Source organism: Pipra filicauda, unplaced genomic scaffold, assembly GCF_003945595.2.
Source record: "Pipra filicauda isolate LSUMZ 115617 unplaced genomic scaffold, ASM394559v2 scaffold415_size613988_pilon, whole genome shotgun sequence".
Lineage (NCBI taxonomy): Eukaryota > Metazoa > Chordata > Aves > Passeriformes > Pipridae > Pipra > Pipra filicauda.
This window is the reverse complement of record NW_024104549.1, coordinates 67,285-184,999: the sequence shown is the minus strand read 5'-3', so window position 1 is coordinate 184,999 and position 117,715 is coordinate 67,285. Positions and strand designations below refer to the sequence as shown.

At 50.2% G+C, this 117,715-nt stretch overlaps 2 protein-coding genes across 3 annotated transcripts; one reads left to right on the top strand and one right to left on the bottom strand.

Moving 5' to 3' along the window:
• The first annotated feature begins 17,023 nt into the window (after positions 1–17,023).
• JPH3 (junctophilin 3) lies at positions 17,024–71,756 on the top strand. The gene is made up of 5 exons (XM_027737891.2): positions 17,024–17,727; positions 33,425–34,202; positions 54,197–54,321; positions 59,358–60,280; positions 70,399–71,756. Exons 1-5 carry the CDS (start codon positions 17,346–17,348, stop codon positions 70,477–70,479), a joined length of 2,289 nt encoding a protein of 762 aa, XP_027593692.1. The 5' UTR covers positions 17,024–17,345; the 3' UTR covers positions 70,480–71,756.
• Positions 71,757–75,716: 3,960 nt separating this feature from the next.
• Positions 75,717–99,575, bottom strand: KLHDC4 (kelch domain containing 4). 2 transcript variants are annotated; one of them, XM_027737889.2, is made up of 12 exons: positions 99,246–99,575; positions 98,077–98,168; positions 97,173–97,251; positions 96,231–96,329; positions 93,584–93,720; positions 86,693–86,785; positions 86,138–86,297; positions 80,759–80,840; positions 78,694–78,902; positions 77,155–77,563; positions 76,531–76,647; positions 75,717–76,274 (listed from the first exon to the last, which is right to left on the bottom strand). In XM_027737889.2, exons 1-12 carry the CDS (start codon positions 99,342–99,344, stop codon positions 76,099–76,101), a joined length of 1,752 nt encoding a protein of 583 aa, XP_027593690.1. In that variant the 5' UTR covers positions 99,345–99,575; the 3' UTR covers positions 75,717–76,098. The 2 variants fall into 2 exon arrangements, with proteins under 2 accessions (XP_027593690.1, XP_027593691.1); XM_027737890.1 differs by lacking the exons at positions 93,584–93,720; positions 96,231–96,329; positions 97,173–97,251; positions 98,077–98,168; positions 99,246–99,575 and adding an exon at positions 93,442–93,550.
• Positions 99,576–117,715: the final 18,140 nt, after the last annotated feature.

Sequence of the window (117,715 nt, the reverse complement as noted above, 5' to 3'; positions counted from 1 at the left end):
TAAAGGATGTGTTTAAAGTTAGCACACGCAGACATCCTTTTCCAAAGGCGGGATGCGGAGCCAGCGGAGTCGCTGGTGTGGCAGGAAAGGTTCAATCTGCATAAGGCTGTTCAAACCTGGCTCAGTGTTGCCTCCTCAACTGCTTCCCCAGAATGAGCAACAACAGCTAATTGCCGTTTCCCCTGCTTTTTTAAGGCAAGGCAGAGTTTAAACGTAGGTAAAAAGCGAGATTGCAAGGCACCATTCCCAACAATCCGACTGAAAAGGCAGGATCTTACCAGGCGCCGTTTTCCTTTGTTCAAAGCCATGCTCTAAAACGAGTTACGAACCATCTTTTCCTCATTAAATTTGTTTCCTTTCAGTGCTGCTCCTTTCCCTTCATTACCACATGCGATTTTTTTTTAAAGCCCTCATAGCTAATATCACAACTATAGATCTCAGGGTTATTTATAGCCCTAAACTCTGCAGAGAGCTGTGTGTCTTGTTGCTGTGGAAACTGGGATTCTAAAAGTAAAAGGGTGTTAAAGGGATTTTAGAAGAGACCTGCTGAATTTCAGTACTAGCTTTCACTTCCAGAGGTCTGTGTTCGACCGTGCCTTAAACTTATGGGTAAAATACATCCCAGGGTTTCAGCTGCCCCTTGGGGAATACTGGGGAACACTGGTCCTCTGTATTTTTTATGATCTGGCACATCACAGCCTGGTTTTTAGTCTTTATTGTGAGGCAAAAGATGCACAGGTAGTTTTGGGGGTGTTAAACTCTTGGTATCAGCAATGGCACATTTGCCAGGCTCAGGCCAGTCTGCTTTTTGTATTTTAATTTCATTGTCTTAGGGAGCCTTTTGCCAAGGAAAATACCACCTTACGTGCTGGTAAGTTTGCAAACATCCTGCATGTTGCAGCCAGTCATGGAATCATGGAATGGTTTGGGCTGTAAGGGAACTTAAAGACAATCTCGTTCCACCCCTTGCCATGGGCAGGGACACCTTCCACTAGACCAGGTTGCTCCAAGCCCCCTCCAACCCGGCCTTGGTCATTTCCAGGGATGGGGCAGCCACAGCTTCTCTGGGCAGCCTGTGCCAGGGCCACACCATCCTTCCAGGGAAGAATTTTTTCCCAACATCCTGTCTAAACATAGTCTCTTTCAATTTGAAGCCATTCCCACTTGTCCTGTCACTACAGTTCCTGATGAAGTGTCCCTCTCCGAGGACTCCAAGCTCCTCCCCAGAGCTTGGAGACTGCCATGGATCAGCATTTCCTGGAAATTAGATTTTATTGTATTAAAGAGTTTTTTAAATGATTTTCTTTATCTCTGGGTATAGTATGTAAAGGACAAGAGTGTGGTTTATGGGCTGGGTCCTACTTCATATCCTGTTCCTCCTCTGGCATGTCAGCAGTGGGCAGACTCTCACTTGGCAGAAGTGCCATGTTTTAGGGTCAGAGATGTCACTGGGCTGCCCATGGAAAAGCCAGTCCTTCCCCACGATCCATCCAGGGATCCTCAGACCGAAGCCAAGCTCCCAATGAAATGCCAAAAGCCACCAGGGTGCCACCCCCTCCACCTGGCCGTGGGCTGCCTGAGCCTGCCAGATCCTCACAGGAATGCTGTGCTTGCCACCACCCAGGCTTTTTCCGTGCTTCTAAATGTCAGGTGTCCCCCACCACCCGGGGACGAATCCTTGGAGAGCTCTGCCAAAGGGCTGCATGCCTCACTGGCTATGGGTCTCACTTTCTAGCAAGAGCTAAGCTTTCAAAATACCTTGTAATTCAACTAGGAATTCTGTATATGAACCAGCCCCAAAGCCAAGTCCAGCCTGGGCAGAGATTTGAGATGCTTCCAGGGCACCAAACTTGGAAAAATATCCTAGAAAATGCCACCCTATTGATGTGTCTGAGGGAGAAAGGGAAGGACAGGCGATGTAACATGACCATCCCACTAGCATGTGTCTTAAATTCACAAACAAGGCACAAATGTCAGAGCTGATTAGCTCTTGCCTTGCATTTCCATAAGTAAAGCAGCAATCCCTGTGTGCAGTGGCTTCTCAGGTTTGGGGGGCGATCACCAGGCAGCCTCTCCTTCCCCAGAGCAGCCCTGACATTTGTTCAGCACATTCTCCAGGTCCGTGCTGGCACGGTGTGTGTCCTGCCTGGCTGGAAGTTATTACTGGGAGATTACATTAAAAATAGAAGTGCAGGAGCCAAGACTCACAGACCGAGGAGACGGTAATTCAGTGACTGAGCTTTTCCATTAGAGGGTGCCAGGAACCTACTGTTGCTGCAGACCCCAGGAATCATGGAAAACAGAACTTTGTCCTGTACATTTTGGGACCTGATGAATCCATACCCATTTTTGGAACAATTCTTGTCCTGCCCAAGCAGGCCAACTAAAGTAGAATCACAGAATCATAGAATACCCTGAGTTGTGGGAGGGACCCACAAGGATCATCAAGTCCAACTCCTGGCCCTGCACAGGACAACTCCAAGAATCCCACCATGTGCCTGAGAGCGTTTTCCGAACACTTCTTGTTTAAAATAACTTGCTGAAATGTGTGTGGGGAAGGGTTGATGTGGCAGCTGTAAATCAAAAGCACATCAGCAGGTGACAGCCCACAGCCAGCTCAAGGAGACAAAGCCCAAGGAGACACTGCTGTGTGTGAAGGGTCATCAGCTAGGCGTGGGAGAGGTCTTTACTGGGCTTCATGTGATGCTGATGAAACTTGGGTGAAGTCCAGCATTCCTCGATTTAGGTTGTTCCTGTGGTGTGCAAAAAGCCTTTGCTCAGCCTGGAAATGAGAGTTGTTGGACCCAAACCACAGACCTGCAGGTTGGGGCATCCTTTTGGGTCCTTGTAAAAAAAAGGGGTGACTGACCCTTGCCAGGGGTGTCCTTTGTGTCGTCAGTCTCTCCTCAGAAAACGGAAACATTCCTGCAAAGCTTCCCAGCCCTTCAAATGGGAAATGGGTTTCTCCTGGGTCTCATCTGCACTCTGTGTGTGTTACAGGCAGAGATGTGTTTTGAAGAAGTGAATGTGGAGAACATGTTATCTCAACACTACCAGGGAATTCTGGGTGCTGTTTGAAAGTGGATAGGAAATACTCATTAAAAAAAAGTATAACCCACAAAAATGGTAATTCTAGTGGGAAAAAGTAGTTTGTATGGCTGTCACTTGTGCTCTTCATCTGGTGGTAAGGACTGGGAGTAAAGGATGGGCCCCACCTCCTAGTCTGTCTGCCCCAAATCACCCGCCTCAGGTACAACATGAGCTGCCCAGTTATCAAATGGATTTGCTTCTCTATCCTGGAGAAGCTACTTTGGAGGAGCAGAATAGCCTCAGATCTGGGCTGCATGCAGACACACAGCAGTGTTTTAACCCTTCCTTGGTTGGAGGGGTATGCACAGCTTCCAGCTCTCTAAATATCCTGTATTTGGCCACCGAAACAGGAATTTTTAAAAGAGAAGGCAACCCAGTCATCCCAATTAAGGCTTTTGTAAAGAAATGAATCTGAGAGAGAGCAAGGCAGAGGAGGATGAAAATGTCCTGTTTGGTTTTGAACTTTTGGAAAAACAATTTGAAGATCTACAATTTTTTGGAAGAAGAGTTAATGAAACTATTTGGATCAGTCATAGAACCCCAGAATGGTTTGGGTTGGAAGGGGCCTTAAACCTCATCTTGTTCCACCCCTGCCATGGGCAGGGACATCTTCCACTATCCCGGTTGCTCCAAGCCCTGTCCAACCCGGCCTTGGACACTTCCAGGGATGGGGCAGCCACAGCTTCTCTGAGCAACCTGTGCCAGGGCCTCACCACCCTCACAGGGAAGAATTTCTCCTTAATATCCATCCATCCAACCCTGCTCTCTGTCAGTGGGAAGCCATTCCCCTTTGTCCTGACACTCCCGGTTGTGTGGAGACCCTGGGTGTTCCTCCTGCCCTCAGGGCCACCAACAGAAAGGGCTCACATGGGACACTGCTTGTTCTTCATGGTGCAGCTGCAGGGGGACAGACACTGCTGATAACAATTGGGAAAAGCAAGATGATAGGTATCCCAGTAGATACCTTTGTCCTTGCCCTGCCTCTTGCAGATCCTGAGCCACTTGCCTGTCCAGCACGGGGCTCTTCTGGAGCATGTGGATTTCTGGTGGGCAAGTTAATGAGGGGACAGGAACATTCCTGGGATCAGTGGCTGGAAAGCTACAGGTGATAGTGGTGAGGAGAAGGGGAAGGGAAAGGCATCCAGATCCCAAAGCCCAGCACTCCTTGTCTGTGTGTCACACACTGACAGCTTTTCGTTCAGCCAGCATGGCTCCGGGTTTGGAGCTGTCTGCTCCTGTGTCAGGGAGTGGGTGATTCAGAGCAGATGGGATGAAGGGCCAACTCTGAGCCCCACCAGCAAGACCGGTCCTTGCTTTCCTGACTGGGATTTCAGTGTAAAGCAGGAGCAGCGGTGTCGCAACCACGTGGGTGAGGGCTGTGTCAGCAGCCAGCACACAGCCTGTTTTTTCCCTCATTTTTGGAGGAATCTGGTCCTTCTGAACCCAAAAATTAGCATCGTGTGTCGGCGATCTGTAGCACTCTGATTTCATGGGATAGGAATAGCAGGATCCCAGTGCAGGCACATCCTCGTGGGAAGAGCCACCGACGGATGGGGTCATCTTACATTGCTGGAGTGTCTTTCTTCCCAAAGCGACCCTGAAACATTTTGTGGAGTAAATATAAACCAGAGGTATTTGTGGAGGAGGCTGGGGTGGGATTCATGGCTTGGAGAAGCCCAGCTCAGCAGTTTGGGATAGGAAGGGAAGAAACGACATCTGACTCCCTGGGAGGGAATGCAGGCCAGCAGAGTGTACAGTGCAGCAACTGGCAAACCTGGGGCTTGGCCAAGAAAATAAACATAGGAAATACTTGAGACTGATGAGAACCATGGGCAGCCTGCTCTTGTTTAAAGAGGTTTTTTTGGGACACTGGAACAGATGCCTGTTGCAGACAGAGCAAGATCCCAGCCCAGTTCAAACCTTCATTGACTTCAGCTGGGCCAGGATTTCATTTCAGATGGTTCTGGTTTTTCCCAGGATGTTATTTCCCCTTTTTGGGACAAAGCCCTTTACCACCCTCTGCCCAGCAGGGAAAGCAGGCTGGGGTGATTTTGGAGGTTTGTACAGTGATTTAGGGATGGATCCTATTGGGGCTGAGTGCTGCCAGCACGTCAGTAGGAGCAGAGGCTGCTCTGCAGCACTCCAGAGCTGTGTGTAAGCATTTAGGATCAATAAATCCAGAACTGAAGTCCAAATCTGAGTGCTCAGCAGCTCTGCTAATCAGTTGGGTGCCTGCATGCAGACAGAAAGCCAGTTTCTTCCAAATTTTCACTTCCAACAAATAACTTGGAAGCTTTTCACTCCAGAGTTTGACTTGGGCCCGTTACTTTAAAAATTCAGACCCCTGTATGCTCTCCAGTTTCCTGATGAAGATGGCAGGGCCTGGGGCATTCAAGGTAAATGACAAATTGAATCAGGTCTTCATTTGGCACACACTTTCAGCCTGAGATCTCCAGAATTAACCATCCAAAATTCACAGGGTTTTGAAAATCCTGGTAACCATGAAGGAAGTTTGGAGGGAAAGCTCAAGGAATGCTGGTGAATATGAGCAGAGGGTGAAGGAGGAGCTTGGGGTGTTTGTGAGAAGAAGAGCATTTGTAGGAGGTGGAAGCCCAAGGGAGATTGTATTCTTGGCTGGGAATGAAGCTGAATAAGAAGTGAATGAGATGGAGGACAGGGAAGGGAGCTTCCAGCTCTGCTCCTTTTTGGGAGCTCCATTCATCCCACCGTGTCTGGGATGAGCAGCGGAGTTTCAGTCCAAATCCAGATATTCCCCCTCTTCAGAAGAGTTCCTGGCTGGGATTTATCAGCACCATGTGCTCCTGGGCTCCTGCGTTTCGGCAGAACCAAGGTGTGCATTCCATCACCGTGGAAATTCCAACACCCTCGTGTTGCCCATCCCTGCTGCTCCCCTGCTCTGTGCCCATGGTGTCTCTGACAGTGACAGCTCAGTTAATCTGGTTTAGAATTCTCGGGGCTTGATTTCTGAAAGTCTCGCTGTTCCGGGGCGACGTTCCTTTATCCCTCGCCCTTTCTTTTCCTGCTGGATTATCCCATGTTAATAGGTACCGTGTAATACAGTCTGTTATTAACTACTCCTGAATCCTGCTTGCTGATTCCTTAAGCAGATCTTGAAACCCTGTGAATCTGGCTTTGAGTTTTCTGGAGGTTTGTTTTGTGCTTTGCTTTTTTTTTTTTTCTTTAAACGCGACACATGAAATGTGTAGGGTGACTTTCTACTCTGGCTTTTGGGAAGCAAAGGAACTTCACGTGTTTAGACAGCCCAGACATGCTATTCCAGACTGCAGAGTGCATCTGTTTAAATCCCTACAAAACAGGCTGTAAGAAAGAAACCTTTTTTGAAAACCTACATCAAATATGGAATAAATCCTTCCATAGCTATTTATCTGCCCAGAAAAAAGGGTGCTTGTACACCCATGTGTGACAGTATTTTGTAAGAAAAGAATGTGAGTAATGTCAATTTTTTTACATCGCTGTTTCTTCTCGCTTCACTGAGAGGCATTTCTTCTTTGGTATGAATTATAAATCTCTATTACTACAGTCCAAACAATTCTGGGAACTTCTGCCACTGACTTTCTGAACAGAGGGAAATTCACTGTCCTTCCCATTTACAGGGCTCAAAGCATTTCCAAACATTCATTATTCACATAGGAATTCATACATCAGCATCTCCATTAAACTGAGAGCCTGATCCCTTCTTTCTAATCAGATGCCAGAATACTTGGTTGAGCCTTATATCTTCCATCAAGAACAAATCCCAAGGTTCAGAGCAGCACCTTTTCCGAAGGGTTAGACCAGAGGGAGTGAGTGTTTCTTTCTGACCGTGGCTGGGTGACAGCAGCAGTGCTGCCTTTCTGTGCCACCTCTGGCATTGGTGATGTCAGATATTAGGATTTGGCCCACTGGGAGCTTGAGGAGAAAAAAAAGCGCCATTTTGGCTAATGCTTACAACCCTCAACTTCTACAGTCCTGGAGTTGGAGTTTTTATGAATCACAGAATCATGGAATGGTGTGGGTTGGAAGGGACCTTAAAGCTCATCCCGTGTCGCTACCATGGGCAGAGACACCTTCCACTATCCCAGCTTGCTCCAAGCCCCATCCAACTTGGCCTTGAACACTTCCAGGGATGGGGCAGCCAGAACTTCAACTTCTCTGGGTTGTGAGAATTTTCAGAATTAAAAACAAAGTGACTTTCTGTAGCTGTTAAGAAAAGCCAGAAAAAAACAATCCCCCAAATGCCCCCAAAGCAAAAAATACCCTCTGTGTTGCTTATTTTTTTAAATCTCATGCAGGTTAAAACTCGTCTGAAGATTGAGGTGGGACAGAGGGAGCAGACATGGCTTTTGCTACCAGGTTTGGCAAAGGTTTGGGATGTGACCCTTCCCAGGTGGGCAGGATGAACCCCACATCACCCTCTCCAGCCCTTCCCATCGTCAGGAGGAGCAGCTTTGCCCGTGGCAGTGATGGAGGTGGAATCCAGCATCCCAGCATGCCAAGCCATCCTCCAAAGCAGGTTTCTTCTCCTCACATTATGTCAGCTGCATTTCCTGACAAACCCAGCAGGAGCACACGGGGTGACAGATGTCCCTTAATTATCGGCACCGTTCCCGCTCCTCGGTCTCAGACAGAAAATTCAGAGGCTTGAAATAAAGGCTGTGTTTTGTTTGGTTAATATTGGCTACCTCGGGTTTATTTACAGGCATCTTTCAGCTCTGGAAAATTGGTCACCCTGGGTTTTCTGCCCTGCCAAGGGGTATCCCAGACCTCCACGAGAGTGATGGGAAAGGTGATCAAGGTGCAAAATACAGGGAGATGTGGGCGGCTAGGGAAGCCAAGTCACTTCAAATAAGGGGATTTGCCACCTGGGATGAGATGGGCAGGCTATGTCTTGCTTGAGAAGGATCTGGGGTTTATCATGAACAGAAAGCTCAACACACATTTATTGTAGAGTGATCCAGTAGAATAAAAGGGCAAATGAGACATCCTGGGGGTAAATCACATTGTTTTCCTTTGGTTTTATTTTTCAGTTTCCAAGATCACAATAGGCAAAAACTACCTCTGTCCTTCAGCAAACATCACAGAGGGATGGAGGAGGGAAGGAGGATGAGATGCTACCACCTGCAGAGCCATGCAGTGCTCCTTTTCTCTCTGTATGATACTTCCTTTGTTGGCATTTACATGGAATTGCAGGATGATTTTACTGGATACTCTTGCTGGGTATGTTCCACAACACACAGGAACTCAAATCTGATCATCATTCATTGCTATCCATCCATCACCATGAAATGGCTTTTTTGAAAGAGACTAGGTTTAGATTGGATATTCGGAAGGAATTCTTCCTTGTGAGGGTAATGAGTCCCTGGCACAGGTTGCCCAGAAAAGCTGTGGCTGCCCCATCCCTGGAAGTGTCCAAGGCCAGGTTGGACAGGGCTTGGAGCAACCTGGTCTAGTGGAAGGTGTCCCTGCACATGGCAGGGGGTGGGACCGGATGGTCTTTAGGTCCCTTCCAACCCAAACCATTCTGGAATTCTATTCTGTGATCCATTTACCAGATTATCTAAACCTGCAGCAATATGTGTTTTCCCCCAGCCCAAAAGCCAAATGACCTGAATTACCTGCTCATCTTTCTTTGCCTTTACTGCAAAACACCTCGTGTACACCCCTGCCCCCTCTGCGTCAGCTTCCCCTTGTTTGTCCCTTCCAGCTGATTCCAGCCCTATTCCTTCACTCCTGAAAGCTCATGGAATATCCATGCTTGGAGGAGCTCTCTGCCTCCCTGTGGTTCCCACACTCCCCAGCTCCTTCCTCCAGGCTGCCTGATGGGTGCTGGGAAAAATCCAGGCCTGGGGGAAAAGATCCACCTGCCCACAAGGAAAAAAGCATCATAACACATTTCAGGCTCCCAGCACTGCGAGTCTTCCCTCCCATGTGCTCAGTTGATCAGGATCAGCTTCTTTGCTGCTGTTTTTGTGCCTCTTGATTTCCACATGGAAACTGGCTCTATTTTTACCCGGCTAAAGCTGATTAGATTTGCAGTAATTGGCAGGATAAACAGACACGTCCTGTATGCAGCAGGTTAATGCGATACAGTCAGTGACCACTAAATGCACTCAGCCCATGCCCAGCACAGAGAAGACAATCAAGGTAATTTATTGTACACATGCCTGTAACATGCCCATTAGCCAGCCCTGTCCTTCCTCTCTCTGCAAACCCATTTCCCCTCTGAGGGTTTCTGCACAATGCCAAGCATTTCATCCTTTTCTCCTCAGCTCTTCACAAACCCGCATTAAACCCAAGGACACGTAGGAGTTTCTCTTTCTGGTTAACCCAGGTCTTGGCTTTTGTTGACCTGTGAGATTATGAGCATTGAAGCAGCCACATATTAAAAAAGAAAAATGCTACTTACAACTCGAAGGCTGACCTCTTCCAAGGAATGTAATTTCCCACCATTTCAATCACTTTCATAAGTTACAATCTACAGGAAGATCAGCAGCAGTCCTGCTGCTGCCATATCATTCTGCTCTTTAATTGGTTTTGGGGGTAATTTAGCTAGAGATCAAGTAGAGAAGAGAAAACTTGGGGACAACATCAGGTGATGGTACACTCCTGGAATTCAATTAACTGGGGGAAGGAATGAGCAGGAAACAAAAATGAAAATCATTCCAGTTTCCAAAGCTGCATATTTAGATCTAATGCTGTGAGACCTCAGGAATACTCCGGTGGTTGTGCTTTGTGGTGGCTGCAGCACCTGCTTAATCCAGGAGAGACACGGAAGGTGAGCAATCCTCAAAAAGGGAGGGAGGTGCCTGTTTGTTTAAAAACATTTATATCAAGCTTGATCCCATCCCAGAGGGCTTCTCATCCCTCCAGCTGCTGTAGGATCCTACAGCAGCCCCTGACTCCTTCCCCTGCTGCCAGAGATGTGTTTCTTAGAGAGTCTCATTGTGCAGAGCTCTGAGCTGGTGATAGAGAATAAAACTCTCCTCTTCCTTCATTCCAGATTGCTCTGAACCCCTGCATTTACCTCCATGCTGGTGCCACAGACAGGATATTCAGACCACCTCAGTCACAGATTGGGTTGTCCAACCCAATTCCAGAATGGTTTGGGTTGGAAGGGACCTTAAATATCTTCTAGTTCCAACCCCCTGCCATGGACAGGGACACCTCCACTAGACCAGGTTGCTCTGAGCCCTGTCCACCCTCTTGGACACTTCCAGGGACGGGGCAGCCACAGCTTCTCTGGGCAGCCTGTGCCAGGGCCTCACCACCCTCACAGGGAAGAATTTCTTCCTAATATCCAGTCTAAATCTCTCCTCTTTTGGTTCAAAACCATTCCCCCTTGTCCTATCCCCACTATGGACATGCACTTGCTCACCGCTCACTCCCTGTGTACAGCTGTATTTTGAGCCCTCTCAGTTATGCAGTTTTAATCTTTTTAATGCAAGCTCTGTTGATTTTGTAATTTTTCCTGATCAATCCAAGGCAGGGACCAAGCCAAGGGCTGTGTGGAAGGCTGAGGACATTCCATTGGCATGATTATCTCTGCCTCACACCATCATCATCCCATCGACGAAAGGCGGGGTGCTCCCCACTGCCTGTATCCCTCAAACTCCTGTTTGCCACCCATTGCACCACCCTATTTAATTACCATTTTTTGGCATCACACCACCCTCTTTTAATCATCCAGTTCAGTGCTTGTGGTTCCATTAATTGTCTAAGATCCTTTCCATCCTTAAACACTTCAAATCAGCGGTGTCCTGGTCACTCCTTGGAGTGTGGGTGCGGCGCTGGCTTTTTCACAGTCCTCCAGGACTTCCAATGGCTGTTCCAAGACCTATTGAAACCCACCATTAACTATCCAGACAGCTCCTTGGCCACCTCCTTTACAACTCTCACAAGTTATTCGGATCTGCTGGTTTAAAAATACTGAGCTCCATCAGCTGGATGCTCCTGGGCACTCCTGGAAAGTATTTCATTAGAATGTCTTTTTTCCCACCAAATACCAGGACAAAACCCTCGCTGAGCATTTCTGCCTTTTCTGTGTTATTGATAAATCTTCAATTTCTGGGTAGTATCACCCTCCTGCTAATGCAAAGCTCCTTTTCTTGAAAATCTTGGAAAATATCCTTCTGCCTTTAATTTCTCCAACTTCTCCAGTCTATTAATTACAACCAGTTTCCGTTTTCTTCTTTTTGTGTGTTTATATTTTGTGTGTTAGTTTTGGCGTCTCTTTCACTTCCTTTCCAAGTAGTGTTGGTTATTTTAACAAAGATTTCTGTCTGTGTTGCTGCTTTTTGGGTAAAATATTCTGAAAGGCTTCTCCCTTTTCAACACATTTTTCATTTTAAGTCCTTCTCCAAATTGATCTGACTCGTAATTATTTTCTGATACAGGAAACAAGACCTTTTAAAGTGGCAAGTAAATATATATATTTATATTTATTTATATATATATTACTGCTTTGAGCTTTACTTCATTTGCACATAACAAATGCAATCAATCCATGATGGCCTGTGCCTAGCACAGTAAGAAATCCATCTTCATCTCCAGAGTGAGGATGAATGTGGAATTCCCTCATGTTGGAGGCAATATTTTTTTGCATTAGGAAATTATCTTTTTTATTTCCCCCTGAAATTCTGAGGATATTTTAATACTGGCAGCTCAGGACCTCCAGCATCCATCGCTCACTCTGCATTCCCCAGTGATCCCAAGGTTTTTATTAGATATTATGGATGTGGCTGCTTAAAGAAGCAGAGTGTGTCGAGTCCCTGCTGCTGAGTGGCAGTCTGCTGCAGACCCTTCTTGCCTTATGCTTTATTTCCTGGGATATTGATCCAGAAACCCTCTGGATCATTTATTTCCATGTTGCTAATGACTCAGAACCAGACAGATCTTGGGAGAAGGAGATAATCTGCTCCCAAACCAGTCCCAGTGGGATGCCAGTCAGGACTGGCAGATCAAGACCTCCAAGCATGAGTGGAAATCAAATGGAGAGAGTGGTTATAAACATAGGGCTGCAGTATTCCAGTCAGGAAAAATCTCTGTCACCCCACAGCATTTGGAGTGGAACTGTGGTGTGTATTTAATGGTTGGACTCTTGGATCTTAGAGGTGTATGGAGAGGGACTTTTTGCAAGAGAATGGAGTGACAGGATAAGGGAGGAATGGCTTCCCACTGAAGGACAGCATGTAGATTGGATAGTAGGAAGAAATTCTTCCCTGTGAGGGTGGTGAGGCCCTGGCACAGGTTGCCCAGAGAAGCAGTGGCCACCTTGTCCCTGGAGGTGTCCAAGGCCAGGCTGGATGGGACTTGGAGCAACTTGGTCTAGTGGAAGGTGTCCCTGCCCATGACAGGGGGTGGAACTGGGTGATCTTTCAGGTCCCTTCCAACCCAAACCACTCTAGGATTCTAGGATTCTATTCAGCAATTCCACCTTGTTCCAGTGCTTTTTGTTGCTGCATTTACTTTTCTTTGCATTCTGTCATTTCCTAACTGTATGTTTTTTGGAGCAAGTGTGGACAGGTGCCATCATTCCTCCTCCTTTCCTTTACCAGCCTGACACGTTCCTGGCTTGGCTGGCCATGGTATCCCCAGGAGCTTTTCCCTTTACTCCCTTTGGAGCTCTACAACCCCACCATGGATGGCCTCACCCTTGGAAAACACAAACCTCCCTACACCACCTGAACAACCTGGTATTGAATTCCACACTTAGCTGCCTTTCCCCCTTCTTTCCCTGGGAAACAGGGGTAATGTTTTTAAGACCACTTGGATGTGCTTCCCCTTCAGCATCACTTGGGCATCCCCAGGAGCTGCTGGCAGTTTGGGAGGACCTGCAAAGCATTGTTGCCAGTGCCAAAAACATCCTCCCCCATGGATGGTGGCCCACCAAGACGTCTTCAAATGTCCCCTCACAGCCAGGCTCAGGGAGGCCACCACGCCATCCCTCCTCCTCCTCTCCCCCTCCTCTTTTGTGCTTCACAGGATCAAATTCCCCCTCAAAAAAAGCTGCCTGCCTTCCTGGGATGCTGGAAATGTGTTTCTGGGCAGCTGGGCTTTTGGAGATACATCCTGCTGCTCTCATGCTGAGGATGCAGCAGCAGTGTGGATTCCTCCAGCTAATCCCTTGCTCTGTGGCAGGTATTTTTGCTTCTTAAGCACAGCCAAACTTCCCAGCAGGATTTCTGTGAAGGCCGGGTCTCCCCAATGCCCTGCACTTGTCTTTCTGAACCATTTGGTACATCAAAACCAGTTGCCTGCCTTCATCCCAATCCTTCCCTGCATCCCCATCCCTCCCTGAGCTGCTCCTTGGGCTGGGCTCCTGTTCAGCTGGGATTCTGCACACCAGGTGGGATGGGACTGGAAATCTGTGCCTTTCCACCAGTTTTTTCTTCTGAAAGACACACCAGGAACAGGCAGGAACTAATTTTATTCTCTGTATTTTGCATCACTCCCTCTGCCCAATCCTATTTTTTCTTCCCCCATCCACACTCAGTGACTTATCATAAGCTGATTTGCTTTTCATTGTATTTTTTCATCATTATTCTTTTATCCCAAACTTCGTCTCACTCATCCCCTCATCCACATCTGCATCAGGTATTTAAAGAAACAATTTGTCAGCCCTATCTAACGCTGCCTGTACCTTTTGGGGAAAAGTCTCTGGAATTAGGCAAATGTACTGGAGAAATCCAGCAGCCCAGTTAAAGACCCGACATGGCAGCATAACTGGAAGTAAACTTGGCACTCACCAGTGGCAGGAGCATCTTCCACAGGGAAAAACCTGCTGGCATTCAGGGTGTGAAATCTAATCTGGAATTTCCTCTCAACCTCCTGCACATCAGCAGCACCAAGGAAATATGAACTGGTCTGGAAAGGACTCCCCAGGGCAGCAAAAATTGCAGCTGACTGGGGCATGAGTTTTTATTTTAAACTAAATCCTGACCTTTGGATAAAGTCAGGGAAAATAAAGTTTATTTGGGGATAGACTCGGGGACACCAACGTGGCTGTGTCGTGGTTGGCCACCACTCCATGATCACCCTGGCATCTGTAATTGTCCATCCAGCCCCTTCATCTGGTGTTCCCACAATCATAGAGTCGTGGAATCATGGAATGGTTTGGGTTGGAAGGGACTTTAAAGTTCATTCGTTCCACTGCCATGGGCAGGGACACCTTCCACCAGCCCAGGTTGCTCCAAGAGCCGTCCAACCTGGCCTTGGACACTTCCAATCTGCTTTGTTTGGCTTCCAAGATGGCTTTTAGCAATTTTTGGAGCCTCCTGAAGCCCATCTTAAACCCTTTAAGAACCAAAATGGCCCTTTCTGAGCAAACCCTCCACTCCAGCCACTGGACACCACTAGAACCTATGGAGACACCACAAAACCTAAATCAGGTCATGAACAGAAGATGTAACACGTGGCTTCATTTTTAGTGTGGGACCTGCCCATTCATCAGACACAAAGGTGCTGTTTCCAAAATAACATTCATTTTAAAGCCATGCACCATCCTGATAACGCTTGTCACTAATAGATCCCATTCTCCCCTTCCCAAGCAGATTATTAGGAATTTCTTTTTCACCAGGTACTATTAAACATGGTGTTATTTTAAACACTTGTTTTATGAGGAGCAGCATCCCATGTTGGTCAGAGGGGTACCACACCTTGGTGCTTGCACAGCTGTTTGCCTCTGATCCCTACATCCCATGAAATCCCCCCAAAGGAATAGCTGGCCAATAATTAGTGGGCTAACTACCATGTAAAATGACTGTAACTGTCTAAAACTACTGAGAAAGCAACAGAAGGGGACTGGAATTTCTTTTTTTCCCTGCCAAAATTTTTATATGCATTTAAGCAACTTCAGTTATAGTGTTTTTCTTGGAAAGTTTGGGGGTTTCCACCCAAATTCTCCCTCCATGAAAAAAAAAAAATGGGAGTTTGCTGTTGTCAAAAAATGCAGTACCTGAAGTGCAGGATTTTTAGGGAAGAAAACAACAACAACCCCACAATGTATAATGAGTACAGCTCCTGCCATTCACAAAGGACTCAGCGTAGTTTGAAAAACCATTTTCAACTGGAAAAAAATGCTTCAGTGGGAAAATTTCCACCCACTCTGGTTGCATCTTTTCCCTCCAGCTCCAAGAGAGAGGAAGGTTTTCTTCCAGAGGAGGGTGGTGATGTGTTTCCATGGATGGACAAGAACATGCATCGATAGAGAAAAAAAACAACTGAGTGGGAAGACACAGCCTGAAACTTCCTCCTGGGTGGGCAACGTGGCAGGGACTGAGCACAACAAGCCCTTCCAGGGGGGATGCACAGCCTAAATCCCGTGGGTTTCCATTGTATGGTTTATTTTTTGTCTTGGAGTCCTGACCAATCTGGGTCTGGAATCCAAGTCTTGGCTCAAAACAAGCGCTCCAGTAACACTGGAGGATGCAGGATGCATCTGCCACTGGAGATGGCAGGATGCAAATCCGAGCCGGTGTGTGATTTTTGGGAAGAGCTGTGGTTTCATACATCACCCAGATTTTGCTTTATAAGCACTTGTGAGCATCTTTTTAATTATTCTCAAACAGAGCTCCCCCTTTAATATTTGTGTACTAATACAGGGGTGTATTAACACAAACAGAGAGGTGTGTCAGGCACAGGGACCTGCACAGACACCCCGATGCTGCAAATATTGGGCACGTTTAGAGCCGAGGAGATGCACCACCGGACCAGGACCCCGCGAAACGCCACTGCCTGGGGAGGATTCCACATCTCCGGCGATCCCAGGGAAAAAAAATAAATATCTGCAGACCAGACCGGTGAGGGCCTCCCGGTGGACTGGGAGGACCCCGTAGGGATGCTGTGTTGGAGGGAGGGGACCAAGGTGCGCCGCAGCCCCGCTGGATGGGGATAGAGCCCAGACCGCTGCCATAAATCCCGAGCGCTGCCATCCCCCCCGGAGCGACAGCACGGCCTTTTCATGAATAAATAATCCGTGTTGCAGTTGCGGTGTGCCGGACCCGGCTCGGAGCAGAGTCTGCCCGGAGACCTGGCGGTGGCGGAACGAGGCGTTTGGCCCTTTCCCGGTGTCCACCCGCCCACCCACCTGCCAACGGGGCCCCCCGGCTCCGGCGGGGGATGTCGGCCCCTCGTCGCACCCGAGGAGCAGCGGGAGAGAGGCGGGAGAGGGGCGGGGGAGAGACGAAGGGATAAAAAAAAAAAATCCAGGAGCATCCCGCGAGTCTGCGGGGGGCTAGGGCCCTGCTGGGGTGGGAGGCGAAGGCGACGCAGTTCCTGTCTCTTTAAATCCACTCTGAGCCCGGCGCCGGGAGCTGAGGCAGAGCAGAAAGCCCAGGATCCTGCTCATTAATAAGCGGGATTTATCCCCGTAGGGAGCCGGGAAGGAGCGGTGGGGGGAGGCCGCGGGGCGAGCCGAGGCCCCTTTGCAACCCCGCAGCCCCTCGCCCCGGCATCCAGCCTCGCCGCGAGCATCCTCCGGCCGGGATGCGGGATCCGCCGGGCGCGGCGAGCGGGTCCCCCCGGGAGTGAGGTTTGCGGCGGGGGAGCGGCGCGGGGGAGGCGGCCGGGGGAGGGTGTGCGGGGCGCGGGGCGTGCGCGGTGCGGGAGCGGCCGGGGAGCCGTGCGGGAGGGCGGCGGAGGAGGCACCGCATTGCTGCTGCTGCTGCTGCCGCTGCCGAGCCCCGCGATGCCGCCGCGCCCGCCGCTGCCCCCGGCCCTGCGCCCCAGCCAGCCCGGCCGGCGGCGGGGGGCTCCGTGGGGGCTCTGAGCATCCCCCCCTCCGGGGCTGCCCAGCGCTCGCTTTTTTCCCTTTTTTTTTTTTTTTTTTTATCTCTTCTCTTGGCATTGGCCTCTTTTTTTTTTCTTTTTCTTTCCTCCTTTTCCCCCACCCCCGTTCCCTGCCTTGGATGGTTTTTAGGTGGAGTCGTTTGCACCAAAACCCAATAGCTGCTGCTGTTCTTGCTGCTATTTTTTTTTTTTTTTTAATGATCCTGTTTCCACAGCAGGGGAAGAGAGAACTGATCCTCAACATACTCCCAGAGAATGAATAATCACAAGAAACTGGCTTAAGCAGCTCCCTGGATCTGGTGCATGATTTCGATTGAGTTTGATTTGGTTTAATTTTTTTATTTTTGTTTATATTTTTTTCCCCAAGTCATCGTTCGTGTTTTATTTTCTTCATTTCTTCCTATTTTTTTTTTTCACCTTTTGGGAGATTTGCAAACCGAATTACATGCATGTCCAGTGGGGGAAGGTTTAATTTTGACGATGGAGGGTCGTACTGTGGAGGCTGGGAGGACGGAAAGGCTCATGGCCATGGAATCTGTACCGGCCCGAAGGGTCAAGGTGAATATTCGGGCTCCTGGAGTCACGGCTTTGAGGTGCTGGGGGTCTACACTTGGCCCAGTGGCAACACTTACCAGGGCACCTGGGCGCAGGGCAAGCGCCATGGCATTGGCATGGAGAGCAAAGGGAAGTGGGTGTACAAAGGAGAGTGGACCCATGGATTTAAGGGACGGTACGGGGTCCGAGAATGCACTGGAAACGGGGCCAAGTACGAAGGCACCTGGAGCAATGGATTACAGGATGGCTACGGGACAGAGACCTACTCGGATGGAGGTAGGTGTCCATTGATCCCTTCCTGGGGTGGTGATGGGGTACAGACCTCCAAACAGGGACCCTGGGTTTAGGTTGGAGTCTGTGAGTTTGCAACCTGCTGGCTTGGAGCGAGGGATGCTCCCACCCCGCAGGAAACGAGGAACCAGCCCAGCGTGGCACCAGCCCAGCTCTTTGCCACAGGTAGCCCCATATGTCCAGCGGGTCTCTGGGCACCAGGTCCTCCCCCCTTCCTGTCCTCAACCTAGTTTTTGGGGAGGGGAATTGGCTGTGCTGGTGGAGGGATGCCCAGCTCTGGCCCAGAGGGGTCAGAGAATGGGGTGGGCCAAGCCATGGGGAGACAACCCAAGTTGCACATGGCAGTTCTGACTGCACCACTGGAACCTGTAGGATTTGCATGGATGCAACGCGGGGAAGGATGGAGGCAAACTGTGTCTGGGGGATCCAGGGCAGATGGGGGTAGCTCTAGTGCTGCCACTGCTTCCAACGAGGGGCCTTGGGTGTTTGCACATCCCCCAGCCCCTCCAAAGGCAGCCCCACACTTAATAATACCAGGGAAAAGACTTTAATTCAGACAAGAGTCTTACATTCCTAGTTTACGGCTTAATGCTTAGCGTAGGGGCTCAGAGGGATCACCAGAGCTATTCTCTGCCGTCAACACGGCTTAACGAGATGCTGAGGGGAAACTGGGATTAGATAAAAAACAAGAAAACCCAATTGGAGTGATCAAACCCCAAAAAATTGCTGGACTAACAAGCTTTAAGGCTGAACTGGGAGAAACAGCTGGTGCTGTGCTGTAAGTGGCTGTATCATCCTCTCTCATGGTTTGTGGCTACTTCCATCGGAATTGCCTCCATAATCCAAGGCAGGCCTACCTGCCGGCAGCCAGAGGCATCCGGCACCACTGCCCCCTTGTTTTCCTGGGAACCGTGGCCATCCAAAGCAGGCTCATCGATTATTTTTAAGATGTTTTGGTTTTCCATACGGCTACTTTGAGGAAATTGCAGTCTCGGTGAGCTCCATCACAGCCCTTCCTGAAAGGTGCTGCAAGACCTTTCTCTGGAAAACCCAGTTTGCTGCCTTGTGGTTGTACAGGGAGGAGAGGTTAAACCTCACCTGCAGCTGCTTTTTCATGCTCTAGAAGGGAGAGGCGCAACCGTCTCCGGATTTTTAATGATAATTTTGTGCTGGTGGCTTTGTCCTAAAGGAAAATAGAGCTGCAACCTTTTGTTTCAGCTGCATGGAATGATGCTGGGGTCTGATCTGGAATCTAGCGGGTGTGTGTTTGGAAGCCATCAATAAATCCCAGCAGTCCTTCAGTCGAGGATAAAGCTTGAGCAGGGAATAATTGCAGTCTCCCACGTTCAAGGCGGTCAGGAGGGGATGTGGGGGGGGTTCTGCGTGCTCCCAACGTGGGTGCTGTCTCCTCCTGGCACCCAGCCCTTGCCTGGGAGGTTTGTGGGAGGACAAACAGAAGTCTGGACAAACTACAGGTCTCTGAGGGCTGGGTGTTGCAGGGCTGGCCCTGTCCTCGGCCATGCACGTTCCCCTACCCTGCTGCGCTCCCCATCCTCTACAGGGTAGTGTTTTTAGGGAGGAACATGGGGAGCATCCCACACTAGGGTGGCTAAGCAGCAATTTCAGTGTTTTCTGAGAACCTACCAGAAGGAAAGAGCTTTTTCTTCCATCTTGTCCAGCCAGCCCGCCTTCCCGGTGTTTGGGGACCGATATCATGTGTTTGTGATTTCAGGAGGAGGGAAGAGGATCAGTGTGGGGAAAGGGCACGGTGTCTGTGGCAAAATGGTCCTCATGGGACTCTCAAACCCTCTGAGGAGGAAGGGATGCTGTGCTGGGGAAATGCAAAGCAATGGGACCTGTGGACACCCCAGCAGGCTCTTCCACACCAGGTTCCCTCATCCCAGTTGGGCCAGAACCCAGCTGGAATGTCACTTCCACCGACTCAACTCCAAGCACCGAGAAGCCATATCCCTTTCCTGGTTGCCTGGCTCCATTCTGGCTAGAAAACACCAAAGTTGGGTATCTCCAGCCTTTTGAGCGCCAAACCTTGCTGAACTTTGTGTGTTTGGGTCCCAGAGGCCGCTGAGTGCGGGAGCAGTGCTGGGTGGCACCAAGGAGGCAACTGTTGGGAAGGATGTTTCTCATTAATCTCTTCAAGTTATTACCTCCATCAAACTGAAGTATCCAAGAATCCTCGCCCCAGCATCTGTCACTTGCCACCCACAGATAAATATTCATCCCTTGCACATTATTTTTTTTTAGCTCCTCAGCCATGGCTGAGGGGCTGGGTCCCCAAATGCGCAGCGAGGCTCGGGAAGCGAGATGCCCCAGAATCCATGGATTCACTCCAATTTTACCATTCCCTCGCACAACAGTGGGTAAGGGAACACCTCCAGCGCTATCTTGGGGAGCAATATTTTTGATGGGCACGTGTTGATGTGTTGGGTGGAGGGGATGGCACGCAGTGGCCTGGGCTGCGTTGTCACCCCCCGTCCCCTGGGCGCCGTCCCCTGCCCTGCCGGGTGCTCGCACTGCCCCACACACCCCCAGGCAGCGCTTCCCCCAGGCACAGCTTGCAGCTCTCACACCTCCCACGCCACACGCTGGGCACACACACGCCTCTCCTCCCCACACCACGCCGCCGCCTCGCCCCCCGCTCCCCTTCCCACACACACGTGGTCAGCCCCCAGCGCTCCCTGACCCCTGCACACGCCAGGGGAATGCAAACCGTGTTCCCTGAGCTGTGTGGATTCATGTCCATCAACACAGACCTATTGCAGAGCCCACGTAAGCAAACAGAGCCCTGCTGCTCTCCCAGAAGCCCACGCTTTGCCAAATCTCCCCGGCACGCCTGACCCACGGCCCCGCACCTGCGGCACTGTCCTGTTGTTCCCTGTACACGCTCACCCCCTCGGACCTCCCCAAACCACAACACTGCTGACATGTCCTTATCTTTTTGCCAAAAAATCCCTGCCACCTTCTGCCCCCTCCAGAAGCACCCTGATATTACATAAACCAGGCTCCCGAGGATTGCTTCAGTTGGATGCTGGAGTTGCACCGCTCGTTTGCTGGGTCTGATTCATCCCAGCTCCAGAGTGGGAGCAGGATTACTCCCTTTCTTCAGGTGGAAGGGGCTGCATCTACCTGGATCAACCTGGATCAGATGTGAGCTGGAGCTGCTCCCAGTAGCTCTGGTGGAACCTCTCAGGGGCAGAGGGTTGGAGACCCTCTTTCGAGCAGGTCTGGAGATCTGGAGATGTCTCAGTTGGTACTTTCTGTACCTCCTCGGACACTTTGGGAATGCTCAGTAATTTCACCCTGGGGACAGTTGGAGTTGTAGCTACAGGCTTCCCATGGGAATCCTTGGGCTCTGTGTTGGGTTTGGGTTTAGCTGCTGAAACCATGGTTGTGGGGGTGGATGAAGGAAGAAGCCCCAAATCAGCATTTTGCCCTTTCCATCCCTGCCAACGCTGTTTTTATCTTCCCTCCACCTCTTCCCAGAGGAGCAGCTGGGATCCAAGACTGGACAGGGGCTTGGGGGAGGGGACCAGCCCCCTTCCAGGTGCTCGGTGCCCAGCAGCCCTGCTGCCACCCCTCTCCCAATCCGAATCTCACATGCTCCCCAAATCCTTGTTCCTCGGGAGGGCTACCCCGAAAGGGCCGGGTGGTCGCACCGTGGTGTTCATCTTGTGTAATGCTCTGTGCCCACTCACCTCAGTGAATCATCCCTTTGATAGGTGAGGGAAATATAATTAGTGTTTGCATTGTTAGCGCCGCCTGAGTAGGCAAGTGGGTTTTCTTGGCCCGGGCTGGGAAATTTTCCTGCGCTGGGGAGAGGGAAGGGGAGCAGTGGGAGCTACTGGGTGGGTCCCTCCCAGCCTGTCTCGCCCGGGCAGGAGCCGTGGTGGCTCCATGTCCCACTTTCCCACCCCTGCAGTGGCACCAGTGACACCTCTCTTAGCAGGTGCACCAGGAGCTACCAACCAAATGGCTTTGGGATAGTTGAGGAGGTGGAAAACATGAAACACTTTGCAAAAGCAGATCCCTTGCCAGCGTAAAGGGCTGCTCCGGGGGGATGAACTGGGAATGCTGTGTCTGGGAAGGGGCCACAGCCCCTCACCTGAGCTGAGATGTGGTTTGGGAGGAACCACCACCAGCCAGTGCTGCAGGGTTGGAACAAGATGATCTTTAAGGTCCCTTCCAACCCAAACCAATCTGGGATTCCATGATCCAGTGCCACCATGGCAGCGGTCTCGTCCCTCTCACCATACCAGCGTTTTACTGGGTTCCTGTGCAGGGAACCAGCAAGCAAGGGCAAATTTCCATAAGGATCTATTCATAGCACGGATGTCAGAATTACCTTAAAAGTACCAGCTCTTCTCTTGTTTTGCTGTCGGGAAGGAATTGTTGATGCACTTCAAATAGTGGGCGGAAACAAGCAAATACAAGTGTGCCCTGATCCTCGATCCCGGTTCCTGCAGGATCCAGACACAGCCATAGCTGGTCCTATCAACCCCCTCAGAACTTGAAAATTAATTAAAAAAACTCAGAACTTTGTTGATGAAGCATCTGGCTGTCTAGATTTGGTACAGAAGCTGCCCACAGTGGCTCTAGGAGGGCAAATCCGGAGACATCAGGACCTGCCGAGCACAGAAAAATGAATCAAAATACTAAATGAAGATTCTGACCAGCCTCATTAAAAAGAAATGATATGAACTCATGGTAATTACTTATCTCACTGGAACATGCTGCTTAGTTTCAGGTACAGCTCAGGACAGAGGAAGAAGGATTTTGACCCCAGGGAAAAGTACATGAGATAGAAATTGCCAGACGGGCTTCAGACCCTCACTCCATCTTCCCAAGTATTTTATCCAGCACCAGGGGATGGTGAATGACCCCAACTTTGGGAACCCCCTCAGACACCTTTCCCTGACCCATAATAGAGGGGAACTTAAGTCCTGAAGCACAGTTTTCATATAATTTCACTGGGGTGGGTTTCTCATGGCTTTTCATGCAAATCTCAGGATATTTGCATGTGATTTGATATCCCATGGGGCTCCTCGTGGTTGGGTGACATCTGCTCCTGGAGCTGAACATTTTTTATTTTTTTTTTTTCCTTAGAAGCTCCAGCTTGTGGAATCATGTGATTTTGCAAGATTTTCAGCTTTGGTTTCGAAGCAAGGTTTCCACCCAGGCTATTGCAGAAAAGTCATTCTTACAGGCTTGGGAACCAGCAGCCGAGAGCTAAAAATGCCTCCTATTTAAAAATGCCTCAATTTTAAAATGAACCTGATGAATTTTGAATGCTTTGAGTCAGGTAATGCTGACGTAGATGAATGAGCTGTATTAATGTAGGCATGACTTGAAGATAGAGGAGCTGGGCAGGATGAGGTTGGTGATGGTCTTTTAGGGGGGAGTGCTGTGGTTTAGCATCTGTCTTGTGAATTTTGGCAGTTGTTGCCTGTTTGGGGTCTGGTTTTAGCATTGATTGAAATCCTGACCAAGAAAGTAATTTTTTTGCAGGAGTTTGCAGTAGTTACAGGGGAGTCTTGATGCTAATTTACCATGCAAAAAAGCTGTTTAATTTACAATTAAAGCATTTTTAACAAAAAAAAAAAAAAAAAGAAAAAAAGGGGAGCTTGGAGAAAACAAAACACTGGAATGGCAAGTGTTTATATTTTGATGTTGATACTGGATTTTAAAAGACAGGTTCTGGCCTTTGAATCAAAAATCTCTAAAATTGCAATTGATACATGAGCATTCCCTTAGAACAGCCACTCCTTTCTCAATATTATTCCCTGAAGAGGTTCCACTTACTCTCAGAGTACAGCAGAGCATCATGAATTTTCATGAATGAGTGAACAGCCAGAGCAAGGTCCCTTATTTTGCTGATTTTCACACCAAAATGATCACTATAAAGGTATTATTTCCTGCTCAGGGCATCACTTTGGGTCTGCAAGGTGTTTCCCTGGACTGAAGAAGGGTTTGGAAGTGTCCAAGGCCAGGTTGGACAGGGCTTGGAGCAACCTGGTCTAGTGGAAGGTGTCCCTGCCCATGGCAGGGGGTTGGAACGAGATGAGCTTTAAGGTCCTTCCAACCCAAACCATTCTGTAATTTGATGATTTATTTCACAGGAAATAAATAAACTCTGCTCTTGCCTTATCCCATCCTGTGCCATCCCTGGTACAGCCTTCTGTCCTGATCCATGGGGATCTCAGCCTCATCCCATCCAGCTGAGCGTCTCCCACACCTCGGGAGGGATGCAGCCCCCAAAACACAATGCTGGCACTCAGCACCTTTAGGGAGAGCTGGAGGGTCAGCCCTTCCTCCTATGAGCTCTGCTGAGGAATGGGGTGAGATCCTGGAGTTTGCAGTAAGGATTAGAGCCCAGGAGGATTAAGGAAACAAGCATTAGCCTGATTTCGCTCTGCTCTGTGAGAGGAGCACATTAACCTTAATAAAGGTGCTGAGCAATATCTTAATGTGTTTTTCCTTCCTTGTGATCCTGATTTTCACCCCAGTCAGCGGCTGAATCCATAAGGATTCAGCTGCCCTGGGAAGAACTGTGGACCCCGTGTCACCAGGGGAAGATGCTTCCTTGACTTTCCCTGTTTGGCAAACCCAGTGCTTCCCACTCCCAGGACAATTAGAAATGTCTTTCTTTAGTTCTTTCCTTTTAAAAGCCGTATTTTCCCTGACTTCAGGACCAGGTGTTTTAAGACAAATTACAACTGGCCTGAGAGGCATTCTGAACTCATCAGAATTAGTAATGCTGAGATTTGATTGTCAGTATAGTGATTTGAAACCTTTCCCTGAATTCTGGCTGGAAAAGGCACTTACTAACAGGCTTGGGGAAGCAGGAGATGCACAAGCAATGAGAGAGAAGAGGGAGGGAATGCTCAGGACAGACTTGTGTTTTCCTGGAGAACAAACTGAGTTGTTCCCCCTTGAAGCAAATACCCAAACACATGAATTTCCATATGAAATTTTTCTGGAGTGGCTTCTCCTTAATATTATAAAGGCATGTATTCCTCACTGAGCAGTCCCTGTGGAAAATGGTTTAATTTCTGCAGCCAGGGTTATCTTCAGAGGTAGGACATCAGCTCTGGGGCCTTGCCCCATTCCCTGCCCTACTGTGGATGTGCTGTATGCTCTGCAAAGCCACTCTGTGCCCTCAGCACAAGGCAAACACCTTGTTCTGTTGGAGCAGCTCATCCTGCACCTCTCTCTGTACCTCAGTTTCCCACCTGTAAGTGCAAATTCCAGCAGTTTCTGCAATATTGTGATGCATGTTAGTGTTGGCCAGTGAGGGAAGAGACTTCATTCTGCTGGTTGAAAAGTACCTTTGGGGCAGGAATGATGGCAATGAGAATATAAAGGTCTCCCCACGTTTGGGATGGGGCTCATATCCCCCAGTTCTCACCACAGGTGAACCTGTGATTTTCAGGTGATTTTCCCTGTGGAGAACAGCTGAGCAATCCCTGTTCTGTGCTATTTCAGCCAGAGATACTTTATGTTGTTATTTGCATCCACAGAGGAGGAGGAGGCAGATTCCCTGGCTGAGGAGAGGGAGGCTGTATAAATCCATCTCCTCCCTGCAGCCCCCAGCTCTTGCTCCTGAAGAGGTTCTGGCTCTGCCAGGGCCAGCCCTGCTCCCACCCCTACCCACTTCCAGAGCCCTTTCCTACTGTGCATCATCCAAACCCACCTCCAGTGCTTGGTTCCTTTAGATGGTGGCTCCCTGCTTTTAAAGTACAAGCTGACTGTGCTGATATGAGCTGCAGACTTGTAATACTTTATTATTTACTGAGCCCCAAAACAGAACCGAATTCTACCCAGCACCCAGACAGGAACACAGCAGCCCATGGCAACTCTGCTCTCATCCTCTTCTCCTCTCCCTTCCCCTCCATCCCTCCATCCTCCCTCTGGGTGCCCAGACCTCTCTGTGCCCACCGTGTCTGTATGTACCCAGCATTAGCACTATGACTAACATCCATCACGTGTTCCTGCCTGCAGATTATATTTGCATACTCAAAAATCCATACTTTATTTCTTCCCCTGTGTAAGCAGTTACCAGAGCATATTTTTGGCAAATTAGCAGCCACAGCAGAAGCATCTGACTGTGTTTTTAGCATGGCTTGGTGATGGTCAGAGGCACGGAAAGCCTTGGCAGGGCTGGAGGGGGGATAATTTGCCGTATCCGTGCAGTGTTTCACACGGGAACCATCAGTGATTCCCACCTTTCATGGCAGGCAAAGCAGGTGGGAAGTCCCAGCCACCCCTGTCATGCCTGTGTGGGATTTAGGTGAGCCTTTGGGGGATGAGACCAGCAGCTGGGGACAGGACAGGGAATGGAAGTCACCTAGCACAACACGTCGTCCTGCTGCCAGGAGGGATAGGGCAGGAAGGATGGCTCCTGGGGTGTCGTGGCAGAGAACGTCCCCACGTCCACACAGTGACCAGTGGGCCAAGGGAGGGGATTCTCCCTCTCTGCTCTGCTCTGGTGAGACCCCACCTGCAGTGCTGCCTCCAGCTCTGAGGTCCCCAATGTAAAAAGGATATGGAGCTGCTGGAGCAAATCCAGAGGAGGCCACAGCGATGCTCTGAGGGCTGAGCCCCTCTTCCATGGAGATAGGCTGGGAGAGCTGGGGGTGTTCACCTGGAGAAGAAAAGGCTCCACCAGGGAGACCTTAGAGCCCCTTCCAGTGCCTAAAGGGGCTCCAAGAGAGCTGGAGAGGGACTTTGGACAAGGGCCTGGAGGGGCAGGACAAGGGGGAATGGCTTCCCACTGCCAGAGGGCAGGGTTAGATCGGATGTTGGGAAGGAATTCTTCCCTGTGAGGGGGTGAGGCCCTGGCACAGGTTGCCCAGAGAAGCTGTGGCTGCCCCATCCCTGGAAGTGTTCAAGGCCAGGTTGAATGGGGCTTGGAGCAACCTGGGATAGTGGAAGGTGTCCCTGCCCATGGCAGGGGATGGAACTGGATGAGATTTAAGGTCCCTTCCAACCCAAACCATTCTGGGATTCTATGATCCTATCCTTGGGAGGACCCATACAGTAAGGTAGAACATTTGGGGGGCACATTTTTCCCAGTGATCCCCCTGGCTGTTGCACATCAGCCGGGGTGGCCAGTGAGGATATCCCCATCACATACCACCAGGACTGAGGCTAAGTGAGCATCCTCCAGTCCTCTCTTTTCTCCCATAGATCTCTCTGGCATAGGTGTTTTTGAGGTGTGAAACTTGATCTGTGTGTGAATCCTCCTGGGCCTTTCTGATATCGAGTAGCTGGAAAGGGATATCTGTAAAACTCACTCTTTTAGTCGGAATTCAAGAGCCCGGCCTAATTATTGCCATCGGACATCTTTAATTAATATGCTGCAGAGGTCGGAGATAAGAGGGGGGCTGAGCATACCAGGCAGGATCCTTTGCAAGATAAACTAGCAATTTGTAAAACCCAATTACTTTGACTTGGTTTGGAAAAGTGGATGGCCACTCTGGACCTCTCGGACCTCCTTCCTGGATTTTGCTGAGCGGGGAAAGTGAGCTGGGAGGTTTGGATTGCTGCTCTTGCCCAACACAGTCACCACACCAGGAGGATCTGGCTGTACCTCAAGGATGGGACAGAAAACCTGTCCTTTGGATCCTGCTGCTCCCACGTTCCAAGCCTGGGGAGCTGCTCCCAAGTCACCGATTATTTTATTATTATTCCAGCTAACCTGGAAATACACGAGGTATTGACCCAGGATGGTGGGTTGTGTTTGTTTGTTTAACTCAGTGTTAGCGATGGATAGGGAATATTTTCTAAACATTTGACTCTTTCTGAGGTCATGTTGTGATAATAACATGTGTGTGTCCTTCGGCCTCAAAGTGCTTTACAACATCCTGAATTGCTGCTGGAATGTCTCCACACGAGAAACTGGAGGCAGGGCAGGTCTGTGCAAACCTCCCCACGTGCTCTACTCCGTGTGTTTGCCAAAGGCTTCGTCATGCAGGACATGGAACCAGCTATCTTGGTTTGGGAAAAGCCTGGGAACAGCCTTCAGTCTGTAAAGCTTCTACTTAATGGTGTTCCTGGAGTGGGGCCAGAGGGCTCAGCAACCTACAAAATGCCAAATCTTGGGTGTGGGGAGAGGGTGGAAAGAAAACAGTCATTCCAACCCAAAAAATCCTGATTTTTTTTTCTCATTCTAACACTGTAAGGAAGTTGGGCTGAGTTTATATCCAAGTGCATGATCCCACCTTGTGCCAAGGGAAGCCCCATGTGCATGAGCAGCCCATCATCCTCCCTTTGGGCTTCCCCCCATAACATTCAAAATCCAGCTATTCCTGTGGCCTGCCCTAAGGGAGCCCCTGGGGCTGCTTATTTTTGTGGAAGCAGAATTTCCCTGGGCATCACTGTTGGTCTTTGCCATGTTTCTCTAAGCAGGAGAGGACTTGGAGTCCAGACAGCCCCTCAGTGTGGGGCAGCAAGAAGCAAAGCTGAGTGCTTCCCACCTTCTGGCATTGCTCACCGGCACCTGCTGAGCGCAGCCAGAAAGGCTGCAGTGCCAGAAGGGGCATTTTCCAGGTGTTTCAGGTCTCTCCATCATTCTCAGGTGCAAAAGGCACCTGGAATGGAGACAAATGGCATCAGTGAAGTGACTCTTCCTCGTGCCCGAGGTTCTGGCCCCAGGTGCTCCATGGGCCAAGGGTGAGCCATGGCTTGGTGGCCTCTTCCCAGCTGTGGTCCAGAAAGACCTTGTCTGGAAGAGTGAGCAGCTCAGTTCCCTCTGTGATCCTGGATCCACATGATCCCGGCCACAGTGCCTGTACCCAGGGGGATGAACTGGAGATGGGGATTGGTTCTCTACTCCCCAGGAAAATCCCCAAAATCTGTTTGGCAAAGCCAAGGAAATGAATGGAATCACGTCATTCTTCCTGGTACCTGTGACTTCTCTGATCCTCCCAGAGCACTTTGAAAATAGGAGGTAATTAGTGTTCCCAGACCCAGCTGAATTGCTGGAGTGCCGCTACCTTATCCGTTTCCAGCAGGGAATGTGGAGGCGCAGAGGTTGCACTCAGGATTTCACTGTTGGCTTTGAGCAGGGTCCTGCTCCTCTCCCCATATCTGAAAGGTGCAAACTGGACCAGCTCTGATTTCAGGGATTTTGGCATGATGGGGACAACAGGAGCTGCCCTGCAGACTCTCCGCTCTCTTCCCAGAATGGATTTTATCCAAATGCTGAGGAAGTGCTGCTGCTTTTCATTGCTCAAAACATACAATCTTCTGCTGGGGAATCAAGAATTATGCTTTGGAGGCCAGTGACTTCCCGCTTTCTGCTTTCAACCTGGGTGCTTCCAGCCAAGGATGGGGCTCTGCACTGTCCTCAAGGCAATGGAAATTCTGCAGGAGTTTTAAAAGTGGTCTGGAAACAAGCCAGCCTTGCTTCAAGGGGAGTGAGCCAAAAAAACCCCAAACTCAGGCTTAGGAATACAAGTGAACAGGGCCAACAGCATTGTCCATTTCTTGTCTCCATGTTTCCGTCCCATCCCAACTTTCCCTGTCTTTCCCATGAGCCTGTTCCTTTTCTTATGCTTCATCTGTTATTTCTGAAGAAGGAATATTCTCTCCAATCCATCTTTTGGGATGACTCCAGTTATTTCCTCCTAGCCTCAGGTTGTGCCCTCTCCTTAGCTCTTTTTGGCATGGACGTGGCCTCTTCCTCATCCTTCTTGGCATCACCTTTATCTTGGCCAAATCCCACTGGAGCGATGACACCAGGGTGATTTGGAATCTTCCCTGGGGTGGGAAGATTGGTGAGCAAGATCATAACCTGCTTATTCTCTCGTGCTCTGATTTTACTGCAAAAATCCCATTCCCAGGGCAGGATCTGACCCTCTTTTCAGCAGGATTGTGGGGGTGGCTGCCCAGTACTCTCCTATCTGCTCTTGTCTGTGACTTAAACCCACAGATGCTGCCCTGGCCACCTAATGGATGCTGCATTTTCTCAGTGAAATCACTCCATTAATCTCATGCAACTAATGCTTTGGGAAGTGTTTTGCAAATATTGATAGTCAGGAAAGAGCTACAATTCAGACATGGCAGCTGCTTCGGTTGTATTGCCCTAGTAAGTCATGAATTACTGAGCTCAGGAGGATTTTGTGGCTGCCCCATCCCTGGAAGTGTCCAAGGCCAGGTTGGATGGGGCTTAGAGCAACCTGATCTAGTGGAAGGTGTGCCTGCCCATGGCAGGGGTTGGAAAGAGATGAGCTTTAGGGTCCTTTCCAACACAAATAGTTCCATGATTCTGTGATGATTTTCTTTCCTTTTCAAGACTTTCTTGGCTGCTCTTTGTCCTTCTTCCTCAGTGCAGAAGGGCCATGCAGAATTGGGATGGGTATTTGTGTATCTTAGAGGCATCCATAAGAGTGACCTGCATGGCTGAGGGAAGAGGTTGGGACCTTTTCCTCCCCAGCAATTCTCCATCGTGATGGCTTTTCCTCTTTCCTGGCTTGGGCAATACAATCAGCTTGTGACCAGGATTGCCTTGGCTTTATCCTGCTTCCCATCCCAATGGAGGCATGTTCCCTGACTCATTCTATCACTCCCAGCCCCGTCCTGTGGTCCCCACTGTGCCACCTTCCCACTGCACGCTCCCTTTTCAACTCCTGAGCTCTGAAACTTGGGATAGCTATAGCCAGTCCATCCTGGCACGTGAAGTGGAAAATCATAAAATCCTGTTTCCTCTGCAGGGAGAAAGAGTCTCCCAGCTCCTTGTGAGATTAAACCTTGTGCAGTATCTGCAAATGTTGGGAGCAGAGGTTAAGCTGAGCAGGTCAAGGGGAGGAGGTGGCAGCGCTTAGCAATGTAGATCAGATGGCTCTGAAACCTCCCGGCGTCCACGGCCAAATCCTGGGATATTTAGGGGTTTAAAACAGAATGAAGTCAGAGGAAGGAAGTAGTGCTGTTGGGTAAGGAAGGACGGATTAACTCAGCTCCCTGAAGGAAGCTCTTTGATCTGCTTGTGGCCATGGAGGTGCCCAGATGTCTTGGTGGCCCTCTGAGACAATCCCTGGAGATATTCTGTGTGCTGCCTCCAACAGGGAAGCAACAAGGAAAGCAATGACATCCATAAAAACAGAGATAGGTTTCAGATTTTGCTCTCTGCTGGGAAGTGCTCCATGGTGGTGAGGGGAGAATCAGGATGGACTGGCTGGATGGGATGGCTCCTTGCATCCTCTGCTTGGAAAAATCAACCTTGCTGAGGAGATGCAGAGGCTGCTCCTGGCAGCCATGCAATTCCAGCAGTACATACTAAGGCCACACAGGGATGAGCTTCCTGGGCTCCTCAGCCTGACTGGGGACATGCACAGGCTGCAGCTGGAACCTGCTGGGACCAATTTGTGCCTCTGCTCTGGCCGGGCCACGCTGTCACGGTCCATCCTGGAGCACTTTGTTCTGCTCTTTACCTGTCCCTCATCTTTCCAGCACAGGGCTGTGCTTGCTTTATGGTGCTTCAGCTTAATCCAGGGAGTTTTTTTCAGCTGCAGATTTGCCAGGAGATGAGGAGGTCAAGGGACGTGCCTGGAGCCAGGGATCAAGTCAAGGGATTCAGCCAAGGGAAAGGGAAGACTTGGGCAGGACAGGCTCTGATGAATCCCATTCAGGACCTTTTCTCCCTGTCCCCTTCCCCATACTGGCATTTTTCCTTGAAATGCATTGAATCCATCTCTAGGGGAAACAGGAGGCTGAGCACAGTGTGAGAACATCCCAAGCCATCTTGGAAGCTCCTTTGCAGAGTACTCGGAGTGTTGAGGATAATTTCTCTCACCCAGTTGCTGCCCATCACCCCAGCAGGTTGTCCTGCCAAGATGCTCTGGGATGGAGCCAGAAAGGGCAGTGAGATGGTGCCAGGTCCCCAGGGAATGCATGGACAGCTTGGTGGGATCTCTCCTGCCACAGCCACCATTCCAGGCTGCCACTAGGCATGGGGCAAGCCATGGGGGCATGGCACCAGCTGTTCCCTGTTCTTGTGGACACCAAGGTGGACTGCAGTGGGACAAGCCAGGCTCACTGCTCCAACCCAACCACAGGACATGTCTGATGTCTCCTCTGAGCTGTTTTCCAGCCATCTTGCCGGTTGTCCCCCATCCTTCTTCCTGCCACCACCTCGCCCTGCCCTGCCAGTGCCTGCCCTAATCCCCGTGCTCTGCTCCCTCCCCAGTGCTAATCCTATAAACCCTCAGTAAATCCTGCCCACCTGCCCCTGCCTCTCCACATCCCTTCTCCAAGGCAGTCTTTGTGGGATCCCTCAGTTTGGGGCTGGTGTTTTTTGGGGTTGCACAAAGCTGTCACCCAGACAATGTAGCACCTTAGGATGTTGCACTGGAGCACCAGGAAGGATGCCCAAGTCCTGCAGGATTTGTGCAAAGCACTAACTGATAAAAGACAGCTGATGCACCCCAAAATGCACCCCAAAATGTGGCCTGGTGCTGGTTTCACACTCTCAAGAAGCAGTTCCTGTGCTCAGCATGAGCGACTCCAGCCCAGACCTATCTCCAGAGCTACTGCTGAGCCCCAGAACCGGGTGTGAAAATTCCTAAGGGAGTCCTGGGGGTAGGATTGGCTGGATTCATGCAGAGTTCACTATTTCAGCAGGTCTATTTTAAGACTGCCTTGGCGTGTGGGAGAGGGGCTGGCACAAAGGGAGGTCCCAGTGCTCCGAGGTGCTGCCTGTGCCCATCCCAGCCCTTTGCAGCCAGGGGCTGGGACCAGCCACAGCATCCCAGCATCACCAGTGCCTGGCAAGGAGCCATCCTTGGGCTCGTCAGTCTGCCCCACAAGGGCTTAGGCGAGCAGTGAATCACTGTGTCTTGAGCTGGTCCAGAAAAGATTAAGCCAACCTAAGAATAAAAACAAGCCCTGCAGTTCAACCGGCTGGGATAACACCTGGAATTGTGCCAGTCACCAAGCTCCAGGAGGAGATGGGATTATGCACCCCGAGCAGATTATCACCCACCCCCATTTCAGTGCACAGGGTGAGTGATGTGCTCCAGTTGTGCTTCTTGGACTGGAGGGGTTCCTTGTCCCTCCATTCCCAGTGCTGTGGTGGAGTCCTGTGTGTGTTTCATCCCACTAATGACCAGTTAAGCAACTCCAGTAACTGCCCAGACAAATGTAGGAGCTCAAATGGGCACATTTCTGAGGGGAATAACCAAATGGATCTCTCCCTGTGAGGCCTTTGTCTCTATAGAGCTGCTTCCTTCCTCAACACACCGGAAGAAGGCACTATGTGTATAAATAAATGTATTGTTATATGCCACCCATCCAATGTGATATAGCATCGATCACTGTCGGCAGCATGGATGGGATTGGAATCTGCTCCTGGATAACGATTCCCCCTTCCCGTCTCCCTGCTCCCTTTTCTTTTGCACTAGGGATTGATCCAAGGGACAGTTCCTCGATGCCTTGGCTGGTTTCTAATATTCCCATGCTGCAGGTGGAGTGCAGGCCCGCAATCCAACCATGGATTTCCTCCTACAATGTGACGTTACAATCCTTGTCACGGAGATGGGACTGGGATCCAGAGCTGCACTTGGCTGCTCCCACTAGTAAAGGGCTCACGGAGGAGTTTGATGCCGTTAGCTGACCACAGGCGGCCGTGCCATGAACCCCCTCTTTGCTTTTTGTCTCCTCTCCCCAGGGACATACCAGGGCCAGTGGGTCGGAGGGATGCGCCAGGGTTACGGCGTCCGGCAGAGCGTTCCCTACGGCATGGCCGCGGTTATCAGGTCACCCCTGAGGACGTCCATCAACTCCCTGCGCAGCGAGCACACCAACGGCACGGCGCTGCACCCCGACGCCTCGCCGGCCGTGGCCGGCAGCCCGGCCGTGTCCCGGGGGGGCTTCGTCCTCATGGCCCACAGCGACGCCGAGATCCTCAAGAGCAAGAAGAAGGGCATCTTCCGGCGGTCGCTGCTGAGCGGGCTCAAGCTCCGCAAGTCCGAGTCCAAGAGCTCCTTGGCCAGCCAGCGGAGCAAGCAGAGCTCGTTCCGGAGCGAAGCCGGGATGAGCACGGTCAGCTCCACCGCCAGCGACATCAACTCCACCATCAGCCTGGGCGAGGGCGAGGCCGAGCTCTCTGTCATTGAAGACGACATCGACGCCACCACCACCGAGATCTACGTGGGCGAGTGGAAGAACGACAAGCGGTCGGGCTTCGGGGTGAGCCAGCGCTCGGACGGGCTCAAGTACGAGGGGGAGTGGGCCAACAACAAGCGCCACGGCTACGGCTGCATGACCTTCCCTGACGGCACCAAGGAGGAGGGCAAGTACAAGCAGAACATCCTGGTCAGCGGCAAGAGGAAGAACCTCATCCCGCTGCGGGCCAGCAAGATCCGTGAGAAGGTGGATCGGGCCGTGGAGGCGGCCGAGCGGGCGGCCACCATCGCCAAGCAGAAAGCGGAGATCGCGGCGTCCAGGTAAGGGCATCTCTGTCCCTCCCCACGTGGCATCTCAGCTGGGGTGCCACCCCAGTGGCTTTGCTGGGATAAGTGGGATAAGTGCTCAGGGCAGTGTTTTAGGGATGCTGCTGGAGGCAAGTTGTGGAGGGCATGTGCAGGCACAGCAGCAGTTGGTGCTGTCTGGACCCCAAAGTGGGAGCAGGCAGCACCCTTGGGCGTGCCCAAACCTCATGGGTGGTGTTCATAATGGGGTGGATCCAAGCTGAATTGTCCCTCTGCTAATTCCAAGCGGGCTACAGATGCACAAGCTTCCCAAAGGAGCCGGTGAGGCCTTGCAGGGCCACCCAGGTGCAGCTGGGGCAGGGGTGGTGGCACCATGGTGGGACTGCATGTGTGGGGCTCACAGGCTGAGAGCTGTCACTTAGGGGGTACTGGGTTATCCACCCTGTTTTTCCCTATCCCTCTGGAGAAGCAGGATTATGCCCTTAGCAGAAGAGCTCCTGAGATGCTGTTTGCTCATATCCTCTGTCTGACTTACAGCCAGGAGGAACCATCCCAGGGCTGGCCTGTGCTGGGAGGATTCCCAGCTATCTCCATTCCCAAGAGGGTTTTTGAGAGGAAAAACAGTCAAATCTCTGGCTGCAGCTGATGCCTGGGGAGGGTTTGCCCTGCCTGAGGCTCTGCTGGAAAACAGCAGATCTGGGTGCCCAAATAATCCTCCTTCTCCCTGTGCAGACTGCAGTCAGCGTGGAACTGCTCAGGAATCCAGAGCTGGGACCCGATCTGGCTAAAAATCAGCAGGAGGGAAGGGGGAAAGGAGTCGTGTCTAATTTAGATTGAAATAGGGTCCCCAGCTCAAAGCAGGGCCAGCTCAAGCACCTCCTAGCTGGCTCCCAAAAGGCACCTGGAGCTTTGTGGCTTTGCAGCAGTTCCCAGACTGGAGGTGAGCTGAGGAGGAAAAGCTCCTCTGGAGAATTCAGGGCTCTTTGTATCCCTTTTTGGGATGGTTTATTAGAGCATGTCATTCCTTTCTGTTTTTGAGCAAGAGCTATATATAGCAGCCAGGCTGGGAAAAAGGGCTGGGGTTAGGGGAAAAACCCAGGTACCTCCTCAGTCTCCTGTGCAGGATTAATTGTTGAGTCTGGTATATTTGTATGCAGAGTCACACTTGAAATCCTTATCAGCCTGCCTGCTGATGGCTTATCTGTAATATGAATGAGACTCCCAGGCCTGCTTTGGGAGCCTTTTTGGGCTTGATGATGTTTTTGAGCTGATGTTGTACCAAATTGTTGTCAAAGCTTTAGAATAAAACTAAAAATCCTACTAGAATGCCAGGTAGGAAAGCAGAGCAGCAGAAAGACTAGATCTTTCCCTGTGATCTGGGGATGTGAATGCCTCAAAAGACCTGAATCCTGGAAATGTGGAGCTCTAGTCTGCTGTGGGGTGAATCCTGGAAATGAGGAGCTCTAATCTGCTGTGGGATGCTGGGTCTGAGGACCTGAGCATCCTCCATCTCTGGGTGGTAATGGTCCTGGAACATCATGAATGTGGGATTGGAAGAGATGTGACCCTTCCCCCTCCCATGCTGGAAATGCTTAATAAGCTCTTGGCATATAATATTCCACTTCTGATTATGGGAAAGAAGAAAAAAAAATCAAGTCAGACAGGAATGCCTGATGCAAATACTTCCCTCTCCTGCACTGACTGGGGTGCTGTGGTCCTGAGCTGTGCTGGAAAGCAGCAGGGAGGATGGAGGATGGAGAGCTGGAGGGAGGATGCAGCCTGTGGTCACATGTGTGCATGGAGGAGGGGAAAAGCTGTGGGATTTGTGAGATTTGACCCCTTCAGTCACCAGTGAAGATGCAAAGAAATAAATACCTGGGATGCAGTGCCTTGAATATATTCCACCAGAGACCAAAGCTGGTCCTGCCAGAAAATGCTCTGTGAGCAATCCGACACCTCCATCCTGCATCCCAGCTCCCTCCTCCTGGCTAGTCTGCCCTTGACTGGACACATGGAAGGAAACAAGTGCTGGGAATGCAGGGCTTGGCTCTTGCCATGGCCCAGCCGCTGCCTGCAGTGCACGAGGGCTGCTGGTGTGTTGAAAAGCCCTTTATTGATCCCCTGCACTGCCCAGCTCCGACTGCAAGAGCTGGGGACAGAGACACTCCAACGTGACTCTGTGCATTAGCCCTGAGTTACCAACGGGCATGACACCGTCCTGGGGATGTTTGCTGCCTCTGTTAATGGCCTGTGCTGAGGCCCCAGTGTCTGTCAATGAAGAGCCAAAGTATCTGGCTAGAGCTGGGCAGGACTGTGGGATTTAGGCTTTGCTGGAAACAGAGGGCAGATGGGATTAGGTGGATGTACAGGCTCAACCCTAGAAGTGTCCAAGGCCAGGCTGGACGTGGCTTGGAGCAACCTGGTCTAGTGCAAAGTGTCCCTGCCCATGGCAGGGGGCTGGAACGAGGTGGGCTTTATGGTCCCTTTTAACCCAAACCATTCTGTGTTTGTATGAATTTTACGATTCTATGATAAAGCAGCTCTCCCTGCTTCTACGCTGAGGTCATAGAATCACAGAATCATAAAATCACAGTCAAAGAATCATCACAGAATCAGGGAATGGTTTGGGTTGGAAGGGACCGTAAAGCCCATCTCGTCCCACCCCCTGCCATGGGCAGGGACACCTTTCACTAGACCAGGTCGCTCCAAGCCCCGTCCAGCCTGGCCTTGGACACTTCCAGGGATGGGGCAGCCACAGCTTCTCTGAGCAACTTGTGCCAGGGCCGCACCGTTGTCACAGGGAATAATTTCTTCCTAATATCCCATCTAAATCTCTGCTCTGTTAACTTAAACTGCTTTGTCTGAACCCTTCAATCCTGCAGCTCGAGTTCTCCCACTTTGCAAGGGTTTTGGCCGAGAGTCTCTGAGCCTGCAGAACCAGAAGAGAGGAAGGTTTTACATACCTAGATCCAGCTAGAAAGGCTTTCATCTAGTTAGTCCGATTAATTTTAAAGCTTCCTAATGAAGGAACACTCCCCTGCAGTGCCCACACCAAATTCCACCGTCTGAATAACAAGAAAGGCACAAAACAGGCAGTGGGTGCCTTGGTGGAGGAATCCTGGTGCTCATTTTGGTGGCTTTAGGAACCAGGCGTGCAACATCCCCCCTCTAAGACCAACACGAGTGACTTACCAGCACCTGGGGATTTTATATAGCACCGGTGTGTGTCTGTGCATGTGTGTGTGTGTATTCTTTTCTGTCTAATGATATGGCTGAGTTCACTCTGCAGCCTTTCCCTTGGTGGGGGAAAATATGTGCCCACCCACGTATTTCATTAAATTTGTAAGAATTCAGTATTTTTGAAAACTCTGCCGCTCTGTCAGATTTGGTTGGAATTGGCCAACACGTTCAAAAGTTATTAGTGTGGGAGTGATGGCATATAGATATATAAACAGCACAATCACAGAAGTAAAGCCCCATTTCCTGAGGAAAGTAGGCTAAAAACACAGTGTACTGGAGACAAGTAAATTGGGTTCCTAAAGTTGTTTTAGTCAGAATGGAGTACAATGATTTCTGTGACACAGAAAAATAAGCTCATTTAAAGAATAGTTTTTTAGATTTGGGAGACGATTCTCCTAAATTTTCTCTGATGCAATTAAAATGAGAAACACTTTATTCCCTCTTATCATTCCCATTCACTGAAATCATTTGTGTAAAGTGAGCGGGCAAAAAGGGATATGAATGAGGGCTGAGAAACTCCTGTTGATAACACCTGCCTCATCCCTGGACGTGTTGCCCTGTCCCTGGAAGTGTCCAAGGCCAGGTTGGACGGGGCTTGGAGCAACCTGGTCTAGTGGAAGGTGTCCCTGCTCATGGCAGGGGCTGGAACAAGATGAGCTTTAATGTCCCTTCCAACCCAAACCATTCTGGGATTCCACGATCAGTTTTTGGAGGTAGCCAAGGAGGGAACCCTTTTTCAGCCTGTTTAAAATAAAGGTGCAGGGTGTCCTTTAAGTGCTATGAGATCCTTCATTCCCTCTCATATCAGCCAAGAACCACCACTCTTCTGCTGCCACCCTGGAAGGATGAAGGATGCACTGGATGCACCGACTCCCATCTCATTAATGCTCACATTGATACCTAAGGCAAATTGTCTGTAGGCACTGGTGTGTCATGGTCCACTAAAATATAATATCCAGGCAAGAAAGGTGGGCCAGAAAGCTCATCCCACCCTTGGCTTTCAGCACAGCCTCCTGCTGTAGGTGATGGATGCACGTGGAGTGTCCGGGCGAGCTCAGGACCACACTCCACACTGCACAGCTGATGATGGTAGTTCTAATGCAAAGCAGACAGACCCAAATTCTCTCCAGGGTTTCCTTGTGTTACCACAGTTCAAGGTGTTGTAATTAGTGGCTGGACTGCTTATGAGAGGAAGGACCATCAGCAGTGCTGGAGATGAGTCCCAGATGGGTGGCATGTGACAACACTCCGCTCCTCTCCAGCACTGGCTTCATGGGACCCCTTGTTCAGAACTTTAAGTAAGAGCTCCTGGGAGCAGCCAGTGCCCTGGCACCCTGTGGGGGGGAGGCTGTTCTCAGGTTAGTCCTAAGTAATGCTCTTCCTGGCGTAATTATAGCCGAGCCATTCACCAACCATGGGAAAAATATAATTAAAGCTCGACAGTCTCGGGAGGAATCGGGCTACAAATTACCACAGTGTCATTCAACTTCAGAAAGGGAAGCTGGAGAAAAATAGAAGAAGGAAGCAAATAAAGACAACCTGGCAGTGAGGGGGGGGTAAAGGGAAGTGTTTGGACTCAGCATGGATGCTCCTCGAGGATGCTGCAGTGAGGGCGAAGCATCCGGCCGCGTTTGACGTACGACAGGGAGCGGGGAGGCAGGAAAAGCCCCGGAGAGCTGAGCAGCAAAGTGCAGGAGGTTGTTTGAACCAAACAGGTATTTTCTTCAGAAAAATGGAAACGCATCCCGGGCAAAACCCACAGAAAAGAAAAGATGCTGCAGTTGTGATCCCAAACATTGTGAGCCGCGGTAATGTCCCCACCGGCGGCTCGAGCCACCGTAATGCTGCTTAATGCTCTGCCAGGCCTGTGCCTGCAGCTCTGCCATTGTGCTGCACTGCCTTTGATTGCAGGTTTCTGCTGCTTTTTGGGTGCCTGAGGGGTCTGTCTGCGGGGCTCCCGCATTAGTCTCGCCCTAATCCTGCCTCGTGCTGCCCAAGGGGCTTTAGATGGAAAGGGAGGAGGAGGAGGGGGGTGGGGGTTAAGGGGAGTGTTGTGGTCCCAAAAGGGTTGTGTGTCCCCTTCCTCAGGTCGGGATGGCAGGGATGACCAAAGCAAGAACAGGTCACAGATTCAAGGACAGGGCTGAGCTGATGCCCAAGCGGGTCAGGGTCTCCCACCAGCCCCTCTTTGGGCAGCTCTGGGTCCAGGGAGGGTTCCTCTGACTATGGTCCCTTGGAGAAGTTCTACCTGTTTCCCTGAGGCTGTGGAAGCCACCTGGAGCCTGGAGCTCTGCAGGAGTCACCTCAGCCCATGAGCTGGGGGACTGATGGGGTCACGACAGCATCACCTGGTACCTGCTGGGTCTCATGCAGGGTAAGCACACTGCCTCCATCCCTGCCCAGTCTCTCCATCCTTTCCTTCAGGGGTGCAAAGAGACAGGGAGGAAAACACAGAGGGGATGGATGGGGGTGGCTCAAAGGCTGAGAGCAGTTGGGGCAGGAGGTGATTCTCTTCCTTCATAGTACCCTTTTCTTGTCCCTCCCTGCCCTCTCTCCCCCAAACAGCCCCTGTACAATGCAGAGAAGAGCAAAGCCAGGGGCTGGCAGCCTCTGACAGGTTCTGCCACGGATGGAGCTGAGCATTCCCTCCTGCCAGCTCCTTCTCTGCCACCTCCCTCCCCTGCTCCTGCCCGTGCCAGGCTCCTGCATATTGACAGTGGTCAGAGGATGGGATTAGGATCAGCTGTTATTTCTCATGTTGGTGTGTCACTGTCAACTGGGATGACACGGGCACCTCTGACTCATGGTAAGCCCATTTCCACCTCTAGGCCAGGACACTCAGGGATCAGCAGATCCCGGATGGCATCCTGGAGCGTCGCAGCCCTACCCAGTGCCAGCTCTTGCGGGATGTGATGTCGGCACCGTGACCGTTTACGTCCTCCTGCGATGCCAATTTAATAACTTCCTGCTCAGACAGGATTTACAGCTTTAAGCCCTTTTGTGGCCGTGTCAAAAGTCAGGAGCAGCCGCTGTGCTTTGCGCAGGGCCAGCTCGGAATGTCCCCAAGTGCCACCCCGCTGCCTGCGGGGCAGGGATGGCAGGGCACATCCATCCACAGGTATGGACAGGCTGCAAAATTGAGCGTCTTTCATAGGAATGATGCTTTACAAGGTAATCCAACTGGAAAAACTTTGGCAGGGTCTTCTGTAGCCTCTGGGAGAGCAGCTAGGCAGGTTTTTGGTTTTCATTGCCCTCCCATCCTTCAGCCACCACCACTGATCCCAACTTGGCAATTCCCACCACCTTCCTTCTCTGTTGAGCCAAATAAGAGTTAAACCACCCCATCCCTATGGCCCAGGCATGTGACATACATTCCTATAATCATTCCCAACTTTGCCAGGTTGCAGATAAATAACCAATTCAGAGCAGAGATTCCCAGCCCATTGGATTTGCCGTGGTCCTGTCCAGCTGTGCTGCTCTCCCAGATCCATGTGGTTTGTGTCATATCAGGCCCACAGCAAAGCACAGCTGGAAGGGATGGTTTTGCCGGAGAGTGAAGCAGGAAAGGGGTCTTGGGATGCGGGAGGAAGCGGAACAGCCGGTGGGATGGGAGAGTCGTGCCGCTGCCGGAGCGCCGTGTGCCTGCTCCATGGTCACCTGTGCAGGGAGACCAGATGGAAGCGGGCAGGGATGGATGGCACCGGCCGGCAGCGAGGCGGGAGGATGGGAGGTGATTCACTCCTGGCAGGCACCGCTTCCATGGGAAGGGGCTGCCCCGGAGAGCTGGGCAGGAGGCGAGGGGGAGCGCGGGGGGCAAAGGAGAGGCTGCCTCCTCCTCTTCCTCCTTCTCCTCCTCCTCCTATCGCACAGCAGCCCATCGCAGCCCGGATCATCTGCCTGGACTTTAATCCAAGCCTTTTACCGGCTTAGCGCAGGGGCTGAGCGGCCGGCGCTGCTGTCCCGCTGGGACGGCCCTTCTGGGGAGGTGGGGCAGGATGATTTCAGCCCCCGGAGCCCTGTGAGATCCCCCCACTAACCTAACAACCTCCTACCTGCCCTGGGAATAGGGAATGAGCTAAGGAAGAGGACGGGGAAGCTTCTTCCTTATCCTTTTGGGTGGAGCAGCCCTTCATCAGATGGGAAAAAAAGCAAAAGCCAACAAAACCAACACAAACCCAGCCCCTGCTTTTCCTTTCTGCTGCTCTTCTTATTCAAGGACCAGAAGCTGCAGCGTTGCTTTTCTCAGGGATCTTGGGGAGGGAAGGATTGTTCCTCCCCCAGCAGGATTGATCCTCCCCCAGCCTTCTTGGCTGCCTGGCAGAGGGGCTGGCTTGCAGCCCCCTCGCTCTCCTCCATCCTCATCCTCACCCTCCGTGGAGTGCAAGGAGGCTGCTGAGGGTTCAGGCCCAAGGGCTGGGTGTGGAGGATCCTGACTGTGTCATCCCAGCCCCTCACTGCCATGTCCCACCACCCCAAACCCCCCAGCCGTGTCTGTGGGTGCTGCTGCACCGTGTCCCTGCCGTGTCCTGGCAATGCTGTATCCCAAAGCTTTGATCGTGGGGAAGAGCCAAAGGGAAGGTTTTGGGTCCCCCTGCTACCTCCCCATCATGTGAGAGAGGCCTGCCTGCTTTTTTCCTCTCCCAGCTCCCCTTTTGGGTTTTCTGGCTTCTGTTCCTTCTGGCTGCTCCCACCCCAGCTGCCCACCCACCTACTTCCCTGCAGCAACAACCCCAACACCCCCGTGTTCCTGTCCCCCCCCAAACCCCTTCCTCCCTGGGGAGAGCAGAAAGCAATATCAGGAGCACAGCCAAGATGAAAACACAGAGCTTAGCTAAAAAATGAGTATTTCCCTTGCTGGTGTTCCTGAGCATTGCTCCCCACCACAGCCAGAGATTGGGATGCTGGGGGGAGCACAGGGGGATGCTGGGGGCTCTCAAGCCCTCTATGCTCCTATAGTCAGTTTGAAAAGTCTCAAGCAATGAGGTTTCTGTCGCCTTCTCCATGCAGGACAAATGACAAGTTGTCCTGGCTTCCTAATCCAGGAAATTAAAGGATTTGACCATAGACCCTGCTAAGCAAATTTCCCCCCTGAAAATCCCAGGGAGATTTAACCCATGGATCTGACTGATTATCCCGTTAAAGTTGTGACTAAGAAAGGTCCCAATTCTCCAGGGTGCTGAGCGCCCTAAAATCCCATCGTGGCAGTGCTGTGGCCATGCCTGGTGCTCAGCCCAGTGTCCGGTGGGACCTACTTTTCAATTTTGGCCCATCTCCAATGCCCCATTTCCACGGAGAGCAGCTTCCCTTTGCATCATGCTCACTTCCAACTGGGACAGCAGGGCCTCGCAGTGCCCCTGTGTCACCCTCCAGGGTCATGGCAGGTTATGTGTGGACTGTTGGCTTTCCCAGTTGGGCCTCAGGAGCAACCCATATGGGAGATGGGATGGGTGCACCCTGATGAGGAAGGGGTGGGCTCTGTCAGCAGCACCAGCTCCTGTTCATGGACCACAACAGCAGAAGGGAGCCTGGGACCAGGCCATAGAGCTTTGCTGAGCTCACTCTGCTCAATTAAAGCAGTTCTGGCATCTGTCCCCAAAGGAAAAGCTGCAGGAGATGGTGAACTCAAGCAAGGCTGGGGCAGTGGACACTCTGCCATGAAGTTTGTGAGCTGCAGTGGCTCCATGATCTACCCCAAACCAGCAGTTCCTCAGGGTTGTACTCCTTTATGGAAAAGAAATATGTTTGTGAGCTCAAATCTGGACACAGTGGTCACATTGTCCCATGGTCACTCCAGAGACAGGTGGGCAGCTGGTCCCCATCCAACATGAGAAAATCCCTGGGGACTTTCAAACAGCCGTGGCAGGTGACAGGACTTCCCAACCCTTCAGTCCTGGGCATGAACCCTCCAGGGAAGTGGTGGCAGGGATAGTCTGCCACTCTCTCTGAGGAGAGCCAGGGATAAAGCACTTTTCCAAGGGAAGAGCTGTGGGGCAGGACTCGGGCAGGGACCTTGGGCTCACCTGAATTGTATAAATGGGCTCTCTGGAGAGCCAGGCTGCACCTCCTCTCTCTTACCCGGCTGTGTCTCTGTCAGATCTGTCTCTCATCCCCATAGCACGGAGGTGAAGCATAAATAATTAAAAGCCCAGATTCTCTCCTGGCAGAGCTGGGCTCCCAGTCCCTTCCCCTGTTGTGCTGCTGGCTACTTAAGTGGAAATTTTCACTGGCTTTGCCTCGGAGGCAGGTCAGACCTGCAAACCCAGGGCCTCGGGGCATGTTGGTGTTTGAGGGCCTGACAGGGCACCCACTGCCCCAGCAGGTCCTGTGCAGTCACATCCCATCCAAGGCATTGGATGCTTGGGGGGCACTGGCATGAGCAGCATCCACCAGCTGAGGACCAAAGCAGAGCTCTGGGCTGTGTCAATGGGGGATGGAGATGATGGTGCCCATCACCAGCATCTCCTCCAGGCAGGAAATCGGCCTCCTCCCAGCTCTGTGGAGCAACACATGGATGTATTTGCTTTCCAGGCATCTCTGGTGGTCAAAATACAGTTTTCCAGAGTAAAAATACAGGGGTTTTTCGGAGTACCAGACTGTTTAAACACATCCCTTAGACCTCTGTTACATCACCTAGGAAAAGAGTCCTGTCTCCTACCCCACAGGGCTGGAGGTGTCAGAGAACTCCTGGATATCAACCACCTCTGCTCCGACAGCTGGAGAGCATCGTCACAGCTCCCGAGGCCATTTCAGCTCCTTGGCTTGGCCTGAGTCCAGGCTGTGCTGGAACTAAAATTTTAACTTCAGTTAAATGAGGTTTTGGTTGATTTTGGGTGAGGTTTTTATACCGTTTGCTCAGAACCAGGGTGGGTTTTGCTGGTGGGCTGGTTAAAACACTGCATGGCCAGAGGAAGGTCACAGATCCTCCCTCTCCATCAGCCCATCTCCAGGGGAAAAGGAGGACCATGAGCTCAGCATTTTGCTGCCTCTTTGGGACTTTTGTGGCTCCAACAGCAGGGAAAAAAAAATTGCCTGGAAAGTTCATTTGCCAAATGTCTGTTTTGCTTGAGGTGACCAAAACTTGTGAAGCTGCCAAAGAGTCTCAGCCAAAACACAAAGGGGGTGAAGGGTCAGGAAAGGAAAAAAGACTTTTCCTTGCAGTTCTGTTGTGGTTTGCTTTGAAATTTGGCTTAACTTCTTCTTTTTAGGTGTCAAAACTGAAATTCAATGGACAGATCAGCTTTGCTTTTCTGTTGGCACCTCCCTCACCTGGAGTGTTTTGCCTGAACTCCTCAAATTCCCTTATTCTGAGCACTTTTCCCTTGGCTATAGGAAAGAATATCTAATGATTCCCAAGGGGCCGGGGTGTGCTGGTGGCTCCTCGAAGGGATTTGAGGGATTCCCTGGAAGCAGAGCAGAGGCTCCTGAGGCTCCCTTTGCCCGTGGCCTGGTTGAGTTTCTCTCCCTGTGCTGCACTTGGCATTGAGGTTTCCAACTCCAGCTCCATCCCATGGTGGCATCAGCCCAGTGAGGAGGGCAGCATGAAAAACAGGGAAGAATGGGATGTTTTGGGGAGTTATCTGGTGATGGAGGCCAGGGTGGGATGCTGATGATCCACCGAATCCTCCACCTTTTGACCTGCAGCCTGGGGCAGGTCATGGCAGGAGGGGGTACCCAGTGTCCACACCAGCCAGGCATTTTCTGATGGTCTTCAAGCATCCCACAACATTTCTTCCAAATTTGTGGCTGGACTGGGAGTAGTCATGGAATCACAGTGTGGTTTGGGTTGGAAAGGACCTTAAAGCCCATCGAGTTCCAACCCCCCTGCCATGGGCAGGTCATGACCATGTCTCCACCCTCCTCTCCTCGATGAATCCATGCAGATGGATGATGTCCCACCAACCCACCTCTCCAGACCCACCACCAAAACCTGGCCTTTCCCTGGCCAGACCAGCAGTGATGGGCTCGTGAGGGTTTTGCTGGGGCTGCCTTTGGATCCGGCTTTACCCGGAGACAGGACGACGCAGCCGGAATGCGGGATCCAGCCTGAAGCCATTCCAGTCAGCAGCATGTGCAGCCAAAGCCGGCCCTCCACATGTCCAGGCAGGCTGAGTTACGGCTGCTCGGGGAGCTCCAGCTTGGCCTGTTGTGCATTCCAAAATCTCCACCCGACTGCGGCATCGGTGTCGGGATTTTCTGCTCTCCTATTCCTGCTTTTAACACAGCCAGGAGAGATCTGCAGTGTGCAGATGATCCGGTGCTGCTTCCCGGCTTCCTCGGAGATTTTGTGCCTCCTCTTTTCTTTTTCTTTTTTTTTTTTTTTTTTTTTTTTTTTTTTTTTTTTTTTTTTTTTTTTTTTTCCTTTTTCCAAGGGTTGTTAGGGATTTCTTCCAACCTGTTTTGCCTCCTGCCTGGCAGTGGCAGGCTCGTTTGTAATGTGCTATTTTTGCCCAGAGTTAGAGGAGCGTTTGCTGTGCCTTTGGGATGTGAGCGTGGAGGGCTGGCAGGGGATGGAGAGGGGGACTCAGCCTCTCCCATTTCCACTAGATACATTTTCCACTATGTCCATGACAATTATCCAGTAAAATCATGGAAACCTGCCCTATCCAAAGCACCACAGCTGGAAAGCAAGAAATATCCCCCCTGCTTACTCCTTTCCTTCCTTGAAGCTGGCTCTTCCCAAATCCTGCTCCAAGTGCGTTCCCATACGTTTTGCATCACTTTTCAGTACATAATGTTGCTCACATCACTGCAATTATCTCATGCCTTCCCCAGATTATAAGGAAAGGGGAAAATCCATTCCTGGAGCTGGAGTTTGCTCTTGCCTCCGTGTTGGATTTGGGAGAGGGAACCGCCTGGAGCTCGGCTGCAGCCTGGGGGCAGTTCCCTGTCCCACCACTGCCCATGTCTGGCAAAGTGACAGGTCTGGAGAGAGGCCAAACCTCAATCAGTCAGGTGAGACAGTGGCATCAAAGCCATCCTTTCCCAAGGCAAATCCCAGTCTGGGCTGGCAGGCACTGGAACACCGGGATGTGCAGGTACTGCCTGGCCGTGTCGCTCACCTGCCTCCTCCGGAGCTTCATTCCAAGTGACAGATGGCAGGGGATGAGGCTCCCTCTCCAGATGTTAATTATCTTGTGAGCTGTGAATAACATCTCAGGGCAGCCTGTGCATCATCTCCATCAGCTTTGTCCTTGCTGGGGGGCAAGAAGTTAAAAGGAAGGAAAACCCACCAGGAGGGAAACGCAGAGTCTGCCTGGCCCTGCTTATTCCATGTGTCCCTTGGCCAGAGAGATGCTGGGAGCATCCTGGCTGATGGTGGCAGATGTGCCTCTGGATACCAGCTCCCCCTGGCTCAGCCCTTTGAAGTCAGAGGAGTTTGATTTTCTTGTGCCAGGGCTGGGATTTTCTGTTCAGCAAAAAAAAACAGGGATAAAATGAACAAATTCGAGAAGCCCCATGAATGGTTTCAGATGGTGGGAATAAGGTGAGCTGGAGAGGATCATGGTGTTATGACTGTTTGGACACTCTCATCTTCTCCACTGGGAAGGGCCCAGCTTGGTTTGAGTTGTTTCTCTCAGAATTTTGGGGACATGACCCATCCCTGTACCACAAGTCACCAAGGCTTTGCATCTTTACGTGTCATGAATTCAGTTCTCCAGCAAAACTGATTTTATCTGCTTCAAGGCAAGGCACAGGACACAAGGACACGGCCTGGGAATTTTTTTTCCCTTACTTGGATTTAAAAATGGAATTTCAGTACAAAATAGCAAATGACACCTCAGTGAATTCACTCTCCATTTGTAAGCTCCAAAAATTTAAAGGTAGGGAAGGATCTGGCACAGGTGCCTGGAGCTAAATGGGAACTGGCTCCGTCCCCGTTTCCATGAATTTGGGAGTTCATGCATTCCGTGCCCCAGCTGGGCCACAGGCACCTGCTCTCCACAAGGTCTCCCAGCTGGCCTGGGAATGGTTTCCCCCCTTAATGTGACATTTCCCGGTGTAAAACCACAGGGAAACTTGGATTTGGGCTTTTGACCACAACATTTTCCGTGCTTCGCTGTGTTTTGCTTTCTTGGGCAGCAACAAACACACTGAGGGTTTTTTTCAGGATTAAAGGGTTTGAGGGTTTTTTTTCCTTTTCTTTAATTCTCTTGAAATGTGACTTTCAGAGCCATTTTTTCCAAGCCTGCAATCCCCGTTCCTTCTGTCCCATGCCATCCCAGCCTTCCCCAGCCCTTCCCTCTTGCTCTCTCACTGATGGGAGGTTTCCTGCTACTCCTCCCTGTGCTCAGGTGCACAGAGCCCAAGCAGGAATGATCCATCCTCCCATCCCAAACTCTCCCAGTGGAGCTGGGAAGCCTGGCAGCGGGTGTTGGGAAGCCAGGCTTTCTCTTTGCTATGCACAGCACCTGCTTTGTGTCTGGCTGCAAAGAGCCAGAGCAGACGGTTTTGGCTGCATTACGTCATGTCAGAGGTCACATTAAGCAGCTTTTTTCCCTTGATTAAGAATTCCAGAGATGGGGGGGATGGGGGTGTGGAGGAAAAAGCAGACAGAGGGAGCGGGCAGGGAAATATGCCTGTGATAAGCAGGTAAATGGGAATTTATGCACAGATAGCTAATTGGTGTGTCTAATATTCCACCCCCTGAGTACAAGCACTGTATTACTGCCTTCACAAATCACTCAGGGCAAGCCTGGTGCAATAACAACGAGCCGGGAGAGCTGTGAAAAGAGCCAAGCCGGAATTAAGAGCGGGTTTTATCGGGGCAATAAATGCCAGATAGGGAAAATAACAAACAGGTTGTTAATTGCTGCCATCTCCCCGTTCCCTGAAGGCATTGTCTAGACAGAGCCTGGCCTTGGGTCGTGCCTACCCCGACCCTCACCGGCAGGTTATTGCGCTGGGATTTGGGGCTGGAGAGGTGCTGGATACGGGATGTGTGCCAGGTGAAGCCCATGGAGGGGGAAAGGGAGGCAGGATGGGCACTGCAGCTCTCCCCAGCTCTGCCCTAAATCAGGGATGCTCCCGCAGAGGTAAAGCCAGACAGTCTGCAGTGCCTATTAATAATTCAGTCCCAATTTGTCCCATCTAGGAGAGCATGAAGACCAGCCAAGCCTCCCCTCCTCGCAGGCAGGGATGGAGATGCTGCCTGGAGCTCGCAGAGCCTCCTGGTGCTGGTTGCAGCGATCGATCCCACGCTGGCAGGGCCGGGAGCTGGGAACGCCTCTCTTTTGCCATCCTGGAGCGATTGGATAGCCTCGGGAGAGGGTTGCATCAGCATTCCCATCTCCCAGAGCTCTGGGGTTTGGTTACTGGCATCAATCACTTGGGGACTTGTGCTTTGTGTTTCTTGGTGCATCTCTGCTGGATGCAATTAGGGCCAGATCCTGCTCTGCTGTGCCAGAGGGAGTGGAAAACAACCCCTGGGGAATCAACACAGCTGAGGGACTCGTGCTCATACCAGCCTGGGTTTTACACACGGACTGTAGAACTCCTTTTCCTTGTTTCATCCAGCCATCCCTTCCCAGGTCAAGGTGCATCCCGAGGCTTTCCCTGAGCCCCCACTGCTTCTCAAGAGCTGGGGTTGGATGGCAGAGCCTGCAAATGCTCTCTCTGAATTTTTCCTGAAGTGTTTTCTCGCAGCTGGTGTGTGTTTTAATTGAATTTCGCCATTTGAAAAATACATGAACCTCTGTAATGGAGGGAGAAAACATTCTTCCTGTAGGAAGATAAAGATGCATTAAAAAAAAAACCAAAACAAAAAAAAACCATCAACCCCAAAGCTGCCTGATTACATATTGACCTGCAGACAGAGTGAATCCAGTGGAGCCAGCCTGGCCCCTTAGGAAAACTTCAGGCTGTTCATTATGGCCCAGGATGAGCTCACTGGCAGATTAACTCCATCCTCACCACTTGTGATGCTAAAAGCCCTCAGTGCTCGCAGTGAAGCCTTCAGTGATTTACAAGTTTTCCATGAAAATATGGACCACTGGGTCCTTTTACGTGGTGCAAAGTGTTTAGGACTTGTTGCAATCTCATATATGCTCCTGTTGAGGAGCTGGAGAGCTCAGGAGAGGTTTCTATTGGCTCTGGATGTGGGATGGAGGAGGGCTGGGTGGTCTCCATCCCTGCAGATGATCCTGACAATAAAGCAGGAATTTCATACTTCCCTGTCAAGCCTCAGTCCCACTAAGGAGGAGGCTTTGAGTTCAGGGGGACATCAGGGAAGTGAGGAGTTTGCTTGGAAAGGAACAGAAATCCCTTGGTGAGATCTGCCATGTGAATTTCAGGAATTTTCTTTTGCAGAAATCTTGTCCATATGATGCTTTTTAACATTTAAATCACCAATAATAACAATAATGCAGATTTTCCCATGTCCAGCCCAGAGCTCCCTTTGACCCCAAACATGAGTTTTCTCAGAGTCTGCTGCCTGTTTTTTTATTGAGGAGTGTGTTTTTCATACAGAAATGCAAGAAAAATAGGAATAAGTATGGCAAAAGCCTTACCTGTATCCAGCTCCCCCTTTGCACTATCACTGCACTCAAACAATGGGCAGAGAGAGACTCAGTAGTGAACCAGGTTTCCTGTGACTCCAAGTGCCATCCCAGAAATTCCAGGTGTCCCATTTATAGCTCGGAAATGTTTCTGGGATTCTGTAAACTTGCTCTAATTTCCAGCCTAATTTTTAAGCAGTTTGTCCCACTTGTTCTCCTGCCAAAGAATTCCATTAACCAAAACACCTCTCAAGCCTCACCTGGTTCTAATTTTGCTTCCTTCCTTCCTGAATCCATCAGGATTTTGCTGAGAGCTCCCCCCTTTTTGGGTAAACCAGCCCCCAGTCTCAGGTTTGCAGCAAAGGCCTTGCATTGACTCCTTTCTCACAATTCCAGAGTCACTGCTGGAATTCCTAAAAAGCCAAGTTCTTCCTTGCAAATCAGTTGATTCCAGCTTCTTATAGATTAGCTGGAGCTGATAAACTTGGCATTAGGAACCAGGCACAGGTATTATCCCTTCCCTTGTCAGCTCCAGCCAAATCACAAGAGATCTGCAAAGATTTACAGAAATCTGGTTGGTTGGGATTTTTCCTGCCTCCTGCCAGCTCTCCTTGCCAGTTTGACCACTTGCCCACTCATCCTCCAAGAAGAGTGAGTCAGCTTGGCAAAAAATTAATAAATAAAATATTCCAAGCCAGTCCCAGCGTGGACTCTCTGCCCTGACCCAAACTGGACCCTTGGGACTGAAAAGCCATAAACCATCCTGGCCATCACCCCTCTGGCTCTTCCCAGCCCTATCCTTGCTGAAATACCCTCTCCCAGTTCACCTTGGATAGTGAAGTGCACTAAAACCCTGGAATCATGGAATGGTTTGGGTTGGAAGGGACATTAAAGCTCATCTTGTTCTACCCCCTGCCATGGGCAGGGACACTTTCCACTAGACCAGGTTGCTGGATTCATCCCAGCTGGAGGAGGAGGCTGAGGATGCTCAGAGGTGGGAGGAATTAAACAGCTCCTCTTGCATCACTCTTCCCTTCATCCCATCATGAGCCCACCGGAAGAAGATGATCTTTAAGGTCCCTCCCAACCCAAACCATTCCATGATTCTATGATTCATAGGGAAGGATCCAGCCTTATTTTGACTGTGGTTTCCAGCAAAAATCTATGGCAGCACTTAGGGCAGGAGAAGAAGAGTGATCAGATCAGGTCCTGTCCATGTGTCATGGAGAAAAACCTGCTTTGCAAGGAAATAAACTCAGGCAATTAACTGGGAATTAAGATTTAGCGGCCGCCACGAGCAGCAGGAACGTGTAGAGGAGACAGCTGTTAAATTTGGGATGTGACAAAGTCATGCAAGCACTAACTGGATTACTTGCATTTATTTGGGAATACTGATGTATTTTATTATGCAACATATAGATCACTATAATTCTGCTTTTCACTCCACTGGCGGCTCCCCCCCCCCCCGAGTGTCTTAGGGAGCTTTACAAACAATTAAGCTGCGCTTTCCATCCGCTTTGGGGGAATCCAGGGTATTTGGGATCGGAGATGGCTTAATTAATGGGATTGATTTTTAACCCTCTCTGAGCCAAAGCCTCGAGTTTTAGCTTTCAAAAGTTCACTGCTCTTCCTGGGCTGATCGTGGGATGAACTGGCCCAGAGGTCACTGGAGAGAGTTTTCCAGGGACACAAATGCATTGGTCCCTCCAGGGATGGTGATTTTAACCCATTTAGGTTGGACATCAGGAGTAATTTCTCCATGGAAAGGGTGCTCAGGCATTAGAAGGGGCTGCCCAGGGAGGTGGTGGTGTCCCTGAAGGTGTCCAAGGAACAACTGGAAATGGCACTCAGTGCTCTGGGCTGGGTGACAAGGTGGGGATCAGGCACAGTTTGGACTTGATGGTCTTGGAGGGCATTTCCAACCTCACTGATTCTGGGATTCTGTAAAGGGAGGGGATGATAAATCCTGGAGAGAGGAGCAGAGCTTGGGAGATCCCACAATCCCAGAATTGGGTGATAGCTCCATGTGTGCTCCTGCTGCTCTGCAGACACCTCCATGTGTCCCCACGACCCTTGGAGATGGCACAAGCTGCTGTTCAGCACTTCCAGCCTCCTTCCCTGGCAGGCAGTGACAGATAAGTGCCTCCAGTTGCCTCTCCAGGGAAGAGTTTCAGGAGGCAGAGTGTAATCCTGCCTGCTGAGTTCAGTCCAGACGCTCTCAGACGTTATTAATCCTTTGTACCAAACCAGCAGGGACCTGCAGCCTGCTCTAGGAATGTGCTGCAGGATGGGAGGGACAGGCTCATCCGCAGTTTTCAGTCCAGGAGACAGCAAGGGGATAGATGGATGAAGGACCTTTGGATCCACATCTCTGGGAGGCTCTCATGGAAGGTGTCAGATGTTTAACAACCTCAGTGTCAGTATCTGAATTTCAAGCCTCAAGTGGCCCCATCTTTGGTACTGGGGGGGTTTAATCAGTGGGTCTGATGTCCCAACCTTTCCCACAGACCACGTTGTGCCAAAAGTGTGGCCTAGAAGAGAGCTGGAGAGGGACTTTGGGCAAGGGCCTGGAGTGACAGGACAAGGGAAACTGCTTCCCACTGCCAGAGGGCAGGGTTAGATGGGATACTGGGAAGAAATCCTTTCCTGTGAAGGTGGAGAGGCCCTGGCACACATTGCCCAGAGAAGCTGTGGCTGCCCCATCCCTGGAAGTGTCCAAAGCCAGGTTTGACAGGGCTTGGAGCAACCTGGGCTAGTGGAAGGTGTCTCTGCTCATGTCAGGGGGTCGACCTGGGTAATCTTTAAGGTCCCTTCCCACCCAAACCATTCCATGGTTCTATGAAAAACAGGAGCAGTTTGTGCCTCCTCTCCTAGCAGTTTGCTTCACCTCCTGCTTGGAGCATCCCTGCTCCTCCTAAAAGAGAAGTGGGATACCTGCCAGGGAATGGGCTGCAACATGTTTGTCCACTCCTCTAACCCTGCACGAGTGTTAAGCAAAGAGAGCACTGGACTCAAGGTGGGTAAAAAACCATTTCAGCCCAATTTTTGGTTGCACTGGTCACAGAGGACCTGTGGGACCTGCAACAGCATCACCACAGCCCTTCTACCACCTTCAACAGCTCTAGAAAACAGGTTGGATCCACTTGCAGGGCTGTTCCAAATAAGCCCATTGAGGTAAATAAAGCACTTATTAAAGCAAGGACACCTGGAAAGTGTCAGCACTGGAACACAAGTGATGGCACCGGGAGCAGGAACCAGGCGTCTCTCCGGGCTCAGGGAGGTGACAGCACACAGTCACACACCCCCTGTTTCATAGCCCTGGTTTGTGCCACACGATGGGATGCCAGGCACATTCCTGGCCCTGTTTTCCATTTCTAGGAGCCTGTCAGGAGTGGCACTCCTCCCCGCACAGATGTCGGGAAATTAGAGGGAATTCAGAGAGCAGCAGAAAAAAAATGATTAAAGGAGATGGAGGGCCTGATTTTGGAGGGAAAAGAAATCAGCTGAGCTATTTATAGTGCTGCCTGCACCGGGGTGGGAACAGGAATTTTTAAAAGTGCCTGGATAGCTCGGATAAGGGGAAGGGACAAACCAGCCTCCGGAGGATGCTCGCAGAGAGGCTGTGTGAGGGTGTAAATCCGGAGTGATGGGATGAAATGCCATCAAACACGAGCATTTGGGGAATCATTGGTGAGTGCAGGGGACAGTTGTTCATCCAGAGCGAAAAGAATGCCCTGAGAAAGATGTGTTAAGGGGTGGTGGAGGTGGTACCAGTGCCAAACCCCCGTTCCAACCTCTGCTCCCAGTATTTATTTACATCCAGCGTTTTACGCAAAACGTGGGGGTGGGGATGGAAATCTTCCTCTTTGCATCCCAAAGCAAGTGGTTTTGGTTAAAAAAAAACCAAACCAGCTTTAAATTCAGGCCTTCAGCTCCAGAGGCTTGTGGGAGATGCACGGAGAGGCTGCCGGGCTGGGATCCCCCACGGAGGGATGTGGGATGGAGGGGACCAGCCTGCTCCGGGGTGATGCATCCCTGGGGGAACAAAGCATCCTGCTCCTGTTTCCAAACTGATTTCCAGGCTGGGAAGCAGCTCATGAACATCTTGTTGCTGTAACATCCCTCATTCCTCAGCGAGCCCCAAGGTCCCCGTGACAGCTCCTCTGCCGCAGCCAAAGGGTTTCAGAGCAAAGGGGTTCTGTGGGGGCAATTTGGGGTTGTCCATGCAGGGAGGAGCTGCCTAACGTGGTCCTTGTGTCTCCTGTTGCCTTGCAGGACCTCTCACTCCAGGGCCAAGGCAGAGGCGGCTGTGACAGCGGCGCAGAAAGCTCAGGAGGAAGCGCGGATCGCCAGGATCACTGCCAAAGAGTTCTCGCCTTCCTTCCAGCACAGGGAAAACGGTCAGTTCTGAGCCCTGCAGAGACCCAAAACCCCCAAAAATGAGCCCTGAGCAGAGGCTTGGTCTGTGCCCACAGCTCCCAGTCCTCACCAGGACTCTTGGGGTGGGAAGCCTCCCAGTAACACCAGTTTTCAGGAGATTTAGCTCAAGGCTTTCAGTCTTCAACACTTCCACCTTGTTCAGGGCTTTTTTGTCTCCTCTTTTCGCACCAAAACACTCCCATTTTTTTAGTTCGTAGTCTGTGATGGTTGCACAGAAAAAAACCAACAAGAGTTCTGGATGGAAAATGCAAACACAGATGGTCCCAGAGGTCACCACTGATTTTACACCCATGGCTTGTGCGGTTCATGATTTCTCTGGAATGCCTGGACCGGCACACTCTAAGACCTGATCCTTCCCTTGGCTGTGCAAATCAGTCATGTACTTGTGCCAAGGTGTTGGAAAATCCATGTTTGAGCTTTGCCTGGTGGCAGACCCTGCTTTCCTTCCATCTTCTTCAACATTCCTTCCCAGTTTGTCCAGATTTGTGCTCGTTGGCAAGAGGTTCAGTCCCAGCAAAGGCTCAGGGAGGAGAGAGCTGAAGCGAAGCTGTGGTCAGTCAGGGGTCTGCAGGGAAACTCCAAGTCCCCACAGCAATAATTAACATAATAATTAATATATGGGACTGGGTTTATTCAAAAGTTTTCCTGCACCAAGCCCACATTGAGAGGTGTCTGTCATTATTGTCTCACCCTCCCAGCTCTCTAACTGAAGACTACTCACTCAACTTAATTGCTCCAGGGGCTGGTGCTGGTGACTCACGTTCTCTGAGGATGGGAAAAGGGATCATTGGATCTTTTGGCCCAGCCTGCCCATGCCCCAGTCCTCACTTACCCATGCCACAGAGGCTGTGGGGGCAGCCGGGGGCATCCCATGGCTCAGCAGGATGAGCCAGATGGGGTTTGGGGGCTGACTCCAGCCATGGACCTGCCTGAGCTGGGGCAGATCCCCATCCAGGAGACATCCATGGGCATTTTGGGATGGTGGAGCATCCCCCTGGCAGAGCACCAGAGCCCCACGCAGCTCTGTGCTCGCTGAAGAATGCTGAACAACCCCACCCCCCCAGCATCTCTCCTGCCGAGGTGCAATTTGTACATCAGAGATCTGAGCTTTCTCGCAGGTCTGTGTGGTCCCAGGGGCTCCTTCAGCCCTGAGATATTCCTCATCTCCATTTCCTCTTGCCAAGAGACTTTGCTGTTTTAAATCACCTCTTGGAAAGATATTTTTAGGTAATACATTTTTTACTACCTCTCTAGACAGGGACACGGCGCTTGACTTGTGCCGGGGTTCGTGTGGCTGGTGCTCCCGGTTGGGTGTGTTGGGAGTGAGTGAGGGGAGGGGAAGGGAGGCGGTTCCACTTAGAGCACAGTAAAAAACAAACACATCATCCGAGATGTGTCGGGAAACGGGGAAGCGCCTGCCGAGCGACTCAGGCACATAACAGGTGGGAATGGCTGTGACACCCCACGGACCCCGGGACCTCAGGCTGCAAACGGGCGGGGGCTGAATAGGGGTGGGGGAGCTGCCACCACACAGCACGGCATTGCAGGGGCTCTACGTGCCCACCTTGCACAGGATTGTGGGTGCTGGATGTGCCCCCCTGCACAGGATTCAGGTGCTGGATATGCCCCCCTTGTTCAGCATCGTGGGTGCTGTGTGCTCTCCTTGCTCGCTGTCATGAGTGGTGAATGTGTCCTCCTTGCCCAGGATCACGGGTGCTGGATATACCCACCTTGCACAAATGCCACGGATGGTCTGTGTGCCCTCCCTTCCACAGGACTGCGGGTGCTGGATGTGCCTACCTTTCACAGGGTTGTGGGTGCTCTATGAGCCCCCCTTGCACAATTGTGGGTGCTGGAATTGACTCCCTTGCACAGGATTCGGGTGCTGGATGTGCCCCCCTTGCACAGCACTGTGGGTGCTGGATGTGACTCCCTTTCAGGGTGTTGCAGGTCCCGAGTGCCACCTCCTGTGCACACTGTAATGGGTGCTGTGCCACCCACACCATGGGTGCTGGATGTACCCTCCTGGCACAGCATCGTGGGTGCTGGATGTGCTCCTTGCAGTGTGGTGGGTGCTGGGTACCACCCACCTTGCCCAGTGAGTGCTGTGGGTGCTGGGTGTCCCCACTTTGCAGGGTTTTGGGGGGGCTGGGGGACACTCACAGAGGGGTTCATGTCCACCACCATCCTGTCCTGGTCATTCCCACAGAACAGACTCCAGACCTTCAGGCAGAGGCTCCAGCAACCCCTTTAGGGGCGAGGTAAAGGTGTTTACCTGGGAAAAATGAAAATATCCCTGCTTAGTATCCTGCATCCTCTCCCCTGTGGTTTTCCATCTCCATCAGCCACAGGGATCTCTCCCACCCCCATCACTCTCCCTGTGGTCGTTCCTCCCTGGTTCCTGGATGCAGCAGGGTCAGTCCATGGTGCTGGTGAAGCGAGTCCCCCAAGGTGACAGCAGCACACCAGTGTCAGAGGCAGGAGCTCAGCACCGCACCCAAATCCCAAACGTGGGTGCTCCGGGTGCCCGGGGGCACAGGTTTGGCTTTGAAGCCTCCTGGACTGGGCACAGCTGCCTCAATCCTGCTGGAAATCCACAGTCAGTGCTCCGCACCCTCCTTCGCGCTCTCACAGCCGTTCTTCCAGGAATATCACGTGCTCCACGACTAATTTTAGCTCGGAATAATTGTTGCACATCCTCGGGTGTCGAAAGCCGGCAGGACGGCACCGGAGCATCTGCCGGATTCCTGCGGGAGGAAACGCCTGGATCCCTGCGGGCTCCGGGACTGGGGGGCAGCACCTCATCCCTGCTCCTCCCAGAGCCCCAGCCAGGGGCTGCAAAACTCAGGGAATTAACCCATGGAGAGGCAGAGTTAGACCAGCTCATTGCAGGTGTGGGTGGGGAACATTTAGGATGAGGTGGGGCTTAATAACATGATGTGGGTCTCCAGGGTGAGGATGCTGGAGCATCACTGGGCTTTCTTGCCCCTGTTGTGGGGCTCTGAGGATCAGGGAAGGTGCAGGAGTGGTGGGTGTAGCAAGGCCATGGCTGGTTGTGCCATTGGAAATCAGCTCCTCGGAGCTGGTGGGAAGCTTTCAAATCTCTGGAACTCCGGCAAAAGCCCTGGAGACCTGAATTGTGGAAGATTCCTGAGACAAACGGGGACACGCGAAGTCTTGGGTGAGCCCGTTCCGACAGGTGGCTTTCCAACTTTCTCATACAAAGCCCTTTATTCCCTCTGTGCCTCAGTTTCCTATTTGTGGTATCAAAGGCTGGCTGGAATGGGAATGTCTGAACAACAAAATCAGTTTGTATTTTATCCCAGAGACATTTATTCTGCATGAAAACAGAGGGGGTGAGCTCCACCTTTGTCCTTCACAACAATTTCCCGCCACTATCAGGATTCCTCAGCAGCCTTGGATAAATCCCAGGAAATTCAGTCTCCAACATACAAACAGGGACACAGGGAACAAACTAAGGCTGAACTGAGTATTGTCTCCAGAAATTGAGTCATTAGGAGATCATTTTCTATAAATTGCTTCAGTAGGAGATTTCTAAGCTTGTTACTATTTACCTCCCCTGTAAGAGCTTTGATGGGGACATCCAGCCTCACACTGCCATGTGCCCCACATGTATCCCAACCCTGACGTGGTGGGACTTGGGAGTAGCTCTGGGTGAAGGCACATCCCAGCACCAGAAGCTCCCCAAAAAGATGTGAAAGAGAAAATTCCTCAACAGAAGTGGAAAGATCAGAGCAGGCACTTCCAAGCATTTATTTTTAAACAGTGGCAAGAAATTGAGCTCTTCCTTTTGGAGCCTCATTTCTTGTCTGGCCATGGCAATCGCAATTAGACACATTTCAGGGGCATTAGGCACTTAATATATTTATCAAATTATTCCCGTAATTTAGCATGGCTTTAGCTGGGAACAACTTGAGAGGGGAAAATGAGAATTAACCACTATTAGCTTGAACCGCCTTGAAATAATTCGGTGTTTCATCAATGATTAACAAGTTGGAGTTTTTTTGTTACTGTCCAGAGAAGTGAAGTGTTCCTTCAGCAGCAGAAGACATTCAGTCCCTTAGAAGTCCCTGTCCCCAGGGAGACACTGTCTGGGGAATCTCTGGGTTTGAAGGGAATGAAGAGACATCAGCAGGATGTAATAAGGAGGATGGTGTATGTTGTACGTGGTCCTGCCTGTGTATGTGAGGCACAGCCACCTGTGTCCTCTCCAGCACAGCCAGGGGGGCTGAGGAGGGAAATGTCCATGTCCTCCTGGTCCGTGTGGAACAGGAAAGCTCTCGGATAAAAGGTTTGTGGGATTTTCCTTGCACATCTGATGTGGCCATCTCCTTATGAAACCTTTGAGGTGAGATTTCCCTTCTGCAGCTCACAGCTGTAAGCTGAGGTGTTTCCCATCCAGGAGAGGTGTGGGGGCTGTTGGCATGGGATGATCCGTGGGGTGTCCAGGAGCACACAGTGATCCCAGTGGCACCCAGCACTCATGGGGTGATCCCAGTGATGCCCAGCACACCCACAGAGCACAGGGTGAGCTGTGAGCTGCCACCAGCCACATCACACATTTCCCTTCTCATGCTTCCAGACGGGGACCTGATGGGAAAAGGTGATCAGGTGGATCCCAAAAAACCATACTAACCCCCTGCAGCAGCTCTGCATTGCTAGTGGCTTCCCCATGTCCCTGGGGCTACAAAACCATTCCCATGCCGGCTGCAGCCGCTCGCACCGGGCAGCTCTGCGGGTGCTGGGGGTGATGTGAGGGCAGGTTTGGTGTCAAACCAGCGGTGCCTTTCTCTTGCTCCAGTGGCAGCAGCTGTTTATTGTGCTGTGGTGCTGCTGTCCCGATCCCACCCCGCTGTTCCCCACCATCCATCACTGTTCTGCGAGATGAAAACCCCGGCGGGCACCCACAGAATAGAAATAACCCTGTCGCCTTTCTCTCCCCCTTTCTCCTCCCCCTTCACGGCTGCACAAAAAGGACTCGAATGCCAGAGACCGAAGCGCCAGAACTCGAGCGATGACATTGAGGTCCTGTCCACCGGGACCCCCCTCCAGCAGGAGAGCCCCGAGCTGTACCGCAAAGGGACCACCCCGTCCGACCTGACCCCCGACGACAGCCCGCTGCAGAGCTTCCCTGCCAGCCCCTCCTCCACGCCCCCCCTGGGCCCCTCCTGCAGGAACAAGAGCGCCCACTTCTCCAGGCAGGTCTCGGTGGACGAAGAGAGGGGTGGGGAGATCCAGATGTTGCTGGAGGGGCGTGGCGGGGATTACCTGCGACCCAACAGCTGGAGCAGCGAAGAGAAGGCCGGCGGGACGCGCGGCGTGAGAAGCGGGACCCTGCGCGCCGGGCAGCTGGGGGCGGCCCCCGCCCCTGAAGACTACAGAGGTCGGAGCGGAGGACACAAACACTCGGCCTCCAACCACAAGCAAAGAGAGAGGTGGACAGATTCCCCTGCCACGGTTTCATGGACTTCCCACCACAGGTCCCACAACCACAGCTCAGGGAGCTCCAAACTGCTTGAGCTGGACGAGGAGAAGATGAGCAATTACGAGATGGAGATGAAGCCCCTCATGAGGATGGATTCTTATATGCAAGAGATTCACACCCAAAAAAGACACTACAGCAAAGGGGGAGGCTGCAGGAGCATGGCTGACGACCACCGTGGGGAAGAGCGGGGCTTCGGGGTTCAGAGACTGAGGTCTAAGTCCCAGAACAAAGAGAATTTCAGGCCAGCTTCCTCTGCAGAGCCCACGGTGCAGAAACTGGAAAACCTGAGATTCGGGGACAAAGCTGAACCTCGGCTACTAAGGTGGGACTTAACCTTCTCCCCGCCACAGAAATCTTTACCTGTTGCACTAGAATCTGAAGAGGACAGTGGGGATGCGCTCAAATCCAGTACGGTGAGTAGGAGAAACTGTGTGTGGAAATCTGGTGGAGAAACCTGGTGCTGTTGTGGGTCTGGGATGGGAAGGAAAACTGAAAATCCTGAATTATTGTTGGGTTTTGCCTTGACTCCCCCCTTCCTCACTTCTCCCATCCTATGAGGTTTTCCCTGCAGGCTGTTGTGGTGGGAACAGCAAGATTTTCACTGGAGGATGTGAGCAGCAAGTTTGAGTTTGTTTTGCAGCCCAGCTCCTGGTACAAATCCATTATTGCTGGGAATCTGGTGGAAAAGCTGCAGGAGTAGACAAGGCATTGGTGATGGTTCCTTGTGTTTTGGTGATGGCAACAGAACTTCACGGTGGTCCAGGAGTGTGTGGAGGACAACCCCTTGTGAGACATCCCTCCCTGGGCTCCTCATTTTGGGAGGGATAAGGATACTTTGGGCATAAGGATACTGCTGGGAAGAGCAGGAGGTGTTCAGGCCAGAGGAGAGGAGACAGAGTGATCTTCAAACACATAAAAGCTGCTGCAAAGTGGAAGGGAATAATCTGTTCTCGATGAACAGAATTAATGGGCTTAAATTCAAGCCTTAGAGGAGGGGTGAGCCATTAGCCATTGCTAATGAGTTGAGGGCTGTAATTAATTGCCTGGGGAGGCTGTGCTGGATGGGGGGAGGAGGGGGTCTAAGACCTGGTTGTACATCAGCAGCTCAGATGGAACCTGGGCAGAGCTGAACCTCCTTGGGAGGAGGCTGAGCTGTGTGATTTTCAGGTTCTTTGCCACCCTGGTTTTTGATGATTCCTGGATTTATCATTGGAAGCTTCCTTACTTCCTCACTTGTTCTCCCTGTTGCTTTGGCATTGCTGGAAGAGTTCATGGGGGTCTGATGGGAGCAGTGGGGAAGCTACCACTGCCCCAAATTGCCCCTTGTCGAGTCAGCACCAAACACAGGGCAGGGCTGCAGGTCCCATGCTGGATGTCCCAGACCTACACAGGAGAAATGGAAAATCTATAATGCTCAGGCAGTGATATTTCAGGCTCTGGCAGAAGAAAGGAGCTAAATCTCCCTGTCAGGGGAGCAGAGGATGGTGCTTGGTGGTTTGGGGTCATGGAACTGAAATGGATTTGTCAGTCACGCTGAAAATTTGGGCTCGAGGCATGGTGGTGTGTAAGGGATGATTCCCGTTGCCATACCTACAGCATCCCTGCTCCTCCAGCGCTCTGCCAGCACAGCCAAGGTGTTGGCACCTCCAAAGGTGGGAGAGAGGAGAGAGTGGTGGCATCTGCAGCCCAGGAGCAGCCAGGATGCAGGAAGGACTAAACTACAGATCTGCCACAGCTTCCCTGCTGTGGCTGTGGATAAATCCCCCCCACACACAGCCCTGAGCTTTCTGCCTTCCTGTTCATCCTGTGAGCTCAACGCAGGCTCGGGAGCACCCACATGGCTCTGAGGGGGAGCTGAGCACGGAGTGTGCTGGTGTCTGCTCTGCAGGATATGTCCTGTCAGCCCTGAAAACACAGAGCTCCAGTGAATTCAGCCCTGAGCACACCCCACTGAGCCAACCCGCGGGTGCTGAACCATCCAGGCTGTCCTTACCTGCCTGTGTGGATGCCTGGAAGCACTGGAGACATGACAGGCAGCATTAGGAGCCTGACAGGCTCTCACAGGGGAAGAGCAGCAGCAGTAATTGCGCAGACACCAACCCTGTTGAAAGTCCGTGGGACTCACAGATGCTGCAGCATCTTTGACAACATGACCTCCCATGGCAGCAGGGAGCTGGGAGAGACATGAATCACAAAGGAGGGATGAAACCACAGTTTCTCCTCACGGGGAGCCACACGATCTTCAGGAGATCTCTGGCACAAACAGTCCTGGGGTCTCTCCCCGCCCACCCCACGTCAGACGCGCTGCCGAGACTTCCACCTCACACATAAACCTCCCTCCACAACACTGGAGGAAAATAGCCACTAACACAACATCACTGGCTATTTCCAGGGAGTCCTGGGCACTAGGGAAGGGGCACAGCCTGCATGGAAAAGCGCATGGAAAAGCCATTAGGATGCACATCATACTTGTGAAGTGCTGTAGCTGTGGAGCAGCATGTTCAGTTTTCTCACATTCATAACCGAGGGTGGAACAGATGGCGAAGGTTTGGGAGGAAGCTAATGTAATACAGAGGAAGAGATAATATGTGGATTTAAATAACCTACAATGCCAGCAACAATTTGTTCTAGCAGGAATTGCACGGTGCTAGCAGGGTTTGGTTCCAGGGGCCTGGCAGGGAGGGGGTGGTCAGAGAGGAGCAGGGGAAGGTGTAGGAAAGGAATGGGATGTGTGTTCCAACCTCCTGCCTAAACCCATGACCTTGCCTGCACTTGCCATCAAGGCCCTCAAAGCATTTCAAATTTCAGTGAATGTAGTGAGTCCCTGAGGAAGAGGAGGGTCAGACTAAGGGGGAAAGATTTATCCCACAGTCCCCATATCCACCTCCGTGTGTGCGCTCAGCAACGCGGAACATTCACCATTCACACACTTAATCCTGCAAAAATCCACTGCATCCTGCTCATGCTCCAGCTCTCTCCACACAGAATGAAGGCTCCCCAGTTTCCCCAAAATCTCCATTTCTCACACTAGGCTGAAATTCCCCTTCCCTTTGTTCTCCCTGGTGAGCATCGGCTCCGGGGCAGGGCTGGCTGCACACGCATGTCCGTGCACACGTGTGTGTGTGTGTGTGTGTGTGTGCGTGTGCCCACACTGCCTCAGCTTGCATGACAGCCTGCTTCCCTGGGATCCACAGCACTGCCATCTGGGAAGCTGCTCCCTGCAAAGGGCATTTCTCATCTCCCAGGCAGCTGGGCTGTTCCAGAAAGGTGCCTGCCAATGAGCAGGAAGGATGCTTGGAGCTGAGTAGGGCTATTTTTGCCCTACCTGGAGTATCCCTGTGCTGAACTGAGGTCACCCTCCCAGCTTAGCTTGTTTTAAAAATAATCTGCCATAAACCAGCTCTACACAAGCCATCAATGAGCCCAGTGAGCTGGCTCTGTGTTGAAGTGCCAGCTCCAGCTTTCAGACAAGGTACACCTCTGGCAGTGCTCACCAGAGAAGGCTCAGGATGCAGGGCTTACAAAAACACATTCCAAAAAAACACTGCTCTTGATTTCTCTGGACCAGCTGGAGGCTGTGGGGTCCCTTGTATCCAGCCTTTTCCATCCCTGCACACGTAGGGATGCACACTCCAGGCAGGAGTCAGACTTACAGGTTGCTCTATGAGCTGTAGGAACTTTTCTCTGTCATTTTTCACCAGTCCTTTTAAAGAAGCTCCCATTTGTTGGAGCTGCGCGTAAGTAATTGAAAAATACTCTTAGGAAGGTCATTTCTTGAGGCCACTACTCAATAACACTGATGAAATTCAGCCCTTCATGGTGTTCGCTCTCAGGGGATTTGGGGGTTACGGGGTCATTGAGCCAGTGCTGAGGCCACACAAACGCTTTAAAATTACATTTAAAGCCACCTGATCTCTCTGTGTCTCTGTGTGCACTGACCCCTCATGCACAGAACAAACTCCCATCAATTGTCAGTGTTGGGGCAGAGGGAAATGGGAACCAACGTGCCGGGACCAGTGTCGGTGTTGTCGGATTAAGGGATTTATAGGAACGTCACCATCCTTTCCATCCTTAAATGCCCACAAGGCACAAAGCTCAAGCCTGTGCCTGGATGCTTCACAGGTTCCTGGAGCCTTTGAGGAGATCTAAAATGGGAAAGGAAAAAAGGAATTGTTGAGAGACTGAGAAGGGAAAGTGGCATTCTAAAACGCCAGCAACCCTTTTTTCCATCAGCACAAAACACAGCACATTGTAGGGCTGGGGGAAAAAAAAAGAGACCAGATCTCCTTTTCTGCAGGTGCTGAACATCTGCAGCTTCTGAGAGGGAAAAGAAGGGCTGTGGGCACAGAGGAGCTCAGCAGGCCCGCGGGAAGGGACGGTGCTCAGGCACGAACGGAGCCTGATTCATCTGCCTGTCCTCGTTTAGCAGGAGCAATCACGGCCGTTTAGGTGGAGACTTCCAGGGACACGTCGTGGTCTCACTTAAAGGCACCCTGGAGACGTGAGTAGGCTCGAGACTTGGCCCTTTAAAATCCCACTGTCTCATCGCATCGAGACCGATGGGAGGGCAGGAGCCAAAAAAAAACCCCACCCCGGCCACCCCTGACATTTCCTTGCACCGTCACACGCTGGCGGATAAAATCCCAGCGCTCTCAGCTGTTTGCTGCCTCCTCCCGCAAACAAACCCGCGGAAAAAAAACCTGCAGCAAAGGCAGTTCAGAGGCATCTCCTGGGTGAGGGATCTCCAAGAGACCCCCCTGTCCCCCCCAGGTCCCCGCGGGGGAGGCGGGGAGGAATTCCAGCAGCTGCAGCATCTCCCTCCCTCGCGCGGCGAGCGAGGGGCGTATTTGCCATCAAGATATTCCGAGCAGGTTTCGCTGTCGCTGGGGAAAGTGAGGAGGAGGCAGCCAATCTGCAGCAGGAGCAGGGATCTGCCGAGCGCTCCGCGCAGCCGGAGGGAGCCGAGGGAGGGATCAGGGCAGGGGGCTCAGCACGGGCTGGCACGGGACGGGGAGGAGGGGATGGAGCGCCAGAAATGGCACCTCCCCACTGATGCCGTGAGGGATGCTCCCCTTTTCCAGCGCTGTGGGGTTATTCTTGAAGGGATTGACCTCGAGCTGGTGTGTTTTCTTCAGAGAAGTTGGGCACTTTTAGCCCTAGAGATTGTAAAATGAGTTAAAAATAAGAACTGGGTGTTTTCTCTGTCCCAAAGAGGCACCCACTGTTTGGGTTGTGCACAGAGATGCTCCCATCTGTCTGCCTTGGGACCAGTCTGTTGGGAAAGGCACCTGGGGACTTGTTTGGCATTAACCTCCCTGGGATTGAACCCCACAGCTTATCCCTGTGGTTTTAGTCTTCCAGCTTCAGGTTTTTCCATTTATTTTTTCCCCGTCGGGAGCCATCCCCAGGTCTCCTAACAAAGGCATCTCTGGGTTTCCTTGTTTCTCTCATCTCAACCAGATTCAGCCCTAATCCCAAATGGCCGTGGGACCTGCGTGTCCAGACAAATAGAAGCCATAATTACATGGGAATAAGGAAGCAGAGGAGCCCTCTTGCCATCCTCTCACCCCTCTGGAATGAGGCAGGGCTGAGCGTCGCCCCAGGGGCTGCAGCGTGCGCAGAGCAAACCTTTTTGGGGTTGTCTCAAATAATAACCAGAAACTGTTCCTGCTCTAATCTCTCTCGTGTTCAGGCATCGCAGGTGTGACGTGTAACAACAGGAGGTAGATAATGTTCACAGAGAATGGGATGTTTTGCTCGACAGGGTCCTTTTTCAAACCTTTTTCATCTCCAGGGCCCTTTGATGTTCCTGAGGGAGCACCTTGCTGACTCTGCTCTTGTCATCCTGGATTCAATTTAGGGGTTTGAGCCCAATTCCACACTGTTTAGCCTGGAAAAATTTGGGGTCAAACACCAACTTTTGAGTGCACAAGAACCAAAAATCTTAAACACACAGAACTCCAAACACACATAAACTGTAGACAGAGTTCTCTCCCAGCACCTCTAGACTGAGGATTGAACCAGGGGGCACAAACCAGTTCACTAACAGGCACCTTCTTGGGATAAATCCTCATGTTTTTAGCCTTATTTCCCCCCAGAAGCGGGTTTTCCATCCCATCCAACTCAGTTTCACTCACACAGGCACGTTTGGCATCTCCTGGGCCCCTTCCTGGAGTCACGGGAGATGCTGCAATCCACTGGAGAAAGCAAAGTGAATCCCTGATGTTTCTTTTGCTAAATGCTCCTCACCCATTTCACAGAGCCTGTTCCTGGCAGTTATGTGACAATTCAGCACAAATGTCATGGAGCTGCTAAGTTTGCAGCACTTTCCGCAGTGCTGAGGCTGGAAAACGGTGCATATATAGTTTTTTTTGCTGATCCAAGTCCTTAGTAATTACACTTAATAGATCCCAGAGGGATTCCTAGGTAACCTGCACTATGGTTTCCATGGCAGAGAGGCAGAGCTTGTACCCTGTGATAACAGATAATAATGGATTGTTAATGCTTAAATTAATTATGCTACAATTGCATTTGTAAACCAGCTGTCCCTTGTATTCCCAGTAAGACTCTTGAGTTGCTACACAACAGTTACAGGATAAAAACAAACAAGACAGAGGGGCAGAAATTACTCTACAGCTCCAATTACTGTTATTACTCCTGTGCCATATAGCAAGGGGTTATTCATATTTTAGTGTATCCATGAGTTTAGGTCTAAGTTTCTGTTCTTTAAGCTTGGAAGGAAACCTAAGAATTCCTTGGAGACTCTCCCTGTTGATACAGAAGGACCCTTTAGCCCAGCTAATGTGCGTTGCCCATCCTTGGCAGATGTTTTCCTTCTCCTGTGAAGCACTCCAGGATCTAGTTATATAGAATAAAAATAAAAAGTCCCAGCCTGGATTTGCTGGTGAAATTCTCGCCGGAGGATGCTTGGGCACACCAGAGCTCGCTGGAATGTTTCCTTTCCCGAAGCCAGGCTGGTAGCCATGCTGGGTGGGATTCATCCCACGTCACTTGGGCTCCAGACAGCCTGGATGGGGAGTGCAGGCTGGATGTCTAACATTTAGACAGCTAAAATTGGGTGAGAGGACGCTGCCAACTGGCGTCTGCTTCCCCGGGAAGCGGGTTCTGGACGGGCGGGCACGGAGCTGGGAGGCAGGATGGTATTCCAGAGCCGAGCCTGGCTCCTGGCTGGCAGGAAGGGTGGTTTAACCAAATCTCCCAGCTCCTGTCAGCCTGATTTCACAATTTCCTATTGCAGGGCTAAAGAGAGTGTCGGAGCTTCTTGCTGTCTTTGACACACAAAGCCCAGCTCAGGAAATAGGCCCGACTGGCCTCGGGGTTTTCTTTGGGCTCCAGGAGATCCCTGCCTGTGGCAGGGGGTTGGAATGAGATGATCTTTAAGGTCCTTTCCAACCCAAACCGTTCCATGATTCTATAGAGGCTAAAGATGAGAGAAAGCCCCACCAGACAAAACAGAGTTTCAAATCAAGGGCTCTGTCTCTTCTTTCCAAAGGCAGTGACTCCTGTTAAGGGCTTGGGATGTGGTGGGAAGAGTTGTAAAAGCCACTTGTTCTAAAACAATGACTGAAACTGCAGCAAAAGGGAGTTCAGTGACCTGTGGTCAGGCTGGGCTCAGCAAAACATCTCTTCCAAAGCAGAGCTGCAGAACTGATTCATCTCCTGCCCGGGCACCGAGCAGGAATCACCTCTTGGATGACACATATCCCAGGCCATCAAAGGAGAGAAGGGCAAGTGTTTCCTCTGAGCAGAGGTGAAGGCACAAAGACCTGACAAGATAGAAATAAGCCAGACATAAGGGTTTAGAGGTGCAGCAGGATTCATAATTGGAGCTAAAACAGAAGTTTTGGAGTCTCAAAGCTGCTTATCCACCAGCTGCCATGGGCAGGGCTCCAGCCCCACACCGGGGGAGCAGCCCTACCTGCCATTCCTGCCTGGAGAGCCCTCTGTGGAGCTGGCACAGGGACGAGGGTGTTAAAAAGGAAGGAACTGTTAAAAGGAAGCAGAATTTGTGAGTTGTCAGACAGTCAGAGCTGTTCAGTTCACAGAGACCCCTCCCCTCCCTGGTCATCCTATTCCTGGGATGCTTTTGCTGGCAAATGTGGAAGATCCCACCCATGCAGTGGCAAAGGAAGGATTTTCTCCTGCCTCTGCACTGCAAAAGGGGATGCAGGATGCAAACAGGCACAGACTGAGCCAGGGAACCGAGCAAAACATCCGTGCAGGGGAAGGCAGGTGCTGCCGATGGAAGTGGGTGTTGGCTCCCCCCATTCTTCCAGGTGAGGGCACTGCTTTGATGGACTGGTGTGTAAATCATAGAACTGTGGAATCATTTAGGTTGGAAAACGCTCTAAGATCAAGTCCAACCATCCCCCAGCACCGCCAAGGCTACCACTAACCCATGTCCCCAAATGCCACATCCACAGGGCTTTTAAATCCCTCCAGGGATGGGGACTCCACCACTGCCCTGGGTGGACAATCCTTTTGGTGAGGAATTTTTCCCTAATATCCGATCCAAACCTCCCCTGGTGCAACCTGAGGCTGTTTCCTCTTGTTCTGCTGCTTGTTACCTGGGAGAAGAGACCAAAGAAGTGTATCCCTGGATACATCCCATCAGCATCCTGTGAACACCAGTACGAAGGGTTGTGATCTCCAGCAGCCCAGCAGGTCCATCCCAAAGCATTTGTGAGGAACACCAGGGAATTGAAAGGGTCCAGTGGTGTGAGCAGAGCAGGGGCACAAATATTTGCTGCTTTTTTGGCAGGGAACTCAACCACTGAGTGGCCCAGGGCCGATGGAAGCACGGCTGAGCCCTCCCTGGCTGCGAGGCCGAGGGATCCGAGAGCATTCCCTGTGTCCCTGTGCCCTGCCAACAGCAACAATGACAGTGCTAATCGCCTGCAATCTGTTATTATATTACCACGGGCTCAGAAATGGTAAAACCCAATAATCTTGTGAAATGCAGCTAATCCCCCCCATCCCAATAACGCCGGCGCGGGGCTTGGCAGCGGCCGGGCTGGGGAAGGGGGAGGGCTGGCAACAAGGGGGTGGTTTCTGCCTTTGGAAGCAGCCGGGCGTGGATACCTGGCTGCCAGGAGAGGCTCTCCACAATCCCTCCGTTGGTTGGCTGTCTTTGACCCTGTTGCTAAGCTACAAATATGCCTTTCCAGCGAGCTCCAGCATCCTCGCTCCCACCCACTCCCAACTGCGAACTGAATCAGCCTGCTCGGAATGAAACGAGCTCTGGCCAGCAAGGAGAGTGTTTTTGCCTTTTATTTTCCAGCAGCTCTGCAGAGTGGCATAAGGAAAGCTCCCAAAGGGCACCCACCCCTGCCCCGAGCCCTCCCAGCAGCCACAGAAGCGTTAGGAGGAGGACGGGAGCCTGGAGAAAGGATTTAGAGCATTCCAGGCGTTTAAAGCTGGCACAGCTCGGCTGCAGCAGGAATAGCTGAGGATCCCAGCTACTCCAAGAAATAGCTACCACCTACCTGCACACAAGATTGCTCACCCTGGTGTGAGCCACGTTAACATTCTGGGACGGGGAATGTTTGGTGACGGGGATGAGGAGGCAGGGATGGGGTGACAGGGATAAGGTGATGCCATGGATGTTTTTCTGACCAATGTTCTGCACAAAGATGTGTTGGAGGGTTGTCTGCAGTCCCCACGCTGAGGGGTCCCTTTCTGTCATTCCTGGGATTCTGACGGGGTCCAAGAGCCACATCCTCATCAGGTCCCATACAATTGTCTGGGCTGTCCTTATGCTCAGTGGAAAGCAATGGATGCTCCTGGGGGGATGTTCAGCCCAGGCTGTGGTGGGTGTTCCATGGGCCAGGGTTCCTGCAATGGTTTCCAGGCAGAATCACACAATCATGGAATGGTTTGGGTTGGGAGGGACTTTAAAGCTCATCCAGTTCCACCCCCTGCCATGGGCAGGGACACCTTCCACTATCCCAGGTTGCTCCAAGTCCTGTCCAACCTGGTCTTGAACACTTCCAGGTAGTTCCCAGGAGCTTTATTTGGTTCTTATAAACATCAGAAAAGGTTATTACAGCTTTCCCAAAATGTTGCCTGAACACAGATCACTGTGTCCTGGCCTGATGTTTGCCATCACCAGAAGGCCTGGAGAAACAATTGTGTTTATTGGGAAACGTCCTGTGGAGACTCCTCCAAACCATCCCTAAACACCTGTATGATCCAATAAATGGGGTTTTTTCTTCCTTTTCATTGACCACCTGGTAAACAACCAATTTCATTTTTTTAAGGCCAGATTTCCTATGGGAATGACACAGGGAAGTCCATGTCTTGGTCAGTGGGTGCATCCAGGTGTTTGCTTGGTAGCCTAAAAAAATTCACTGAGGGTTTCTGGGCACTTTGGGATCATTTGCTGGGGTGTCAATCAGGGTTTGCCCATCCACAGACCTGCCTGGACCCCACAGAGCTCCTGACCCTGCTACAGGGCAGCCTTGGGCAGAATTCCAACGTTCTAACTCCTCTCCTTCTCTTTCTCTTCCAGGGTTCAGCTCCCATCCTGGTAGTCATGGTGATCTTACTAAATATTGGAGTCGCCATTTTGTTTATTAACTTTTTCATCTAATTCAAGACTGTCTTGTTTGCAAAAATAACAGTTACATGTATGAATGGGGGAAAAAAAAACAAACAAAAAACAAAAACAAACCGGAACCAAACAACAACAACAAAACAAAGGGAAAAATCATAACTCGAACTGTCCTCCGACAATTTCCAAGTCTTTTCACAGAAGAACAACAAACGATCGAGTCTCACTCACAGTTTGCCTTTTTTCCTGGGTAATGTTTTTTGGATTTTAGCCAAAATTCTTTGCTTGTATAACACTATGCTGTGTGGCATGGCAAAATGCTATCAACACTCTGCCCCCCCAACACTGGGAAGGATGAGAAGGAATCCCAACAAAAGAAAACCTCGTTTCCCTTCCCCTCACCCCCCATCCCAAAAAAAAAATATGGTCATAACAACAGTAATGAACCCCAAACTGGAAATGAGCTGGGGGGACCATGGGGAGAGTTTGTTTGATGTATGTACGGGTGCTGGGATGCTCCAGGCTGAGTTTCCCAGGGAAATCCACAACAGCTTTAATGACAAATGAGAGAGAAAAGCAAAATCATGCTTTTCTCCCTTTGGAAATGGAGGAATGTTGCTGTAAGAAGGAGGAGGGAAGGAGCACAGGGAAGGCATGAACCCTGTCTGGATGGAAAAGATGGGAGAAGGGGCCCCATTTTGGTATTTGTTTTTAAAACAAAGCAGCAATTGGCCTTTCCCAAAATTCCTTGGGGCAGGGGGGGAATAGGGAACATGAGGTGTGAGCAGCAGGCCCACCACCCTCCTGCCTTCACTCCTCCTCCCCAGGCTGCTCCCCGACATGGCAAGGCTGGAAAAACACCCAGTGCTACTTTTAATTCACAGCCAATTTCTCCTGGGTAAAAACATGTCCCTGGATTCCCCCCAAAAAAAACTTGGAGGCACCATCAGCAACCCGACTTGCTGGTCATTGTGCTGTGCTGGTGAGGAGCATCCCAGCCCATCCCATCCCAAAGTGTGTGCACGGAGATGCCGGGGAGCAGATTGGTGGGGAGGGACAGGGGAGAGAGGGCTCAATTCCGACCCACTTGGGATAACAATAAAACAAAACCAAGCAAAAATAAACCTGTTTTTCCAAGGCATCTGGGGAGGAGCACTGGAGCATGTCCCAGAGAGGAGGGAGAGGGTGGTGGGTTTGTCTCTTACATCTTGCTGTGGACTGTTTCAGACATCATGCTTGGGCTCTGAGCATGTAGTATTTTGCACTTTGTAATGCAGGATGTATATTCCAGCTTCCAACATGTCCCTGTAAAAAAAAAAAAAAAAAAAAAAAAAAAAAGAAAATCCAACCAACCATCATTGGCAATGGCAGCCTCTAAGGATGTATTCTTTTCTTTCTTTTTTTTTTTTCTATGTCACTTAATTTGTTTCTACCATCTTTGTACTATGCCTGCCTTGATTTTGTCCCCTCCCCTTCCCCACGGATAATCTGCATACTCATTAAAGATGCCGTATCCCTGTTCTGAGCTGTCATGGTCCCAATCCCAGTGCAGTCTCAGCTCCATTCCTTGGAAGTGGCCGATGGCCCCTCGCTTTCCCAAGGGACTGTTCCCTCCCCCCAGGTGGAGATCGGCTTTGCCGGTGATCCACCACCACCAGGCACAATTCCAGTGGCTCCTTTGGGATTTGGTACGTCCAGGGACCAAATTCCACCCTCAGTTCTCCCCACTGCAGCTCTGTGCGAGTGTGGCAGCACCCGAGGGTGGGATGAAACCCTCACACGGATATTTGGGGGGGTGGGAAAGGAGGGGGAAATCCCTCCTGGACATTCACATCCAGAGTTGTTGGATACAGCCCGGATTTGTGGACTCAGCTTTGCTTTGCTTCTGTTTTAGCTGTTTCTCTGCTACCTTTTCAGCAGATTTCTTATTACACTGCACTGGATTGCTATATTTTTAACCAGAAATAAACTAAGGATTAGAGCATGTGCCAGTTAAATTCAGTTCTTTTCCTTACATGGTCTGATTCCCTCCTGTCGCAGCTTTTCCTCCTCTTTTCCTTCCTTTCCCTTTCCAGGCAGAGGGCTATGGGTGGACAGGGGAAAGGAGAACTTTGAAATTTAAATTTCCACAGTAACTGTCCATCATCTTCCCACCTCTTCCTTTTTTTTTGTTGTTTTGGTTTTCCCTTTTGGGTCCTTAGTCATCACTTTTTCCCTCTTGAATGGTCTCCGCACACTCGAAATGAGCCAAATAACGACAGGTTGTGATTGCAGCCCTGGGAACTCACCCTGGGGTTTGTGATTCTGGTTTTACTCTTTGCAAAGACTCTTGAGGAGGAGGGGTTTTTTTTGGACATTCAGGTGCACATGACACAAAGGTCCCGCTAGGAGCTGGTTAAACAGATCCCTGCGAACACAGTAGGATATTTAGATACATATAAACCAGCACAAAAAAACCTCATTACCAACCCAATAAAAGTACTAGTGATTCCCTGACTCGTTTTTCCCACTGGTAGACTGACTAGTTATTGTTGTTCTTGCCCCTGGACCAGCATAAATCCAATGTGGATTTCTAATTTCTCTGTTCCAGTCAAGCTCAGTAGAAAAGACAGTCAAGGACTAATATTAATTGGCTCCCAAACCACGTGGTTAAAAAATAATGATGCCTTTCTTAATCCTGGGGAGCTGAGCAATTTTTCTTATTCCTGGGCTTTTCACATTTGCCCAAGGCCAGAAATATTCTTGAGAAGTAGCCCGGAGAGAGAGGTAATTCAGTGTATTGCCCTGTCTTATGAGCCCTAGTTCCTGCAGATCTACCTGAGGCACATTAAAATGTCTATCAACAGGGCACATAAATCCATGGAAATTGTCCAGACCTGCTGTTTTATGTCCATGCTGGCAGATGCACGTGGACACTTGAGGTCTAGATCATTTTTCAGGCTGCAATGGAATTTTTATGTTCCTACAGCAGAACCCGAAGCACGAGGAGGGGCTGGGGCTCAGGGAACCATCCCACCTGCTGTCACAGCAGATCCACTGGGAAAAGGGCACCTGTCCCTCCCCAGGGAGACTTGGGACCTGGGCCAGACCCCACCTGTGTGAGGGATGGGCTGGTCTGTCAGTGCATCCCTGGGGAAGACAAAAAGGAAGGAAGGGAATGAAGACAAACCCCTCTGCCTGCTCTTGCCACGTCAGCTTCTCACCAGCCCATCTGGCGTCTGGGTTGCTGTACCCGAGACCCAGATTCTGGGACTCTCCAGGGCCTGATCTTCCAGAGATACTGAGCTGTGGCAGCATCTATTTACCTCGTGTGGAGTTGGGAAGTGCTGCTGGGAAAAAACCATCCAGACTGCAACAGAAGGGGAGGGGCAACAGGAGAAACGATGTTGGATGGATGGTGAAGGTCTTAATTGAAACCTAAGGACTAATTACACATCCTGACAGGCTTTGCCAAGTTAAGGGAGGGTGGGAAAGCAGGAATTTTTGGAAGCTGTCAGAGGGTGAGGTTGGCTCCAAGGGTTTGTGCCAAGGTAGAACTGAGCAGAGGCAGGATGGGATCTCCTGTGGGGCCTGTGGGTGAGGTGTTTGCCCAGAACAGGGGCCCTGCACAATCCGGACACTGTGGCAGGGTTTCCTGGTTTAGGGAAATACATCGACTCCTTGCACAGCCTCTACATGAACTGCATCAGCTGTAGAATCATAGAACCACAGGGTGGTTTGGGTTGGAAGGGACCTTAAAGACCACCCAGTCCCACCCCCTGCCACGGGCAGGGACACCTTCCATTATCCCAGGTTGCTCCAAGCCCCGTCCAGCCTGGCCTTGGACACTTCCAGGGATGGGGCAGCCATGGCTGCTCTGGGATGTTTAGTGCTGGTTGGATCCACCCACCCAGTGGTATTGCTGGAGCAAGAGAGTGGAAGTTTTGCCAATACAGACCAGACCAAGAATTAACCCAGACTGCAGGAGGAAGGATGAGATCAAGGCAAACAAGGAATTTGCCAGCAGATGCCTCTAGTTCCCCTCTACCAGAGAAGGGTGAGGGAGAATCTTTCCCTGTACAAAGCTAACCTTCATCCTTGGCACTGCTGCAAACCAGCTTCAGCTCCAGGGAAAAAATCCTGTCAGTGTGTATCCCTGGATTTGCAAAGGGAAGAAATGGTGAAGTAAATCTGGCAAGAAGTGTGTTCTCCCCTGTCTGGTTGGACCTCTGGACTGGGGTCTTGTGCACAGTTGTTGTGATTTTAAAGCTACTATTTTTCAAACAAAAGTAAATTAGTAAAAAAAAATAATTCAAACAAAATCTGCACGTGCAGCTCACTGGCAGATTCCCCAAAACTCTGCACACAAAGACATGGACTCACCACACACGAAGGATCAAATGCCCACAAGACCAAGGTGAACTCACCCAGTGACCCCAGGGTGACTGACTGAGCACAGGTTCTCTCCCAGGTTATCAATAAAGGGTTTGCTTTGTTTTCACCTTTCCCAGGTTATCAAGAAAGGGTTTGTTTTCATCTCTCACCTGTTAGCTTGTGGGGAAGGTCCCTCCCCATCAAACATGTTTTTCCCTTGACAATTCCATCCCCCTGGCAGCCTGCTCTGTTTAATCCTCCTTCCGTTCTAATTATCCTGGCAGATCCCAGCCCTGCTCTCCTGGGATTTGGCTCCCTGGTGATGTCCCTGCCAGTGCAATACCCCTGGCACCTGGATTTCCCTGCACAAGGACAGCCAGTCCTGGTGGCACCTCAAGTCATCCCTTGTTTGATGCAGCACACACTTGGATCCCATCTGTTGTCCCTATGGACACAGCACTGCTCTGCTGGGAAGGGAGCAATGCCTTGAGGAGAGAGAGGGGCTGAGTGGGGAAAAGCAGTTCCTGGAGTGTCAGCCCATTCCCTCCTGTCCTCAACACTCCACCAGGTCTCCAGGTAGGACATTTCACTGGTCATAAAGAGTTCCCCTGTAGGACAACTGGGCCAACATGTGAGAAACTGAACTTGGGGAGAGATTCCCCAAGGAAAGGCATAACCTGGGGCAGAGGACAGGAAAAAGGAAGAGGATTCTGTTCATGCATCAGGGGTTACAGTGGTCCCCATAAAGAGGAGGTAGGAAAGGACTCCCAGGTTTCTCCAGGCAGGGCAAACACACCTCAGGGCTACTGGTGCACCTTACAACCAGTACCTGTGTATCTCACAGCAGGAACAGCGACCCCTCTTCCACACCAGGAGAAAAACAAGTAGAAAAGGCGGGACTGGATGAACTGAGAAAACCAAGATGACGTAGCCAAGTAAGTTTATTGTAGAAACCCTTGGAGACACTTTCTGGCCCCAGTCAGGGTGGGAAATTTGGGACCAGCGAACCATTGTGATGTGCAGTTTGTCCTGACAGACTCAAAACAAAGAAGTCAGTACTGTATAGCCCAGCCTCAGCAGAACAGGTGCTTGGACAGCAATCCTGTTCCTCAAGACCCTCCCACAACCTTCCCGGGAATAACAGCATATCCAGAGCACTAAGCAAGGAGGCTGCTCAGCCCAGAGGCCCTCAGAGGAGGGAAAAGCTGGAGTGCCAGGATGCCTTCTGGACATCAGGCTGGGTTTAGCAGGGCTGACCACTGCTCCCAGCACGTTTGTTCACTCCTGGAACAGCCTCAGCACCGTCTAGGCCGAATCCTCATGGAATGTCTTTGCCATGGCATGAGCCACCTTGACCACCTTCTTCTCCTTGGCCTCGGGGCCCATGTGGCTGCGGGCCACTTTGATCCAGTACTGCTCTGTCCTGGACAGGTATTCCTCAGGGTTCTCACCAGGCTCCACGGCTGGGTGCTGCTCCTCTCCTGGTGCAATGGGAGGGAGACACAAAGAGAGGTCACAGCCAGGCCAAGAACACTCTTCAGCTCACGTGTCCAAATGTAACACCCTCAAAATCTACCAGTAACCAATAAAACTCTTCTATCCCAAGAGCAATATACTATGAAAGCTTTGCTTTTGCTGGAAAACTCACCTGGATGCCAGTGAGACTTTCCAGGCTGGCAGCAGAACCAGGTATTTTACTTTAGATTAGTATGGAGAAGGCATTAATTTGATCATTACCTTCATCATCTTCACTCTCCTCTTCAGAGCTCTCCTCTTCCTCTTCTCCTCCCTCTGCACCTTCCACATCATCATCCTCTTCATCCGACTCCGACTCCTCCAGCCACTCTTGGGCTTCTTGGATGAGAAGGGAAACAGAAGAGAGGTACAAAGAGATAATTAAGGTACAAAGAGATTACCTTAGAGATAATTAATACAAAGAAATAACCCCAGAGATAATTAAGGTATGAAGAGATAGCCCCAGGTAATGCCCATGTGCTTTGAAGGACCCAACACTCTCACTGCCCTGAGGTGAGGACAGGCAAAAGCATCCCTGTCCTCTGCCAAGTGGACAAGCCTGGCACATCAGGACTTCCCAGGACAGCACATGCCACCAGTGAACAAAGATACTGTTTACAGGTCTTGGTTTCCAAAGCAGACAGACCAGTGATAGCAAAGCAGACAGACCAGACAGGTTTCTGGTAAGACACTGCATTATCACACACTCCCAAGCTTTTTCCTGCCTAGGAAAAACCACCACTCAAAGGCTCATCCCTCCCCTTGAGGAAGCTCCATAGTTGGTTTTTTCCCTGGTGTGGTGTTGCTACACTCAAGGCAAAAGGACAGATCCCACCACAAGCTTACTTGGATCCATCTCCACCAGCACCTTCCACTCCTCCATCTTGTGCAGGTCGATGCTGTGCAGGTCACTGAGGGTGAACTGGCGGTCGCCCACCTCGAACATCCCCCCGTACACGTAGAGGACCCCGTGTTTCACTGCCACCATGGCACTGGAACGTGGGCACGGCTCCACTTGCTGGCCCAGGGCTCCAGTTTCCTCCTCCTCCTCCTCCTCAGATTCAGACCTTTCCTTCTCTTCTGCAGGTCCAGAGATCACCTGCTTGATGGTCATGACAGTCCCATCTTCTGCCACCACCTCTTTGATGATCTCCAGGGGGCCCTGGGGAGGTCTCTGCTCCACCTCCCCATCTCCAGCAGCCTCTGACTCGGCTTGTCTGCCTCGTCTCCGCTTCCTCTTCTCTGATTTTGGTCCCTGTGAACAGGAATGAAAGAAGACTGTGTGTGAACTGTGTGCACCTAACAGCACTTTAATACAAGTAGCACAGATGCTGCTGGGAGGGAAAACTGTCATTTTTCATTACAATTCTGAGTCTCAAATGATAGGTGCAACTTCAGCATGAACTTCTAACAGCCTAAAACAAGGAGCAGTGGAAATCCTGGAGAATCCACGGTATGGAACTGCTTCCTAACAGCTCTTCTGCTCTCAGGTGCCACAAACACAAACAGAGGCCACTACTCTGTGACAGGAGCAAGAGAGAGTAACCCACGATTTCCTGAAATCACAACAATTGCTGGGTGCTAAATTACAGTGCATTATCAGGCAGCACTCCAGGTCTTGGGAGTACTGCATGAAAGGGCTGGAAAACAGGCAGTTTTGGAAGGCAGCAGCAAACATCTGAGTGGATGTTTGCCTGTTATTATGTGATTGACTTCTCCATTTTGAGAACAAAGCCAGAAACAGGCAGGGGGAAGAAGAAGTTCAAGCAGGTGTTTGCACTTCGCTTGCCCCCTGAGAGTGGTTCAAACATAATCAAAGAGCTGAGTTGGGCTGAGGGCCCCAGTTCTGAAGTCCTTATAAGCCAAGGTTAATATTTCACCTCTTCTGGTAGCTCAACACTGGAGAAAAGAGGGAGGGTTTTTGATCCCAACAAGATCTTTACACAGTAGCTTTTACTGGACTATCTCAGAGTTACATGTCTGACCTGGAAACATCCTCCAGTAAAACACCATAAATGTTTTCAAGCTGCTTGGTTTCATTTTGCATTACACAACAACGAGGCAGAAGCAGCCTGAATCCTGGAGGAAGGGAATTGCCTCCTGAGGCACTCTTACACCTGGAGTTACCAGAAAGGCTTCCTCTAAAGAAAAAGCTCATTGCTCCACCCCTGGAAGTGTTCAAGGCCAGGTTGGATGGGGCTTGGAGCAACCTGGGATAGTGGAAGGTGTCCCTGCCCACAGTAGGGGGTGGAACTGTGGAGCTTTAGGGTCCCTTCCAACCCAAAGCAGCCCATAACACAGTGTGTTTCCATGCAAGCTCTAAGAGGCCCAAAGGACATTTCAGCTGAGAAAGACAACGAACCAAATAGATGTGAATATACAGACCTTGAGCTGTGCAGGGAACCAGCGGTTTTTCCCCATGTCATAGAAATAGATATCATTGAAGAAGTCTCCCTCAAGGCTCTCCTCCTCCTCCTCATCCTGCACTCCCCCAAAAAGGAGGGAGCGGTTACCGGGACCAACAGCCACGGAGAATCCGGACCTGGGAGGGGGTTTCACCCCGGAGGGGCTGAGCCGACTCCATGTCCACTTCTCTGGAAATGGAGAAAAGCAAATATGAGCATCAGCAAAGGAGGATCCTTGACTGATCTGTGTATTCCAAAGCCCTTCAGTATTCTAGAAAATAATTCAATGCCCTGTTTTGGACATTCTCAGAACTATCTTCAGAGCATTCTGGGGCAAGGAGCCTCTTGGAAGGTGGCTACACCTTTGGAGTTCAGACAAGGCCGGATTATATGCAGCCTTCAAGCACCCAGGAAAATTCCCTGCATTATCCCATGGAGCCCAGTCACCTTCCATCAGTTCTGTCCACCTTATCTACCCAACTTGCACCACTGCCTGAACCCCAAAAATAAGCACAGTTCATCCTAAGGAGCCCCAACCACGCTTTAAAAAAGGGCTCAGCAGCAGGAGAAGGTTTGTGCTCTATCCCTCTGCTTTTGCTCTAATCCTTTCTACTCTGACTTTAAAGAAAATCCCTAAAATGCAGGCTGGGAGAAGCACATGCACTGCCCAAGCCCTGTGCTTCCAAAGGAACCTCAATTTCAACAGATATAACTATATATAGGACATAATGCAAAGAGGGCCTGGAATCCAGACAGTGTTTGTGACCAACCCTCCTCCCCAAATCCCACTTCCAGACACTCAGGATTGAAGAAATCAATCACAATTTTAACATTTTAAACATTTAGCTCGAAGAAAATTGTCCCATTCCCTCAGTCAAGGACAAAATATTCTCTATAGTAAGGAAAACGATGGAATTCCTATTTCTGGGTACATTCCAAGAGAAAGTAACCAATGACCCACTCTGAAGCAGTCTGTTCCTGAAGGATTGTACCCCATGGAAGGGACCCATGGGAAGAGTGTGAGTGATCTCTCTCTGCCCTCATCCCAACCTGTGAGCCTTTTGTTGGTTCTCTCCCTCTTGCCCAGTTGAGGAGGGGAGGGATAGAGCAGCTTTGGAAGGTACCTGGAGTCCAGCCAGGGACAACCCACCCCAGGAAAATTCTGAAATTCCAAAGATTTTCTGTTGTGAAACAGAAAAGGAGTGATCAAAATGTCCCAGAAGCAGGAATTTTGAAATGTTGTTTTAATTCCCTCCCACATACAAACCAAAAAAAATTCCTAAAATATCTTTCCTTGTAGTTTTTCCTGAGGCTGCCGGTGCAGGCCAGAGCTTCTCACTTATGCAAGGAGCCTGGAGACCCTCCACTCCATCTCAGAGTATTCCAGGAGGTGTCAACAGAGAGGATGCTGTGAGCTAGAAGTGATTGTCTGACAAAAAGAATATCCCAGCCTTTCTCCAGAGCTCTGCCAGGTTCTCACCCTGCTCCAATTCCCCGTGTTTCACTGCGTTGGAGTAGAACATTACACAGCTCTGAAACAAAGTCACCTGGAGCTGAGAACTACAACTCCTTCCAGCCTCTGGCTCCCCTGGAAGCTTTGCTCAGCAAAGTAGACACAGCCTCATCCTTCCAGGCTGTATAATAGACTGTGATAAGGGGATAGAACCACTGCTGCAGCAACAGGCACCTACTTCCCATTTCCTTTCACAATTCTGCACGTGTGATGGTCCATCTTCCCTCTCCAGCACACAAGGAGAACGTAATTCCTCCTACATGCTCCTGAAACTGCTGTTCCCTTCACCCTTCCCTTCATTTTAAGCTACAGTCAGAGAACAAATGCACTGAGCTACTCCTGGGAAGAAAAAACATCTAAATCAACTCATCTGCTGTGTTTACCCCCAGAGCAAACACCAGGGCAGAGCTTTCCACTGAGAGGGAAATTTTGTTCAGGGCCTGGGGTTTTTTGGTGTGTTAGTCAAAGGAAGGGAGAGGATTTGCACTGCCAGTCCTGCAGCATCACTTCCAGCACAGCCCACAGCGCTTACCTTCCTCCTTGCCCACTCCTTCAGCCTTCAGCAGGAACATATCCGTGTGCAGGGTGCCCTTGTCAACATCCTTCTTAATTCTCTGCAGGGAAGGCAAACACAGGGATGCTCAGGGAAAAATCATAGGAGGTCCAATTGAAAATGCAAACACTGGGACTGGGCAAGGAGAAGCCACTCAGGAGGCCACAGTGTGGCTCTGGAGTATCACAACCACTGGGTTCAAACCAGGAACTTCCTGTGACAGCCAGGAAGGGCTCTCCAGGCTGCAGCACAGACCTGGGACTTGTGGACATATGAAGACTAAAGGATGTAGTTTAGGGGCAGGACTTTGGCACCTGCAGCTCACACCTTTGGCCTCTGGGGTCCCACAGAGCCCTGAGCAACAGGTTTTCTTCTCCTAAGCACAAACAGAAACCCCACTCCCAGTCCTACTGAAGGCAGGATCAAACCTCAGCTGAGGCAAATAAGTGCATCCCCTTAAATGGGATTTTCCTCCCTCCTCTCTGTAAGCCACACACAGCACTGAAGGCAGCTCTGCCACACCACTGCAGGAGCTCTTTCAATAATGCCATTATCCACCCATCCTTCATGCACAGCCCGCACTTCCTTGTAATTCCCTTCCTCCTGGGGTGATAGCATTGCTGTATTGCTGCTTCCAGGATCCAGCAGTGGATCCCAGGGTCCAGTCCTCAGGAAGATGAGCAGCAGGGTGCACCTGAGAACACAACACTGCTGAGAGCACAGCACTGGCTGTTCTTGCTCCACACCTGTGCCTTTGCACCTGACAGGTTTTGTTACTGCAGGGTCTGCTGTGGTGCTGCTGCACAGCCTGGTATCCAATTCTTGGGAATGGTATTAAATTCTTCAGGAAAAGAGAGGAAAGTGTGTTTGAGGCACTGCACGACGACGCTGTGATGTGGATGATGCTGAGGAGCCTCAGGGAAGGCTGATGGTGAAGTGATGGAGGAACAGGAGAAATCTGCTCACAGAGCAGCAAGAAGGAAGCTGCAGTTCATTTAAAGCGCAGGGTCTGCCTGAAGGGCTGACTTGGGAAATCTCTCAGTTTGGGGCTGGGCTACATGTTCTGCTGCTCTCCACACACACATAATGAGTGAAGTGATAGACACACACACTCTTCAGGACAGAATATCCACCCTGGAGAGATCCCATTCTATGCAACCACTTCCACAAAGTCAACAACTCCACTGTTCCACCTGCTGTCCTTGAGCAACAGGACATCAGGCCCACAGGGACAGGAAAACTGTAAGGAACAAGCACCAGGGACAGGCCTATTTTCTGAATAAGGGGTTAAACAGGGATGGAAAACTCCCACAGCCACTGCCTGTGGAAAACAAAGCATTTTTTGCACAGGTGAGTGGTTCTGAGGCATGGCTGGAAGAGCTCTGGAGTTGGAGACATGGTTGGAGGGGCTGGGAGTGTGAACAGACCCTTGAGAGAGCTGCCAAGGTAGGAAGGGACAGAAATACCCTCTAGAAAAGGTGCTGATTTATGGAATATACCCTTCACAGCCTGGCAGAGCAGGTGTTGTGGCACTTTGAGTTCAGAGGGCTGTGAGTCACTGTGCTGAGCAAGTGCCACGCTCTGGCCAAGTCACAATTCTGTGTCTGTCACACGGGCCAGGAGCAGCAGAAGTCACTGCAGGCTGTGGACAGCTCAGATACAGTAGCTTTTCAGTCTATCCCTCACTTTAACCACCCTTACAAGGCTCACCTGAGCTAAGAGCTGTCAGGGATGGATGGGCAGATGCTTCACACCTGGCAGAGTGTCTGTCAAGGATAACAGGAATGGGAGTTCTGTCCTCCCCAATCCCAGGCCAGCTGCAGTTTGTCCTGAAATGCTGGACAGAGCCCACATTCCCACGTGCAGGGCACACACAGGTCAAGCGTGAGGAGCACAGTGGGATGAGCACTGTCTGCAGGAAAGGAAGGGGAATAAACACTGGGAGAGCAGTTGCTTCACTATCATACAAGCTGTGTGGAATAACTGCATTATTTTTCTCCTGAACACCACAGAGCTCCCTGTAGTAAACACGCTGCGTATGCAACATGACAAAGCTCCCTGGGCTCAGAAAACCCCAATGAGGTCGAGTGGGAGTTAGTTATTTGTTGTCAAAGAGATGCCTGTTTTCCTCAGCTCACACTAGCTCTAAGCAGACACTTCACCAGCTGCTGGAGAGATCAACCCCCTCACAACACCCCGGACATCCCCCTGCCCCGAGCAAATCCTGTCAGTCACAAGAGGCTCCTGTTCCTCCACTGTCCTTCCTGCCTTGAAGTTTCAGATATTTGCTTTCCAGCACAAAACTGGCTTGGATATCCACAGCCTACTGCTTGCACACACAGGTGCAGTTGGAAGTTACAAGAGCTTTACAGGGATTAGCTAAAAAAATCCAGCTAAAAAGACAGCAAGGAAACTGAGACACAGAGAGCTCGAGAAGTGGAATCGGGATTCTCCATGTATAACATGCTAAACATGTCTGATATGAGATCAACAGTGGTAAAATACATCCAATTAGCAGAAATCTTTAGCAGGCAGAGCTACAGAGGGAGCCAGTCCCACCAGACCTTGCAATTCAGGTAAACACTTCAGCCCTGCCACAAGCCATCTACCAGCAGAACCCACTTCAGCTTTGCAATGACTGCCATGAAAAAAAAAAAACAAAACACCCCAAAACAACAACAAAAAATCCCCACAAGCTGATCATTTTTGGCATCCCAAAGCCTTGCACACCCATGGCTTGGAGGCTGCACCTGCAAGGTGGAGCAGCATCAGCTCCAGCCCTTCAGTGCCAGTCAGGCTCGCTGTGCTCACGTTGCCTAGCAATGGAGAGGGCTCGGTGCTTCACACAGCCAAAAATGCAGCTTGCTGCAGCAAACCCCAGCCCCAGCACGAGAAATGGGAGAGGACATCTTTCAGATCAGCAGGAGAGCAAGGCTGAGCTCCTTGTGGGATCCTGAGGTCTGTTTTAGGCAGGGCCGACAACACCCACAGCATCCCCTTCTGTAGGAGATCACAGAAATTGTCTTATCATCTCTAGGCTGAAGATGAAACAGATGAACTACTGTGCTAAGAATCCTGCATTTTAAAATATGAGGCACCAACATCTCAAGTTAGTCACACTCAGGGTTGTGAAGCTCCTTTTTCACCCTGGTTTGTCACCACTTGGTCAGCAAAATCCAGTGGCAGGCACAGCAAAGGCATGTCTGGGGACCAAGGTCCTGGATTGCCTTAAACCAGTCACTTCATCTTTTCTGTCTCTGTTTTCCCAGCCATGAAAGAGACCTTCTTATTCAGGTCACATGAAGGAAATTCAGCAACATGGCCTGGACTGACAGACATTACTGAAAACAGACTCTCCACATTCAGTTCTCCAAGTCCAGAAAATCAAAGCAGGGACCAAATCTCTGTTTGTGCCTTCCCAGCTCCTTGCCTGTCACAGGACACAGCCCTGTCACATCACAACTGTCCTCCAGCAATGGGACACCCACATTATGTCCATATTAAAATCAGGATTTTCCCCTCCTCTTCCCTTCAAATCAATCCCCACCACATAAAAGCCTGGAACAGCTCTGGCCTCAGGAGGCCTCCACATAAATCTGCCCCTGGTTTACAGCACATGAGCAACTTAGTCCTGCCTCTTAATAGAATTCATGTATGACTTGGTGAATGGTGCTTTGCTTGGACACTTGCCCGACTGCACATGCAAAAATGTCTTCATATGCCTCAAAATGTCTTCACAGCACTCCTGAATGGAGTATCTGCCTCTGTAGCTGGAGACAAGGAACGGGTCTTCTCCGGTACCTGCCCAACTCCAATTAAATATTGTTTCGTCCATGTCTACCTCAGATTTCTCCCAAGAGTTTCCCAGGCAGGCACACAAGCCAAACACACTTTCTCCACTTTAAAGCAAACCCAGACACTCAGCTCCACAATATAAGCAAAGATACATAAGAATTAAACAGCCACACATTAATGAAATCGTGTCTCTCCTAGAGGGGCTATATCCTGCTGAATTTAATTTTCAAGAGCATGCTAAAGGTTTTTTGCCTTTGCAGCTCCAGAAAGCTGTAGAGAAAATTCTGTCCAGTGCTTTGGCCAGTTTGTGCTACAAAAGCAGAGTCTGTCACGAATGGCCCATCAGAGAGAAGCACATTGACCTCTCTAAATTACTAAGGAAGCAGATTCCTAACACGAGTGGCTGTTTTAATCTAAAAGCTGTTCTCCAGTCTGCAGAGGAACTTCCCTCAGCTCTTATCCTTGCCCAGTGCTCTGCAAAAGGCTGAGGGCAGCTCTGCATTCCCTCATCCCTTCTACTTCATTTGTATGAGCCCAAAGCAACCCAGAGCAGTGGGACAGAGCCCACCTTCGTGAAGTGGAACAGAACAACTGCAAACACACCTCAACTTTTATATTTCCATAGGGCTCAGTGAGCACTTGAAATCCAGCTGTCAGTAGCCAGGAGATCCACATCCAGCAGAGCATGCAGGCTCACACTTCCTTCCCACCCTCGAGAGTGAGGGAACAGGACAGAGAATGGAACAGGACAAAGCCCTTTCAGGTAGAAAATGCATCTGTGTTGTTACTGCCATTTAATCAAATGCACATCTGATGAGACAGAGCCCAAAGCACAGGCCCTGAGGAGGCACAAACGCTTCTAAATATACAGACAGACTGAGTCCCTTCTCTCCCCTTTCCCTGCTTTCCTCCTTTGTTCATTTATTCCCACCAGAAGAACAAGGCGTCCTCCTCCCCCAGCAACGCACTGCTGGAAGCGCTGCCGTTCCACGGAGACGGGAGCAGCAGGATCCGGGGCTTCTGTCTGCACTTGCAACATGAAAAGCTTTTGCAGGAGCCTTTTGCTCAATGAAATATTTACTTCCTGCTGCCCAGCATGGAGACAGGGATCCTTGGTCAGTGAGGGTATGTGGCTGAAGGGTGTAAATTACTGTGATTAACAGGGCGAGGAGCAGAGCAGAGGGAGCCTGGTGCTCATGAAAAGTCTTCTCTGGCTTACTGAGTTTGCAAACTAGTGCTGCTCCCTCACCTCTCACTGATGGAAGAAAGCACAAGTTTCCTGGCAACTGCTGCTTTTAACCTGCCAGTGCTGGAACACAAATGAGTACTACCTGAGAATGTTTTAAGTTGGCAGCAACCACCACTGTTGCTTATTCTCACCTCTGTTATATCAACTCCTCATGTTGGGTTAGAACAGCAGGGAAAATACAAAATTAATTTTTGACCAAGATTAGCCCCTCAATCAGCACAGAGCTGTATGAAGGCACAATGAGAAGACGAGGTGGTTCTTTTGGTTCTCAGGCTGTGGATGAACACTCTGACTTACCCCAAAGTCTCCCCTACCTGTTTGGAGTAGCCTCCATAGATGATTACATTGCCCTCAGGACTGGCAGTCATTTGACACCCGGATCTTGGAGCAGGCCCAATCCCTGCTGGAGCCAGCTTGCTCCAGGTGAAGGAGTCCAGGTTGAAGGCATACACATCATTGTAATAGATGTAATCCCTGGGGAGAGCAAAGGGCACAGCACAGCTTTTTGTAACGGTCACCACTTAGGACAGGCCTCCTAACAGTCCCCATGACAACAGAGCTGTGATCTCATGTAACATGGGCGAGCCTATTGGAGAAGATATTTCTAGAAGACAAGGCTCTGACAAGATTTAGAGGCTAAAAGGGCTGTATTGAGCTTTAGGTACAAGGACAGGGAGCTACCGCAGTGATCAGCAGTGGTACAACGATTTCTCATGGAGACTCCAAATCAACAACACTTGTCTTTCTAACATGAAGTCCAGTCAGTAACAGTCCTGCTGAGAATAATCCTTCCTTTAACACCCAGATTTCTGCTGCTGGTGAAATTCTGTTGCCAGAGAATTCAAACCCCAGCCATCCCAGTGACCCACCTGGCGCTCTCATGGAAACCCCCAAAGATGATCAGCTGCCTTTTGCATGCAACCATTCTATGTCCACTTCGCCCCGAGGGGCCTCCTGATGCCCTGAAACACAAAGAAATTCCACTTATCAGCAAAATTCCCTTTCCTGTTAGTGAATCAGTCCATTTTTATTGAAGTAACAAGCAGCTGAGCTGGCTGAGTTCAGCTTCTCCTGCAATGGGAAACCACGGGGAACTTCACTGCCTTAGTATCTGTCTGTTGTTCTCCAGAACAGTGTGTGTGCTCTTCCAGGAACTCTTGGGATTTGCAACATAAGCAATTTTATTCCTAGATAAGCCAGCTAGTCCCTAACAGTATCTGAAGTCTTGAAGTCTCTTCTGCTATGAGTCAGGAGCTAATTTTTCAGGAGAGTTTAATGAATAGCAGTCAACTTGCACAATTGCAAGAAAGACACTCCAAACAAGAGATGCTTTCTCCAAGCACCAAGAGCCAGAGACTGGCTCTGACACCCACTTTCCTTCAGCATCTCAGGCAATCACATACCCATAACATCTTCACTCATCCACCTGCACTTAGGATGTAACACCAAACTAGTGAAAAGACTTTATAAATCACTCAGATTTCCTCAAAAACAAAGGCACTGCAGCAAAACAAGTCATCATTATTATCTTATCCTACTGAAGGAGAGTAAGGTTAGATGAGATATTGGGAAGGAATCCTTCCCTGTGAGGGTGGTGAGGCCCTGGCACAGGTTGCCCAGAGAAGCTGTGGCTGCCCCATCCCTGGAAGTGTCCAAGGTCAGGTTGGATGGGGCTTGGAGCAACCTGGGCTAGTGGAAGGTGTCCCTGCCCCTGGCAGGGGATGGAACTGGATGAGCTTTAAGGTCCCTTCCAACCCAAACCATTCCATGGCTGTATGATTCATTCTATGATCCCACACACTAAAAAGCAGCCACACATCACTGTTCTGCTCTTTAAGCCGTCCTGACCTTTCAGTTAAATGTGCTGCTTCCATTTCCAGAAACAAGCAACACCCCCCCATCTGTCACATCCAAAGGCTCCCGGGAAGCTGGGCAGCTGGACACACCATTCCTGAGGGGAACAAGGATGCACCTTCCTTCATGTTCACCCACAGCCCGAGCATCTTCCCAGAGAGAGCAAAAACTACTTCAGGAACTTGCAAAACAAAGGCAACTATGGGCCAAACTGCAGGGAAAACAGGGTTTTGCTGTGTCTGTTCTCTGTCCACATGGATTAATCCATCCCATTTTCACTCCCTGAGGAGTCTCCCAAGTGCACACAGTTGGCACCACTGAACCCAGCAAGACTCCCCAAACAGGCAGCATTAACGTGTATTAAGTGATTGCACAATCAGGGCCTAAATAAAGAAGTTAAAAAAGCTGCAAAACCTAAAGCCACAACCCTCCTGCCACACTTGAAGTGGTAGCAGGGAGCTGGGAATTGTGGTGATGGATTTCTGGGGAGAGAGAAAATGAGGGCCCTTATTCACCACCGAAAATGACAACCTCACACCAGTCATAATGAGAAACTCCAAGCAGAACAGCAGCATTTGGGGAAGACTGAATTAATATTGATTGCTTGGAGTCTTTATTCTAACAGAGAGTTGGGTTTTCCAGGCATTTACCGAGTTTTTAAGTATCCCCCTGCAGAACAGCACCTCCAGAATTAATTTCATCAAGATCTGAAATCATTATTTTCTCTTTCTGTAACAAAGCTCCCACATTATTATTCCAAAGGATGGCACCTTTTAAACAATCTTTCTGTTTCTTTTAAGGAGAGAAGGAATTAAAAATCAACATGAACTATAAAATCTTGTTCTCAGAAGAGTATCTTGTGGCATATTTCTCAGACAGGTTTCCTCCAAGTTAAAAATCAATTCTGAACAATGAAAGGTTTGTTCATTGATGTGTGTTTTAATAAACAAGTTGCCACAAAGGTACAATTAACTCACAGACAAATGGTACAGTCAGACAGGACCTCATTGCAACTCCAGGACCTTCCTGCAAACTCCAAGACTTGTTTCCCAATTGCAAACTGTCCCCTTTTACCTGTATCATTGCTCATGGTCCAAAACAAGCATTTTGGAAATGGTTTCCCAGGCTTTATGATTAATGCTCTACTTCATGGGGTTGACACTGGAAAGCAGACGTGTGGGAGGGAGCTGTAAATTCTCCAGATTTTTTTAAAAATAGATTAAAAGTCTGGATAAGGATTGGCTCTACACATGTAGAGCATGAGTCTGATCAGACCTGCTCCATAAGGAATTTTGCTTGTGGAGTTACTCTGGGATTTATAGTAACCTACCAAAACCTGAATTCAGCCTCCGGATTCCAGAATTCCATGTCCCAGTGGCTACAGAACCGCACGAGTTACCTTTCCATTCATTCCTCCATCCAGAGGATGCTCAGGTAAAATCTTGGAAATGTTCAATACTGATAAAAGGGATGCTGCAGAGAACACCCCATCAGAAGGGCACTCCAGGACAAAGCACTTTTACCCTCCAGTTCTCAAGGAAGCTGCAGCTCGGGATTTGTGTTCAGGGTTCACACTTGTGAATGCACACGGGTTGGGGTCAGTGTGTACACTGTGTTTGCACACTCAGGTGGGAAGGGCAGAAGGGAAGCAAGAAGTGTCACAAGGCACAAAATCCTCAATTCAAATCCCCCAGGAAGTCAACAAACAGTTGAACATCCTGATCTACCAAAGAACAGGCTCACAGGGTTTCTGGGTTGACGATCTACTTGCCTTACACCAAAATACCCTCTTCTACCTGATGTGGCAGGGTCTGATCTTTCTGGTGAGAGCAGGAGAGCAGGAAGAGGCATCAATCAGCCACAAACCCGTGCTGAAAGTCCTCCTGCTCTGCAGTGACTGCTCCAGTTCTCTCTGCAAACACCGTTAAACATACGCCAGTGAAACGCTACCCCGGGATATTTATAGCACCACATCTCACCAAACTGCTACAGGAAGGATCATTAACATTCCAGAATTAAAGGGAAGGGAGCTGCACGGGCTCAGAATCAAGACAAAGAATTCCAGAGGAGGGATGTGCCAGTTCCCAAGCCCAGTGATGCTCCCTGTCTCCTCTTCTCTGGGCCACGCAGAGCTGAGTGAGGATGTTCTCTCTAGGAAGGAATGAGGCAATTAGGTTAAAATATTGCTGCTCTAAGGCAGAGTAACAAACAGTTCATGGACCGAGGAAACCTCCTGCATCACACACCAAGATAAGGTGGCTCCACTAAGTCAAAGTCAGCTGCTGGCACGGCTTCTAACGGGCTGGGATTTGTTGTGTTTGGATCATCTCCGTGCATGCAAAATGCAAGGAAATACAGCTCCATCTTGCTAAATATAGCAACTTTTAACTCTGTCAAGCAGCCTGACACCACTCTGCTCTGTGCTAGGAGAAAATGGAGCCAGCAGACACAGCACAGGATGTTATTCACAGTTATTCAAGGTTTTCTCTTCAGAAGGGTTTTACAGTCAAGCCTCTCCTGGCACCAAGATGGTCTGTGGCATGAACTGTAGGCCAGGAAGGAGAACATAACTCTCTGAAATCCAAACTGTGGGGCTGGAATAACTAGATTTCCTAGAACTGCAAGTTTAGGTCCCAGCGGGGTCATCTTGGCTATTCAATCCAACAAACCAACACATCAAATCCACCTGAACCAGGGCACACGTGACCCTTCCCAGGAGAACAGGAACGGAAACTTTGTCTCTCTTGTCCAGACATTTCTTAATGAATAATTAATTGTTACTCCATTATTTGCACTAAAATGACATCTTCCAAACCAACTGAGTTTACTCAATACAAGCCTGCACCTCAAATGTCTATTGCCTGGCATTTATTCAGGTAACACTGCTACCACACTGGATACATGGAATTATTGCATGGCCTCCTGTGAAGGCTTGTTGTACCAGGGATGGTTCCCCACCATGATCCAACAAACCTATACAAGCTGCCTCTTCCATTTATGTTCCCAAATGTGTTCACTCTCCCAATATCACTATCCCCCAAGCTGACCCTCACTGTCACCACTCATCCCAGGTTAACGGCAATCCAAAATAAGCAAGTGCTTGACTTCAGACACACATGAGAAACCTCTCTGGAAAAACAACAGCAAAAAGAAAAGCAAAATGTTGAAGGAAGTGAAATGCAGCAGGTGTTATGATCATAGTTTTAAAGGAAATAGGGAAAAAAATCTCTTGTGCAACTCAAAGTCATGTCTGCCTTCTCCCCTTCCCCTTTCCAAGCAGACTGTAATCAAGATGCCATATGGAAAAGCAAAGAGGCAGCAGAGAGTTGATTTTCACGCTCAGCCAGGTTAGGATTAAAACAAAGCCATCCCCTCCCAGGCTCCTCCACCAGCTGCCTCATTAATGCAGCTCCTGGAGCTCTGCCCGAGGATGGGGAGATGTGCCTTGCTTGATTCCAACCCTGGGACCAGGGCACGGGCGTTCCCAAAATTCCAGCAAGGCTGAGAAACAGACGTCCACCCAAACACGTCAGGAAGCTCAAATGGAGCAGATCCTGCACAAGGCAGGGAGAGAGAGAAGATCATCTCCCCAGGGCACTTCCACCCATGTAATTTATGATGCTCACTTAGAAAATGTCCATCTTTTATCTACTAGGAAACAATGAGGCATCAATGTCTGCAAATGCCTCCTCCCACTGTGGCGTGGCAGCCAAGGGGACATGACCTGGGATGAAGGGCAGCTCTGGGTGGCTCAAAGAGTGTGGTACCTCCAACTTGCTCCAAGGTGGGAATGGGAGCTCACTTTGCCCACCTGGCTCTCTCCTCACCAGCTGGAACAGCCCAGCACAACGGTTTTAATCCAGCTGGGGCCTGGGAATGCTGAGGGCATCCTGCAGCTCCCAGGACATGCAGACTTCATCCTCAGCTCCAGGGCTGTGCTCTGGCAGGGTGAGTTACACTTCAGGCTGCTCTTCCAGGTGGGATAAGGTGCAGGATGAGCAGAGCCTCATACCCACCTCTTTTCCTCCTCCCAGGCAGGTCAGATCCTGCAGCCTTAGTTTTGGGAGTGGAAAACCCTAAATCAGCTCTATGTGAGAGGAAAACCTCTACCATCAGTGGTGGAGCCAACAAAGCCTCATCTGGATTCTCCAGTGGCCCATAAAACCCAGTCAATCTCCAGCCCTCGCTCTCCCTGCAGCTGGATGTCACCACTGCTCTCCAGTGAGGATTTTCCAACCAAGAGTTCGGTTGAAAAGCCAACCCTTTCTCCCAGCATGGATGGAGAGCATCACTTCCTCCTCCTGCTCACATGAGACTGGCAGGGATGTAACACATTGGAGTTATCCCCTTTGTTTGGCTGAGGTTGAGTAGGGATCAGCAATTATTTTGGGGGAGCTGGGAGGGACAGTGACAGCAATTACATCAGATTCTGCCTTCCAACAACAGGCAGCTCAGCCTGCACAGTGACAAGTCTTTTTAATCCTTGCACTTCTTCAAGAGCCTTCCATAATTTTGGAGGGTTTCTCTTACCCCCACTTCTCCAAGACCAGAGCAAACCTGGCTTCCTGCAACAGGGAAAATCCCAGGTGCTTTTAGAACCACACTGGGGCACCGGTGAATCAAATAGTTTTCCCTCAGCCTCCCAGAGCTACTCAAAAAGCCTATCCCTGGATTTCTGCAGAGCATAGGATCCTATGCTGTGAAGCATTCTCCAAAACCTGCCTGTTTTGGACTCCCTGGGGTGTTTGCTCTCTATACCCCCCTGCACCTTCCACACCAGAGTCCCTCCAGTGCTATATCAACAACAGTAAAATTAAAACTCCCAATTGTCCCTTGTCAGGTAGGATCAATGCTCCCATTTTGCAGGGAGAGGGAAAAAGGTAAGACAGGTACAATGACTCACTGTGTGGCCTCGGGCAGTGCCAAGGCAGAGCCAGGGTATCCATCTCTGCACAGCTCATCCTAAACCATCCTCAATTACTGTGCAAGAGGAGACACAGACAACAGCACACTCTGTAAATGGGGTGAAAAGTGACAACCTGGGCAGATTTAGGGTTTCCCACGTGAAGGAAGGACATGGAGCTCCTAAGCAGGAGCTCAACAGGTCAAACAGCAGATAAGCAAGTGATCAAAACCTGCTGCTTTCACCAGCGCATCTCAAGTATCAGCTGCACAGATAAAACTGTGCTCTGACTGATCCCACAGTCAAGACAATCCCCAAGTCCAGGAGGAAGTCAATGCCCAAGTCAGAATGAAAGCCGTATGTCCTGTCCCAGTTCTCTGGATGGTACACCAGAACTCCTCTTCTCTCACGCACGTATAAACATGGACAGGAAAAGTGAGAAGCCAAAGGCTGAGGACACATTAGCAGGGGACTTCAGGCCAGTTCCACAGAAGGTATTTACACCTTCACTCCTGTCAAAAACTACTTTTGGCACCTCTTCATTTTTGACAGGTCTGAATTAATGGCTTGTTTATCCCAAGGAATCTCGAGGCAGCAAAGGCCAGTTACCAGGAGCAAAGCTGGCTCTCTGGAGAGACACAAACTGTTTTCTCAAGGCATGTTAAAACTGGGAGATCCTCGCACTGGTTTTGTACAGCCCAAGAAGATGAAGCAACAAGAACTGTTTTGAAGTTGGACATTACACTCACCAAGGTTGGGAGGACAATATCAAAGACTGAACACCAGGCTGGAAGGGACCTCAAGGATCATCTGGTCCAACCTTTCACGGCAAAAGTCTAGACAAGAGGGCCCAGCACTTACTTGATCTGCTCCCAGGTCTTGGTAGCCAAGTGCAGGACCCAGAGATCCTTGTAGTGATAGAACTGCTCCCCGTTGGGAGATGCAAACTCCCCTCCAAAAATCCACAGCTGCCCCCAGCTGTACAAGAGGGCCCAGCACTTACTTGATCTGCTCCCAGGTCTTGGTAGCCAAGTGCAGGACCCAGAGATCCTTGTAGTGATAGAACTGCTCCCCGTTGGGAGATGCAAACTCCCCTCCAAAAATCCACAGCTGCCCCCCAGCTGTGGGCACCACGGCCGCCTGCCAGGAGAAGGAAAAGCTGGATCAGACAAGGCTTCAGGAACCAGACCCAGGAGAACTTTATCAGTTTTTGATCAGCTACCTTGTTGGACAACAGCAGCTTACTGAGGCTGAAGGAAGGAGAATTTAAAATCCAAGTTACTTGTTGTTTGGCACACCTTCCCTACGGGAAAGGAAAGCTGGCCAAGGAGCTGGGCTCTTCCCACCTCCTGGTATCACTTCTCCAAGTTCAAAGTTTCCTAGGAAGCATCTTGGGATTAGTTTAACAATTATTCAAATCTCTGTTCAAAAACAAACAAAAAAACAACCAACCAAAAAAACTCAAAGCACAGGAGGAAACGTGCAGCATTTGGACAAGAGGAGACTGTTACTGCTTTGATTGGGGCAGTACAGAGAGGAGAGTATCAAAGAGAGGGGGGGTTGTATTTTTTTTGCACAGAGCAGCACTAAAACACCTTTGGGATGCAAACTGCCAGTTAAAAGCAGGAAGGAGAGCAAGACTCTACTTCATTAAAATTATCTGTTAAGGACTAAGGAAGAAGGAAGGAATCCCAAAAAAGAAATTAGGTGGCTGTGCAGATTTCTTCCTTGAGTGGGAACTCTGTGTTTATTTACACTATAAACATCTTCCCTGTGTGTTTCTTCCAGGGTACCCATCACGGATCAACACTGGGATAATCCTTCTACTCACTAGGCCTTCATTCCCGCTCTCTCCCAGCAAACAAGATTTTTAGCATCACACATGGCCATGCCCTGACATAAACCAGCCTATACATGCAACGATAAAACACAGGAGAAAATCCTCTGTGTGCTTTCAGGCAGGATTTGTGGGAACATGAAGTCACCTAAACAAAAGGGACAAATGCCTGATTTTCATGGCTATCAGGTGCTTAAAGCTTAAGGGGAAGGTACATCCAACACCCTGCTCATACTTGTGTGTGACCTTTTCAAGAGCTGGCCTGGAATTCATCACACAACCAAACCTTTTCCTTGAACAAGTGACAACACCCATCCATAGCTATTCTCACCTCAGCTCTGTTCATAAAAGCCCTGACTGATTTGGGTTGGAAGGGAACTTAAAGTTCATCTTATTCTAACCTCTCTGCCATGGGCAGGGACACCTTCCACTAGACCAGGTTGCTCCAAACCCCATCCAATCTGGCCTTGGACACTTCCAGGGATGGGGCAGCCACAGCTTCTCTGGGCAACCTGTGCCAGGGCCTCACCACCCTCAGAGGGAAGAATTTTTTCCTAAAATTCTTCCTGTTGAACAGCTATAATGAAGCCACTGTAACCTAGAGGACTGTGTGTCAGAGACCAGAGATGACAAAACATCTACACGACACCCCCAGCCAGACTTCTGTTCACCTCTGAGCTAATGCAGAATGTGCATTAAAAATAAAGACAACAAACCAGTCAGCTAATGAGGCTGAACTGTCTCCTGTGCAACTATAATTAATTATGAGACAGAAAACACTGCTGAAGCAGGACTGCTCAGATGGTTTCTCATTTTATTCTTGTTGTAATCCAGCTGCAGATCCTGATCTGCTCCGTTTGGATTCAGCTGCTCGACAGCCACCTGCTGGCTACTGGAATTCTGCATCTGAAATCAAGTTCTATCTTAACACAAAGTAACCCAAAAATCAAATCAGAATCTTTCAATTCGAGAAAGGACACACAGCTCAGAGCAAACTGGCACTTGGGAGCAGCATAACAAGGGTACATGAACCTAATTGGGGTGTTGGATCTTACCAGGGAGCTCTAAAGAGCTTTGGCCATGGGGAGGAAAATGACATTCACATCCTGTACAGCAGCTTTTGGAAGGCACCAGTCACCCAGGCACTTGCTGGATAATCTAAAATAATCTATCATCTGGGGAGGGCCAAAGACCTGTAAAAAATACAAGTCTTTGGTCCAGTTTCTAATGTGCAGGTGTTCACATAACGTAAACAAACCTAAAATCTTCATCATCACAACCATCACAATTCAGTGACCTGAATATCCAGAGGTGGAAAGGAGCCCAAATTCTACCTGCCAGCAGGAGTGGCAGTGTCTGTAACGCTCATGGAAGTTGGCCTGTGAGCTTTAAGGAAATAATAATTCACAGCATCTCTGCCGTTCATTCACGGCATTTTGGTCAAATTCTATCTTATAAATTCAGTTCCCCCCTGGGATTATGGAGGCTGAGCTGGTCCCTGTGTAATGCACCAGAGTTCGTCTTCAAAACAAGAATTTCTCCCCTGAGTCCTGTTTGAGTCTTGCCAAATCAACAGCCCCTCAAACCTTCACTCCACACTGAATGTGATCAGGAGCACAAGCACCTTGGACAAGCTTGTACAGGCCCCCTCAGCAGAGCAGATGAAGTGACACCACTGGCAACCCGTTACAAGGAGAATGAAGGGATGTTAGAAACCCTCAGGAAGAAAAAAAAAATCAAAAACCTATTCCCAATCACCTTTAGCACAGCTTTAGAACAATCCCAACTGCTGCTCTGGCACGCAGAGCTTTACCTGGTGAGCACATCGCCGTGGTGGTGGGTTGGGGATCTCCAGTTTGGACCAGCTGTTCTTCCTGATGTTGTAAATGTACAGGTCATTGTACAGGTACGTCTGTGGGGGAGGGAGAGAAAACATCACCTCAGTTCAGCCCTGCATGGGGTTATCTGTGAGTCTGGGGTGAAAATTGCAAAGCACATTGGGCAGGGAAGGAGGACCGCCACCTCCTCCACCAGACTGGGAATCAGCAACTGTTCCAGAGTAACACATTGGACTGGAATGTTCTTTCCCAAACCCTTGGTGACAGCTTGAGATACGAGGACTTAAGAAGCTGGAGATTAACAAAGATATTCAGGTTAAAGTTGTTGAACTCCAGGGCCAGGAACAGCTTCAGGTAGTGAAGGAAGCAGAATTAGTTTAGCACATCACACTGGGTGATCCAAATGTCACTGTCAGGCTGGAGTTTTCCAGACCAGTTTGTATCCAGAAGCACAATAAACACTTGCAACTTGCAGAAATTCCAGAACAAGAGTGGCCATGTGCAAATATTTGCAACTGCTCCCACCTCCAAGGCGGGCACTGCCTTGCCAGCAGCAAAGGTGCAGAAGTATCTTGTTTTGAGAAGTGGAAGAGAAGAGATTCTTCAACAGTTATCACAAATGAGGGGCAGATATGGCTACAATTAAGTCTGGAGAAATTATGAAGCCCTGAAATATTGATGCTGAGACAATCACTCTGACTCCTTAATGGGTTCCAGCGTGTCTCCTTCCTGCCAACAGCCCAGGCATGAGACAGAGCCATGGCAGAATTAAAAGGCTATTTTGCTCTCATTCAGGGACAAATCCATATTTTATGACTCCTGCCTCAAATTTCTCTTCAAATGAGACTCGTGCAAATTACAGTAAAAGGTAGGGAGGGGGTAGAATAAAGAAGGAAAAAAATGGAAGTATACATTACTTTTTGGCCATTGAAATATTCACCTCCAAAAAGGATCAACTCATCTCTCTCGGGGTGAGCAGAGAGGGAACCGTTCAGCCTGCAAAAAAAACAGGGATGGACAAAACATATGAGGAAGTCCTGTAAAGCTCTGAACCTTGGAGCCTTCAACTCTGCTGCCACCAGCACCTCTGCCCCCCAGTCGCAAAGGTCTCTCCATTATCTGCCAAATTACTTGGCTGTGATGTTCACCCCAGGGCTAAAAACTTCTCCAAAGAAATTAACTTCTTAAAAACTTGCAGCAAGATGAATTGGCCACTGTCTGAAACCTTCTCCTATTTTAGGAGCTCACGTTACACTGTCATTTAACTCACCCTTTGACGTGAGCTCCTGAATTTTAATGCTGGTGTGTCAAGAACAAAAATGAGTTTTATGAGGGCACAGAACTGGGGGCAGAACTGGGCTGTCTCCTCTCAAGTTTTCTGTGTCATTATTCTGCAGTTGCCACTGCCATTGCTCTCCTACACACCCCAAGTCTGTGAACCCCCACTGATAAAAGTCTCTTTTATCTCATCTTTTTGCCCCTGAAATGCCTTCCAAAACTTCCTCTTCACTTTTCTTTTTCCTCAAAGCCCTGTAATATAACCCTGCTTTACCTCCTTTGTGCTGATGAGACAGTTAAAAAGTGAATTTTAAGGCCAAAAAAGGTGCTTTTGATCCCTTATTTAACCAGAGATTCAACAAACCAGGTATTTTATAACTCCAGATATCAGACATTTTATAACTCTAGATATCAGACATTTTACAACTCCAGATATCAGCTATGCCTTCCAATCTTGGGAAATAACTTTACATAAATAAATTTCATTACAAGCACCATCAACTGCTCTGTAAGTGACAGCCAAAGCCTCACACAACCTCTTACCTGGGTGAGGGGGGTGGGCAGGACGACTCAATTACTTGGGTCTTTTTAGCATCTAAACTCTGGAATTCTGCTATCAGGGCTTCAAGATCCTCCTGGAAATAAAAAGACAGACATGAGTTGCTTGACGTGCACAGAAGCACCTCCACCTCACAGGAAACCATCATTCACACTCATGATTTCCCTTTTTTTTAAAAAAAAAAAAAAAAGATTGCCCAAATGGACTGGAAACCCTTTTATATCCAGAGAAACCTCACATATCTTTATTCCCTTTCAGCTTCATCCAACTGAAAATAAAATCTGCCTCCCAAACTGTAGCTACACCGAGTCCAAGGGCAGAAGCAGGACTGCAGCAAGGGAGAGGTTCTGATCCATGGTCTCTCCTACAACCCCACTGCTCATCACCTCCCTTCAGTTCACCTTTTGGAAGGTGTGGTCCAAGCAGAGATTTCTGAAATCTGGGAATTTTGCCTCTGCAGCATGGAATGAGCTCTCCCTGCAGCCAGTACACACCTACAGTGGCACTTTCCATGTCTTTAAACTTTGCATTATGATGGTAAGAACCCGCTTTGACCAGGGCAAAGTTGGTGTTTTGAGGCTTAAATACAAGCCCCGACTCTGGGAGTGAGTGAAACAAAAATTTTAATTTGATTTTAATATCAGGAGAAAAGGCTGGAGTGGATGGAAAGGAAGAAGGACACCTAAAGTGCATTTTCTTCTCCTCCTGCTGTCACATACAAGGGATTTAAACAAGTTACAGCCGCTTAGAATTAGAGAATCACAGAATGGTTTGGGTTGGAAGGGACCTTAGAGATCACCCAGTTCCAACCCCTGCCACGGGCAGGCACACCTTCCACTGGGCCAGGAGGCTCCAACCCTGTCCAACCTGGCCTTGGACACTTCCAGAGACGGGGCATTCCCGGAAGTTCAAGCTCAAGGAGCGTTTGGACAAGGCACGTGGTGGGAGCCTTGGGGTGTCCTGTGCAGGGCCGGGAGTCGGACTCGCTGTTCCCGATGGGCCCCTTCCAGCTCATATATTCTATAATCCACAGCTTCCCCGGACAGCCCAGGTTCCCTTTGGAGTCGCTCCTTTGCTTCCAGACTGTTCCCGCGACCTCCCCGTCCCCCCACAGCGGCCCCAGCGCCGGGGGGCACCGGCGTCCCGCCCTCACCTCCTCCTTCTTGGCCCGGCGGGACACCTTCTTCTCCATCTTCGCCGCCGTCTTCTCGGCGCCCTTCCCCTTCTTGTCGCGCTTCCCCTTCTTCCCCATGGCGGCAGGCCCGGGATAACCCGGGATGGGCCCGGGATAACCCGGGATGGCCCCGGGATGGCCTCTCACAGCCCCGCGCCGGGCGCTCCGGGGGAGGGAGACAGCGCCCTCTGCCGGCCCGGAGGACTCATGGCGGCCACCGAGCCGCCGCGCTGAGGGAGCGCTGAGGGAGCGCTGCGGCTGCGGCTGCCCCGACCCGGCGTTATGAGCCCCGCAGGTCCCGGGAAAGTGTTTAATGTGGCCCCGCACATCGCTTGTCACCTCCCCGCACTGCGCGGACCCGCCTGGACACGATCCGATTTCCTCCTGCCCCGAGGAGAACGTGGAGCCCACAAAATGGCCCCCTCCCCTCACACAAAATGGCCCCCCCTCAGGGGAGGAGAGGGGAGGGGGGCCCATGGAGGGTCACGGCCTCGAGCGGCGCCCGGGGCGGCTCAGGTTGGACAAAGGGATGTCCCAGACTCGTTTCAGCGGTGCTCAGTGACAGAATGAGGAGCAGTGGCCGTAATAAAACACAAGTTCCACCTCAACGTGAGAAAGAACTTCTTTCCATGGAGGGTGTCAGAGCACTGGAACGGCTGCCCAGGGAGGGTGTGGAGTCTCCCTCTCTGGAGTCATTCCAAACCCACCTGGACATGTCCCTGTGTCACCTGCTCCAGGTGACCCTGCCTTGGCAGAGGGGTTGGACTGGAAGATCTCCAGAGTTTCCTTCCAACCCAAAATATTCTGTGATTCTGTGATTAGGAGGAATTTCTTCACAGAAAGGGTGATTAAACATTGGAAGGGGCTGCCCAGTGAGGTGGTGGAGTCCCCATCCCTGGAGGTGTCCAAGGAATGACTGGACATGGCACTGAGTGCTCAGGGCTGGGTGACAAGGCAGGGGTCGGCCACAGGTTGGACTCGATGATCCCAGAGCTCTTTTCCGACCTAAATGATTCTGTCACCTCATGGAGGCTCTGTGCAGAAACAAAATAAAATAAAAATAAACTACAGCAGAATTCCTTGGGGACTGGGTTGTTGAGCAAGCATTTTCACTTCCAGCTGCAAACTTTTGGGAATGGGGTTTATCCAGGCCAGTCTCCGGTGTGGAGAGCCAAAGGAAGTGGCAAGCACTGCAAGGTGATGCCAGGCAGCTGCTTTTTCCCTTGATATCAGGGAAGGAATAATGATTTGGGTTCTTTACATGGAATCATGGAGTTTCATGCAGATGCTGAGCCCAGGGAAAAATTCGTGGGAAAATGCCTCCTTTGAGCACCTAACCAGCATGTGTGCTGTAAGTAGGAGTTGAAAGACATGTTTTAGCTGTGAGTTTCATCCCACTGCGCATCAAAATTGCCTCTGTGATTGTTTCTTGTGGAGCAGAAGGACTAAAATCATTATATTTTTCCCTGAATTCCCACAAAACCCCACATTACCTGGAAGCAGGGTGGTTTTCATCACTCCAACCCACCGCCTAGCCCCAAACCAGTGAGGATATCCACGAAGGTACAGCTCAACACCAACCAAATTATCCCAAACATCCAGTATGTGCCATGGAATTGCAGGATGGATCCTTTGCTTTGAACATCCACCCACACTTGAACCTCAGACCTTGGAAACGCAGCCCTGAAGCACAAAGGGAAGAGCTGGGAAAGTTATTTTTGAGGTTGCAGACAACAAACGTCCTGACCAGCGCTTTGTTTTTGTGTTTGTTCAGGAAACATCACGGTTACTACTGAAGCTGCACCGTGTCAATATTTATGCACAGGAAGGGAACAGAAACTACGGAGAGACCGGGTCAAGTGAACGGGGCAGTTTCTCAGCCAATGTAAGATGTGGGAGCTCTGCTGAGTTCCCTGGAAAGACATGCAGGGAAGTCTCCCTGCTGCTTCTTGGTCTTCGACCTCAAAAAGACACCAGTGTGTGAAAACACGTCCCCTCCTCATGTCTACAGGTCACTCATTCCTCTGGGCCAGATCTTCCAACTCATTTTAAAGGGACTTTGAAATGAAAAAGTTGCATCTTTATGAAATTAACCCTCAAAGCTTTCACCAGGCTTTTACTGAGGGAGCAAAAAGTCCTCCTGCACACTGTGCTCCAGTTGCCCCCTTTTTGGTGCTTCATCATTCATGTTTTTTCAATAACTGGATGTTCAGAGGTTCTCTGAGCTCAAATTGCATTCTCCAACCTTTATTTTCCATATTTCTAGGTGTAGTTTCCGATGTTTGGGGTCACCATGTGGGGAACTGCGTGGGGCAGAACAGTCTTGGTGTGCGTTCTCTGATCCCTTGGACTCTATGGCCTGGTTTCTCACGGTTGATGGAAAAAAAGAGGATGGAAGGGCAACAAAAGCTTTGCACTGCACTTTGAAAATGCAAAGCATGATATAAGCATGAAACAGAGCATGAACTTCTCAGGGATAAATATATAAATATATGCTGAGAAATCTCTGTATGCATGATGGTGCCTTAAGAGATGAGACTTACTCAGCAGAGTCTGATGGACACAGTGAGTGTATGGATGACACTAAAGACGTGAGAGCACCAATATGCCCTAAAACACGAATTTAAGACTCCAAAACTGACTAGTGCAAGCTCTTTCCATGGGCTTTTCACAGGGAAAGGCCACTCCACATTCCCACACACTGTGCATGGATGGAGTCCCACACTCACTCAAACATCTGCGCACAGCTGGCAGACAGATGTGGCTCCGAGTTTGGGCCCACACACACGTTCCCACGCACAGTTGTCCCCGCTCTCACTTCTGTTCTGTCCCAGGTTTTGTTCCTGCTTTGTTTGGAGGAAGGCATAAGCTGGACTTTGCCTGTGTCTGCACATTTCATTCTGCTGCTCTGAAGTTGTCCTGGGATGTTGTATCTGGCAGCCCCTCTCCAGCTCTGACCTATACAAAGAGCACGTGGTTTTACTTTGTTATTTTTTTATAGTCTGCAATATGCTCGTTCAACAGGATGGTAAATCCAGCTGTATCAGCAAAGTAAAGAATAACAGGCATGAAAGCCTCAGAAAAGGCTCAAAAGCTTTTTCCCACAAGTCTTCTTTGTGCTCTAACACTTGATTTATTTTTCCCTTGTTAATGCTTTCTGAAGCCAGTAGCAAGGAAGGAATTAATGCCACAGATTAGGCGGGAGGACATGCTGACAGCACAGTAACTAAATCAACCAAACATGCATTGCAATGGTTGGAATTGCTGGTGTTGGGAGGATTTCAACTCCGTCTGTATAGAAAGATGAGGATGAAGATAAACCCTGCAAACAGAGAGATCTGTGGGGCTGCTTATGGGGAATCATAGAATCATGGAATGGTTTGAGTTGGAAGGGAACTTAAAGCTCATCTCATTCCAACCCCCTGCGATGGGCAGGGACACCTTCCACTTGACCAGGTTGCTCCAAGCCCAGTCCAACCTGGCCTTGGACACTTCCAGGGATGAGGAGTCAAACCACGCTGGTGGGATTTTGGATTTTGGTGGAGACCTGTGGAGCGAGAGTAGAGCACTACACAAGGGAACAAAAAATCATGCCAGGGTAACACCTGGGAACTGCAGTGTGTGGAGTAGATCAGCAGACCTGGGGCTCCGAGTGCTGTGTGTGCCCTGGGACATGTCAGGATGCCCAGGAAAAAAATATTTTCTTTAACTGCTGTGTGGTGAATAACTCAGAGAATCATGGAATGATTAAGGTTGGAAAAGACCTTTAAGATCATCAAGTCCAACCATCAGCACCACCACCACAGTCACCATAGTCACCACTAACCATGTCCCCAAGTGTCACATCCACAACACTTCCAGGGATGGTGACTCCACCACTACCCTGGCAGTCTGCTTTACAACCCTTTCCATGAAAAAATAACTTATCTAAACTTATCCTGGTGCAACTTGAGGCCGTTTCCTCTCATCCAGTCACTTGTTACCTGGGAGCAGCTTTCATGCTGGAAAGCTTCACATAATGAGTCAGAATACAGGTCCCTCGATCTCCTCCAGGTTCAGGTTGCAATTTTCCTCCTCTGCAGAAGTAAAATAGGCAGAAAACCACCCAAAATAGGCCCTCCAGGCTCTGGTGACAGCCAGAGTCATTCGTCTGAAGGCAAATACAACCGAGGGTCAAAGGCATGTCTGTAACCAAGGCTGACTTTGAAAAAGTTGGGAATTCTATTTTTTTATCCCAGTCCAGCAGAGGCCCCTCAGCTCCTGCTTATTGCTGGAGCACCTGGAAGTGGATTGGGAGCAGGCAGGCGGCTGCTGCAAGGCAGCTCCATTCAAGGCTCATTTATAACCAGAAGCTGATAACATCTCACGGTCATTCAATTGGCTTCCTGGATTTTCTGTTTGGAAATTGGTGCTTTAATATCTTGGAAACAGAGGAAGCCGAGGAAGGCAGAGGTTTCCCTGGAGGGAAGTACAAAGTGTGTACAAAGTGTGTACAAAGCTGTATTCAGGTCCACATCCAGAGGGACATCCATCTAAATCCGTCAGCAAATCGCCGTACTTGCGGCCAAAAATTCCCTGTGGATCTGTGAAAGCCCTTACTTTTGCCATTCCAGTGGGATTTTGTTGGGGTTTTTGAAAAGAAAACCGGAGCAAATAAATAAGAAAGTCTCCACCACAAAGCCAGAGCAAAGGAGTTTGTGTTTCCCCCTCCCTGAGCTCTGGTTTTAAATGGGAGAACTCTGTAGTGTCTGATTTGTGTAAAACAGCTGAACCTGCCTCTGAGGGTGCTGAGGGAATGCTGACTGTGCTGCCAAGGGATCCTGCATGGAGCATTCACCTTCTCTTCCAGAGCAGCACAAAATCACTGAATTCTGTCAGCTGTTCCCCATGAACAGCTGCCACGTGGGAGAGATCTGCTCCCACTGTTTGCTGAACGTGGCTTCCCAATCTACCACCACCCTCAAAAGCACCAGAATCCAGAAATTCTCCTCAGAGAAAGGTTTTGGTAACTCAATACCAGCACATGTGTGTGCTCATGTCTGTGAGTGAGCACAGGAGGACAAGGGCTCCTGGGGTAGTGATTGTTTTCACGCTATTCCAGTCAAACTTCCTCATAGAGCAGCTAAATTCCCCTGCACGTGTCACTGCCTTCCTTTGCTTGTCCTTTATCAATCAGGGGTCGCTACAGGGACTGGGCTTTGCTTCCACTGTTTCATCAGACCAGCTTTAATGGGAATATTTCAAGTGTGTCAGGTGTCTGTGGTGTCACTGAGCCATGACAGGATTTTCCAGCCCAATAGCAAAGCTGCTGCTGATTAAATGCTCCAGCAACTGCCCAGAAAAGCTCTGTCCAGCTCTTGTCACACCTTTAGGGACACTGGCCCTCATCAATCTGCTCCAGTCGTATCCAGTTCCCAGAACAGTGATGAGAAAGCAGAAATCTTAGACTGGCTTTATGTCTGTCCTGGATCTTCATTAATTAGGCTGGTGAACCATTAATTAGACTACATAAGCTTCTTTAGTGATGGCTTATCTTTCCTGTGCAAGCAGGATCCACAATATCAGGGATGGAGTCTGGATGATACCAGCTCAAACTGCTTTTCCTTACGTGTCACCAGGCTTGTTTTGCTCAATTCCCAACTTATTTATGAACAAGTTTTGATATTTTTCCACTCATTTATCTGCCAAGGTGACTTAAAAGTAGTTTAAATGCCAATGTCATTGCACAGGTCCCTGGCTCTCCTCACCCTGGAGTCAGGGTTTTGTGGGTCCAGGGGTACAATTTGGGGCTCAGCCCCATTCACAGCACTCCGGGTATTTTTAACCCCACTTTGTCATTTCTTAAGAGAAGTACAAATAATTGAGTGAACCTGATAGAAATGAAGTGAGTAAAAGGAAACCTCGGAAAGTCTGGACTGAGAAATGAGAAGGAAGTTCCAGAAAATAAAGGTCATATTGCTCATAGAGCAAAGCAGCCAAAAATACCTTAAAAACCCCTGCCCTTATGTACACGAGCGTTTTTCCTTCTCATTATTCAAACTATGAGTCTGATGCAACCCGGCCTGGGATGGAGTAAGGTTGTAGTGGCTGTGGAGTCCCACCAGGTGTCAGCTCCAGTGCAGCCAAGGGCTCTCTCCATGCTGCAACAACTGCTGAGGAATTGCATCAGCTGCGCAGGAACAGAGCTCTGGAGAGTGGGATACAGGTTCCCAGGCTCCAGGAGGCGAGGAGGAAACTGGAACGAGACATTGTTCAGGTGGAGAAATCCTCTGTGTTTCAGTTTCTCCACCATTCACTGCTTCAGGTAGTGCCTCCCTCTTCTTCAATCCTCAGGAATTAGGTGACTGAGTAAGCAGTTCCAGCGGAGACTCGCCATTAATCCCATGTTTTTTGCTGGAGAGCAGGTCCAAGCACATTCATTTCACCCAGGGAGACTTATTGTACCATGAGGTGCCTGCACAGCCCACATTTTTATTGGGATACAGCATCCCCAGAGCAGAGAGTGTGGTGGGTGCTGTAAAAGGACTGGCCATAGTTACCAGTCCTGTTTGCCCTCAGAAAGCAGATACGAATTCACTTAAGAATATCAGTTCTCTGTGAACACACAGCCAACACTCCACTCCCAGCACAAACCCTCAGAGGACCTCAGAACATTTCAGAGGAGTGTTTCACTGTAATGGGGAAGGAAGTGCTGGGGCAGATGGAATCACCAGTGAAATATAGACAGGCTGTGGCAGAGCAGGGTTTGGTGTCCCGCTGGCTTTTGTTGCAGTCAGGGATACAATGCCCTCATTCAAGTGTTCTCCAGCATCAACTTCCCTCCGTCACTTCCTAAGGGAGCACATCAACCTGGGCTCAGCTGGCTGGTGTTCAGGGTGGGGAGGATCTCATGGCAGAGAGGGTGTGAGGAGGCTGCCTTATGTATCAGCAGGAAAAGGTTTAATTTAACCATTAGAGCAAAACTTACTGACTTCCAGGAGGGTGAGACATGAGAAGAGACTGACTGGGGTGGCTGTGGAATTTCCAAAGCCGTGTCTAAGCCCCCAATGTCCAGTAGCGGTGACTGGAGCGAGTCGACCTGCCTTGGGGAAAGAGTGCATATGGATCATTTCTCCCTGTCCTGCCGTGCCCAACTTTTACAGCTGAGGAGTTAAAGGACAAGGACTGACCCTTAGTGTTTGATTTTTGCCTACCTCAGCCCTGATAACAGTGACATTGATGAAATTAATTCTGTTTATCTTCCCCAAACCCACTGGCCTGATTGGATGAGTAGGTTTTTCCACAGCTGATTGGCATTGCTTTTCCTGGTAGTGCTGTGACACCCTTTGGGATCAGATTATCGACTTACTGCCCTCCCTGCTGCTGTCAAGGCATTTGACAAGGCTTTACCAGTCTGAGCAAGGCACTGGGGAGGATTTGGTGTGTCCTGCTCCAGTTCAGGCTGGTTTCCTGAGCCCCTCAGTAAAGATATCTCCATCCATCCCTTATCTTGCTAAACATTTACCTTCAGGAAACGATGACCCTGGCAAGATTCCTTGTGGTTTTGCAGAAGGAAAGAAAATATTTGTTCATTCTCAAGGGCTTAAAAAGGTGCAGGTGGGTGTGTTAACCACCCTCTCGAGCAGGAATGTTCTGTAGTGGCATTTGTGTCCTGATGTGATTGTGTTGGTTATGATGGGCATGAGAAACCATGCATGGAGCAGGACACATGGGAGATGCCTGTTCCATGGTCTCAGCAGACCCTCTAGGGATGGCTGGCAATTTAGGGACCATGAAATGTGAATAAAAATTTTCCTTCCAGCAGGACATTGTGTGTCCTCACAATACTGTCTCCTGCATGACTGTTTGAATGGATTCGTGGTCCAGCAATTAGTGTAATTTTGTTTTTAAAACACATCACATCCACTTCTGAACATGTTTCAGAGTGTTTTACGGATGTGATGTAAGAGATGATTGTCCCATATCTGTCTATCACTGACTCATTTTCTAAAGAAAAGGTGTAATATTAACCCTCAATCCCAGTGAAAATAACATCTGTAAAACATCTGTGACATGAACTGCTCTGTCTGAAAATAACCACCTTGGTTTCCTGCCCTGTGATGTCATTTCTGTTACTAGGAAAGAAAGAGCCACCCATGAAGGCAAAACCCAGATGTCAGCGAGGTGTCACAACAGGGGTTTTTCTGCTCTGCCTCAGTGGAAAGCACAAGTTTCATTGTAACCCTGTTAACACCCTGACACACCACACGTGATCCATCCCACTGAGGAACCAGATGGGAATTAGGTCCCGTTTGAACACCAATATTTACTCTGCTACCTGCTGTGCAGGGCTGGCTGGCATCACTTGGGAGTGTAAATGGGGTTTCCATGGTGGCTCTTGGCACTCAGGACAGCTCCACGCTTCCCATGGGATAAACTGTCACATTGCAGGGCAGGGGGAGAAGCAACCCAGGAGGGAGCAGGATGGTGGCTGCGTTCCTGGGGCTGCAGGATGTCCATGGGGTACTGCTCCTCTTTCCCAGGCTGTCTCCACACCAGACAGTGGGAGCAGTGGGTTATCCCATGCTGTGATTTAGAATCACAGAATCACAGAATATCCCAAGTTGAAGGGACCCACGGGGATCATCAAAGTCCAGCTCCTGGATTTAATACAATCGCTCTTCCCTGCTCTCCAGATGCAAAGGAAGAGACCAGTACAGGCACCTGGAAGAGGAGAACACAGGGAATGTGTTTGTGCAATGCCAGCTGCCCATTCCCCTCTGCTTTCATGGACTGGCTCCTCCTGCTCACTTGTGGCACTGGGGGATGCCAGTCCATGAAAAAGAGTTTGGATATTTCAAAGAAAGAAGCTGCACAGCCCACACAGGGCACAGAGTCCTTCTGTGCCGCACCACTGTCACGGGACATCCATCAGAGAACGGCCACATCCTGCCAGAAAGGTCACAGGGCTGTGGGACCGGTTTTATCAGTGGAACTGGAGCATATCAGACAAATACATCAAGCTGGTGATGCTCTGAGCTGCAGAGCAGCCTCGAGGAGAGGCTGCAGCTCTCCCCAGGCACAGACTTGCCTGGAGAAGGGCTCAGTTGGAGGCAGGCATGGGCTGGTGCTGGGGTCCCTCATTCCTCCCAAATCCCTCACCTTTATCCCTGCACCTGGAGTCCGGCGGGGTTGGAAGGAGCTGGTGGTTGTTAATTGAGGAGAGGCAGAGAGTCAATGCACTGCCTGTGCCTCAACAAATCCTAGAGCTCCAGGGGTAACTCCATCAGCTTGAGAACATGAGGAATGTCACCCAAAGGGTGTAGGGAGTCTGGGCTGGCCTTTGAGCAGCTGTATCCAGAGCCCTCCACTTCCCAAGGCACCACAATCCGAAGGTTGTGGCCCAATCCCTTCTGCCAGCCCTTTGGGGTGATGTGTACAGGGAAGGATTTCCAGCTTTTCCTCCTTCCCCACCACCAAACTGTGTACCTGGTGTGGAATGTCCTCCTGATACTCTCTGATTTAAGCAGGATTAAGATCCCTTTCTCATTCCAGGTCAATTTTCCTCTTTGTTTCCAATTCCCTATCTCTTCCCAATCCCTGTTTCTGTCACAATGACTGGAGTCAACCACCCTCGAGATTAATTTTGACCTTCCAGCTCCGTGCTATGTTCTCAGACATGGGTGGGAGAGGAGTTTCCCCCACATCTGTGGGTTTCCAGTTCCAGCTCCCCATCCTGGCAGGATTTTGGGAGTGAGGATGGAGCAGGTCGATGCTCGAAGGATCAGGACTGGCGCCTGGGAGGCTGTGGCACACAAAGCAGGGTGTGCAGCTCCACAGAAAGGCTGGAATTCATTTAATAAGGACAAGGAAAATCAAGTGAAAGCATCCTTCCCTGCCTAATCCCCTGCATGAATCAACAGAGCATCCAGAGGCTCCGGGCTGGAGCCTTTTTCCCAGTGGAGAACAGGCCACAACAGGCAGGGGCTTAAATCCAATAGTTGCCACAAATTGTGTTTCTGCAGGAATCTTGTTCTGCAGCAGAACTTCCCTGCCCTGAGACACCAGGACAGCTCTGCCTGGAACAGCCTCGTGGCTGCTGGGTTGAGTTTAAGTCCCTTTCCTCCAAAAAAGAGCGTCCTGTGAGGAAGGAAGCAGAGTCTGCAGTTTTGGGGGGAAAACAGGGCAGAGCCAATTGGTTCCTGCTATTTTCTTCTGATGCAACAGCCCTTGGCAGGATCTTGCATCAGTCCCTGAGGATGCTGCAAGCCACGGCCAGAATTAAGAGGGTATAAAAGTGCTTTTTCAGGCTTATTTTTCTGTGTGGAGGGCAGGGAAGAAATCCAGCCGGTGTTTGGCCCACACAGCAAATCCCAGAGAGAATATTTTGCAGGATTTGGGGGTTTATCTTGTTTGACTTGGGTGCAGGTGGTCCTCTCAAATTTAGTTGAATGAATAAGACAGACACAGCCTGTTTAACCTTTGCTCTGCAGTGATAGCACCTGCTCAGAAATTCCGTGGGACACTAGAAAAAAAGACAGACTAATTTTGCTTAAATACTTTATATCTTAATTTATTGATTTTAATTAAATGTGGAAAATAAAGACAGAGAGGCTTGCAGGATTTCTAACTAGGTAATGCCAGGCTTCTGTTTTTTTCTAGAAAATATTAGAGGTATATGAAGAAAACAAACATACGTGACGAAAGGATTTTTCCATCCCCAAATATTCTAAAGGAAATATGTGACCAGCAATAGTAATTTTGGGTTATTCAGAGGGTCTGGTCTACACTGGGATTATTGTGGCTTTAAATGACTTTAGTCTAGGAACTGGGATTTTGATTTTTAAAGCCATTATTTTCTGTACATGCAGAAGGACTCCCCAGTTAGCAGCTCTGCAGCCCAGACCTTTCCATGGGGCTGCTTTCCCAGGATCCTGCTCTCCCTGGGACTGTGCAGAGCCAGTGCTGATTCCTGCAGGAATTGCACAACCTGATCCATCATGTGAGAGCTTAAACTCTTTACATTGTGGGAAGCCAGTGCCTCTTTGAAAAGCCTATTTCAAGCAACTTTGTCAATCTGGATTATTCTTTTTTCCCCTAATGCAAACACAATGTTGGCACGTGGTTCAATCCCACTTGGCAGAAGGAAGGCTGTGGACAGACAGACAGGGTGAGGAGACTGCAGCTCACAGCAGGGAGCTCAGCCTTCCCAGCATTCCCAGCCCTGCAATTCCTGCACTTCATCAGGGCAGCTGAAATACCTTTTAAAGATCACTTGTCTTCAAACATGATGAAAAGGTGGTAATGCCCAGGATGTTGGGCATCCTGTGGTCACCAAAGCACATTCCCTGGGACATATAGTGGATTTTTCCTTGATCCAGCCCCCTCCCAGCAGTCCCACATCCCAGAGATTTGCAGGCAGCTTCCAAGGCTGCCAGTGCCTGGCAGAGGGGCTGGGCAGGATGTTCTGCCAAGTCTGGGCATCCTCTTCATCTCCAAGCCGAGCTCTGCCCATGTCCTTGGCTGCCCAGATCTCCCTGTGCCTACAGAACCCCTCCCCAGCTGCTACTGGTACAACTCCAAAAAGTTCAGCCTGGTTTTCCCAAGGTCTGATGCAGAAAGATTCCATGGATGGTGGTTTTAGCAGCCACGTGCAATTGCTAGCTTTTGGCTGCTGGAAACCAGGCCCAGCACAACCTCATTTCAAGCCCTCACAGGCCCCAGGTGTGTTTTGCATATTCTTCATCCCACCTTGCAGGGCTTTATCCCCCATGGGCTGAGCAGGAGCTTCACCCCCCGCCCTCCTCCTGGCACAGGGAGCACATCCCCTCCAGACATTTTATTTGTCTTTTAACTGAGCCGGTGGCTTTTGTGCTCCTGGATCCAACATGCACCAGCGCTTCCGTGCACCTCGTTACACCACAAACCTCCCGAATTCCTGAGGTGCCCAGACCTGATTTATGAGCCCTGTGAAGCCAAAGGGACGAGCATTCAGCCCTCGCAGCACTCCGTGGTTACACAAGTCAAGGAGCTGCATGTGGAGAGGGGGGAGCCCCTGCTTTTCCCGGGCAAGTCGGAGCAGAAATGACCTCACTGAAATCCAGAGCCAGGCTCCAGGAGACGTTGACCAAAGCAGCCAGAAAACTGGTCCAAGGTGGAGCACACACTCGTGTTCCCACCATGCAGTCAGGGTTTGGACAGGAATATTGCAACATGCCGAGGATTTGCTCACGCCTCGGGGTGCACAAGGCTCTGTGCCTGGGATTTTTATAGCTCGTTTTTGTGATAATTCTGTTGTCTGTTCTGGAGGCTACAAGGTTCGTAACCTGATGCTGTTACAGACAATACCTCACTTCCAGAAGTCTGGAGAGGTCTGTGGTGATGCTCAAAGCACCTGGGATGACTCAGAGACAGAGCACAGGGAATGGAAGGTGTCCCTGCCCATGCCATCTGCTGAAATTGGATGAGCTTTAAGGTCCTTTCCAACCCAAACTATTCCATGATTCTGTGATATAAAGAGTTCCTACTGGTCTGCTCCAAAAGCATCCCAAAGGTGACTTGTGACCTGTGCACGTCCCTGCCACTGCTGGCAAGGTGCTCTAGCTCTGAAGGACACAGTGACAAATGATGCCAACTCATGCAGAAAAACTGGGAGAGCAGGGTAGGATCTCCGAGCTGGACCATTCCGGTGCTTACTGTCCTGGCTGCAAAGGGAAACTGGGAATCACTTCCAAAAGGAGGTGTTGAAAAGAGCTCTTAATACAAAAAAAGCATTATTTTTCTTCCAAAATGTGTCATCCTGCCTGTTTCCGTTGTCTCAGGCACTGTCCCTCACTCAGTGCCTTGCCAGCTCCTTCCCATTCCGGCTCTTTTCTGGCTGACACTTCTCCACGGGCACACGTGGGTAATTGGATTGTGCTGGAAGCACTTTCAGCTCACTGAATCCAGGGACAGGCACTCCAAGGCATGGGTTGAACAGGACTAAGGCAACAGGTACATTTTGTGCTCCAGCAAACCTTGACTGGAAGCTGATTTTTGGGGACAGGGTGTTGGCAGAGCTCTCCATGTGAACACGAGGTGTTCTGAATGGTGGCCCCAGAAGGACACATCAGTTAAATTAGGAAAGAGGCTCAGGCAAGAGGAATTGTCATTTCTTGCTTCCCTGGTCTCTCGTTCGATGTAGGGATCCAAATGCGGATTTATCTTTCGTGTTGTGCAGCTTGGATGAAAACCAGGGGAATTTCCAGCACTTATTGCCCCACCTGACTGAGACAGAGCTTTAATCTGTTCTTGGCAGATGAGCAGGACTGTGCACAGATGGGGAAACTGAGGCACAGACAGGCACAATCCACATATTTCCAGGTCCTGCCTACCCACACCTCCATCTCCTGTGCCATCCATCCCCAATCTGGGCAAGGGCAGTCCAAGACAGGCAGGAAATCTGCATATTCAGTAATTATGCAAGGGGAAAAAAAGCTTATAGGTATCTGTAAAAAACCTCTCTGTCATATTTCAAGGTCTGGAATCAGCGGGTTGGAGACATTCTTTTGTTAAAGATCTCCAACACCCACTTTTCCATAAATCCTGTGCCACTGAGCTCTGATACCTAAAAAAGGTCTCCAGCAAAATCAGCACATGCTGAAGGGACACCTTTATTTCATGGCTTTTGTACAATAGGTGAAATATTAGCAACTCCTTTAAAACATGATAAAAAAAAAACCCTTCCAGGCAAAACTTCCATTGCCTCAATATTTAGGGAACAATTTTGTTGTTGGGTGCATTTTGCTGCAAGGAAGTTTGTCAACATCAATTCCCCTTTAATCCAATTTCCTCATACCTGTATCTTGTTTTCACTGGATTAATTTCTCTGCCTCGGAGGATCCCTTTATTAGTTCCATCCACGATTCCTTGTCAGCTCCTTGCTTTGATTCAGATGTGCACCCTTGAAGCTGTTCCCGGCCCGTGTCACACCCCACCCTTAGTGGCTTCTTCCCAACCCAAACATATCGAGTGCCTTTCATCTTCCACACAAATCTTCAAACAAACAACAGTTTTATTGCTTTTTGCTGGGTTGCCTCCAGTTCTCAGAGCCATTTCCACCTGCTGCTCCAAGGGCTCTCCCTCCCTTGGTGGCAGCTCCCGTCCTGCTCTCCATGCCCCTCCCACACAGTTGCTCCTGGGTTTGGGGGGAAAAATGTCATGTTTGGGGTTTGAGGGTGGAAGACTGTCAGTCTTGCTGCCTGTGTGTCTTCCAGAGGGCTGTTTTCTCTCTCCCATCACCTCCAGCCATCAGGACAAAGCCCAGCAGCCACAAGGCCGGAGCTGAGGACGTGTCTGGACAGCGCTGGGTCACATGTAGCTCCCATGCCATGAGTCCTTCCTGGGCAAATCCCACCATGAGGATTCCTCTGCCACCCTGGGCACCATTGATGAATCAATGTTCATTCTCTGGGATGAGTTTGCCCAGAGAAGCTGTGGCTGCCCCATCCCTGGAAGTGTTCAAGGCCAGATTGGACGGGGCTTGGAGCAACCTGGTCTAGTTGGAATTAGATGAGCTTAAGGTCACTTCCAACCCAAACCATTCCATGATTCTATGATTCTGTGAAGGCACAGCTGCCACAGTGGCACCAAGGAAAGGTCAGCTGTGGGGCAGCCATGGGCCAAAGGACCACGTCTCCAGCAGCCAACAATAGTGACCTTCAGGGAAGGCTCATATGAAACATAAGGTCTGATCCCTGCCCAGGTTTTCCCTGGACTCAAGTGTTCCTTGAGGCTGCACCAGGGCTCCTGCAGTCAATAACAAACCCTTTTATCTGGGCTTTTTGAACTTTAGTGCTCACATAAAAGTGGTCTCAGCAACATCCCCTGACACCAAGCGCATGATTAACGAGGCTGGGAGCAAACAACACTTCCTGGCTTTGTCTGGGTGTCTGAGGCCTCTCCCGCTTCCCACCCACAGCCCAGGCCTGGAGGGGTGGCTGGACCAGCCCAGTGCTCAGGCAGGAACATGGAGCAGCATTACTGGTATTTTTCTTTTTCATTTGCACTCCCTTTTTGTTTCATGAGCCTGAAAATACCCATTCCCAAGCCTTTGCTACCCTGCCCATCTCCTTTTCCAGATCCTGTGTGCTGGACTGGCCTGGGCCCGGAGAAGATCCACAGGCAAAGCTCTGCAGACATCTCCCTCCATTAGTAACTACTTTTACGTGTTCCCTCTCTCCCAAACAATTTTTACAGATATAATTCCCTTTTTCAAACCCCACGGGAAGCTCAGTGAGTCCTGAGCCTGCTGAAAACCCAAGGATGGAGATACTGGAAGCTCAGTGGTTCTGCTGAGGACTGACCTCCCTGTAGGAAAGCTGTGTTCCCCCCAGGATGCTCCTCTCCATGTCTCTGCTCACTGTATTCCCCACTACAACCTCTTGTAAGCCCTCTGGCTGCTTCTGGACCCTCTACCTGTACCAGCACTGTGTTTTCCACCTTCCACCCCCACGGCATCACAGTGTTGGGCAGTGGCTGCACACACCTGCTGGAAGCCCCAGATGTGCTCTGGAAGGCCTCAGGATCCTGCAGCTGGAGCTTCGCTCCCAAACACGACGCTTTCTCTGGCAGCAATTCCTTGGGCTTGCTCCCTGGGAAGAAATGCTTCAGCATGGGAACTTTTCCAAGTGTGCCTGTAGCAAACATGGATGTGAATAACTCATTTCATCTCTACTGCCTTATCTGCCTGGTAAAGTGCTTTTCCCTCCATGTCCCTGCCAGGCATCCCAGGGTGTCCCAGCCCTGCTCCTCCGTGTGCCGTCCGTGTCCCACTGCTGAGTGTCCTGTTGACTTGTCTTACTGAGGTTTTATATTTAATTTGCCAGAGTTTATTCTCTCCCCTGCTTTCCTTCTTTGGCCACAACTGTCACTTTTGGAATGATATCTTTTAAATCACTGATGGCACGGGCTATTCCACGCTGGCTTGTGGAGATGTTTTTCTTAGATTACTCTAATTCCTTCACTAAGAGCCTCTAATCCCATCTGGGAGAGCCTCTGAAGAGCCTCTGGGAGAGCCCTGTCACACACGGGGTTCTTGTAACTCCATTCTCATTTCCTCATCTCCACCTTCCTCCTTTTGTAAATAAATATTTAGTTAAATGCGACTGTGGTCTCAGGGTTTGGTTTTATGAGGTGGTTGGGCTTGAGCAGATTCTGTCTTCCAGTGTTACTTCCCAAAACAGCCACAACACTCGGGAGTAAATCAAGAATTGCCTTTTTCTCATGAATTCTCTCCTTGTTCAAGACATTGGTTGACTGTGGCACCTAAATTCAGTGTGAAATTTGTGTGTAACATCTACTCAGCCCATTTGGGCATCACTTGCTTTATTTCTGTTTTTTTCCACGGTCTTTCTAAGCTCCATTAGGATTCCCTGCCCATTTCTTCCCCTTGGGATGTGTGTGTGCCAACAGAGCATCCTGGGCACACCCAAAATCAGCTCTTCCACCAACCCACCTCTGTGAGCCTGAGCATCCCTGCCCTGGTCCTTTCCCACTGGAATATTCTCCTCCTCAGTGTGGAGGGACACGGGAAGGAGGGATTGCAGCAGAGGATCACTTTCCTCTTATGAAACTTGATACTTGCCTGCTGCTGGACATGAATTCTGCTACAGCAGCAGCTCCAGCATAAAACCATGGAGATACACCCTGGGAACTGGGACATCCATCCTCTGCTCCCACCTCATGCCCAAAGCCCACCCACTTTCCCACTCCCTTGGTTTTAACACAGGGAAAACCAGAAGAGTTGTCTAGAATTTCAAAAAGGAGGATGGTGATGGAGGCCTGGATGCTGCCATGCTCCTAAATCCATCTGCAAGAGGAATACCTGGAAACCCAGGTCTCAGGTGCTGATGGATGGGGGATAAACAAGGCAACCTTACGTAAAAGAAAAGTTTTAGAGGCAAAGACCAGCAACAAGAGAGTTGTAATTCAGCTTTCTTTGTTAAAAAAACAAAACAAAACAACCCAAAACATAGAACAACCCAAACATTCAACAGATTTGTTAAACCACAGACATAAAAGAATCAAGAAATACTACAAAAAATACATTGCAAGAGACATCTTGTTTTACAAGGCCATTGGATTCAGGAACTACTGGCTGACCAGTGGAATAGCTGTGTTGCCAGGAACACAAACATTGGGAATAAACAGCGCTTACTGGAGAAGTTTTAAGACTAAAAGATATTTACCCCTTAAAATAAATAGAATTGTCATCTACAGCAACATTTAAATTAGTAAAATAGTTTTTTTAAAGCAACCAAATATAACAAAATTGTCAATCAGATCTAGTTTTTTTTTCTTGTGTGTGTTAAGCTCTTTTGTGTGTGTGTGTTTTAAAAAAAAACAACAACAAAAGTACAAAGAAAAATATCTCTGAAAAGTCAGATTCTTCACCAGGAGTGAATGTCACCCTTTGTTCTGTGGGTCGGAGCGAGGTCTGGGAGCCACTTTGAATCCTCCCTTTGGAAGGGTTTAGGTGGGACACAGATCTCTCCCTGCCCCCTGAACAAATAAGGATGTTTTTCCCTCCGTGTGACGTCGATCCCAGTGCAGGGGCTGCAGCCCCACGTCCCGCTGGATGTGGGAGATCCCCTGGGCTGAGCTGGACGTCACCCCACGGGAATAACTCAGGTGTAGCTATAAAGTCTCTTTTAGGCAGTTTAGAAATTAATTCAGTGTTTAAAAAAATACTTTTATTTCTCTCATTAACACTTCAACAGCTGGAGGAAGCAACACCCCTTCTCACGTGAGGAACAGGGAGGGGGCAAAGCAAAGAAATAATCCTCTGGATATCGGATCCTTAGGGGATGGCCGACCCTGAGCCATGTTTCCTACCACCACATCTCGTATCATCTGCACCAAACTGGGAGCTCCTGGTGCCACCAAGCCCAGCAGCATCACACACCCGCCCCACCCAGCTCCCAGTTACAGTTCAGAGCGTGAAAACTGGGAAGAAACTCCTCAAGAACAGGCAAATCCAGCATAATCCTGGAATTCCTCAAGAAGCCACCTGAAAAGGAAACCCCCTGAGCATCCCTCAATGCTGAGGTCTCCTGGGATGCCCTGGCACAGAGGAGGGAGCAGATTCCCATCACTGCAGGGATCTCCCTGGTCAGCAGCCAAGCCCTGGCTCCGGCTGTGCCGGCCCATCCCACAGCCGGAGATGCTCCAGGGCCGGAGCATTCAGTGTGTGGGCGACCATTCAGTGTGTGGGCTGTGCCCGGGTCGTGGCACAGACCTCATGGCACAGCCCCGGCACCAGCCCCGGAGGAACCGGAGCCATCTGCCCACTGGGCTGCCCTTTCCCAAGCTCCAGGAGGGAGCTTCATTCCAGCCCTTTCCCAATCACCCTCCCTCCCCTCGGATTCATTAGCAATGGAGTTGCACAATGGGTGGATGGAAAAGCTGCCATCCCACAGGAACAGCCCCAA

What these genes read in the sequence shown, in the direction of transcription:
- JPH3 (XM_027737891.2), top strand. Translation starts at nt 17,346, where the DNA reads ATGTCCAGTGGGGGAAGGTTTAATTTTGACGATGGAGGGTCGTACTGT. An exon ending in AGAGACCTACTCGGATGGAG is followed by an intron (nt 17,728 to 33,424) that starts GTAGGTGTCCAT and finishes TCCTCTCCCCAG; the next exon opens with GGACATACCAGGGCCAGTGG. An exon ending in ATGCGCTCAAATCCAGTACG is followed by an intron (nt 60,281 to 70,398) that starts GTGAGTAGGAGA and finishes TTTCTCTTCCAG; the next exon opens with GGTTCAGCTCCCATCCTGGT.
- KLHDC4 (XM_027737889.2), bottom strand. Translation starts at nt 99,344, where the DNA reads ATGGGGAAGAAGGGGAAGCGCGACAAGAAGGGGAAGGGCGCCGAGAAG. An exon ending in GGTTTCCATGAGAGCGCCAG is followed by an intron (nt 86,298 to 86,692) that starts GTGGGTCACTGG and finishes TGCTCTCCCCAG; the next exon opens with GGATTACATCTATTACAATG. An exon ending in GGTTCCCTGCACAGCTCAAG is followed by an intron (nt 77,564 to 78,693) that starts GTCTGTATATTC and finishes TCCTGTTCACAG; the next exon opens with GGACCAAAATCAGAGAAGAG.